We start from the raw sequence: 103,834 nt of genomic DNA, 5'->3' as shown, positions 1-103,834 counted from the left end.
TAATGGCTTTGTTTAATGCACAACGGGGATAGGCTCTGTAAATGACTAGATGTGAAAAATACACTTTTTTGTATTGCGATTTCTTATGGATTATTTTATTTTCAATGTGATACCACTGACTTGTTTTAAGCACAGAAAGGATCTCAGCATGATTCATCTTTTAACCTTGTAAAAAAAAAAAAAAAAGGTCATACATTGGGGTCCTGTCCATAGTATCGTCATAAAATGTGAAAGAATAGAATTGTGAACCCATCGATATTTTCCCTTTCCTACAATCTATGAATCCGACCTACTGATCTGTACAGTCTGTCATTCAAATTTACATTCTTTGCTATGTACATTACCAGTGTGCTGTACCATCCACACCAATAAATTTGATTACAAAATATGTTTTGCCTTTTTCTTTCACACACGTTTGATACATAAACTGCGTGTAGAGATTTGATAATGCAAATGTGACCCATAACTAATAATAATAATAATATTACAGAAGATAACATTCTGCAGTTTTAGCACATTTCTGAGCTCAATTGATCACTTACAATACAGGTCTAATGACTAATAGGTTTTGCTGAGGCAGAAATGATATACTAATATATGTGCAGTACTGAAAAGCATTGTTCATGGAATTGAATCAAATAATTTAAATATTATGAAAAAGAGATTAAAATTTAAGCATTTATTCTGACATAAGCTCTCTGGGAAATGAAAAACAGTTACACTGACAAAACCAAGAGAATTATATACATTTATCACACTGATGAACTGGCTATGTGACACCCAGGTGAGAAAATAACGATAATGAATTTTTCAGCCTTTTAGAGTAATAAAAACAATGTTGTTGAGTTTAAACCTCTTCATTTAGGCTATGCACGATGGCAACCTTGATTGATGTGGCCAGCAAACATTTCATTTGCGTGGAAAATGTGGTGATAGTGGCCCCTGCTGGACAAGAAAGGTACAGACCCATAAATCTGTCTGCAGCAGGTAGCTGCTTTCTGTACCTGATATTTGCATGTGAAAGTTCAAGAGCTACTTGCAGATAATTGACACCTAAGTTTCCAGGGGATTTATTTATTGATTCATTTAAATAATTTGCCGTACAACACAGGACTGTGTATGTCTAATTCCTACCCTGATTTGGAATATTCAATTGTCTCCCCAAACCAGCGACCCCCAGTGAACAGGACACACAGGTATCAGACCTCATTGCAGACCCAAAGCTTTCCTTCAAAACACCTGGCTCAGCTACCTGCTGAACTCGCACGGAGCGGAATCAAAGGAAGACCACTCATATGCAGCTGCATTCAGACCGTGGGTGTGCCCAAAACCCACAGGGGTGTTGGCAGATGAAAGTGGGCCAACTGAACCCACCCATACCCAGGGCGATGCAATCGCCAATTACGCGCCGCCCCCTGTAGGGCTACCGGCACTGGCACGATCCGGAGGGGACTGCTGATCACATGATTTTCTGTGTCCAATTATGGCATCACACTCTGAAACTCCCGTGGATCACCGTGAGACTCCCCTGGACCACAGCTCTGAAGTTATAGGACAAATCTCCCTCGCTTCATATCTTTGATGATGGTTTAACATAAAGTGATTTGAGATCCCTGAAAAGGATGACATTCAATATATGCAGGAAACTCATTGACTTGTTTATATTTACTAAGCTCTGCAATCATAATTCATACAAACATAAGAGTAAATATTTTACAACATTTACTGCCTATCTAAGCACAAGTCATTGAAGTGTACAAAAGAGTTAAAACATGTTTAGTGGAGTAAGGTCTACTGATGTTTATAGTGTTATAGTGTGTGTTTGTGTATGTGTGGTGTGTATGTGTGTATTTGTGTCTGTGTGTGTGCTTTGTTTGCATGCAGTTTCCTTTGCTCACTCTATGACTTCGAAAATGTTATTATCTCAGTGGTTTTGTCCAGAGCCATTGTACTACAAAAACTGCCCGCACACTGCATCATTCCCATGTTCAAATTAATTTAGTTTATCTAATACAGATAGTCAGAGGTAATACAGAACATTTATTTCCAAATATCTGGTGCTTTCCTTATGGCTCATTAATTGGTGCATAGAAATGATACTAAAATATGTTTTTAAATTTAACTGTTATTGAATATGCCCTGAAAGTACTCACTGTATAATTACATGATGTAATATCAGGTTTCTTCCATATGGCTCATTAATTGGTGCTTACAAATCAAACTGAAATTAAATTTTTAAATATAACTGTCATTGAACATGCACTGAAAGTACTCACTGCATAATTACGTGATGTATTTACTGAACCTCCATTGAGCAAACTGTGCTGGCTCCGAATGTGTGCATTCTCCATTTTATTTTATCTCTTAATCTTAAGGAAATGAGAGAAAAATCTGAGATTTCCTGTTCTCTAGTGCAGCAATAACCACATCTTCCAGAAGTCCAAATTTATTGTTGCAATATAATTTATTGTGCCAAAAAGGTTTCGTTCTCGGGCAGGAAATGACCAGTCCAGTCAAGTCAACCTCATCGCATGAAAAGATGCCTTTGTGTGGCTATGGCATGATATGAGGAGACAGACAAAACCTTTTGCGGTGTGCCATCTAGTGGCACCACATGAAAGAATTAGTGCCCATCAATGGAATCAGAAAAAGATTATTGTAATTATCTGAATCAATCCTGAGTTGAAAAATATGAAGCTTGTACATTTCCTGCCGGCCTGTTAATGTTCTGCCAAGTGCTGTGTAAGAAATTCGGCAGACACCCTATTTTTTGTGTTGAGTGGAACACTCTATCCACTTTAAAATCCAGACTGATCTTTGACTCTGAAATAGCTGACCGCATTTTTGTGTCTGGAAGTGAAGGGTTTATCCTTCTAAAGTTCTAAAGTTTACAAGAATCTTCCTGGTACGTGCTGGCATACGATTATTGGGAGGTTAGTATTTCTGGAATGACTCAATGTCCATTCACGTAGCCAGCAGCAGCACACAGAGCCATGTTGACGTTAGTTGTTGTGACAAGTTCACAGGGGTTCATTTCCATCTGCTCTTGTGCAATGAATGCACTGTAATTGGGAACATGACTTATGAATACAGCAATGCGTTATCAAGAAAATTCAGACCCACGCAATTTGTTTATGTCGCTTGAAATCAGGTTATTATGATTATCGCTGTTGTCATTACAAACGCTGATATTTATTGATCTGCCGATTTTTCATCCTGCTTGTATACTTTTCTGTGCTTTATCAGTCCATCAGCTGCCACCCTGATATCAGGAATTATTTCAGTGATTCTTGGTGTTACAGCCTTCATCAATTCCCATTCTTTAAAATGCCTAGTTTGGACCAATTGTGAAGATAGACGGACTGAAATGTCTGAAATGTATTGAATTTACTGAATGTACATGAAATGTGATGATATGTACTGAAATGTGATTTTGCTTTTGGAAAATCAAGCCGATCCACCTAGATTGTTGATGGCTGAAGTGAAATTCACCGATGGCAGTAAGTGAAGTGTTTTTTTTTTTGTGGTGTCATGGGAGGGAGAGCAGGGCCCAAGGGGCCAGGTCTCCTGGTATTTCATGTGTTCATTCTGCGGTGGGAATGTTTGGAAATGGCATTTAAGTGTTGCCATGGGCTTAATGTTGGGGGGAGAGGGGGCGGTGTTTGTCCTCTCTGTCATAAAGAAAGGTCATTTCCTGGTTCATGTTATTTTGCAATTCTGTACATGCTGTTGCGAGACTTCATAAAGGAACTTGTTTTCTTACAGCTCTGTTGCAGTTCCCACCGGTGATGAAACCAGATGAGAAAACGTTATAGGAAAAACATCAATTACTCACAATTTCTTAAAAGTGGTGCTGAAAAAAAAAGTGAATTGTGAAAATTTTTCTCGCGGAGTGCCCTGCACAGAAACAATAACACTGAAAATATAACAGGAAGTGGTTGGAAAAGAGAGCATAGGAAATTAGAAATCTCCAGTGAAAAGACCACTTTTGGAACTCAAACTCAAACGGGACCAAAAGAGAAAAATAAGTTGTTGTCGATGCATTTGGAAACAGATTCTCTGGCAGATGGTTATTCTTAGGTATATATAGGGTAAGACTGATGGCAGTAGAGCATGCACATGACACTTATCCAGACACTTAATTCCACTTTGAAATCTCCCCACTGCCTCACTGACATGAGCACCAGTCTCGACCAGAAGGAGTGCTGGTGTGTGATAAGGTGGGGCTTACTCTGCCAACTGAACCGCTCTATGATCACCACACATTCACATGGTCTAGAACCCAATTCAAGCCGTAGAACAACACCAAACTCCACAAAAGTGCCTCCAATGCTACTCTCAAACCCATTAAGACTATTTTTTAAATATTCCTTATAAGTAGCTCATTGCATAATTGAGGTAGGTGGGCCGATTTGTGTTGCAGTACTTAGATTCTTAGGGATATGGGTGGCTTGCAAATCAGCCTCCTTATCAAGTCCAGCCCTGATGGAGAGAGAAAGAGAGAGAGAGATTATGCGGACCAGAGGATAAACTTCCATAAATTCAATTTTCAACCAATCAACAGCCTCTCCACTTATGGCATGCTGATATGAAATAGCTGCAATGAGACCTCAAGCCCAGCTACATCCCTCTTTCTGATTTCACTGAAGTACTGGCTCAGGTAATCCCACAGTGAAGCAAGATAAGCAGCCATCACATATCTCTCATGCTGTGGACTGAAACTGAAACTGTGCTGGAGTAATACTAGTGCTGGCTGCTACTGGCTTTTTCTTTTCTCCTCAATCTCAGTTCTCTTTGGAAAGCCTGCAGTCTTGTCAAACATGACACCCTTAGATTAAAGAAACTTGCAGTGAGTGCATTTAGTCCAGCTATAAAACCACCATTAGTCATGGAGACCAGAAAAAAACAATCAATTCAGTGGTGTCATGTGGTTCAGAACTGCACCTCCGGACATACAAGGCAATAGAGAGAAGAGTCATGATTTTTTAATTAACTGAGGTATGTTCTGAAAACATGGGTTCTCAGTCTCTTGCAGAAGCCAATTAGTGGCTCTGCAGTTTTGACTGAGTGGGTGATGTCATTCCAACACCAGTAAACAGACTGAAGACCAGATGTGGGGCAGCATCCTGGACTAGTTTCAATGGCCTGATGACGCAAGCTGGTAAGATAACTAGCAGGGTATTAGAACAGTGAATGGAGAGCCCATGTGTAACTACTGCCTCAGTGGAGTGACTAACTGTGAAGGCCAATAGACTAGGATGAAAGATATTCATCTATAGGAGTGAGAGAGCGAGTTGACTACAGACAATACATTTGAAAGTTTTGGAGACAAATTAGAAGAGTAAAATTGACCAGTAATTTTGAATATTGAATAGCAGCTGAGGGAGGTTTTGTTGAGAAGAGAAGTAATGCAGGCTCTCTTGAAAGCAGAGGGAACCATGCCAATGTGTTTTATTGATAGTGCTGCAAATGAAAATAGCATTAAGAGGGAGGGAATAGGTCCAGGAGCACAGGGTGTACGGTGGTGCGATTTTATTATTTCATTACTAAACCCATGAACTCATGAACTAAACTGTTGTTATTTTAAAACACCATTTTAAGGAGCACATCTGTGTTTTGCCCTCGTAATTCTTCGGAAGGTTGTGCAAGGAATTCAAAAGATGGCTTAACATGTAACTGGACCAAAGAATTCTGATACACTTGGCACCCACACAAGAAAGCCCAGGTCTGGTCAGGTATGAAACTCTGGTGCTTGGCTCGGATGTTTGCTCTATGAAATGTGAATAAATACACTGATGTAGTTTCCTCTCCCCTTCAACCAATCAGGGATTCCATTTAAGTGAAAATTACTGTCCGGCCGGATGACGTTGATGACTTAACATGTTTCATGAAGGTGCATTGATATAGCTGTTGCCAGCTTTGCTGAAAAAAGTCATTGATTGCACCTAGAGGCTGGCAGCATCCCAAGCAGCCAGTGCATTTCCATTCTGCATTCCTCCCCTGTTCTGGCTGTGCCTGTGCCCGTCGGTCAGCGCGTCCGCACCCACTGAAGAGCTGCAGGTGTTGCGATGGGGCTGGATGCCCTCAGGGTGACGCAGGGTATCTCTGACAGGCTCACGTCTGGCTTCTGTTCTACCGAGGAGCTCCCAGGTCTCTAAAATAAACCCGCAGCGCACACAGGAGGCTGTGCCCCGGCCCTCTGCTCCCAGCGGCTCAGTGGGGTTTAACGGGAATGGGGCGGGATTTAATGTGGGATAATGCGTTCTATCACACAGCTTTTTTCAGGAATGTGCCTGCGTGCCAAAGTTTCTATAATACTTCACTACAACTTCTGGGGAACCAGGCTCCCCCTCACATTCCCTCCTCCCTACCCCCCCCCACCCCCACCGCCCTCCCCCCACCCAGGAGAGGAAAAACACAGAGCAGTGAGCCGGTGCTGGAGGCAGCAGGCTCATTAATGATGATGATGATGAACATGATGACGATGCCGATGACGAGGTCACAACAGCACAACACAGCCCGGACAGAAACTTCCAGAGAAATATGTTGCTGTCCAGAAAACAGAGAGCTGTCAGTTCAGCCCTCTCAGAGTCACGGGAATATCTGCAGAAATTTTGGGGAGGCACTCGGTCCATCCAGAGGTAAGAAACGCTAACATTCTTAGTCAGTATAAACAATTAAACCGTCCTCTGTGATGTGCCTCATGGTTTGTGCCAGGCTGAAATAGTGAGCATCAGATAGCTGTAGTGCTGTACTAATTATAGTCAGTAGGTATGGGCTGAAGTACTGAGAGGGAAAGATAGTTTGTCTATTAATGTTCAGTCAGTTAAGAGAGTTTCATCATGTCTTGAATGAGACTGAAATACTGCACACTTTTAGCCTTGCACCTAATGTGAACGTTTATGCAGGCCATGTCATTGCATTTATTGAACCAAGATGTTAAATATGCATAACAATTGTGTTAAAAAGACAGAGTAAATGAGTTTAACTAATTAATTCAAGATTTGTGTCTGATATTTGCTCCTTTGGGTGTGTATTGATCTGCTATAGAATAAATTAAAACCCCACAACTGAAGATGAAAAGTAAATTAGTAGGAGTATGAGATTTGGAGGCTGCTGTTGCATGTATCATTAGGGGTACAGTTTCTGTAATATTAGAATATCTCACAATTCATATTTTTAATATGACGTACCATAAATTCTATTTTAAGAGCTCCCTTCTTGGTTGTCATCTAAAATGTGTAGGTTAGACAAACAAATAACTATTGGCATTTAAGAGTAGATAAGCTATGATTTATATATGCAGTTAAATATCCTCACAAAGATTTATTTTCCTTTTATTAAATCTTTAAACACCCTTACTGTGCATAAAAGCTCATTTTAAATACATTTTCCATGACTCAAAAACAATTTAAAAAGACCCAGCCCAATTAATCAAGTATTCTACTTGTCATCATCAACTAGTCAAACAGTTTCTTGAATGCTTTTAGCCAGAGGCTTTTTTTAACTTATTAGATATGTTAAATTAATGCATCAGCCATAGCACAATATTTGTAGCCATCATTATTTTTGAAAAAGGTCAGTTTAGATAATGGAACCGTAAACATCTGGTGAGTGAACCAAACTGGCTCCCACATGATATCGATGTTGCTCATGTAAGGAGTGCCCGAAAAGTTCAGTGTCCTTGTTTACAAACGAACTCGCTGTTGAAAAGCACTCAACATAAAATCAGCTAATTCCACGAAACCATGAGTCAGTGGGAATGCAACTACAGTCAATATTCCGCTCGAAAATTACTCATTGGATGCCGAACTGCCAACGTGTTATAGATCTCAGATTAAAGGACGATAACAAGAGTTGCAGCCATAAAAAGCATATAAATAAAACAGGTGGAGTTTGACGTTTACGCATGGAGACGGGAGGTAATTGCAAACCTGGGTGAGGGGAGGAGGGGTGGTTATAGATTGATGGCGGGGGGATTTGCGATCACAAACTGGGTGGCAGGACATGACCCCCTGTCATAGATTTATTTTATATCACATTTGTCATCGCACAATATTACAGTCAAATAAACATGCAAAAAAAAAAAGAATTATAAAAATAAATAATAAAGTGAATTTATTGTGGAATGACTATCGCAGGTGCCAGACTGTCTGCATTTCCAGTTTGTACTGGCTGGATTTTTTCATGTCATGAGACCCAAATGGAATGCATCGCACATTTTTCTGGGAAGGTGATGGGTGGAATAGAACACAGTAGGACATTTATATAAGTTCTAAAATGAAATATAATCATAACATGGATGAAAGCGTGTTAACCCATCAAAGGCGATGATAAATTGATTTATCCATGTGTTTGATATTTATCCATTACAATCTCCTCACTCTAAATTTCACGTTTTACTTCCATCTCTGATATTCTCTAAACATTACCTATGTAACTTATCCCTTCTCCTTGTCGATGATGGTGCCTACTTCAGTGGAAATTCCAACTTTCAAGAAGACCAAGCATTTGTTTCAGATTTCTCTCATACTGGCTAACACTACTGCACGAGCATGTCTACCGTACCAGGCAATGGCCTCAAACACGATACGATAGGCACATGGTGCATCACTACCCGGGTACAGCTTGGGTCAGTGACATCATTGAAAATCTACCATAGGCTAAAGTGTAGCACAATGACTGCACTGTCCTTCTGCGAAAGACTCTCCCTCTGGCCCTAATGGCTCTCAGCCACCACTGGGTGATAGCACACAGGGTGTGGACAGCTTTGGGGAGAGGCTGGAGGCTGGTGCAAGGAACAGAATCCCGATTTCTCTTTGCCAGCTCTGAGAAAGTCTTCCTCCTGCTTTCTCTCATGCATAGCAGACATTTTTAGATAACTTTTTGGTTTGGCCTCTCCTGCTCTATTTCGCTCATGTGTTGCAACAGGTTAATTTAATGATCTTGAAAAGTTTTATTTGTTGAAAGTGCTAGTGGTGTGTGTGCATGTGCATGAATGTGTGCATGCGCATGCCTGTGTGTGTGCGTGTGTGTCTGTGTGTGTGTGCGTGCGTGTGTGTGTGCACGTGCGTGTGTGTGTGTGCATGTGTGTTTCTGTGCACATGCATGTGTACCTGATTCCGTATGTCCACTTTTTAGTGAGCATCATTATTAACTGTGTCGCTGAAGAGCTGACATTTGACCTGATAAGTCTTTTCAGTTTATTAATGGAAAATAAACATTATGAGGGGATTTTTAGCCACATGTACCCCCTAAAGACAACAGCTGTTTTGTACATATTTATAGGGTGTCTGTCTCCTTTGGGACATTTCCATGTTCATGTTTCCATATCGCCTTCTAGAGTCTTTTAGAATTTATTCTTAAGGACTTTATCACAGCTGACTAAATTGGTAGGAAAACTCCTCATCAAGAAACAAATGTTAAACATTGATGTTTTTGAATTCATAGTCTTTGAATTGTATGTCATTTTCTTTGTTGTGACGCGTTTTGTCTCAGTTTAAATAGTGAATAGGCACAGACACTATGTCCCATTGTGTCAAAGGTGAACTATTAAAAGATTTTGTTTTCATCAGTGGTAAAACTTCCGAAATCTGTTCTTGGAACGTACCCAAAAATCCAATAGATCACAGTAATTATGACACTAAGTGAGATGCACGGAATTCATATTTAGGCATAGGCACTCTCAGCGATTATTTTTAAGACAGCAGACTTTGTTTTCAGAGTCAAAGGCAAGACCTCAGTATTATATGGGACCCCGCAATAACCTTACATTTAATTGATAAATGTATGATGGGGTTTAATTCCTCTTTTTTTGTTCATTTGCAGGGAAGAAATTCCTCTTGAAAAATGTTTCGCTCATTTACACCACACAAAAACCAGAGGTACTATGACCTGAAGCAGGAATGCAGATTGGAAAAGAAGCTGTTTGAAGATCCAGAGTTCCCAGCAACAGACAAGTCTCTGTTCTACCAGAAATCCCCCCCTGGCCATGTTGAGTGGAAAAGGCCTAAGGTAACTACACTAGAGTGGAGCAGGCCTATCAGAAATGATACTCTTTCATAGATTTAGATTAACCCAGTACAGGCTTGGCAACCCAGGTTTTGGAGTGCTAGTGATGCTTCTGTTCCATCTTATAGATTTTTAAGAGTCTGAACCTGAATATTCATTGCTGAAACACTGAATCACTCCCACACATGCTCAAATGCATTCTTTAAGCCTATTGATTAATCCAGTTATGAAGTTATATTTTTTGAATGAAGCAAAACCGGGAACATCTTTGGCACTCCAGAGTATTAGGATGTTCTGTTCTTAAATCTGTTTATTAAAACTTCCGCAAAACTTTATGGCAGAGGCAAATGATTTTTCCTTAAAAGGCAAAAATTACAATTGCAAGAGCAGTTTCGAAACCCACTGTGGTTACACATCTCTCATCAAACAGATCACTGCAGTGAATACGTTTTCACTCTGACCACATCAGGTCGATTTACTCTAAGGAATGGTGGATTAAAATAATAATAAATAGGGCACAAGGCCACTGACGTCCTTCTGGTTGCCGTTCTTGTTCATAATTCATTTAAACCAATTTACATCATTTGAAATTGTGCTTTTGGAGCAGAGTCAGGTACTGACAAGTCTTTACTTCATTTACATGACAGCTGGATAATAAATGTTTCAGCGCATATTTCAGGATGAAAGAAAATAACATCTATTGGTGTCATTGAGGTCATTATGGAAATAATCACATAGATTCGACCAATCGCAGGTTGTTTGATATTCTGCTTTGGTGTGAAGTACACGCTGTTTGGAATAAGTACCTAGAGAATTGCTCTGAAAGTGGAATTGCTCCTGAAAATGAAAGATTTCTGTTCCGTGAAAATGAGTGTACTTGTTGGTGGCGCCAAGAGGAAAAATTAATCTGTACATTTTTGGAGCAGCATGAAAGGGCAGAGGTTCTGCCAGGTTCGAAATAGTGCCAGCAGTGAGCTTTGGATTCTCAAATACTCTTGTGCCATGAACTAACTACTAGTCCCATTTGGTCAATGTTCTAAAGGCATCTCAGTTTCAAAAGAAAAGCAGAGTCTGGCACCTTGTTTTCCAAATCCTTTTTTGTCTTTTTTTTTTTTTGTCCAAATAAATTTAAACTTAAATTTTATTTACAGCTTTAAAAATAAAGCTCTCTGCAAATGAATAACAAGATGAAAAATACATGTACTTACTGATTTAACCCTCTATGGTACCGCGTTGCCTCTAGGTAACATACCAATTTTTGGACTTCTACACTCACACAATACATCCTTATTTATGATGCAATACTTTTTTAAAAAGGGAGGGCCCCAAGGAAACTAATAGCAGTGTTCGTCACATAGCTCAGCTCCATCATCTCTCTCCACAAAATTGGTCTGAAAATGTCTTTTTCTGTCATTTTACAATCTGGAAAAAATTGGATTCACAATAATAGGATAGTAAAGTTTCATTTTTATTTGTTTAATGTACTTTATTTGATAATTAAGTAATGGAAAATTGTTAAAATGCAAATGTTGCCTTGAAGTAACACCATACCATTATGAATTCCTACCATGACATTTTTTGGTATTGTGTATTTAGATTTAAATACTGTACAAAAGCATAACAGTCATCATAATGTTTTTTTTATCTCTACAGATTAACCTAGATAAATTTGATAAAATTTGGCAAAGATGGCAGCAACACAACAAATGGTGGCAACATATGTCAGGAAAGACACACACCAGGAAACTGAAAACAAGCATTTAAATGTAACACAAATGATCAAACACTGAAATATGATTCACTATCTTGTTTTGAAGAGGGTTATGATAGTTTGGTTTGATAGATTGTTGATGTAAAGTTTGCTGAAATATGCTTACACTCTTTAACGTATTCATTCCTATGGGCTGTTCCACAATGGTACAATGTTGTCTGAGGGTAACGTTCAGAGAAACAAACTTATGAAAAGAGTTCATTTTTAATGTTTTTCTATTTCAAATGGCATGCATTTTAAACTGGTGAGGAGATTGAATATTTTTCATTAGTATAGTAATAAATTTTATTCAAATTTTAAACAGTAACTCTCTTTTTTCATTCCTTACCATTATGGTACGGTGTTGCTTTAAGGCAACGCACCCCAAAGTGTACCCCAAAAAAATTATTTCTTGAAAATTTCTTTAAATTATGTTTACTTGATCTATTTTATGACAAGAAAACAGTGCAAACATTTTTTTATAAACTGGCATCATAATGCGTACCATAGAGGGTTAATAGCCCCTTTGAGTGCATCTCTGAATCTTCATTTAGAAGCAGTTTGTTGATCATCAGCTGTCAGTCGCCTTGGAGGACACAAAAGGAATGACATTATACGGTCCAAAACACAGCTGGAAGTGTTGCATTGTTTTCCTCCAGACGGATGAGAGGCTGAACTTAGCCAAGCACTGCCTGCAGAGAGATCTCTTCAGAGATATCCAGAGCTCTGTGTGACTGCATTTGCGCTACAGCTCCCAGTGAAGATATATTTGGCAAAAACATTGCTGTTTCTTATTACCACATTTTATAAAGGAGCTCATTGCCGTGAACATTAATTATATTTTCCTCGAAATCTGTGAGGTAAAATCTGTAGCTAGCAATTAATATCAAGCAATAAATAAATGAATAAATAAAAAAAGAAAACTTGGCCTGATTAAAACAAAGAAGTATTTACAGAAACATTTTCGAATTCTTGACAACATTATTTACCTGGTCTCTTATGCATCAGAGCAGGAGTTCCTGACAGCTGATAAACACAGAGGACTCAGACTCCTTAACGGCCCGTTTCACAGTGTCAGCTGAAGAGCAGTGTGTTATTTGCAGCAGGTCCCCAGGTCCAGAGTTGGGGAACAGTGGTGGAAATTGGAATCTCACCTCTCAACTTAAAGAGCAAGATTTATTCTTTTGGCTAGCTGCTACCAGGGTCTGGATGAACACATATATCAGATAAACATCAGATCCTTTTTTTTTCTTCCCCTTTTCTCGAATGCAGGCAAAATCGAAAGAAGTGGCCAGGAGATGGCAGCAGTAGTGCCTTTTCATAAATTACTCTTCTATATGTTCAGCTGCTGTGGATGTATTGTATTTATAAGCAAGGTGTAGCAGACATTGCTTCCTCATCAACAATTGCATGGGTTTACCCCAATAACCACATTAAAAAAAACATTAAAGAACCTAAAAACCACTTGTAGCTGGCTTGGGTAACTACCTCTTTGTTTGAATAGCTATCAAAGTACTGATTTCAGACAGACAATTGAATATTAATGAATTCTGCCTAGGATTTCAAATTAAGTTGAGGGACAGGGGCACCCATTGGAAATAATGTGAAATAATGTTGGTCAATTTTTTCACGGTCTGACGTAGGTAACTGATGGTGAGGGATTGGCCCTGCATAAATGCACCCACAAGCACATGTTAATAAAATATGAAGGTCATGTTTGTCAAACCGCACCACTAGAGTTTGTCAGATTAGCTTATGACATCCATATAGAGCTGATGCTCGTCTGTAGCCTCAATGTTGACTTACGATCTAAACTTAAAATGATGTCACTGTGAAACTTCCTCTAAATCTCTCACAGGAAATCTGTGATGACCCTCACCTGATTGTGGAGGGCATCAGTGCCCATGACCTGAACCAGGGGACTCTGGGAAACTGCTGGTTTGTGGCAGCCTGCTCCTGTCTGGCACTCAAATCAGAGCTCTGGAACAAGGTGAGGATTGTTTCCGCTTATCTCTGGACTGTGAATGTGTGGTGGCACTGATAAGGATGTCCCAACTAAAATAGTCAGCCTCACAATTTCCACTGAAGTTAGTAGGAAAAGTACAGGTATGTAAACTACAGGTCAACCTTGTATATGCATGGACAGCTGTTCAGAATCTGTATCACTAATACACCCTGCTTGTTGTAAATATTTCTATGAATTCCAATTGTAATTTTTCTTCTTTTCCTTTATCTACATCCTATGAAAATTGCTAAAAATGGATAAAAAACTTCAATGATCATAGAAACCACTACGTTCAAAACAAGGGTGATACATGGACTAAGGGTATTCCTCAACAAACTGTTTCATAGGTCCACACTAAAATAAAAAAAAAAGATTATTTAACATGCTGATTCAAACGGTATCTTCATTGCAAACTTTCACGTGTTACCAACTGTCTACGGCTTCCCCTTGCTTCCAACTGTCCATGGGCAGGTGATCCCTGACTGGAAGGAGCAGGAGTGGGATCCCAACCACCCGGAAAGCTATGCCGGAATCTTCCACTTCCGCTTCTGGCTGTTTGGCGAATGGGTGGATGTGGTGGTGGACGACCGTCTGCCCACGATCAACGGGAAGCTAATTTACTGCCACTCCAACGTGTACAACGAGTTCTGGACCGCCTTGCTGGAGAAGGCCTATGCCAAGTGAGCTTTACAACAACCCCATGGAGGCTGAAATAAAACCAAGCATGTAATTTAAAAGCACATAAATGATGTAAAACCAAATTAGTTGGCATTTCAGCTCTTTTGATTCTTTCAACTGAAAAAGAATCACCATAATTACACTAGAAATCCATTCCATTGGATTTAAGCCACTGGAAAATCCAAATACTATTCCACATTGAGCTCATATGTTATTGACAAGATCAGCTGGATTTTCCAATCAATCACAAAAGTAATTGGAACTGCAGCTATTCTAATGTTAGTAGAGGGGTGTGGGAGGGGGTTTAAGGTCATGGCATTCACCTTAATTGAGAATATACCAAAAGTGTTACAGACCTGATAATAACTTTGCACAAAAGTTACACTTAGAAATAAAGCCTAAAACTGAAGTTCCATTGTCGCTATGGTTACAGGCTGTCCATGTGTTATGAATCCTTGGATGGTGGAAACACAGCAGATGCTATGGTGGACTTCACTGGAGGAGTAGCTGAATCTATTGACATGGAAGAGGGGAAGTATGCCACAAGCATCGCGGCGCGAATGAAGCTAATTGAAGATCTGCTCAATGTGTTTGAGAGAGGAGGTATCATTAGCTGTGCTATAAAGGTAAGTCTATTTAGAATATATAATACATGGTGCTACATGTATTACACACACCGCGTCCTGCTAAACTAGTATATTTCAGTGTTGGACAATGTCCCACAATCTAGTGTCAAAATGTTATTGTGTCAATGCGGTGCAATAAAGATGTGCATGAGCCACGGAAAAACATTTAAAATATATAAAATATTCATATACATTGTAGTTGCAACCACTGCAAATCACCTTCTCCAGAATAATTTAAGGATCTTACATTTTATCTGTTCTTGCAGCTGGATATTCTTTGAAAATCTTGGGTTAGGTACCTTGTTAAAAGTTACACCAACACCCCTGTTACACAGAAAACTCTAGAAATGGCCTACTACCATTTCTCATTCAGCTGGCAGCCTCCAGGGTCTAAAGTTTAACCCTCCAGCAATTAATACTGCAGGGTTCTGGTCATTTCCCATGCCCTGCTTGTGTCATTACATCAAGCAATCCATAGTGTACAGTACGTAAGTAGAAGTTCTGATGCGTAACTTGAACTTTTATTCAACACCGTTTGTATTCTTTACATAAACTGTCCCTTCACTGTACTTTAATACACTGCACGTTGTGCATTGCATTGAATGAGATTATATATATACTTATATATTATGTTCTCATTATTTGAATCTGAATATCTTGAGCTCATCATTGCCAGGTTTAATACTGGACCTGTTGAAATATCTGAAACTCTGAAATAATGAAATAGGTCTTTCATGATGTTTATTTTATTTCCCTGGAAATTAGTATCTTAAGTTACTAAACTGGATTCCAGATGTTGACAAAAATATCCTTGTTGTTTTCATCATTCATAGACTAAGCAAAGAAAAGTCAAACAGCGAACCGATCTTTAGTATTCCCACACATTTCAAGAACGGATCCCATGAGAAATCATGGGGTCCAAGCAAGGAAACATTTAAATTTCGTCATAGTTTCCAGGCTTACTGTAATTTGTGGTCCCAGCTAAAGGAAGTGCCATTTCACGGTCAGAGTTGTACAATAAACTAATCAGAGCTTAGAGTAACAAGTCTGTCTAAGCTACAGTATAAGCATTCTCGGGGTTGACATACATCAGAGGCCCTGACTTGAGTTCACCGGTGACAAATTCACACGACCCAGAACTGGCTGCCCATGCCGGCCTTGTGTCTCACCCCAGGTCAAGCAGTCCGACAGAGAGATCCACATGGCCAACGGCTTGGTGAGAGGACACGCCTACTCCGTGACGTCACTCCGCAAGGTGCGGCTGGGCCACGGGCTGCTGGGCCTTTTGAACTCGGAGAAGATCTTCTTGATCCGCATGAGGAACCCCTGGGGAAAGACAGAGTGGAAAGGCACGTGGAGCGATAGGTGGGGATATTTCACCTTCAGTGAACCCTGCTGCCGAGGACGGCGGCCATTTTGTGTTCTTTTGTATTCATCACTGTCCTTCTGTCTTTGGCGTCTTCCATTATTATTTTATTACTCTCCCTCTCTCTGTCTATATTTCTGTTGTTCTCCTGTCGCAGCTCAGAGGAGTGGGAGAGAGTGGGCAGCACAGAGAGGACTGCCTTGGGCCTCACCGTGAAGAATGACGGGGAGTTTTGGTATGCGTATTTGTGTCTGTGTGAAAATGTACATGCCACAATTTATTGAATTTCATTTAGGCAATATGTAATATTTATAAGGGTATTTCATGAATTAAGAAAATAGAGCCTCTGGAACGGAGATCCTAAAACTCAAATCCTGGAGGGCCACAGTGTTTGCTGTGTTTTGATGTGTGCTTAATTTAAGTCACTGATCGGCCTGATATTCTGCAGATTTTTTTTTTTTACGAAGGCCTAACATAGCTTTTGGCTGAAAGTAAATCACAAAATCCAGCAGAGACTGCAGTCCTCCTGGAATGGAGATTGAGCCCCCTATTTTAGAGTCTGTAGGCACTACCTCCAGATCTATCCCTCAAAGCTCTGTGAATGTTGATGTGTACAGTATGTTTCTTGCTGAAGGATGGCAGTTGATGACTGGTGTAAGATCTTCACTGACGTGGACGTCTGTCGCCTCATCAACACCTCCCTCCTGAGCATCCAGAAGACGTGGCACGAGGCCGTCTTCTTCAGCAGCTGGACCAAGCACGCGGAGCCGCTGCACAACCGCAGCGGGGGCTGCGTCAACAGCCGGAGCACCTTCCTGCAGAACCCACAGGTACCCCCCCCCCTTCTGCTGCCGGAGCACCTTCCTGCAGAACCCACAGGTACCCCCCCCCCCCTTCTGCTGCCAGAGCACCTTCCTGCTGAACCCACAGGTACCCCCCCCCCGCCCTTCTGCTGCCAGAGCGCCTTCCTGCAGAACCCACAGGTACCCCCCCCCCCCTTCTGCTGCCAGAGCACCTTCCTGCAGAACCCACAGGTACCCCCCCCCCCCCTTCTGCTGCCGGAGCACCTTCCTGCAGAACCCACAGGTACCCCCCCCCCCTTCTGCTGCCGGAGCACCTTCCTGCAGAACCCACAGGTACCCCCCCCCCCCGCCCCTGCTGCTGAAGTGCTGAAGTCATGTGACAGACCCCCGTTCATGCTGAGAAGGGAATGGGGCCCAGAAGCTGAGGAAGCCACCTTACAAGTGACAAAAAAAAAAACTCAAAATGATTGTCAACGAAGGCTATTTGAGGACTCAAAGAAATAGAATAGAAGTAAATAAGGTCTTTCTTCTGCATATTTAAAAATAATAACACAAGTGCAGAAGTGATTTTGTCCCCCCAACATCCCTGTACAGTGAAATAATGCAACTGTACAGCCGCCACAGTTAATAAAGTCAACCAGGCTCATCACTCCGCACAGTTCTGGGGAGGCCTCAAAGGGTACATTAAATATGACAGGAGGGATCCATCTTTTTTTAGTTAAAACAGCCCTAGAGCACTGACTATGGTGAATTTAGAATGACACCACATTACGAATCAGTCTGGCTTATAAAGTCGACCGCACAGAAAGGTTTTTCATCAGTTTTGAGAGTGAACAATTCTTCAGCTATGCAGGAGGATTACACCGGATGGATCGTCACAAGCTGTATAGTCATATGGCTACCCTCTGTTTATTTCTTTTGCAGTTTGTGTTTGATATTACAAAGGATGAAGACGAAGTGCTGATTTCCATTCAGCAACGAGACATGAAAATACACAGACCGATCAGCCAGGGAAAGAACCTTTACATTGGCTTTTCCATTTTCAAGGTAACAGGCAGGGGAAGATTGAAATGAAGCATTTGTATTTCATGTTGTACTTAATGTAACAGATAGGAAAGCTATCTAAATCATTGTAATATCGAACTTCATTTTCTGTCATAAGCAGATACTATGGGCTATACTTCCTTTGTCACCAAAAAATGACTTGATGACATATAAAAGCCTGGTGACACACAACTGGAATCAATCCATATTTGATCATAACTTAAATTTGGATAAAATGTATTAATTCATCTGGTGGCCATGCTTTTATGAAGGTCGGCTGATGCCCTAAGTTTCCCAAAAATGATGAAACTCTCAGCTGCTGCAGGCAAGACAAGTCTGGCAGCCATTGGAAAAGAATTTGGCTAAATAAATGGATTCTGGCTGTTTCTCCCTCTTGTTTGAGCAATCCATCCTCCAGAAATTAAAACAACGAATGTTTTGACTTAGTGGGCTGACGTCTCAGCTGAAGAAACAAAAGGGTGGGGACCGGTCTTGTTAGATTACAAGGAAGTTAAATTCTATTATTTTTAACTTGTAATGTCTGCACAAATATGTTTGGCACAACAAAATGAACATCATCTGAATATGTCCTTTTGTGAAGATAGAGAATTTATTTAATCAAGACATCAAAATGACCTAAGTTTGTGAATGACAGAATGCTATTACGATGGTTTATGACTTTTGGTTTGATGTTCCACAGGTGGAACTGAACAGAAATTATAGGATGCATAAGCTCATAACCCAGAGGGTCGAGGCGACGTCCGCCTACACAAACACACGGACCGTTTTCATGCGGAGGTTACTTTCAAAGGGTCGCTACATCATCATCCCCTCCACATTCGCGCCAGAGGACCTGGGGGACTTCATGTTAAGGGTCTTCACAGATGTGAATTCCAGTTGCAGGTACAGCAGTGTCTGATTCCCCCGTACTGCAGGTGATCACATGGTCATCGGCTCATTGGGGGCCCTCTATCTCCAGATTAATTATAATCTATAATCTGGGGTCATATACATCTTCTGGGCATTTTTTAGAGAGTGGTGAGTTTACATACCTCTGGTACCCCATTGCACTTCATACAAAATTATTCAATTAGCATTTCATACAGAATGAGTCAATTAAAGTGTATAGCTTTTAATTGTGTATGCTAAACATGATAATTGTGAGTTGTTGAGGATAGACGTAGTCAGTTGAGCATATGAAGGATAACGTGTCATGCTCCCTTCCTTAGGGAGCTGACGCAGGACAAGCCCAAAGTGAGCTGCTGGAGTTTGTGCCTGGGCTACCCGCAGGTTGTCACGCAGATCTACGTACATGAAGCCAATGGGCTGCAGAGTCAGGACAGCGATGGCGGTGAGTACCACAACTGCCACACATCTCCAAGGTCTTCCGTTCCTGTGTGGGAAGGCAATTAAGTGCCTTTGCTTCTATTTCAGTTTTCAGTTGACTGTGATGCTGTCCTGTGGTAGCATGTTTCTGTATAATCTGAAGTAAGGATCTTTAGTTTGTTGACACTGTAACATTTTAAAGTACCTATTCAAAGAGTAGTAAGAAGTAAGAAGTTTTAGTACTGATATGAACTGGCGGGGAGTTCATTCCATTCAGTGAACCATTTCCATTATCAGGAAGCAGCCAATGAATATAATGGAACAACACAAAAAGTCTGCCACCATTGTGAGCACTGAACCTTGCTGGCAAATTGAGCTGATATAAAGGAGTGTATATGAAGAGCCGTATAAATACCACTTAGGTTAAAAAAAGGGCTTTAAATGCTCATATTTAACATAGACATACTCTGGAGTATACTGTCTGTGTTTTACCTGGCTTTTTATTTGACTTATTACTGCCACTGAAAGCAAACTGTCTGTGGTGTAAATCGGTGTGCACGCAGCTTCTCTGTTCTGTATTCAGTGTTGTGAACTTGTGTCGTAAAGGTCCTTCACCATAAATGTGAGTGGCATAGTCATAATAATGCTGTGGGCTTTATTCATGGGTGCGCCGGCTTATTGCAGCTACATTCACAGTTTTGTGTAGTCAGCAGGACATCTGCATTTGGCTGGATACCAGTGGTTAGTTTTGTATGTGCATCCAACGATATGGACAAGGAGCTATGCTATGCCTGTTCATTTTATACCTGTTTTTATGTGACTTTTTATGGAGCACGTCTGGGAGGGTCATGTTTAATGGTGAATCTCCTGCATGTTATCTTATTAGCATGGAAGGCTAAGTTTGTAGTACAAGATTTAACCCGAAGAACCAACAGCGTGACAGATTTAGCTATCCCTTTTTAAAAGGGTCCCTCATTGAGTTGTGGTGTTCCTAGACCACACAAACACACCCTGTCAACCTGGTAGTTTGGCACAGGTGTATGCAATCAGGGGTGCAGGTTGCCAGATGGGGTGTGGTGGGCGGAGGACGGGAGTCGAATAAGAAGCCAGGGAAAACCCCCATAAATGGATACCTCCGTGAGATGGGGGTGGTCTCCCTGTGAAAAAAGGATACTGGGTTATTTTATCAAAGCTATGTCATTCATCACTACTTCTTTGTTGTGCAGGAGCAAACCCCTATGTGATCGTGTACTGTGAAGGAAGCTCAGTTCAGTCCACAGTACAGAGCAACACCCTGGACCCTCTGTTCGATTTAAGGGCAATATTCTACAGGACGAAACCCAGAAAGCCAATCACTGTGCAGGTGAGGTGAAATAATATGGACACATTGCCAAAGACTGTAGCTTTAGTATGGAGAACAGGACTACTTCTCTTCATGTAGCTGGGACTAAACCGGGGAACTTGAGGGCTTTTTTGCTGTAATCATCCATACAGATTTGCTTATTACCTTTGAAAAATAGGCTGCTATTTGTACCAATAGGGTGCAGTGTACCTGAAAGAAAGAAATTGTATTCAATATGGTTTTGGCTTATTTCTCCGAAGAAAACAAATGAAAAATGCAGCGTATTATCCTCACTTGGGTCTGGCAGTGCGGGGAGGTTGTTTGAAGGAAAGGGGGTTCGCTGAATATAAATTTAGTATTTCTGAACTGCATACATTTATAACATGGATATATCTGATTGAATTACATTACATTGCTGGCATTCAGCAGATGCTCTTGGTGGTAACAGGCTAACGATTTTACATCATTACACAGAATCTGCTTATACAGCTGAACATACAGTTTACTGAAGCAGTTCATTTTAGGTTCCTGGGACTCAAATCTGCAACTTTTGGATTACAAGCCCAGTTACATAAACACACTGATTAGCAGGGCTGAAGCCAACAGAACCCATTGACAGCAACAATAAAATACTCATTACTTATTGGGTCTAGCTAAATAGATACATTTACAGTGGATTCTGTAAAGTGTGGGAAAGTACCATAGAGCACAAGCAATCCTGTGATTCCGTTGTCTCTCCAGGTGTGGAGCAACTGCACAATGCAGGACCAGTTTCTGGGCCAGGTGGTGCTGCCCGCCTCTCAGAAGGACTTGGCCGAGCCTCAGAAGCTGCAGCTTCACAAGAGAGGCCAGCAGACAACGGAACAGATGCCCGGCACCGTCACCCTCAAAGTGGTCACCTCCAGCCAGCTTACTGCCATGTAAAACCCCCAAGGGTAGCTCTGCCCACTGCCCGAATGACGAGCATCATCCTACATCCTGTTCTGGACTCATTCTACTGGCTTCACTCTGCCAGTAGTCCTTGGGGAAAGACTGTGGATCTCAGCATTGGGCTGCATTTATTTTCATTGGTTGACCAAGTGACAAAATGAGCCGTCTCATTGTGTATTATTCCTAATTTAAATAATTCAGCCTTCCAGCTCATTGCAAAATACGAAAGGACTATTGGAATAATTTGTGCTGTAGAATCCTGCAGTCATAATTGGCCTGTATAATAGGACATACTTACACAGGAAGAGTCCACATTTGCAATAATGGGCACATTTATGATTGTTCACTGTAAAAATGCACATATATTAATAACATTTGACAAGACATATTGGAGCACATACATGCATTCCAGCTGCTTTTAAGTGGCATGTATACAAATAGGGGAAATGCAAAGACCAGTGTTGAAGACGTGCCCAAATATTAAATCAACCAGCCCTCCTGAGACCTACTCACCATTCATGAGTGAGGAGAGTGATTTATACACAATAAACTAGGGGTTCACTAAACATGTCATATACACATTCGGCCTGCATAATATGCTGTAAATGCCTTCTCTTGCCTCGGCGATGAGTGGTACTCCCCAAGCATCAGTTATGCTGCTTTGCTAATGTTCACTAATACCTGAAAGGTGACTATAGGTCAGTTTAGCTCTACTTAGAGGCTTGAGAAAGTTTCTGAAGAATACTGAAAAGGTTATTTTGTTTATAAAACACAGGGAAGTTGGTAAGAAATATCAAGCTAATTCACCAGTGAATTGGAATAAAATAAAATCAGATATTCAGAATTATTGGCTGCATAGTTATGTCCCAGGCATTTTGTAAGTAACTAGTATACAGCAGTTAGCTTATACTGGGCATTTATTTTTATATACAGTAATACTATTTAAATAATAGACACACTATTCATAAATATTCCACATGTATTTATCAGTATAACATTAAAACATTTTAAACAAGTATTTATAGTTGCTCATAATTTCTATTATTGTTTATAGTTCTGCTCTGAGACACAGATCAGAATTGAACCTCACAAAATACAAAGATATAACACCTAATAAAACAAAAAAAATTGCATTCCCTATTTTGGGTTGCTGTTTTGATGCCTGCAAGCCCACAGGGGTGTTTGTTTTATTCTGATACCTATAACATTCATTCCTCACACTAACTAAGTTAATCTACAGACTAGCTAAACAAAACCAGGAAAAACGATACAAAGACACAAAGGAAGAGTACCAGGCAGATGGGCTTTCAAAATAAATGCATTCAAAATAAGGATTCAGAATTTTTCATTTTTTATTTCAGTCCACTTTTCAAACTGTTTATTTTGTATTACACTCAAGACAGTCATGCACAATTCATAATTCAAAAAATTCTATTGCTTCAACCACAAGTAAAAATAGCATATTGAAAACTTTCATTTTTTAAAATGAAATTATTTTTGCTTTTGCTTTTTTATTTTGTTTTTTAAAAGGGAAAACAAAGTTTGCCAAGGTACAAGAGATGGTTCAGCAGCTTTGATTTGTAAATTTTTTTAATTATTTAAAACAATCTTTATTTCTGTTTTTTTTTTTCTGGATATACATTTCAAGAGCAATTTCACATCACATGTACAGGTCACATGATCCAGAAAAAAAGGAATGTACAGGGGAATGTAGGATGCTAAAGATGCTTTTTGTGCTCATAGTCTCAGGCATTTAGACAAAATTCCCAGACAGACACCAGGGCCAACACCGCCTTTACAAGCTTATGGTAAGTGCCCTTTACCTGTGGATACACGCTGCACAGTATCACAGTGCAGAACTGCTTTCCTGTCTAAAAGCCTACATGAGGAAGGCTTTCTCTTCCTCTTACTTGATCTAGAAAGGGTCATATACATGGTGCCCAGCTGTTCTGAAGGTCTAAGTTGATTGGAAATATTTACTGTTCGTTCAAATGAAAAATAACAAGCAGCCTTCCTTTTATACCCCAGTAACCAGTAAAGTAGGTCACCCATTTTATCTTCCAGCAGGGGGTGTCAATAGAATGAGTCACTTTCCCTTGTGACTCATATCTTAGTAGGGGTTCCGAGAAGACTTATTGGGGTACGATCCCAGCCACAGTGTCCCTATCCAGAGCCCAAATAGTGATGTTTCACAGCAGTAACAGTAGCATCCAGGGCTGGCTGAGGTAGCCTCCCCAGAAGATGAGGTATCCTCCTAGGTGCAGTGCTGTCAGCCATCTCCAGCCATACACACAGCCACCCATGCAGCGGGTGTTGAAGAATTACAGGAGCAGAGAATTACAGTACAATTGCACAAATGGATATAGATCCTAATGTTGTGCGTCATGTTTATGTTTATTAAGAAAGTAATCCATAGGAAACAACTGCTCTCAACTCAACCACCACTGCCCCCTCCCCCACCCTCTCAGTGTGAAGTTCACAGACTGTAAAAGAATTATGTAAAACCTTAAAACATATTTACCTTTCACATTCCACATCCTTTAGACAAAACTACGAACTAATTAAAGGAGCAAAAGTTATGAAAGATTACAAGGCCATATTTGTTTAAAAGAGGAATTGGCAGAATTTGAAACAAACCATGGTGGATACTTTGATGGTTATACTTCCCACTCAGAATTTTTGACTGTATCCAATGTAATGGTTTGTTCTCACTGAAGTATTTGCTGAAGCTCCCATAAGGAAATGAAGAAATATGAAACAACTGAATTTAAGTAGTTTCTGATGGTAACAAAATAGGGCAGCAATCACAAAACGATACACAATCACTTGTTATAGCCTATGGATTTGTAAACACTTGAAGTTTTTCCCAACATAATTTTGAGGACGTAGCTACTGAGACAGAAAATTGTAATTTAAGTTGTTTAAAAAATGTCACCCATTGCAAAATTTTATACATATTTCGTGGAGAGATATAAATACGCAGCACACATACGGCTTATATCCCTGATCCATTCACAAATCCCAATAGTTTGTACTAATGGCCTGTCATAATGCACATGGAATCATGGAATCTCCTTTCCAAATACTTTCTTTTTTGTTTTCTCATTGGAAAAGACATGTTCTTAGTTTTCATCCAATTCCCCTCCATTCTATCCACTATATGTGGACAAAAGGGTATTTTGCAGGTTCTTGGGAATTTAATTTAAAACAGTATATATTTGCTTATTCTGCAGTCCAATCATTTCCGTTTTAAATGCTGGACTAGCCCACAACAGGTTTTCATTTCACAGTATTTACACATTTGCCTTCATTTCTCTCAATTCAAACTCTTCAAACTCTCCCGAAGCAGGCACACATAATTTCAGCCAGCTCATTACATAAAATTGGCAGATAATTTGTCATGCACTTGTATTGAGGAGTCAGCATGGTACACTTGGTCAGCATTAATCTCTGGCATCTCTTTTTGAAATGTTCAGCATGGATGAGATTTGATGGTCCAAACGAAAACTCAAGGGGGGAGTTCAGGGACCAAGGTCCAGTCTTAAGAGGGTAGAAATTGAGGTTTGCAGTTTAAAAAAGAGGCTCTTCTCACTTCTCTCTGATGCCTTTCTGAATCCAGAGAACTGCAAAAGCACAAGTTTTCTTTTTTTAACCATACTCGGAGATGGCTTCTGCAAAGCTAGGGTCCATCACTGGACCCGATTCTGACAGACGCCACAATCAGACATTTAAAAGAATGCTTAATGAGACATAAATTAGTTGGTGGTCCAGAGAAAAGCAAAAGCACAGATGCCCTTTAATTGCTCCTTGGAAAGGCAGTATATTTGTCCTTGTGCTGTCCCATCAGTCACATGACCCCCGTGTCTCACGGTCAGAGGGGTCGATGTTCTCCAGGAGGTCTCTTTGGCTGGGCATCATCCCTTCCCTTAGCGACTGCTATTCTTTATGGCTTCCTTAGCAGCTACAATAAGGGGCGTCAGGCTGGAGAGGGGTTTGGCTAACTTCAGGAACGGGTGCTTGAAAAATGAGAGAAAACACTTATGATTATTTCAAGCCTATGAATTCAGTGTGATATTTTACCAGGTTTTTAATTAATTATTTTTGCATTAACCTGTAAACCTCTGAGGACTGGCACTGTGCACATTATACTCTAGTGAATACGTCACCACAGTTTAAATAATCAGACTGAAGGAAGGTACCTGTAGGAGTTCCTTCGCAGATCCTCTCCTGTCAACATCCATTTCTAGGCAACGGTTGAGGAAGTCGCGGAACACGGCGGACAGCTTCTCTGGGTTCTGGAGCTCAGGTGTTCCGTTGGTAGCAATCAGATACAGGGCCTGGGGGGAGTACAGAGGTCACCCCTGTGCCGAGAGTTTTGAGGGCACAGCCACTTGAAACCAAATTCATCCCTTTTTATTTACTGGGCAGCAGCCCAACTCTTAAGAGGTCCGCATGGAAGCTGAGTTTCAGCTGGCTGCCACATCAGATAACTAAACATCAGGCACAAGCCAAAATCAAGCTCCTTGATTTCGCTGCTGAAAAACGATTCACGGGACATTAAAATGTAGTTAGAATGCATCGTTTTTCGGAAACATTTTTGCTGGATTTACTCACTTTGCCAAACATGTACATGTGCTTGACTGGAGTGGCATGGCCATACAAGGTCACAGATAGCAATCGGCATTAAACATTACCACAGACATTTCACAACAATAAACAAAATAGTACACTACATTCTTATGGTCGGACCAACCAATTACGGCTGTCAGAAAACCTTTTTCAGATTGAACACCAAAGCTTAAATGTGACCTTTGTAGAACAGTTGTAGGACAATTCAGGAAAAGCAGAGACCACGGCAGCATACCCAGAAACTGCAATGGCACCAGTAGTCCCTTACCCTGAGAGGATTTTCGTTGAGGTATGGAGGCTCCCCTTCCACCATCTCAATAGCCATGATGCCCAGGGACCAGATGTCAACCTTGGAGCCATAGGCTTTGCGGGTCACCACCTCAGGGGCCATCCAGTAGGGCGTGCCCACCATGGTGCTGCGTTTGTTCTGCTCTGGGGTGATCTGGGCGCAGAAGCCAAAATCCGCTGTGGGGGGAGGGAAACAATGTCACACGCCGTTTCAAGGGGTACTTTGCACCTATAGACGAGTTTCCTATTTACAATAGAGAGTGCACACACAGCTCGGGGGCAGACACAATTGAAACGTTCATGTTCAGTGTGACGTCACAAGAAAACTCATCTACTAGATAGATGTAGGTGTGGGTCTGTGGAAATGTATCAGGAAGTTATCACGGTTGTCCTGGTAATGAATGCATTGAACAGTTGCTATAGCCGGTTTTGTTTCCTATAAAAAATTTCATTTTAGTCTTGTATTTTTTTTTGCATCTGGAATAAAGCTACAAACATTTAGCTCTTCTTCTCACTCACTGAGTTTCACAGACCCGTCCATTCCCAGCAGGATGTTATCACTTTTGATGTCCCTGTGGATCACCTGGTTGGAGTGCAGGAAGTCCAGCGCCTGAAGACACTACAGGAAACCAATCACAGCTCATTAAAAACAGGCTAATTTAATCTGGCTAATTTAATCTGGCTACACTAGCCTGTTGTGACTGCGGCGTTTGCACGAGGCGAGCCGGTCCGGTATCTGGATGGACCATCCAGAAGGTATAACCCTTACCTCTCTGCAGACAGCCGCGATCTGACCCTCGTCCATGCAGGTCTCGGTAACGACATCGGTCAAGGAGCCCCCGGGGAGGTACTCCATCACGACCCACAGCTCGTCCCCCACCAGGTAGCTGCAGTTAGTAAACAGGCAAAATAAGTTTTACACAGGTTGATTCCTTGTACAAAGAAATGCAGGTATCTTCTTCTGAAAATTAATATTTTAATTAAATATGAGGAAAATGTATGGTAATGTAAATTAATTTTGGAGCTGCAGCTACTCTTTCTCAATCCTTTTGCTAGACGACAGGACAGCTGAGACAGGCATACTTTAGGCATCCAATTATTCAGAGAACCCTAAAGCCCAGTCAACTTATTTTTAAGGATTGATTTTAAAAATAGCATTTTGCCAAAGTGAAATGTGTATTAGCTGGAAAAATGTTTATCCTAATCATGCACACATATTATAACACCTTACAGAAAATGATGGTATCATGTAACTTTTGCTCGTGCCTTATAAATTTACCTTTGTAAAACAACCCTACGCATGCAGTGATGACCCACCTGTCCAGGTAGTTTACGATGTTGGAATTTTTGTTTTCCCTCATCACCAAGATCTCATTGATAATGAGCTCCTTCTTTGGCTGCTGCTGCAAGTTCATCTGTTTTACAGCCACCTGTAACAATGAGAGAATGGATGCTTAAGGGTGTGCATGTACAATGCTTCCCAAGTACAAGCCCTGAGTAATTATAAAATTACTAAAGAAGCAGTAAAACGTTCGAAAATGGTGGAAATGTTGTGAAAAAATTTAGAAAATCATAAAAACCGCTGGCTTTGCTTACAGAGAAAGAAACAGACCCCCTAACCCCCCCTCCCCCCCAACACCTATATAGTTACAACTATATGTTTAAACAGACTTACAGTCATTACTGGCTGGGGCACCTATCAACAGTTCAGTACACCTATCTCCCAAATATGTTGTGACTCAACTTTTTAAAGTAAGCTTTCATTTCCATGCAAACACATAGTGTGCATATCCTGGAGCTCCCACACGAATAAATCATTGTTTCACTAAATAATTTACGAGACACGGTTTGTCTTCCAAGTAGCAAAATTCTACGTCATTTATAATTCAAGAACATGGCATATTCTCTTTTGCCAAAATGTCATCAAAAACCATTGAGAAGAGAGGGAGACTGCTGGAGAGGGAAGGTCCTCACTACACTCCCTAAACATCGGTGGAAGGACCAGACAGGCAGGCAAGTGGTCACATAAGAGCCTGATAAGTCATGTTCCATTTCTGTCATTCACCATGGAAACCGGCTAAGCACATGGATGTTCACAGTAGCAGCATCTCAATGAAAAGTCCTGCTTAAAAAAAACTAGCTTCACTATGTAGTATTTGAATCCATGACCCTGTCATCAGGATTTTCATTACTTAAGCACTATTCCATGCTGTGTCCCATTACACAGGGAAGGAGGACATGAAATTATCACCACTGAATCTGGCTGCACAGCACTTTAAATCAGGCCTCCAGCCAGAAGATCATCTGTGTGGGTGAGGGTTGGCCTGCGCTAACATTGTACAGCTTCATGTCACATACTGTGTGAAGGCACTGGGGAAGTGTACTGCAAATATACTGACAGTGGACCTGCTTTAGTGCATGGGGAACTGTGCATGATTGCATTGGGATCACTCATCTCCCCATATGGGCCTTTCATATACACAGACTCACACTATGATTTTCCTGTAATGGATGTCAGTGATTAAGTTCATTTTTAGTGATGAAAATCAAACAAACTTTAATTAATACATGCAGGTGTAGAACTGCAATAAAACTAACAGCTCCATGTTATCTTCAAACATACTGACACTGTAGTATAGTTATAAATGAGGGGAAGTTCCTCACTAAACGGTTGAACAAATGGGGATGTGGAGGGGGAATCCCGGGTGCATTGGAGCAGTTAGTGCAGCTGAAAACAAATATGACTATTAAATTGGAAGCCATTTTGTGGGTCACTGTAGGACGCTTTATCAACCCCTGTGTGCATGTGACAGAGAAGTGGGCACTTACCTCCTGTCCTGTGGCAACGTCGATGGCCGTGTACACAGTCCCAGAAGCTCTGTAGCAACAAAAGGTTTGGGACGATTAATTTCCATTGTGGTGTACCGCACGTGCGTCCTGACTTGTTGCCTAACCAGTCTCTCAGTGTAAATTTATATAACTTTCTACAACAATTCTAAATCCTACATCCACTGTTAGTCTAATTGTAGAACCCACAGATATTACTAGACGTTAAAAAAGAATACTATATGTTAACGTTAGCTAGTCCACGCTGGATTATGTTTTTAATGTTCTTCCATTTCACATTACTTTTTCCTCATCATACAAGCAATTACCGATTTAGATGTTCTCTCACTCACTCTCCATCTATCTCTCCCTCTCTCACTCTATCTCTCTCCCTCTCTCTCCCTCTCTCTCCCTCTCTCCCACACCTGTCCAATCAGCTTAACTGGGGCACTCTTAATGAAGTTTAATAATTCATGGCTGGGGAAGAGAAGGTCCACGCCTCCACTTCGGTCTGCTACCAATCAGCATTAGCGCGCGGCGCTATTGACCTTTCCTCCTTGAGTGCCGCATTCCTCCTCCTCCCCATCTCCCCTTTCCCTATATATGCAGATTACCCACGCTGGGAGATTTAACTGCCAGCAAGCTGCGGAGAGTCAAGCCCAGCCAAATGCACAGCCTGTCAGCCTGTGCTGGCCATCTTCAGAGCCACTGTTCCGTATTGCTTTACAGTTCTGCTACAGCGCTTCCCTACAGCAGGCCTGGGTCAAATACGTATTTGTTTAGGATTCAAATTCTTTTCTCCGCTTTATTGGAACCAATGAAATACTCTCAAAAAGTGCAAACTCCACCTTTTGGTCATATTGGCATGCACAACTATACCAGACAAGATCAATAGAGCACAGAAAAGTATTTGAAACAAATGCGTATTTGACCCAGGTCTATCTTACCTCAGATGTCCCTGTTCTGCTCTAGGTGTGGCCCGTAGATTTTCAAAGGCTCCTTTCTTTTCAGCCTTAGTTGGGCTCCCACCCACTGTGTCCCAACAGCCCACAGCTGCGTTTCAGTGCATGCACACTTACCCTTGTCCTATTTTCTCGAAGCGCGTGTACTTCTTTTTTGGGTCTCCCACACTCACAATGCTCCCTGGGAAAAGAGGAAAGAGGGGCATTGCAGGATTAGGATGCCCCTGAATGCCAATGATGTGGAGCAACTGCCTCTGTCCAGTCCTGTGGACACATACTGAGCCATTGAGTACCACAGCTGATGCCAGTGAAGAGTCAGGAGTCTGTCTCTGTGTACCATAGCTGGGTGAATTCATTTTGTTGGTGCGTCCATAATGCCACATTGTATAACACATAAAATGATAACTTTTTATTCATATTATGTTCTACTCCAGTAAAAAAATAATAGTGAAAAATAGGCCAGACTTTTCACTGATTGATAATCTACTTACTGTTATTTTAAATAAAATTTTAAATGAGTCAAACAAACAGGTTACAATCTACAGACCAAACTTGAATTGCTCGGATATGCACTGTTGGTGCAATTCATTTTTCTTTGCCAAAATACAATATGGAATTATGTATGGAATATGTTAAGAGGAAAATGTCCCTGTATAACAGCTGTAGCACAGAAATGAGCTGTTCAATGATGAAATCTACTCATAGCCATTTGAGGAAAATGAAGTTCCATTTATAGCTGACACTGGAGGAAATAAGAGGTGAGATTTGAGAGGCTACGAAGGTTTTGATTGGGTAAGCCGCAGAAATACCTGACTGGTGCATAAAGGTGTGAGACTTACTCAATCGCTCTAGTATTTCCTCATCTGTCATCTTGGACTTCTTCCTCTGACGGTCCGTGTGTCGATACAGAGCGCTGGAGGTGTTCTCCGGGGCCAGCGATTCGGGGGATTTGGACTCCTCTTTGACAGGAGCAGTGGGTGGAGCTGGCTCAAGGACAGAGCGGGTGAAGATCTACAGGTGTCAGACACGACTGACATTAATCACACACCCACAGAAGATTCTGCTGTCCAAATCAGCTCCTACAGAGGTTATTTGAGCTCTTACAGAGTTTATATGAGTGCATGCATGTGTGTGTGTGTGTGTGTGTGTGTGTGCAGGAGTACATGCATGCTTTGGTGTGTGTGCATGAGTGAGTGCGTGTGTGTGTGTGCATGAGTGAGTGCGTACCTGCGTGCGTGCGTGCATGTGTGCATGCATGGTGTAGTGACTCACAACACACAGAACCATCATCTCTCAAAATAAAGTGTCCTGGGTATATTTACTAAACAGACACAAGGGTACCTGCAAATATTATACGTCACCTGTTTATTGTAAGCCTCAACTCATACACATGTGTATGTGTATGTTGGTGTGTGTGTGTGTGTATGTGTGTGTGTGCGTGTGTGTGTGTGTTTGTGTGTGTGTGTTAAACTGATTTTGTATAAGGTAAAATCCAACATAATTGCTCCTTACAGATTTTGTGTGCTCCGGCCGAGGAGCAATGACAGGCGGAGGCTCGTCATCATCATCTTCTTCTTCATCTTCCTCCTCCTCATCATCGTCTTCTTCATCCTCTTCATCAAACTCCTCTTCCTCCTCTGACACAGGGGGGGCTAGTGGCGGCTCAGTTGTGGTCTTTGTAGCCTATAGGGTAGAAATCACAGTTATTTTTTGAAAACACCATCTGATGCACAAACTGATCTGCAGCATGTTGGGGAACAGGAGGGAATTAAGCACGAATGTAAAAGCAGAGACTTTAGTTTGAAGGAAACCGTCAAGAAATAAGACGACATTAACAGTACTGTTCCTGTTTGGATGACATAATGTACATCTGCAACAGGTATATAGGGGCCTATGTATGTATGTATGGTCTTGTGTATGTGTACTAAAAGTAAGTCAAAAATGTACGCTACACTATCACCTCTACAAGCAATCAGCAGCAACAACAAGGTGACAGAAGAACCTTCCTCACTGCTTGAACACCCAGTTTCGATGTGTGCAAAGGCAATGAAGAAAAAGACGCATACAGCAGCTTTTGAAATTCCAAATAATCTCCGGCCAGTTATGATATCTCCTTGTGGTCAAGACACAAAATCGCCTCTGCTCTGGCAAGTCACTGGAGGTAAATCTATGATACCAAAGCATATGAGAACTAGCAGGTTGGAAAAATGGAGGCTGACCAAAATCTTCACTTTCAACTGTACTATGAATTACAGGGACATACTAAAATTGACTGCATTTATATAGCGCTTTTATCCAAAGCGCTTTACAATTGATGCCTCTCATTCGCCAGAGCAGTTAGGGGTTAGGTGTCTTGCTCAAGGACACTTCGACATGCCCAGGGCGGGGTTTGAACCGGCAACCCTCCGACTGCCAGACAATCACGCTTACCTCCTGAGCTTGTCGCCCCTAAAAAAGAGCAGGTTCTGCTTAAGAAAACCAAAATTAAGAGGTCAAAATGGTCATTTCCATATCCCTAATAATATGCCCTTTTCTATTTCTATTTAGAAAACCCAAATGAAGGCGTTTTTGTTGAAATCTTTATGACACAGGTTCATATTCAAAAACGAGGTAGCAGCTCCAAAGACTTACTCATCTTAAAGAGAGAAAGAGAGCAGAGCTGATTTATCTGAGAAAGCTCTGCTGTGATAAAGGAAATTTGAAATCACCACAGGTACTTAAAAAGAAAAATGTATTGAGATTTCACCTTGTGTCATTAACAATGCAATCATTTGCAAATTATAGCGATGAAACAATTAGCTAAACTTGAGACTCCTAAATAGTCACACCTTCGGTATAAAACTAGACAATATTTTCAGAACATACTTCAATAAGAATGCAATGATAAATGAGCAAGCGCAAAATCAAATTTTACTTAGTTATTTAATGTTAGAACAAAAAAATGAATAATAAAAAAACAATATTTCATTGCTCCTTAAAGTAACCTTTATGCTTATGATAACAAAAAAACTCAGAAACACATTTTGTGACTCTACCTCATACAAGAGAAGATTTCCAGTTTCGGATTTAAGATTATTCAGTTATGCAGTGTCATCATTCACCATTATACTGCGGCATGCTACTGTCCCAGGCCTTTCCACATTTCTTAAATTTCATGCATTTGGTGAAAAAAAAAAGGTTCTAGCATCTTCCTTGTGTGGAGGTCTAAACATAATGCAAGCGGCAATGACAGGGAATGAACACAAATTAGCCACCAACAGCAGTGAGTTAGCAGTGAGTGTCATAATAGCAATACGTACATTGTGTATTGTGAGTCTCATTATTAAACTTGCATACATGTAACTTATTAATCTGCAGTTGCACATAAACAAAGAAATGAGTCCTAGCTGATACTTCATGAGAATAACAGGCACTCTCCATTATTTACCAGCAAAACAATTAGAATATTCAGTCACCAGAGGTGTCCTTGTGTTTTGCATTCTATGGTCTTATAGCTGATTTTGTAAAAATGTTTAAGCCCAAGATGATACTCTAGGCAACAAATTCAGTATAACTACAATTCAAAAGACGGCGTTATTCAATGCAATATAAGGATAGCTGCATAATCAGTTTGATATTTTCTGAAAACCTATGAAAGATTTTTATGAGGGCGACTCAATGTTCAAATTCTAATAATAGCTATAATTCTTTATTTCTTTATATTTCTAACTTTTTAACATGTCTTTTTTTATTGTTAATACTGCATGAGCTGCTTTGTTTTAGAAGAAAATCAAGATGACTGCATCTGGTACAGCATGGCAGTGACTGTGCAGTTGACAAGAATAGGTATGTCCCTAATGCAGCGCAACCCACTCATGAGATTAGCATCTGCCTTCGACAATTTTATTTTTATAAGTGGAGCATTCACATTCACTGGGGCAATGTGCAATCAAATGAATGGAACGAGCAATAAAATGAGAAAATGCATTCATGACTTACAGGCACATTTTATTAACATAAATATGAGGGAATAAAACAATGCCTGTTTTAAACAAAATAATGTAGGCATAGCCATGGGTGCTGTGGGGGGGAGCATCCATTCTCAAAATTATTTTCGAAATAAAGGCACCAAATAATAATTATGTGTTGTTAATAGATTGTGCATTCTATGAGTATTTTGTATTTTGAATTGGCATAAAATCATTCTTTATTGTAGGTATTTAAGAACATAAGGACATAATGGTGTTTAACGATGAGAACAGGCCATGCAGACTATCTAGTCTAGCCATTTACCAACAGAGCATCCAGCATCAATTTTACTTGGAACAGCACTGCATTATGCTGGGACCTGACAGTGATTTAAACTATCATATAAATATAAATTCCCACTCTAAATAAATGGCTATGGTTTGAGGTCCCAACAATATTTTTCATCAGATTATTGTTAGTGAATTTAAAGGTTGTACTAAAACTTAGATTTATGAGACTGTGGCTGCAATGTGGTGATGTGATCTCACAGTTTTAACACTGAAATTTTGAAAATGCAATTGTGGATGCAATTTTACTATCAGAAAAGTATATATTTTTTTGGAGGGCATACATAGTTGTAAAATATTCATTTCTTTGCTAATCTTGGGATCCTTATATAATTTCTAAAAGAGAGGTATATATATATATATATATGAAGCAGGTGAAATATTACCTTGTCAAATAATGCGCTGCAGGATCTAATGGTGAGAGCAGGCCCAGACAGGAGGCGTTTCTGAATGTAAAGGTCGAGAATGGCAGGATTGAATACTGAACACAAACCCATACAACACACAAAAGCAAATGGACTTCGGGGCCTTTCCCTGCACTAATGTATCCCTTTGTCAGAGTACAGTTGCACTCAAGCGCTAGTGTACAGTAGCAGCCCATTAACATTCTCTTGCTGTGTACGGCTATCTTCTGCATGACTGGAAGGACCCAGTGCACATTTAAAGCAGGCATGTGCGAGAATGCGCGAGGCATTTTAGCTTCGAACATTTGCGACGGCCCCCTTTCATATTTTGCGGTTTCTTCACTGTGATACACAAGAACTGAAAATGAAACAGATAATTCGAGACATAAAAGACATGAGGATGTCGATGCTATTTTTGGATGAGTTCAAATAAGTTCAACTTGAGCTGGAAAATGTTCTGTTTGGCACATTTCACAAATTGAGATGAGTGGAGACGAGTCTAGTGTAATTCAGCTGGGTGGTTACTTAAGTTAGTTGTGGTTACTTAAAACACACAGAATCACCGCCTCTCAGACTAAGGCGCCATGGGTATATTTACTAAATAGACACGAGGCTACCTGAAAATATTTAATGTCACTGGTTTTTTGTTACAAACGTGTGTGTGTGTGTGTATGTGTGTGTGTATGAGTTGAGGCAAACAAAAAAACTGTGTCATTTAATATAGTAAACAGATCATATATATTAGTGAACCATGTTAGCATTGCTCATGGAGATTTTATACTTTGTTCACTCACTACAAAACATATTTGGCAATAAGCATTGCTGATACTTGGATAGACAGTTTGCAGCTGCCTTCATTTGCATAATTACCATACATTTACCGAAAGCCTGCTAAACAGAGATCATGAGCGTGCGCACACTTGTGCTGCGGTCAACACAGTCCTCACAGTCATGGCGGGAAGGCACTCTTCTTTATATTCTGAAGAGCAGGATGTGGCTGAAGCAAAATCCAACAAATCACTCCTTCAGACATAACGGCTGCAGTTTTGGGTCCTTCAATAGGTGCCCTTAGCTCTCATAAATGATTTGGCTTTCATACTGCAAACACTTCAGTTCGTCAAATTTACAAATGTACTGTTCAAAACAGCACGAGACCACATCTCTCAAGTGGTCTTGGGTACATTGTTTTAATTTGTATCCTGGCCTTACTAACCCCTGTTGGAAATTTCATACATATACAGCTTGTAATACATTGAATTACACTTCCACTACAATCAGTCAAAAACAGTGAGTTGAGGACAACGATTGTTGTCAGTGCAAATTTATTTTTCAGTACAACACCAAAGATTCATCACCATCTCAGTTGAGTTTATTTTGTATTGCGGAAAAATAAAAGGGATAAAATAAATAAAATGAAAACCACTGAGACTGACATATCAGAGTTGACTTGCACTCCACTATACATACTAACATGCTATCTTTCCTCAAGGAAAAGCCTCCTTTTGAAATGTTTTACATTCACATATTCATTTACTTAGCTATTCTATTTTCCTAGAATAGGAAGTACGGTGTTCTTTTTCATGCTAATTTTGTTAGTGTATAGTAGTATTAAAGTTATGAATTTGACAAAACGTCTTTGGCTAATTTTCTTTCTTACAAACTATCCCAGAAACAAGAAAAACACAAAGAAAACATGATCATAGATGATCTTATTGGATAAAAAAAATATCATCGACAAGTCAAATATCGACAGAATTTTATTTCTTTTTTATTTTTTTTATTTTAGTTTTTGTTCCTGCACCTACCAGAAGGTCAGAGTGAATGTGCCCATGATAGCCTTTCTCTCATGTCATATATAAAGCTTTCTCAGATTTACTTGTTCTTTTAAAATATGTCAGCCCTCTCATTCATCCTGTTTCTGACTTGCGGCACAGTCTTTCATAGGAGCCCTTATTGTTATTAGCTACGACCCCAGCTCTATAGCTGTCTGTCAGTCGGTCGGTCGGTTGGTCCACAAAAGTGTCCCACCCCGTAGCGGCCACAGTTTTCGCCCCAGGAGGCTGAAATTTGGCAAGGAGTTTGGCCATGACTGAAGGTACAGTTGAGTAACTTTCAGGCCGATTGACCAAGAGGGGGCGTGGCGATGGGCGTGGCCTATCACAAAAAGGTGCATAACTCCCGAATGGATTCACAGATTTGCACACGATTTTGTGGAAAGGTTGGTCATGAGCCAAAGAAGAGGTCACGTGGTTGTGTGAGGGTGTGTGCGTGGATGCATGCACACATGGTCGCAGCTATTGCGGATTCACGCTAGTTTCTGTCCACATCCTGGACAACCCTGGAGCCTCACCATCTTAATAAAGCGATATGTTTGGAAAATACGCAAGAGACATGCATCAGTCTATGTTCAATCAATCAATCAAATTTTATTTATATAGCGTATTTCACAGCAATTGTCATAATACGCTTCACAGACAACTCTGGCCTAAACCCCCACAGGAGCAAGCCTAAGTAGAACAGTAAAACTCCCTGTGGCAGATGGGAAGAAACCTCAGAAGGAACCAGGCGCAAGGGGGAAACCCATCCTCCTGTATACCCAATAACATACCTCACAGACAGACAATGCAAATCAAATCAGCGCTAAGGAAAACGGCAAAGCGGGTGTCTTTGCTCATCTCACTCTGTTTATGTCATGACGACAGGAGAATGATGCTGGTGAGTCACAGCCATAGAGTTAGAATGAACATTAGGCTTTCAACTATAGTCGTTCAAAGTAATAATAATAAAAAAATACAGCTGCAAGCAGCAATTAACGGGGTCCAAACAGCATACAGAATCAACTTGCACACTTGTTCTAGTTGTCTCTCTGACAGAATCATAATTTCTTATATCAGAGATTAGGTTACCATACCCTCTGTTATATATTTAGTCAGAATGCAACAAATGTACTCTACTTCCTCTATTTTTGTGGAATTGGCAGCTCTATAATACAGCCAATGTTCTGTGGATAATACATACAGGAGTAAGCCTCACACAGAGCGCAGTATGAAAATGATCTCCCTACTACAAGCTTCACCAAACAATGACAGACCAACTAGGAACAAAGCAGTCCTTCACATATTATGATGCACACTGTGATTACAAGGCAGCTTTAGGGTTAAAGGTTTTACAGTTAAAGGGGGAAACTAATCTAAGGTTCACCTCAAGTTCACTTCTGACAGCTCATTCAATGGTCACAGTACATAAATTAAAATAAGATGTGTACTATAGTGAAAAATCTGATATAAAGCTACAATATGCACTGCAGGTACATGCAACTTGGTGGATGGCATACCTGAAATCCCAATATAGTCTATGTATGTATATATGCAAAAACCTTTGCTTACATGTAACTTCAATGCAGGCAACTAGACAACTATAGGAAAATAATTAGGGATGATGTCTGATTGGCTGTATGTATTTGATGGGTTAGACTTGTTTTCAGCAAAATGTGTCTTGTCTTGTTTGAAGGTAGGGCTATATTTAGAGGCACAGAAAAGGCTAAAGGAAATGTTTGTCGCAGTCACATATTGGCTGTGTTCATGGCCGTTAATGGGAAGTAAGCCTCTAAGATGAAAAGCAGATGAAGGTGCCAGAACGCCATAACTGTCACTGGAAAACACCTGGCATTCACAATTCACAGGCGCCAGCTGTGCAAAGTATAAAAGAACCACAGAATACCGAAACTGACTACTCCTTCGTTTTATGTGTTTTAGGTTTTAAACAGCAACACTATTCCCTGAGCGCGGCTAACCGCTTCTGACCACTTGGGCACACCTGCCTCAGTTTCAATACAGCTGTCCTGTAACTGGCCTGCAACAAGCAAAGAGCATTCTCAAAGTACACAATGGACATTTTGATTTGATGTTAATTCGTTTTCACATGACGATACCACATGGCTAAATCTGGTACTGCCAAAAGCAAAATCTGATGAGTTTGATTGATTAACTCAATGGTGCAGCGTTAATTACCATCAATGGCCCTGTGGGCTGTTTATAAATTTCTATGTAGGCAAATGGAAAGAATAGTTTCAAATGTGTACTTACCAGAGGATTAGGTGCTATATAACCATGTGCTGATTTATCTGAAATAAGAAACATAATTTCACTTAGACAGCAGATTGGTAAGATAGTTCTGTCACATAAAAACTACAGTAGAAAATATTTATTTTTATTATGTAATTGTAGGGTATAAGCAGAAAATATGTACTGCTAGCAGGCCAGGACAAGTACAAATAAAATAAGTGTCCCAGACCAACTTTTTTTCACCCTCACCAAACAATTAGCAGAGCGGTGCAAATATAGCTCTGGGGCTCTGCTTATTGGGGTCACTGCCCAAAACATCCACTGTGAGTGAGCTGCATAGAAATCACATGACCGCGTTTTGGCCCTCACCTCCAGAGGTAAAGCTCATGTATTTCTGGTTGTTGACGGTCTCTTTGGAGTTGTAGAACTTGAGAACGTCCAGCACGGCCTGTGGGTTCTTCTTCTGCTCCAGCTTGGTGATGTTGGACGTCTGGAGGAGTCGTGCCCACTGCTCAGGGATGCCCTTTGAGGGAGAGGAAGGACAAGCTCACACATTTTCAGCCTGCATCCAGTGCACCGGTGCAGGTGCGAGACAAAATCATGCTGTGCTTCAGTGTTACCTGTGTATAGTGATTATGGGTGGGTCTCCTATAAGTCTTGCACACTTTAAATAAGCATTGATCTGTCATATTAGAATCAGGTTGCATTGTTTTCATGGTATTATTCTTCTACAGTAAATATTCCCACAGAGGTAACAAAGCATTAAATTAAAACTTTTACAGTGTGGCATATGGCCGTGGGCAATATTTTTGCATAATATAATATTCTCTGTCTGTTATTGACCTCAGCATCACAATGAGAAGAATGATAAGGTGGAACTGTATATATTGTAAGAATATTTAACAATTCTCAATATGTCTTTACACGTGATGCAGTTTTAATCAAAATTAAAAAAAAGAAGATATTTTCATATGTATATATAATTTGTCAACAGTGGAATCACACTACATGTGCTGTTCATGAGCTACACCAGGGCTACCCAATCGTGCTCTGGGAAATCTATCATCCTGCAGGTCTTCACTTCAACTCTAATTTGACACACACAACTCTGCTAATTCACAACTCAATGAGATTTCTAGCTGTTGAATGAAGTATGCTTTGTTTAACGTGTAGCCTTGGTAATGTGGTTCTATTTAGAGTTGATCTGGTGACAGGAATCCCCAGTTGTTTGTGATTTGAGCATGGGAAACAGCGTGACAAAGGAAATACGAAACTCTACCTGTTATAAATTTCTGAAGAAGTAAATTTGTGATTATATTCTTCACGTAATGACATAAAGTGTAATCTGTAAACGGTGTGCAAATATGTTTAAAAAAAGGCACATTACGAAAAAAAAAGCAGTATACACAAAAGTATATTTCTAATAATAACGAAAACAAGTGCAGTCGGGTCTTCCCTTACCGTAAACTCTCCGGTAACTGCATCAAAGCCGACGTGTATGGTGTGTTCGAAGTCAGAGGGCAGAGAAATCTCTGGACGCTCCCTTTCTTTTTTCTTATTGGCTACAGAGCAAAACAAAACAATATTTACGCAGCTAATTTCACTTTATCTTGTGTTTAGCATAGTAGTGTTATAAATGTTACCACATTTATCCATAACATGAATGGAGACATTCTAGGATGGTTCTTGGTTTAATTTCTTTTTATTAGGTGATACTTTAATGTTTATGCACACAATTGTATTCCAACAACAGAGAAAAACAAGAAAAGCCTTACTAATAAAACAACAGACATTTCTGTGCTTTAAATAAGAAGAATGAATATGGAAGTGCTAAAGAGGTAAGATACTATTTTGTTGAGCATTGTTCGAACTTTCAATGGGATTAATGGATGTAATTTCCTTAATCTAACTGGTTCTGCTGAGCCACACATCTCTTATCTCTTTTACACTAATATTTCATGATTGACTTTGAAGCGGGGGCGTGATCACGTGAGGTCAGACAGAGGGGGTTGGGGTGGGGGGCAGGGTTGGGGGGGCGGACATGTGCTCACTCTTGTCACCTCCTGGAAATATCGAGCGCAGACGGGCCTTCTTGTTCTTCTCCTCTGGAGCCATTGGAAGGGGTTTAGAGCTGTGATTGGCTGATGAAGAGTCTCGGTTGTTGCTGTTCATTCTCAGGGGCGGGGCTGGAGGTTTCTCTTCAGTGCCCGCACTATCAGACATCTTCAGCAGCACTCACAATGCCCTGAGGTGAATGGAGATCATCAAAACAAAATATTCAAAGATCAGATTCGCCGCCGTACTGAATGAAAAGGTCCATCCGCCCAGTGCAGACCCATTACACTGGCTTCAGTAGCGAAACACTATTTATCATATCCAATAAATTATTTAAATGTGCACATTAACCTGAGAGGGTCACCTCTTTCAATGTCCTGGATATGCTGAATTGAATGCCCTCTCAGGCTATAGAATGACTACAATAGTTATACTCAATGAAAGTAAAGCCTGAAAATCCAGTCTGATGTGAATCTCTTCAGAAGGATATGCAATTTCTATCTATTCTTCCTATTACAATATATCACAGAAGCCCGCTGATATCCTGACAGAAATCTCACACAGCTCCTGGATGACCTCACAGAAGTCACACACAGTATTCTGGTCCCAAACATGACGAATAAAAAAAGGTGTGTGATTTATACAGTAAGAATCAAGCCGTCATAGGACAGCTGTGCACTGTGAAGCAAGGGGAGAGGTGGAATGGCCTTAATATAGTTAGCTTGTGTAATGTAATTACCACTGGCTCCCCTGCGTGAAATGGTATAGAACAGAGCTTGGATACTGCTCACCATGTTGAGCTTTCCTGCCTGGACAGAATGTTTCTTTGTTTCCCCTGCAATGCTATTGGTGAGATGAGTTCATTTCAGGTCTACAGTACAACGTATAATTCCACATTGGAAAAAAGGCCTCTTTTCTGGAATTGGGAGCAACCGAACAATAAATGTTCTGAGGCAAGTCAATATCTAGACGGTGCTAAAACTGGATGAAGATTAATAAAAAAAGATTCACTTATTGAGCTAATGCTAACCAGCTAGTTATCAGGACAAAATGTTCATATGCCCCAATAGTCCATTAGCTATGACGAATGAATAAATTCAAAATGACAAAAAGAGTTTATGCCATTTCTAATGTTTAGCGTACTGTCTCAGTGTAAGTCTTCTAGAATGGGATTGTAGGCAGACTACAGCATTATGGAGTGGTTTGCTTCAGTTCTTTTTTGGTGGTGAAAGATGAATTTATTTTTATGTATCATTTGTTTCACCAGGAAGTCTCTTGAGAATAAAATCTATTTTTCCAAGATGGTAGTAGTACACATCTAAAGTCGCAGTTAAAAACAAAAAAAGGTGTTAGAATTTCCAAACCAGAATAATGACAAGAGGAAAGAGCAACGATGTAAAACAACATTAAAAAGACAGCTTTGGGATGACACTGGCCAGTGAATTATTCAGATATTCAACACTCTTCTTAATCATGCAAAATGAATTAAAACTGTTTGACTCCAATAACCAGTTTAATGGTTAATTTTCCAGCCCTCTTTGTTTGCAGCACAGAATCTGTCAGCGCTCATAGGCAAATCCCTCTCTACACCACCAATGTTCTTTGTATTTGGATACAGACAATGTAGCCAAAAAACAAATGCATTTCATTTTCAGTTAATTATTTACTTGATTGTAGACCCAGGAAACCACATGGAAACAAGTTTCACTGATAGTGCAGGGTTCAGCACACAGGCAAAATATCCATCTTGTTAAATTTTTTTCTTAGATTTTCTTGAGGTCATCACCACAACCTCAGATGGCACACATCTTCTCACTTCTATGAGACCACATCTTTAATTAGTTATAATTAAAGTATGTGCCTATATTGGAACTTTCTGAGGAGAGTAATGTTGTTCTCATTTTCAAACATACCAAGTACCCCTGAAACAATATACAAGTCCAGCCCATATACAAATGCTTCAGGGAGAAAGTGTTCATATCCACCCTAATTAAAGCTTAGTTTAGCCACCTCCCAGTCCATATCTGATCCATTATCAGCAGTACTTATTGCAGACCAGAGCTTTCCATTTGATATTTACTAACACCTTTTTGAGGGTTCACCAGAAAGATATGGCAGCACTTCAATTATTTCACTAGGAAGACTGATAAATAAGTTGTCGAAAGGTATTGATTTACCTGTTACATGAAAAAAATTAATGTGTGTAGAGCCATAGAGACTTCAAGGGCAGGTTCTGGAAAATTACATTTTAAAAACATATATGTATGGTTTATTCTCTAGGTACTTTTTAGATACGTGTCCATGTTCATGGGGCACTGTCCTATGTGTGCATTACTTGCAGATATGTTCTCTTTTTAAGAAACCAACAGTAAAGTAAAGCAATACTTTACAGGACTTCAATGCTATTTATTGATGTGTTAAAGTCAAGGCAACTGAGCTGAAAGAGCTAGCAATAGTGCCTCCTACAAAGAGGCTCAGTAGTCACAACCCAATGTTACATTTTTAAGAGCACTGCCCGAAGCCTACTGCAGCATGTGACTCAGAAAGCATAAAGGGGCTTTAGGCTTGCCATGTTCTGTTTGTGTGTGTGTATGTGCATGTGTATGTGTGTGTTTGTGTGTGCGTGCGCACGAGTGTGTCAGTGTGTGTGTGTGTCTGAGTGAAACATTAGGTCCTTCACTGGTTAACCTTGATTGCATCATTTCACATGTTCCCTAATGCAGGCTCTTCCTGCCCCTACGGGTGAAAGTGATAGTGTTATCTACCAAGCAGCATGAATAGTGTAGGCAAGGCAGGGGTTAAGCCTCATTACAAATGGTCTGCCATAAATCACTGCTATCAGACCATGGGCAAGGAAACTGCAGACACAAGTAATATGCCTCTAGCATGCAGCGCTGCGTATCACAGCAAATGTGGTGATTGCACTGAACAAGAGCCATTGGATGGCAGGAGACAGGTCCCTCCAGGATGAAAGCAGGTACTCACTCTGCACTTTAAAAGCACTCCCATTCTTCACAATAGGAACCCGTGCACAACTGGGTGTGACAAAGTGAAACTGTTCCACCTTCCAAGAAGCAAACAGCCGTTTACAAGAAAAACCTGATTTTGCTGAGGCAATTCCAATCTCCTATCATTAAAGACTGCAAAATTCCCCCCACCTTTTGGTAGGACCCAACTGGATTCTGATTTACTTGTACATAACGAATGCTGTTATCTGAGCGTTGTATATGGTTAATGTGAGATGACAAGGTTAAAAGCTACAGGGATTTTTAAACTTCAGTCTCTGTAACCTGAACCGCCTGAGAAATGTCGGAGGGAATAATAACTTTATGTTTCAACCTATAGCTGTTAACTCTCCAAGCACTGACGGGCATAGCCTCCTCTTAAGAGACAAACCCCAGCTACCCATGGAGTTCCCCGTCCATGAAAAGAATGAGATAATTACAATGCCTTGAGCTGGCAGTCTTAAAGTGGACCATGTCTACCTGGCCGGTGACGCAGTATCTCCACATTTCCAAAATGAACCCCCTTAGCTAAAGGTTACCTGACAAATATTTGAGATCATCTGAGACCTGGGGGCCATGTCCCACGTGACCATTCTGCTGGAATATCCTGTCACTTCACATTTGCGAGCAGGATTCTTTCGTCACAAAAAGACCTCACACCTCTTTAAGTGTGTGTCTTGCAGCCCAAAATAGCACTGCCCCTCAATATACATAGAAGATCAGAAGCAGAGTAATGGCTGTGTACTAAGTTTTGATGACTGGACAGGAGCCATTACACAGCATTAAAGGTTGGCAGAAAGAAGCCTGCTTTGGGTCTAGTCCCCCACTTGACTAAAAACTAAAAGGAACTTAAGGTTGCTTTCACATATCCTGTATAACCCACACTGGGGACGGGCTTTCATTCATGGTATCCCACACGTTATACAGTAAGACATCCTGGAATACTTAGCCAAGGTAGTGAAGACTCTGGGCTGAGAAGGGCTTTGTTATCTATTACAGGGTGGCAGTTAAATTAGGGCAACCCTGTTGGATGGGCCATGGGGCCATTGCTCTTAGCAATTAGTGCTGCATTAGTTGTCCTGGAACAGGGAAAAGACGGGAAAACTCATATTCATATATTCATGGAGAACTACATGAGAGAAATTGGTAGTGAAGAGAGCAGAGAAGAAAAATACTAAAAAATGCAAAAAATAATTATATAAACACATTTAGGCTTTTAGGTTTTCCAGGAGATGAAGGACAGTATAAAAGGAAACTGACAGCTACTCACAGGGATTTGAAGATTTTTGGAAGAGAAAATGAAAGCTCTGTACTTTAAGGACAGGATGCCCTGCAGAAATCATGTAGTTCTTTTAAAGATGGAGGAAACTGCTAGAGTAAAAGGAATTCATAGCCATATCACCTGGTGTGTAAATGAATTCAGACATTTTATATCAGAGAGATATTCAGTTTTTTCACCCCTACCATAAATCACAGTAAAATGAAATAAGACTGTAATATGAAAGCACCCCACAGTAAGTAAATATTCAAGAAAGGGATCAAACCCAAGTGGAATATTTCTATTTTCTGGGAGTTTACTTCTATCACCTGTCATGGAAAATATGGATATCCAGCAAGGCTCAGTTTCTATGCCCGTAATTGTGGGCATAAAACTGTACAGTATCCTCCACTATTCTTCCACGGCAATGCCTTACCAAAAAGAGAGACTAATTTATCAATTAATTTTTTTTTATAATACTCAACAGTAGCCAGTGACATTGAATTAGTATTACCATTCAGAACTCAAAACGGTAATGCAAACATTTAAACCTATGATATATATCTAGTGTTAGCATAATATGCCTATATAAATTCCCCCTGCCACCATTCTTCATACTCTGTCTAATATGACTTCCACATTTGGTATTTATATTATAGATTAAGCCATTATGATGACATTGAATAAATGTTTAAATTTAGGTTTAGATTATGACATTATATAACATCATATTATTATGTTATTATTGTAGGTTGTATTGATATCGCTGTGCATATTTCATTGTTGCAGAAAGTAGGTCTTGTGGAGTGGGCCCTAGGGTATACGCTAGACAAGTCTACTATTTACAAGCAAAAGTCACTAGATTCAGTCATCAGTGAAATGGTCACACGCACGTGTGCCCCCCCCCCCCCCCACACACACACACACAGCCCACAGAACCTCATCTTTCATAAACCACATCATCATTGGCCTACATTACTCTGCCCTATAAACATTTCAGGCCATCTTTTGTGACTATAATACCATCCATTAAATGGCTGCATCTGCAGCATTTACCCATATATGTTTCAGTTCCTCCAATCATCAGAATGAGAAAAAATAGTAGGCTATATAAAGCAAGCTCATACATTTACTCATGAATGTATCACATGAATGTCAACCATACGAATGTCAAAATGACATTCAGGGACACATTCAACTAACAGCACAGTTATTGGATTCTGAAAATCGGTGCCATAGCTTATACCAAGTATTGGCTTTTATTTTGACAGAACACTCGTGAAATGTCCTTATATATTTATAAAGCTTTGGCACAGCCCAATACTATAAGACTGAAGACATGGTGTCCCACCTGTTTATGCCAGTAAAATACAATGCATTAGCTACCTGTGTGTTTGTATAGAGGGTCATGGCACCTCATCACCTGTACTGATGCTGTACATGCATGTGCACCTCATATGCATGTACTGACATTGGAACTGGGGATTGCAGGTTTGAATCCCAGTCTTGACACTTGCCGTGTAGTAAATAATAGTCCCCTAAATGGCAATGGGCATTTTGTTTATTGACGGATGTTTAAAAACAATTAAAAATCTAATAATGATCTTGCAGTGTTATACATGAAATTAGCTGTTATTGTACATGCACATGATTGATAGATACATCATGTGATATAAAATGTAGTGATTGGCTGCCTACTGGGCCAAGTCCTAGGACCACCTACAGTACATAAAGGAAGGAGCAAAACCATGTATGTGCCCCAACTTGACTTTTTTCTGCCATGACAATATCCCTTCTGACGTAAACATGGACCCACTTCTTAAGGGCATACTAAGCAATATTTTCACCTTGAAAATATTATAAAACAGCCATGCTCAGTCATTACTCTGATGCACTGACAGTCTGTGCCTGCATGCACGTCTGCCCAGTCCTAGCTTGTCTGCCTGTGTTTGTTATTCTAAAGGCATAGTAGCCAGAGCAAAATATTAAAAATATCTAGCTTCGTCATCTTGGGGGTGGTTAGGCCGGTTGAGAACAGAGGAGGAAATGTTTTGTAAACACAGGAGTGAAGCAAGGAAAAAGATCCTGCATAGTATGCCTTTGAATCTAATTTACATGTGAGCTCTTGTTGATAGATAAGTATAGATAAGCTTATATTATCTTTATTTGTCAAAACACAACAGACATGTTGACAATTCAGAGCTGAATGGGAACAGTGAGAATGGCAGCAGACAGTAAGTAGCTAATACACAATTGATTTGTGCTGTCTGTGCTGATATCAGCAAATTATGATTTTTTCCAGCTGATACGATGTGTGACTTGTGGCCATATGTATGGGCTAACATTTGCATATGGTTGTTGGTGCTATTAATACCACCTCTGCTATTAATAGCACCCCTGTTGTTGTGGAAAATGTGCTCAAATGAGATGTGAATCTTTGCCTATACCTCCAATTTTCTCCTCTGGAGAATTTTGTAATGCTGGGCCAGATGGCTCCATATACTGATGCTAACTAGATCTTGTCCCCTCACAGCATTTTACCACCTGCCTTATGTTCAGGACTCCAGCTTGCCTACTTTGGGGGGGAAGCATGAGACATTTAAAACATTACCCAAGATTTAACTAACCAACTTAAATGCAATTTTTAAATATATTTTTATATTTTATTCTATCAAGCCACACTTGTCTTCATAAGCATCTGCTTTATGCTAAGGAGGGTCTGTAGGTGTGTGTGTTTGTGTGTGCGCGCACCATTGAAAAAGAGGGCTCCCACCCTCAATGCGTCACTTAGCATTTTAAATAAAGTAAATAACTTGCTTCAATGCAATTTAAAAAAAATGTATACATTTAAAATTAAAGTACTGTAAATACGTCAAGAAAAACCCTATAAATGAAGAACACTATTATATTCGATTTAGAATTACAAAATTAAGCTGTTTTCCTACTTTTGTTTGTATATGAATATGCAGAAAACTAAGCAATGATGAGAGTAGGAGAGTAGCAGACACTTGTGACTCAAAGCAGGTTTTTTTTTACAGTAGTAGTGACAAAGTGGCATGCTGTGGCATGCAGGAAAGTAGAATGCTGGAAACAGCAGTACACCTTTATTATTTGTACACTAATTCCATATTTTAGCCTTCCCCGCCACCATTTCTGAAATCCTCACCATTTCTAAATGCCTTCAGTTATACATGAGCTCTTTGCAAGCTAGCATGCAATGAAAAGCTAGGACACATAACATACAGACCAGGAAATACATGACTCAAGACACAGGCTGTGTCAGCACCCATATTAGATGCTAAAATGACTCCCATCCATTTTGGTGGTCTGAGAAGAAATGGGGCCTGTGGGAGGAGAGAGGCAGAAGGGCGCAGGAAGCGGATGGATGTGGGGTCTCGCAGTGCGATACAGATGGATGATGACAAAGCAGCCTCAGCCAATGGCGCGTGCGCCCCCGACCTCCTATCACCAAGGCAACGTGACTTCCCAACGTCTCCCCGTCTGCGATGCTCGCACAGGGGTAACAGTACGGACAGGAAGAGGAGGAGTATCCAAAGGCATTCTGGGCTGCGCCCTCGGTCTACGCATGCCTGTTGTGTGGGATGCCGTCCACTGGAGGAAAACAAGCCTTCATTGATTCACTGAGAAATCGGTGGACGTTATTGACTGACTCCCCAGTAAATCAGGCACTCAATGCTGATCACACAGAGACAGAGAAGCTTATTTAGTAGGCGAAGCCACCCTTCCCCCACGAAACCCAGGGAAGTGATTACATATTGAATTTTTTTTCTTCCCCTCGCAGCAGACATGCAAACCATGTAGCATCACTGTCAACAGTATAGCTTGTGTTTCTAACAGAAACACCAGCATATCTGTGATGGAGGTAAAATGAGATGTAACGCATACTCACAAAGCTCTATTGACACGGTACACAATACAATGAGTAACATCTCGAGCCATTACAAATGTCCACCAATGCACCTAATATAAAACGGGGCAAACCCCCTCCTCTAAATAAACCCCGTTTTAACCTCTCACACTTGAAAAATAAAGCTTTTTGTTAAACTGAAGGCACTGCAGCTGCTCTTATAATGCCAGACACACACACACACACACACACACATAAAGCACAGCCTTGACACATGCACCTATTCAACACTCCCACATAAACAAAGATCCTTTATGTAAACAAATAAATAAATAAATAAAAAAATGAAAGGAAATTTTGTAAAATGGAAATTGAAGCCACTATCAGTCTTTTGATAAATATATGCATGTTCCTTTTTCCTTTAGGGGAATTTTCAGCCGCAAATCCATTTCCTCTTGCATTATTTTTTCAGAGAAAAAAACCAGATCGATCTGTGCTCAGTCAGGTAGCCTACCCATATCAAACTTACAAAGGGTTAATAGATGCCGGAGTTTACCTGAAATATATCCTGGCATTCTTTCCGTCTGTTTGTAGCCTTTAGATCCAGCGTTCGGTGGGGTTCATCCTGGTATGAAAAGTCCTAGTGACAGCCTGCACGCAGGATTGCCATTCTGTTGTCAGACCGGTTCCTGACCCCAAACCCTGGCTCGTTTGGCAGGCTGGATGCTTCACTGGCTCAGTGCTGTTCCCTAGCCCATGATGTCATTCTTTCAGCCCAGCCCATTGGCTGAAGGAAAACATTAAGCAGAACCAGACAGAATTGGTCTTTTGTTTAACTGCTAAGACAAGTTGCCAGAGGGTTGAAGAGGGAGGCTGAATAATGGCAGACATGCAGCTGAAATGCACACACCCACCCACCCACAGACACACACACACACACACGCACACACACCCACACAGGCACACACACACACACACACACACACACACACACTTGCATTAATTATACTAGAAACATATTTTTCTGTTTTGGTCACAAGATTATCAAGACAATACAGATGGTAAAAATTAGATTAAATGAATGTTCTCCATTTCTTTGTAAATCAAACACTCCTGTGTTTATTCTGTTTTGTATAGATGTACAAAGGCTAGACCAAACGGTTCTCTGGGGAAATGACGAGATCTAAAATGCATTCTGAGAAGCCACACTCGAAGGGAAGCCTTACCCTTTGAGTCACTAAATAAGTCCAAGCAGCTCGTTCCTAGGTACAAATTCTCCTGTTTTATATATATATGTCCTCAATGGGTGTGTCCAGGACAGGAAATATGATTTTTTGCCTCCATCTTCTGAAGGCCATGATGTTTTAAAGAATAATATTGCAGGCGGTCATAGCAAACCAAGATCACACCATTTGGCCTAATTTGCCTATGATGTCATCTTTTCCCTTGCTAACCTGTGATTGGACAATCAGTCCGGCATCTGCTCCGATCTCAAGGCTAGCTTCTTGCGTGAAGTAAAGACCTATCAGAATCACTCTCGCGGCTGGTTGTCGTGACAACCCATGTAATGTTAATTCTTCTTTGGAGAGTAATATGCTTGTTCCATGACAGCGTTCACCTATATTGGGAATTGGATGCTTAGGATTTATGTTCTTGCTGACACCTGCCTCTGTTTCCATGTAAATGAATGAAAACAATGAAACCAACGTTTTTCTGTTTTCATGTATCCCAAGAGGAACATGGGGTGCACAGTCCCTAAATGCAATATAATACGTATGACTGTGACATGGTTCATCATTTGCATAGGCTGAGAATGTTTGCATATAGCTGAAGGCAATTTGCATCAAGGCATCATGTCACCTCATTTATTGATAAGATAGAAGTGAGTCAGATGAGAATACTACACTATATCCAGCATGATTTTAAGTATGTATTCGCATGAATACAAGAAAAATAAATAGCATAAAAAAGATTTAGGTCAGGGTGTAAACAATGATTTAAATTGCACAAGTCATATTTAGTCTCTTATGGGAAATCACATTGATATCACATGCAGGCTACAGCCCTATAATATGTAAAAAAAAATAAAAAAAAACATCAATTGAGAAAAGAAATAATGAAAAGAACATTAACATGTAAAAAAAAAAAATTCCACCAAATTTTGCAAGCCCTGTCTCAATGTGTCCTTGTTGATAAAATCTTTAATCTTTAAAAATGAAGCGAGCTCACAGCTTGACCGTGGATGAATATTTAATTGATCTTAATCCCTTGAGAAAGCAGCAGCCATGTATCAAACACACCCATGTGAGGCTTTGAAGGCTTGGTAATTGTCTCGCTGAACACATGGTGTCAAATCCCAGGGCCATCCTTTCAGCACCATTCTGAACCTCATATTTCTGTTATCGGGGGGCCAAAGCACATATGGTGTACGGCCTATAGCCGTGGTTCAGGTTTTCGTATTGAAGTGATTGAACGACTCAAACGTGTTTGCAAAACAGAAAATTGGAGAGTTTGTAGAGTTCAGTTCTACAAAATAGTCTACACAGCCAATGTAGCACTGGTTTGGCCCTATAGTGGAGTTACACAATCGTTTTTGATTCATTTTTGAACAATCATAACAAACATACTCTGCACAGCAGGGTACTTGCTACTCACATTTCCTGATGTTGAGAAACATGAAATTGACACTTAAGACATTTATGATATATTTTCATCTACGTTTTTCTCCCCAGTTGGAAAGAACCACAGCTGTCCATATTTCGCACACAATGTCACAGGACTGTGTAGCTAATATGCATGCTGATAGGCCGCATGCCCTTGCCATTCAAATTTGTGCTCAAAATTCATTGTGCTCTTCAGAACACTGTAAGCCCTTAAAATTTCACATATCTCTTCAATAATTGAAACAGTCAAATATAATCATACATCACATAACTGGATATAAGGCATTCTGAATTGGTTGTCAGACTCTTCATGGGCTACTATGTATAATGCGATGTAATGTATTAGTGTAGGTCAACTCGCAAAATCCTTGAGATGTACACATAAATTGATATGGAACGTCCCTGCAAACATCATAAACCAACCAATTTGTGGCATTAATAAGAAATATGCAAATGCACTCCCACAAGGACATCTGCATATTGCAAGATTTGTGCCCTTTTTCCTGCTGTGGCTTTTTTCTCTGGTACACTTACTCGCAATAGCATCTATTTTTATTTTAACAGTGGGTAGCTAACATGCCTCTGTATGTTCATTTACCATGATAATGTCTTAAACTGCAGTTGGTGTGCTTCTAGAAACAAATGATAGCTTTTGTTCTGCCTGCTGGAATGCAGATTGAAATGGATATGTGCATTCAATACTCTAGCCAGCAGCTTACAGTATACGTATCTTTGGCCATATCAATTTTCGTTCAAAATTACAATCAACACGGCACACCTTTGCATCAGCCTGAGAGAAAACCATGCAACAGGACTTAAGTAAACGTTTGAAAAGATGCAGAGATAACATGGATTGTACATGGAATAACTAAATCCAGACCGTCTGTATCCTGGAGGAGCTTCATCGGTGCCATTGGGCATCCAATTCCACTGTGATACTTCTGACCTTTCTTCTAATTGATAACTCTGTCAGGAAGTGGAGAGATAGCCCATGGGCATGGACCACTAGCTCTAATTTAAAAAATCTTGCATTGAGATCCCTTGAATTAGAAGAGTCAAGTATAATTTAGAATATTCTGAATACAAGTACACAATGCAAGCAGGTAACATGTTTTTTTTCTGTATTTTCACGGCAGTCAAAACAGATGAAAAACTGTTCTTTCACCAAGAAAGCTGTTACGGTGTACCGTTTGTTGTGCTTGGTGCTAAACCAAGAAGATTAGTTGTAAATGGTGCAATAAATGATGCTACCACTGGGCTAAAAAAAAAAACTCCTGCTAAATAAAGGTTAATACTGAAACCTACTTGTGGTTCTGATGGATCAAATGACTTACAGTACATTGTCATTCAGTCATAACGAAGAAAGGCATCTTGAATTTACATTACTAAATGTGTTAGGGTCAATTTCTTGCTTTGTTGGAAGAGAACTGGGCAGCTACAGGCATTTAAAGTGACTTGCACATTCATATTTTTTTCACATGTTCCTGCTCATACAAACAGGCATAATGGTTAATGAGGGAACAAAAGCTACATTACCTGCATACTATTTTTTTGCGCACAATTCAAATTTTTCCCAGGCTTCATGAATCAGGCCAGTGTAAAAGACACGTGAAAGGCATTCTTTGGGTCAGTGTGATAAACATGTTGCCGAATCTGCCATCTTCTGGAGTTTCAGAGACACAGCAGTAGGCGGGGCTACAGTAGAGGAAACACACCCAGTTCTATTACCTATATAATGCACCTATGTGGAGAATATCAGAACATCGGTCTGAATGGACGAGAGAACATATGGAAGGGCGAACACTTCATTATCACAATCAAGCTTTTCACAAGGCCATTTCCATTTGTAGGTGTGACACGGTGTACAGGGTTCATGCAACAAATCCTTATGAAGTACCTCTTACTGAGAGATTCCATTTAACGAAGCACATTTATGCTTTGTCCTTTGGGGTAGTCTGAAACGGGATGCACCAGAGGCCTTCATAGGCGATGTTTGTGTTCTCTGGCACCCCATGAAGCATTCATCATTGGAGTGATAGCATCAGGATATCTGTGGTATACAGGAAACACCAGAGTCACATGAGCAGGAGAGAACAGAGGGACAGTAGTGTGGTGAAGCACCAGGTCTGCTGTACCCCAACCCCCTCCAAACCATCTGTCCTCCCCACCCCTCCCCACAAGTCTCTTCACCCCTAAACGCCGCACCAAACGCACCATCTTATCGGTGCAGCCAATGAATCACGGTAGACTGTCATGGAAAACCCGTGCAGCTTCCTCCTGACGGACAGAAATCTAAGTGTCAGATCTCATCGGTGGATGATTTATGAGATGCCTCGGGACTCGCGGCGTTGCCGTGGGTACCCTGGTGGAATGCAGAACCCTGTCTGTGATGGGTTCCCTCAGTTCCGCAGCCTCTCCTAGACTGGTAAACACACACTGATCCCCCCCCCCCCCCCCCGGGCCTATATTTAGCAGCAGTGGATGAGCGTAACAGCAGGATTGTGCGAATATGTCACAGGAGGCTCGATGTTCATGAGTTATCGCTGGCAGTGTGAAATTACCAAAGCCTGGTTATTCCTGTTCCATCACCCATTTCTTTATTTCAGGGCTTAATGCAGTGCTAATGGCAGAAAAAGGGGTTATGAGCATTCATTGAACTGATCCAAAACAATAAAACTGGGTTTAAGCTCCTATTTAGATTGTCATTGCTCATTATTATTTAAATCATTTGGGCAATAAAAAATGTTACATTTGACAAAAAAAGTTTTACCATGACTTCACATTGTAAACTGCTCTACACTGGGGCTACAGGAACTCATAATGGGAGTGAGAGGAACTTGACAATAAACTTTATTTGTTTAATGTATTTATATAAAACATTTCATACCACAGGTAGCAGCCCGAAGTGCTACACAGTGGGGATGTCATGTAGTGGTCAGAGCAGTGGACTCCAGAGCTGAAGGTCATGCATTTTCGTCCCTCTAACAAATGATGTCAAGTTGCCACATCATTTGTATATATGGAGTAACATTGGTCACTTCGAAGCCATGTCAATGTATTATACAGCAACCTCATTTCCTAAAAGTGGACTGCACAGTTCCTGCAAAACCAAGTTAATTTAGCATATGCATAGACAGAGCTTGCATACATCCTTGGCCTAGGAGAAGGGATGTAATAATCATCTTCAGTAACAAACTGAGCTGTCATCTGGCTGTTGACTTTCCAAGAACAGAAATTATATATATTTTTCAATGCTGCATGTCCCTATCACAGTGAATAAAAATCATTAAATCCTGCTGTGCAATCAGGATTTATTGTGGCATAGCTATGGAAACAAAAGCAGAAATTCAGATACTTCCCACACTGCTAGCTTCACCCCATTCCCGGTAATGGGAATACCGTAACCCCTCATTGAAAACACCTGGAGGCTATATCCTACTCATCAAATGAGGATAGAAAGCGTCCATAGTCTCATGTTTGTGTTTCATGAATCGGGTGTAGAACTTTACATAAACAGAACTCTGAAACTGTCTACAGGACATTTTCTGTTTCTGCATTGCTGTTATAAAACAGGCTTTATAGGATTAGAGTTTTTATATTTAAGATACTATTGATTCCCAGTCCACACTCCATATGAATGGGTGGCAGTAAACGCACGATCAAAGTTGTTGGACAACTGCCAAAGAAGAGTTATGCATATACAGAGCTTCCATACATTATTGGCCTAGGAGGAGAGATTAAACAAAATGTAATAATCATCTTCTGTAAAAAAAAAACATTCAAGATTTACATGAGTTGTCTGGTGACCTTCCAAGAACAGAAATTACATGTTTTTTTAATGTTGTATGTCCCTATACTGAATTTAAAATCAAGAAGTAACAAAAAAGCAGAAAAAGAACAAGAAAAAAAAGGACAAGAACAAGATTTTTTTGTGTTAGAGCACCCAGAGATTTATTCTGTTTTTAGACTGCTTTGTGTATGACCTTTTTGCATGTACTGACTCTGCCCTTTGGTTTCAAAGCTGGAAAACTGCTTTGCTGCCCAGCATTGTAAAGAGGGACTGTCAACTGCATTGCCTAGGCAGATTTCTGTGCTAGGATTTGGTTTTCCAGTCACAATTTTTCTGGTTAGCTGCATGTACAATACACCAGGTCACATAATAAATGCCCAGTGAAATTTCCCTGGGAACTTTCCTGCTTGCCCTATTCCTTGTTGCTTGCCCTGATCTTGATCTTGTATTATAACAGTGCTAACATATAATTTAGAAGGACAAGCAAGTTAGTTTTTTACAGGGATTGAAAACGAGATAATGTTTGTGCGAACAACAGTATTCCGCAAACTAACTGAATTTATACATGAAGTTTTGAGGCCATGTTATCATCAAAGTTATTAGGAATGAAATCCATTACTGCAGTTCTGTGTATTGATTGCTTCCTGTGCGGTGACACATGTACTTTGTGACTAGACAAATCAAACAGCAATTCTAAAAACATTATGAGAACATTACTGCTCCCAACTAGGGTGTGACTCAGTTAATGGATGTGTGATAAATAGGGTAAGCCATTGTTATCTGTTCTGCAATAGCTGACTATTCAGTGACCGGATACGTTGGGTATAGTCTATAGCACAATAACCCATAGAACACAGGTATTCATTTAGACTAAAGATTTATCCAGCGATGATCAAAGAGGTCAATTTATTCATGTTTACAAAGATACTTTTTTTTCTTCTTTTTTTTGGAATTTAAAGCAATTTTCCCGACTATGTTCTGGCTCCCAAATACAACAGTGGTGTCAAATCTCATATTTTAGGTCTACAACTACTTGATGCTGCACCCTTGATTCACTGATTGTTCGTAATTTCACCTACTCACCCTCTGATCAACACTTTTCAGGGAAGACATGTTTATGACCACTGTGGATAAGCAAGATCATCAGGGTGTCAGTTATTCAGAGTCTCCCTTGGAAGACAATGTGCACTTTAGTCAGGGATTTAAATGGAAAGTGCATCACAAGGGTGCAATTTCAGGCACTTCAGATGTCTAAGATCTGGATGCTAGGGAGGAGGGATTTCTAAGCTTCCCTAAATACTAATCAAGCTTTCCAAGGGGCGGGCTGACTGATCAGAATAAGGTCTGAGGAAAGTGTTCCTGTGGGTGGAAAGTGGCAGTGAGGCTTAAAATAATTTTTATATTTATATTACAGTGCAATATTACAATATATTTCAGGGACAGTATTGATTGTGAGATTTGAAAAAGGTAGTAAGTATAGTATAGCATGATAAATTTCAAGAGATAAACAGGCTTCACTGTTATTGAATACAGTGCCTTTTGTCTTTGTTTCTGTGTTGACTTGATCAATATTGCTATTTGTTCCATTGACAGGGAAGTGCTGCAGTTTAGCCCACTTATATAGAGAAGATGAGGTGGGACATAGAAACTATAAATGAACAGGAAATTAATTTTGAGTCTTAATTGCTAATATTATACATTTCAAACCAGTGCAGCGCATAATGAAGATTGGGAAGGTACAAAGCCAGAGTTAGGTCTCGTTTTTCCAAAAGCCAGACACAGTTACTGTACAAGTGGCAATTATCTGCAGATTTGAGCTGTTAATTGAGGGTCCCACGTTGTTTAGCCGCGGGAGGCCGATCACTCAGAAGCTTCATGTCCTGCCTGGATCGGTGCCAATAATGGGGGCTGTCTGCAATGGCTGCACGCGTGTGCCTCCGGAGCGGCAGATGGCGTCCAGAGGACCGGCCCGCATTAGCATGACAACAGAGGGCCGTGGAGAGGGACTCAGGTTGGATTTGGGTACGCTCTTGCTCTTTTTAATTACTGCTCTTCCCCAAGCAAAATGAGCCACACAACTTACCTCTACATAATCTACTGCCTCTGGTAACAAAAGCACAACAGGGGTCATAGTGTCAGCCAGACAGCATGCATGGAATACATATAACTCTTTGGAAAGCACAAAGAGCCCTATGGGCCTACTACCCCTGCACCTGATTACATGGCACAGCTGATTTCCTGGCAATGAAAACATGAATAATTTTAGCTTGCTCTCATGTTTTCCTACAACATAGAAAAGTAAAAATAGAGTACATTATATGCAAATGAAAAGCTACGTATGAGAGCTTCATTGATATATTCATTATATATCCTAACAGCAGATGCAATTCTAATATTTTGTTGTCATTTCTTCAGACCAAAATCCATGCAGAATGTCAAGCATCTATTTCTTCACTGAAGGTTCCTTTTTACTGTACCGAAATGCAACACTTAACAAACTGAACTTTTTTTTTTTTTTTACTTATATTTCCGATTTTTAATGAATCCCTGCAGCAATATTGGATGTTTGGTATAAAACTAATGCTGGAGGACATCAGCTGGTGTGCATTGTGAATTGTTATTCCTTCAGTTTAACCTGGAAGCTATACCTTATGATAGAAACAACTTAGATATTTTCTGTATTTTTTAAATATAAATATTGTATACTGTAACATGTCCACATGGAGGCGTTCAGATGCCTGAATTTGTACGCTAAAGTCTGCTATAGAATGGGATGTCCCATATACAGAAGCTATAAGAGAAATTTGTTCCTGTGGCAAAGAAAATGGACTTTTTAGCTGATTTTTTTTTTTAGATCAAGGAAATTGTATTGAGATAAGACAGAATGCTGGGCTGTATCACTGATGAGAGACGCGTACAGAATTTTGCAGCTGGACACTGGATGGTAATCAGGTGAACCACTTTATGTATAATGAAATCTGAAGCAATATTCGCTTCTCTGACACTGACCTTCTAATGAGATATTGAAAATTCATTGCTATTTACTGGTATTTCAAAGAGTGATGTCGCCCCCAGCAGGATACGAGGTGTAATAAATCCTAATGGCACAACTGTCAGAAAGTATTAGAATTACAAAACGCATTTTAGTCCACTTTCCTATCAAGCGCAATGCTTATAGGACATCTAAAAAAAGTGGAATTCTCAGGAACCGGGGAAAACTGCTTCTGTTTTCAATTTCCGATGAGAATTATGATTTTGTCATTTGGGGATTTTAACCAACTTTAATTCTTGTGTTATGAAATTCATATAGCTTACACAGAGCCTGATAAGGAAAAGCTAACCTGAATAACACCGGAGTAAGAAACCATTTTATATGTAAAATATAAAAGAAGAAGCGACATAATCTAGACTAGTATCCCTCTTACATAGACCACATTTTCTATCGAAGTATTAACAAAATAAGCATATTAATAATTGGCTGATAATAGTAATCTTATAATCGTTTTATAATTTGCTAAATAAGATACTAATATCCCTGGCTATGAATATTGCAATAGTTCAAAGTCTGTTTTGTTTTCCATTTCCTCCCTGGTGCAGTGACGTAAAAACGTGCACTCTCATTGGTTTCGGGTGGGAGCGGATTTTTTGAAAGTTGCGGGATGTTGTTAGCTACAACAGTGGATAGCAATACCGCAATACCGTCTAAATTTGTTGGGGCAAAACAGAAACCTTGTTGATGGAAGGCAACGCAAGAGTTAGATATTGAAATACAAAAGAATAGCTAGCTACATAGCATTAACGTGGCTGATACAATTGTATCTATTCTAATAAAGTAGATTTTCTTTCGGATCAAAGCTGTAAAACGGATAAGGTAAGGACTTTGGCTAGTGGCTGGCAAACGTTGATGAACGCATTGCTAGTCAATGCTGGCTAAGAATCACAAGTTACTAGTAAACGTGAATGCTGTCTTCGTGTGAAGCAATTCAAGTTGGATGTCTAGATAATTATATTGCACGATAAGCTTGAGCAAACACACCTAGCAAGCATTAGCTAGCCAGTTAGCTGTAGTGCCAGCAGAACTTCACTTGCTAAATGCAACACACTGGACGTGCCAATTTTTTCTTGCATGACAGCTAACTTAGCGCTGAGAGTCGTCTTATTTGCTACTCGCAGCTCTTCATAAAATCTACGCGGATCCTACAGAAATATAAAACTCGCTGTTTAGATACGTGATGAATGCTTACTGCTAGGTAACTATTTCATTAACACCCCAAAAGAACGTTACGCGTTCAATCTAACACGTTGTCTGCTGTGCACACTACATAGATAGCTGGCTAGCTAAATAGCATGTTATGTATTCGAAGTTCTGACGGCTGTCAACTAGACAACTACTAACTATTTTGATATATAACGCCACAGTTAGTAACGATAGCCAGTGTTTGCAGAGTTGACAGCTTTTTGATGGACTATCGCTAGTGATGGGTAGATTATGATTAGGCTACTTTCCGCGTGTTGGCCGACACGTAAAGTTTGTTCTAAGATGTTTTTATACCTATGCGACCTACAGTGATAGTGCTATATAAAAGGTAGTATTAATGTTGGGAGCACAGTTTCTGCAATAGAAGTGGCGTAAGTTGCACCCCGATCACGATAACTAGGCCGTGCTATGAATGAAAACTGATGACTGGTCCACATCTTTATGACAGCTTTGAACAATGATCAACAGTTGGAAAACGGTTTTTACAGGAATCCCAACATGACAAAGGATGATGAGAAAGTAATTCCAGTGCGGGTGGCCCTAAGATGCCGACCACTGGTGCCCAAGGAAATAAATGAGGGATGTCAGTGTTGTCTTACCTTTGTGCCTGGAGAAGCCCAGGTACGTATAATCATTAATGCTTGTGCGTGGTTGTCTTGTATTTATGAAATGGGGAAAAACGTGGCCTAATCTGACGTCAGTTCAGTAGAACTTGGCCAATTAAACTACATTTGAAAACGCCAAATTTCATTCAAAACGTGATAGTTTCCAACGGTAATGTTTGCAGTGCAACACCATGGAAAAGTAAGTACACTGGTATTCGTAGTGAGTTCATAATTCCCATAGTAATTCCCATCTTCTGTTTTTTTTCAAGGTGATCGTTGGCAAGGACAAGGCTTTCACGTACGACTATGTTTTTGATCCGACAACCGAGCAAGAGGAAGTGTTCAACACTGCTGTTTTATCGTTGCTGTCTGGACTTTTCAAAGGTCTATTACGCGCGCGCGTGCTTACACACACACACAAACCAATTAATGAACAGTCTTGGTCAACACTAGGCTTTCTCAGTTTTGGGAAACTGTGCTGTGAGACTCACCCATGGTGCTCTCTGCAGGGTACAATGCCACCGTGCTGGCATACGGACAGACGGGTTCTGGGAAGACGTTTTCCATGGGAGGGACCTACACATCTTCACAGGAGGATGACCCTTCTGTCGGAGTCATCCCAAGAGTCATCAAAAGGATCTTCCGGGAGACAGACGATAAAATGATGCTCACTGTGTCCTACCTGGAGGTGTGTGCTGTCACTGACTTTATTGTGAATGTATTGAAAAGGGATTTGTTTGTCAGGTAGAATAGTTTTGGTCATAGATCATTTTAGTCAAACAGACAGCATGCCTGCTGTATAATGATATTAACATAAACGCAGTGGAGATATAATTCAGTGTTTTGTCACTGACAGTTTGTAAATTTGTAGCATTACATGCTAATACAGGATACGTGTGTAATAATATGTGCATAATATGTCACTAGATAATTACAAAATGACACTTGACATTTTGCGGACAAATTACACAGGGAGAAATGTACCTAGTTTTTGACTAGTAGATCTAGTTGGAAAACAGTTTGGAAAAACATCCACATTGGTTTTCAAAGTACAGCAGCAAAACTGCTTATGTTAACCAATATGTCTAATGGACAGATGGTTGAAATTCTCTCATGGGCACAGATAGATCTTTTTTTGCAAATTATATTTCTTATTGTCTTTTTTCCCACATATGGATAATATCAGTGAAAAAAATCCTTGCTTGTTTATACTACAGCTTTTGTTGAAACTGTAGATGTATTATATGGAGAGAACTGATGAACGTTTCTGGTACGTAAACCACAATACAATACTGCAGCTGAACTTATCTGTCTAAATTGGCTTAATTTATCTGCCTTATGGTCGCACAGTCCATTTCGCTGAAACATAAATTGAACCCATCTTGTTTTGTCTGCAGTTGTTTTTACAAATAAAATTTATTCTACTGCACTGCCAACTTAGTCCTAATATATGGCCAGAAGTGCCACTGCTGTGAACTTTTGAAGCATAAATTCCCCATTTTACATGTGCCGTTTGTGTGATTTAGCGGGAGCAAACGTTATTCTTCATTTGCATCCCGACTCACTGGCAGTTTTTCTGCTGTTTCTGCTGGGCCGCTGAGCAGGGAATTGTTTGCTCAACCGATGTTGCCTTGCTAGCTACATTTATTTTCAGTCTTCCTTGTTTTTGTATGATTTTGACCCTGTCTTTCAGAAGATTTGTGAGTGTAGACTGGGGAGGAATCACTGTTTGGAATCACAGTGGTTTTTACTTTTTCTTGTAGTAGAGAGCTAGTTACATCAGCAATAGACTATCATGTGACTTGTTTCTGGATTGTATCTGGATAAGATTTTACCACATTGCAATTTCACTTGGTAGTCAGATGCGTCTCCAGTTAGCCAGAGTGAAATCCGATTGCTATTTTTTGCGTAAAATCCAAAACTGACAACCCTCTTCCTGTTTTGTGCCCCCTCTTGGAGAGCAGTGGATAGCAACAGTGTTCAAGTAGTACTCAATACTGATTCCTTCTTCGGTCCTTTAAACATAGTAAACCCGGATTTTGCTTTGCATGTCAGATTTATAATGAGGAGATCCTGGACCTGCTCTGTGCCTCCAAAGACAAACCGATCAGCATTCGAGAGGACCCTAAGGAAGGCATTAAGGTGAGCATGCTTGGGAGCACGGGAAAGTGATTGGTTTGTTCGGACTGGAATAAGCTGATCTCTTGCGAGTGATTACTTCCTGATCACATGCTCCCTGTGGGTGGGGCCCACAGATTGTGGGCCTGACGGAGAGGACGGTGTTCAGCGCCTCGGAGATGGTGGGCTGCCTGGAGCTGGGGAATTCGGCCCGAACCGTGGGCTCCACCGCCATGAACTCGGCCTCGTCCCGCTCCCACGCCATCTTCACCGTCACGCTGGAGCAGCGCCGGGGCGCCGATAGGTCAGTTTTGGCACCTCCCACGCCAATTTAGAGACGCGCAACAATGCCGAGAGGCCAGTCGTTCTGCTCCCACACCCTCTTCACAGGCAATTTAGAGTAGCACAGCAATGTGCTGACAGGTCACCGGTCTTGGTCCTGCACCGTTTTCCAGTCCCCATACAAAGCCTGTTATTATGCTGCACAACTCTTCAGCAGCAAATGATAATATATTTTTTGTATGTATTTGTAATCCTTAAATGGTCCAACAGCTGGATCCCATCAGTAAAGTTTCCATATACGTTGGACACAAGTGATACCACTTCACACCAAAACCAGGAGGTCTGTTTTCCCAGTAAATGGCCTGGATTAACAGATACGCTTCATGTGGTGCCTGGCTGCACTCTTCTTAAATGTGAGTGTTGTGCTTTCCTCCCCTGTGCAGAAGTGACACGGTGGTCTCCAAGCTACACCTGGTAGATCTGGCTGGCTCTGAACGGCAGAAGAAAACCAAGGCGGAGGGTGATCGCCTGAAAGAAGGTGAGCTCCCTCTCCACTGTGTCAGATCAGGTGGCCTTTAGGCAGGAGTTTAACTGTGTCTTTGGGTGTGCCCTCCGCCCAGTCTGGTACTCATAAAAGGCATACTCTGACACTGCATTTCTCTCTGTGCTATCTGGAGGCGTTTCTGGAGACGGTACGTGAGTTCAATGTCTGAATAAATCCACTGGTAAAATCATCCCAAAGGTTTGACATAATTCCTTATCGCTAGAAATCCAATTCCAAGAGCGATTTCTTTTCACAGTCATTGGAGGCTGTCTGCTGAGGTGTGGGAGTTGTAGATCTCTTAAAATCCACATCTGAGCAGTCGTGTGAAAATCCCTCTATGAATGTAAATTCAATGAGAGATGTCTGTCCTGAGACTGAAACTGTTTTGTGGAATGTGCCTTCTGTGGAATGAATATTTCTCATGGTCTAAAGACCTAAGCCACTGATCTTCATTCCTTGTCCTGGAGAGCCACGGGGTCAGCTGGTTTTTTTGTTACTCTGCACTTAATTGAGCAATTGAAGCTGTCAATTACACAGTTAATTTGCCTCACTCGGTTTCTTGGGTCTGAACTGCTTACTGATATTAAGAAAACAATGACCAGCAGACCCTACGGCTCTCCAGGACCGGGAATGAAGATCACTGCCCTGAGCAGTAAAGAGGGATTCTGAGTGAGGTCATCTCTGGTCTGGATTGACGCCCGTCTCTGTTTCAGGCATCAGCATTAACCGCGGCCTCCTGTCCCTGGGGAACGTCATCAGCGCCCTGGGAGATGAGACCAAGAGGGGCACCTTCGTGCCGTACAGGGACTCCAAGCTGACGCGTTTGCTGCAGGGTGAGCGTCTTTCCCTTCCTCTTCATTTCGCATTTTACTCTTCAGCAGAGAATTCAGCATTTATGTGCCTTGCATTTCAGGAGTTGAAATGAGTCTACCAGTGCATAGGGTTCTGAGGCATTTCAGGTCTTATGTGATGCAGGGTTTGTATACTGAGCCACCAATAGGAATCTCCCGTTGTTTTTTTCAGATTCTTTGGGCGGTAACAGCCACACCCTGATGATTGCGTGCGTAAGCCCGGCCGACTCCAACATGGAGGAGACCATCAACACGCTGCGCTACGCGGACCGCGCGCGCAAAATCAAGAACAAGCCCATCATCAACGTGGACCCGCGGGCCGCCGAGCTGCAGAAGCTGAAACAGCAGGTGCGTCGGCCGCACCGGAGTAGCGATTGGCCTTCCCCCTTTTTACCTGTTCTCAATGGCCTCTCTTCAACTGCCATTGTACAAGTGCGCCAATCCTACCAGGAGTACATCTTCACACCCAAGTACTATATCCAATACCCCATGGTTCTGAAATGTAGTACCTGCACAGGTATTGGTTGAGAGTTCCCTTACTTTCTCTGCAGTCTGCATTAGGAAATAAAGGGTCTAGTAAAGATGTCGGAGGAAAACTGCGACTGAGTGGAGTGCGGCAGCTGTTTACGGCCTCCCTCTGAGGTGTAGTAACGGAGCTTTAACAGCCTGTCTTAAAGACGGCAACAAGAGGCCTGGAGGTAGAGCAGGCAGCATTATGAGGGAGCTCTAAAGAGAGATTCTGATTACAGAGGGGCACAAATTGCATGAATAAGTATGGGAGTAAAAGGAGCTAAGACCTCCTAAACTTCCCATGACAGCCCATAGACTGCTGCACTCCAGTTAACCAAAAGCCTTAACTTACAGCCGTTTCCTTCTGTTGATCTGGCAGGTCCAGGAGTTGCAAGTGATGCTGCTGCATGCACGTGGAGGAGTTACCCCAGTGCTTTCTGGGTAAGTGGTAACCAGATCATCAATGCCACTTACTTAAAGGCCAGAAAACCTAGTTGTGGTTCACACAGTTTTCAGCATGACCATGACATAGAAATTCTGTTGTGTTGTCTCTCCTTTTCTTACATTAACTCTTGCCAGTGCACTGAAAATATTTATCTCGCATGTACATTATGCTAAAGCTAGCTGATTTCATGCACAGGTTTACAGTCTATTTTAGGGGAAAGTGCCCTAGAGCTCTTCCACATCTTCCTCCGCCGCTCTGCAGGTCTGAGCCTCTGGGGAACATGTCGGAGATCCTGGAGAAGAACTCCTGTCTGCAAGAGGAGAACACCAAGCTTAGCCGAGAGCTGAGCGAATCGGTGGGCCAGACTGCCCAAATGTTTGAGAGGATCATCCTGGTCAGAACCTGCCCTTCCGTCACATTGCCTAGTGACAGTTACACTCTACACCTCCCCACACAGCACTGCAGGGGGCGATAATCACTGCCTTCACCAACTTTGTATGGTGGAGAAGCATCGAACAGTCGTCTGTTAGAGCCTTCTACACCAGTGTATGGATTATATTCATTCATACGCTATCAGGATTTCAGGGATAATAAATTGGTCCATGGGGTCAGTTGGGTTGAAGGTTACTTTTTGGTTTAACTTTGGTTTTGGCTTGATTTTTGATTTAACACGGTCACTTTCCTTGTGCTTCGCCAGACTGAACAAGCTAATGATAATCTGCAAAGCAAGCTGGAGGAACTCAAGCGACACGCTGCGTGAGTGGACGTCTCGCTATAACTGCTTCCTGTTAATATGAAACGTTTGTGAACTGATCCATTCGGATGCGTTTATCAGGCAAATGAATGCCCTCCCCATTTGCTGCATGTTGACTGAGTTTCTCCCTGCAGTTGTAAGGTTGACCTGCAGAGGGTAGTAGAGAGCCTGGAGGACCAGGAGCTGAAAGAGAATGTGGAGGTGATCCGGAATCTTCAGCAGGTCATTGTACAGCTGCAGGTACCTTCCTCGCTGGAAACGAGAATTTTCCACCATAAAATTTAGCCTTCTGTTCTTTACACTCAATATTTTACTTTTTTGTTCTGACAGACCGTACAAGTCTTTGGCATACTCCACACATTTATTGAATGTTTTGTTTTTAATGTGGTGGGGTTACGCATTAAAATGTACCAAAATTTGAAAACCTTTGGTAAGTCAATTTTGGAATAACCTACTCGTACTCCGTGTTCCCTTGCAGTCCATAACTGTCAAATTTCAAGAACCGTAAAGCTTCAAGAATGTTATAGGAATGTTATTTTTAAAAAGCATCTGCACACAATTACGGAGGACACTGAGCGATCTTGCATCTGTGAGTGCTGAAGATCTGTCTGTCCTCAGGACGAAAGTGCAGGAATCGTGGCGTCCATAGAAGCCACGCACTCCGAGGACGGCACCCTCCTGGATAAGGAGGGGGAACAGAGACCCCGGGAGGATGCATCAGGGGTGAGTGTTATCGGTGTGCCCACTTTGCTATAGTTGCACTGTGTCTGTTATTTGAGTCATCGTTGCATATAAACCGGGCGTACGCAAAAATACACAGATTTCTTGTTTGTGATGATGATTACTATTATTTATTTCTACTCTTTGATCTTTTATGTTTGTGTGAAACATTTTGGACTGCTTTTTGCATGAGTATTATTATTATTATTATTATACTAATATTCTGTTTAATGTTTACATCTTTTCTACTTGCGTGTAATGTGATATCTTCCTTTTGTCATGCAGTGATTGACATCTCAAACCACAGCTCTGTTTCCTGCCGTGTGCATTTTATGTCATCAAGTCTTACCCCACACACAGCCCCTATTGAACGAATTTACAAGATTAGCATGTTGTTATCCTCTCCCTTCATACCCAGGCTCCCAGTGTAACGATGGCAGACAAGAACACCATGGATTCCTTCACTACCCAGCATGCTCTGCAGCAGGCACAGATGTCCAAGGAGCTGCTTGAGCTAAATAAGGCTTTGGCCCTGAAGGAGGCCTTCGTCAAGAAAATGTGCCAGAACGACCACCAGCTCGAGCCTATGCAGAAAAGATATCAGGTATGGCAGTAGGAGATGCCGATAGGAAGATTTGTCATGCGCTGTTAATAACGGTAACTCGCTGTTTGTATTGGGCTGGACCGAGGACCTGCCGAATCGTGTAATATACTGTCCAAGGGGGCTTCCATCCAAGTGCTTGGTCTGGTCACTTTAAAGCACTTTCTTGGTTAAGACGTGCGTGGAAGTATTAGATGGGTAAAATTAAGAGTTTGATACTGCCAGTGCAAGAAGCTTGAGGAGCCTGTTTGAGTTAAAGACATGAAATTGGTCTTCTCTATAAACTTGCATAGGAGAACATGAAGGGCCTTCAGACAGCTGTGGGATCGCTGCAGAAGGAGAAGGAGGAACTCATCCTTGACCTCCACGCCACCAAGAAGGACGTCACCCAGACCAAGTAGGACAAAGCACTTTGACTGTTTTCAGTTAATGGCAGGTTAGCAGCTGGTTCCTCGCTGAGAAAGACTGGAATAGACTATCCCAGTTTAGTTGCGTACTCTAACCTTGTGTGTCTAGCCAAATAACTTTAGTGCACTTAAAATGGATTTATGCTCATCTTCCACTGCAATTCTGTTTTTTAAAGTGCAATTTGAAGTCTCAAAGAAGAGTTTTTCATTTTTGAATACCCAGTTGTATTTGTAGGCCCGTACCATCTCCTGAAATCCTCCTTCAGTTAATGTGGACACACATTTTACACACCCATCCATGCCAAAACAAATCATGTTTGCCCCCCCGCAGGCTCAGCGATCAGCGCAGGCAGCGGCTGCAGGAGCTGGAGGCTCAGATCACGGAACTGAAGAAGCAGCTTCAGGAGCAGGCCAAGCTGCTGAAGCTCAAGGAGTCGTCCCTGCGCAACGTGACCAAACTCAACCAGGAGATCCAGGTGAAGGCCGCTGGAAGAGCTGAGCCTTAATGGTGTAGGAAACTGGGCCTTTTTAAGAGGCAGAAAGGATTGTATGTTTTTGGACTATTGTTCTGAATTTGTTTGGTAGGAGGGAGCAACTAATATAACGGTTCAGATAATGGCTGCTCTGTAGTGGTTAGTATTATTACCTAAGGCTCCAGTGAATTTACCTGCGTCGCCTCACGTGGGATATAACTCACAGCTGTAGGAAGGGGCAGTGAAGACAAAATGTGGGTGCGGGGAAAGTGGCTCACCTGTACCGTGTGAATTGTAGGCCATGAAGTCACAGAGAGCACAGCTGATGAAGCAGATGAAGGAGGACACTGACAAGTTCCGTCTGTGGAAACACAAGAAGGAACGGGAGGTTCTCCAGCTCAAAGAAAAGGTGTGTGTCTGTCTCTCTGTCTGCATCTGTGTGTCCATGTGTATATATGCATGCACTCTGGGTCTTCACATTGGCAAGCCATTCATAAAACTTGTGTTCCCACCGTACACTAGGAAAACCCATTCAATTTTCTCTTGCTTGTGTAGAATATGCTGTTACTGGCATGTGGGGCTGATTTGATGCCTTTTCCTGCTTTGAACACCTGCAGGACCGCAAGAGGAGCTATGAGATGCTGAAGCTGGAGAGGGACTTCCGGAAACAGGCCAACGTTTTGCGCCGCAAGACCGAGGAGGCAAGACCACTTTCCCTTCTTTCCCTTTGTCTGTTTGCTGTCACAGTGCTGCTGTGCAGGGAGAGAGCTCAGGGCACCACGACATGGCTCTAGCTCATCTTATTCACAAACTGGATGGGATCCCTTAGAGCCTTGGGAAATCTTCTACCACTTATGACTGATATCTGGGGTTACTGTGAAGGCACCCGGAGAATAACCGAATGAATGTATAAAATATATTACCCTATGTGCGTGTGCGCGTGTGTATGTGTGTGGGGTTGTTTGTGTGCATGCAATGAGAAACTAGGGTTGTGATGTGTAACACCAAGTAGTTATGTGTATTGAAGGTAAAAAAAAAAAAGGTGTGTGTTCCACGTGAAGCAGTGTGAAAGATGTGTGAACTTGACATTTGAAGCATCGCGGAATATGAAACGGGGTTGTGTGCGAGAAGTGACAGAGAGGCTAACGTGTGCGCTAACAGGCTGCAGCAGCCAACAAGCGCCTGAAGGATGCCCTGCTGAAGAGGAGCGAGGCGGTGGAGAAACGAAAGGAGGTGGAGAATCGAGGAATAGAAGGGGCTGCTGGGAGAGTCAAGGTATTCTCACACCAAAATTAGGGAGGGGGTTTCATGGCATATGTGTATAGTGTGTACATACTGCATGTGGCAAGTGCCCAAAGCAAACATTTACCTCCATACTTATTTATTTTTTTGTGTTAGGGAAACTCCTGTATCCCTCCAGAATAACTGGTGTTAAAATAGTCCAGCTGTTTCTTTATACCATATGACTACTTAGTTCTTGTATAAGTTAAAGATGATGTATTCCAATGGCCATTCTAAAGTTTGTCTAAGCCTGCACAGATGCACCACTTATTACTTGTCTGTTGTTCTTAGTGAATGCTATTGTCCACGCTATGCTATCATTGATGTTTTGGTTTGGCTTCTCCTGCTGCTCTTCCTCGCTGCTGGACCCACAGAGCTGGCTCCTGAACGAGGTGGAGGTGCTGGTGAGCATGGAGGAGGCGCGGCGCCACCTGCAGGACCTGCTGGAGGACAGGAAGATCCTGGCCGAGGAGATCTCCCAGCTCAAAGAGAGAATGGAGTCGGGGGAGCAGCCCGCTGCCAAAGTCCGAGTGAGTGTGGAGCGAGAGACCCTTCCCCCTGCCAAACTTCCCTGAATACCAGTGCTGCTAAAAGCGCAAAGTCAGCATTGGCACTGTAGCGTTCAGTGTTTTCTCGGTGGATTATCCACCTTTACGTGCTAGCGGCCCGGGTATTGTAAAATGGAGTCCGCATGTCTGTCTAATCTTGCAGGGTCCAACAGAGTGTTGCAGGACAAATTTATATTGTTTTGGGCAGTCAGATAGAGCTAATATGAAATACGTTCCCGCCGTCTCCCCTTTCCCCCAGCGCCGCACCTTCACCATCGCTGAGCTGGAGAGCCAGGGGGAGGAGGAGGTCTCCCTGGGGAAACAGGTGAAGAACCTGGAGATGGAGATGGAGCTCAGGTCAGTTTTCCTACGCGCCTCTGAACGAGCCGAGCCGCCGGCCCGCGGAGGCGCTAGCATGGCTAACGCCCGCGTCCCTGTCCCCTCCGGCTTTGCCAGGAGCGCCCAGATCACGGACCTGCAGCAGAAGGTGCTGGACGCCGACGGCGAGGAGCGGGTGAAGCAGCGCTGGGACTCCGTCAACACCATCGTGGAGGCCAAGTGCGCCCTCAAGTTCCTCATGTCCGAGGTCAGCGAGAGAAGGGATGGCGGCCGTGATTGGCCATCAGTCTGCAGCTTTTCATGCTGTCTGTCAAATGTGTGGACAGAATAGCCAAGATAGGAAAAATATGGTTCCACAGTCCTTTGAATATGCTGCAGTAGACATTGTGAATTTCTTATGTTCTTGCATCATATTATGTCAAGTCAAAGGAACAAATAATGAAGGTGTCATTAATTGTAATATGTCTGTCTAATTACGACTTTGGCTGCAGTCAACATTTGTCCTTAGCTTTTAAGATTTAAAGCAAGAATAATTTTGTCAGTCGCAATTATAGTTTGGCAAGTTAAACAATCAGTAAAACAAACTAATCAGAATTTGTTTATGAAGAAAATGTTAGGATTGCAGTAAATTAAAGTTAAGGAGAAATGCTGATTTGAAAACCGTCTTTCTTACTTGGACCGTCTCTCCCGTTTAGCTGGTGTCAGCAAAGCTCCTGAGCACCAGACTGGAGAGCGAGCTTAAACAGGAAAGGGCCAACTACTGTGACCTGCAGAGGGCGCTGTACGACGAGCGGAAGCTCATGTCCACCATGGACATGGAGCACCAGAGCCATCTGGTGGAGCTGGAGCAGAGACACCAGGAGAAGGTGAGTCACAGATCACACATTCCATGACCAAGCAGAGCACTTGGCAAATTGCAATGTGTCCAGTAACTGTGCTTTCACCCTTTGAAGCGTAGGTTTTTTTGGAATGTTTGTAAGTCAGTGTTATAGAACTCCACTGCTTTCAATTAACAGTAGTGATGGTTACATCAGCATTAGAATGTTCAGCTAAGAATATTCTAATCACATATTTGTCACCTTAATGGGATAATAACCTGTCAATTTAACTTCTGCGTTGTTTCCCCAGGTTCTGTATCTTCTCAGTCAGTTACAGGGTAAACCTGCTACCCTGGAGGAGGGGGGGAAGGAGGGAGAGAGAAAGATTTCATCAAGAGAGCACGAGTTACTAAAGCGTTTAAAGTTCCAGGTGAGCCGAGCGAATCTCGCTCTCGCTCTCGTGATTAATCTTTGATTAAACAGACCTGCAATTTTGCTTGATGTCATTGCTTTGCTGACAAATGTGGGGATGACTGTTGACAGGAGGAGGAGATTGAGAAGATGAAGGAGCTCAGTGAACAGAACCAGCGGCTGTTGACTGAGAATGGCTGGTACAGACAGGTAATGCAAGCTCTCAGCTATTAGTTCCAAATTCTGCCATTTTGCAATTCAGAAGTTGATCTACAGTATGTGGGTGATCTTCAGCACACATGAATACTTTCATTGGTGTTTATTCTTTCATCCACCGTGCACAGAAACTCACCTTTCTCCAGGTGACCAGCGGGAAGAAAATGAATAACCTGTTTGTGGAACCAGGTCAATCCCCAGACTCATCCTTTGAGTTCGTCCCTCCTACGGTGAGCCTGTACCATGTCTGTGCATTCTACACTTAGAACCCTCGCGCATTAAAAGCTCTCAGTCATCTGCATTCAGTGAGGGTTAAAGACCCACTTTCAGCTGTTTTCGTACCGCATAGCCCTCATTTAAGTGTCTCATGGCAAAGACTCCATTTTGTGTCAACACAGCCTTACATAATTTGCGAGAGATCGGCGCAATCAGTGCTGCGGTCTCGGCTGAGCCACTAAATGCTTATGGTGGCATTGTGAAAGCAGGGGGACTGCGGGGCTGCAGCAGTGCTGAAGGAGAGCCCCTGCCTGTCCTCAGCTGCTCTGTGTGGGAGCGTTTGAGTGATCGCGTTGCCGTTCGATGTCGCTTTTGGTCCGTCAGCCGCCCTTGAAGCCCAAAGGCCGCTGCGTCCCGAAAACCAGAGTGCCCGTTCTGGCCCACGCCGCTGACCTTGAGGTGCACGTGTCCCCTTCCGACTCGGACCAGGAAGAGGAGACGGACAAGGGGGTCCCCCAGAAGAAGAGAGGACGCCAGTACTTCCGGAAAAACTCCTCGATAACAGGGGTATGATGAGCGAAAGGACTCCAGAGCAAGCCGTTGAACCGGGCTCACTCAGAAATATCTGAAGTTATATGAATTTTCATGCTTACACTACAGTGGTCACCCAAAGACCACACACTGTAGCGAAGGAAAGATCTGAACAGGACACCGGTGGCTTTGATAATGGAGATGGTGTCGCTATTAACCCTCATAACTGACGCATTAAATTTTATTCCACGTTCCAGTTAATGAAACATTCCCTGGTGGTGCCAGTGAAATCAGTGTTGTAGACTGTCTTCTGCAGTTGTGTGGTCATCTCTCCTTTCTGCAGTGTGCCTCTAATGGTCGCTGTGGCAACAAGCTTTGCTGTTGCCGCTCTGGCAAGATGAATTGCGGGGAGAACTGCCAGTGTGACCACAGGGAGACCCGAGCAGCCAACGCCGTAAGCAAGAATTCTGCTCTGCTTTAGCCCACAGTCCAGTTTTTAAGCACGCGCTGTCTGATATTCAAATATTTAACCTTACCAATGACTGCAGGACACCAGTGAAATGGGTGAGGCATTCACCCCAGAAGACCCCACTGCTGTTGGCTCTGGGGACTCCAGCTTCTTCAAGCCGCCCTGTGTCACGCCCACTATGAAGGTGAGCTCACTCCATTATGGTTGGGACGCATTTCCTGTAGTGTATTTCTTTATCGACACCAGGGTGTGCCTTTATAAATGCCACAGCAAATACTTACACACTTTAAATAATGGTAGTTGGTAAACATGGCCTGCACCTTCCTCAGTTAGGTTAGGCTATCCACAGTATATCCTACAGTAGCTTTCCCAACGCCCCAACATATTCCCCCCTGGACCTGTCCATAATACCAGATTTTGTGAGCTCAGATACTAGGTATTCAGGTAATCACAGAACTCCTCTTCAAAAAGCCTCGTAAACCAGCAAGAATAAAATAAATCTCAGCTGACATTATTTTCATCCTTATTTACTAGAGAGGATGCGAGTGCTCCATCATCACCATCAGGACGTGAATTGGACATTCTGAATTAATATCAACCAGTATTCGCCTGGCCATAAAGGCCTATGCAGATATCTGACTCTTTTACATTGTAGTACAAACGCAACCTGCAACCACTTTTATGGTTTTTTTTTTTTTTTTAAGTAGATGAGCACAGATATCAAACAACTTATGAAGGGGAAGAACGGGGGAGTGCTGCAGAGGTTCGAGGTAGCCAGTACAAGTTTCTGTATGCAGTTGAACCTCTGCTACAAGGTTGTGTACACGCAATAGGAGCGTTAGATGAGCTGTAGATGGTAAGAGGTTGTGAGTTGTATGCTTTGTGGTAAATAACACAAATAGTATGTGCCTGGCCATGGCATGTAATATAATGCATATATTCTCAGGTGCTGAAGGAGATCTGTGATATCGGCCAGCTCCAAACTGACCTAAAGCTGGACAGAAAGCCAAACACAGTGGATGAGGAGGAAGAGGAGGAGGATGATGAAGACGAGTGGCGCTCAGCCAGCTTCCTGAGGAAGAGGAGACGGGTTCTGGCCTGCCAAAACGGCTTCTTCTCAGCGTGCACACCCATCAGAGAGGAGGTGTGACATCCCAGTGCCACGCCCGGTTTAGCTAATCAGGGCCCCACTTTTGTCACTGTAAAATTAGTTTTCTTTATCTGACGGTACCGTGTCTTGTCTTTTTGCATGTTGAAAAAATATGTATCTATAACAACTGTAATATAGGTGTCCTTTTGAGTCTCGTTTTTTAAGCTGCCTAATAACACTGAATCGTCTTATTAGAAGACTGCAAGCTGCAGTATACTGTTGCTGGGATTATGGTGATAAACTAAGAGTAACACTTAAAAATGCTCTCTAATTAATGGATTATGGGACTTTCTCTCTTGAAATGTATATTGAAGGTACTGTGTAAATATTTTTAAAATTAAAATCCTAGGGTTTAATGTCTAGTTTTTTTGTTTACTGTATAGGATCGTAGCAGTCTTTAAATGTGAACTGGTTCAATAAAAGCTGGTTTTATATGCTAAAGTCCTGCTTTCCCAGTTCCTATGGACTTGATGTTGTTTTTGGGGTAATGATGTAGAGTGATGTATTCAAACAAAACAAATGCATCTGTTAAAATTAGCATAGCATTCAACCTAAAGTAGTGGACCATGATAGGTTCGACATATTTGTGACGCCACAGATTTTGCTTGTACATGCATGTTTCCAACTCAGATTTCAGGGAAGTATGGAGAAGCTCTCCATCTACAGAGGGTCCCTGCTGGGCTGTGCCACAGCTTGGGGGTTTCAACTAATTGGGGGGAAAATATATATAAATTGGTTTTGACTGGCCTGCATCCAGTTGTGATTAAGTTTCAACTGGCTGAGTTTGTGTTTCCGGCATTGCCTATCCCAGTTGTAAGGTGAACCAGGAGGCTAGCCTAACTGTTTCAATAACTTGTCATTAATAAACGTCCACAGAATGGATGTTACAGCATTTCCTTTTGGAAAAAAAACGCCTCTCTCATTACGCAGTCTGTGGGGTCTTCTTTACCTAAGCATTTGGCCAGCTCAAGCAGAGCCTAAGCACATATTGCACAATTACAGGATTATAATAAATATGCTGAACAAAAATTCATTTGACAAGAAAAGATTTAGCTAACCAGTATAAGATCGCTAATTCATAATTCAATTATAATTAGAATATTATCAGTGTCCACCTGCAACTGGAGATTTAGAAATGACTTGCTGCCCATCTCCCTGAACAGAACATGGTGTGCTGAACACCCGCTGTTATTCCACTCTTAATATGTAAGTCACAGGAATAGTTTGTGGTCTGGTAAAAAATGTATTGTGCGTGAAACTAAGTTAAATTACTATAATTGTTTATTTTATTTATCTATGAAAATAATAATTTTTTTGAATGCTTAGGAGTTTGGCCTTTTCTGACATGTCAGTGACTATGGGACACTTTTCTCTCCTTGCCCTCCTGGTTTAAGTGGCAGACCGAGCTTGTTGTTCAAGTGTGTTTGTTTCTCAGCACTGGCTGTTATGCATAGATTGTCTTGCATAAATTCCGGCCCACTTATTAAATAAGGCTATCAGAAATAGAACAGCAAGTCCTCCAAATAATTGTTTAGGCTTTAGATTCTGGATCTGCCTAGTTTGCATATAACAGTGCAAGTACTTTTAATCTCCAAACGTAGGCATATTGTGAAACTTTTAGAAACGTTTAAAACAGTTATATCTAACTGCTTAATAAAATGTGTTGCCTAATGTTTGTAAAATTACCCTTGCGGTTTGGATAAAAATATGTTGTGAAAATAATGGTCTTCTGCTGGGGAAAGTTATTTTCAAATGTCATTCCTCAGATCACAGTCTAATAACTAGCGACATATCTGTCGTAATTTGTATCATTCTTTTGTTATACGCAATGGACTGGACGTGTATCAGAACAATGGGCATTTTTGTGGACCCAAGTGACAACGAAAAATGTAAAATCCTGAGTTTTCCTTGCACTGAGCCGAGCAATAGTCTATTTATTCTTTTTGTGTCAGCGTTATTTTTCTAAAGATAATATCTCATCACTCGCATAATCGTTTTCTTTGCTTGATATACTGCTGGTAATAATAATGAGCTCTTTTTTAAATAAAGCCCTATGTACTTGACAGATCAGTATCTTTATTAATGCACAAACGACTCTTTATTAGCAATAGAAGATGTTCCATGGAGGCAAACAGTTAGCCTTGTAAAATACCAAAGCCTAGCTTCATGCTGAACCGCTCCAGTAGAAAATAACCTTGCACCCAAAACACTTTTAATAGACCCGCTGTATACCATTGGCCAGTCTGGAGAAGGAAAAAAAAAGTTGTCAGGTTTTTCCTTTTTTCTAGAACCCGGACTATATTTCACTGATGAGATTACAATGCGGCTGTAAGGAATATCAGTGCTATACAGTTTGTGTGTTAAGTGCCTTTGGCTACTTTTGCTTGGAGGGAAGCAGGTGTCCGAAATGACACCGTTTGCTTTACTGTGAATTTAAACGTTCGCCTTCATTTCGCAATATCTGGACCCATACGGTTTTTTTTGCGCTTTGGTCACATTTTGCCCAGAACACTTTTTCAACTGGTTTACGCTGAATAAAACAAAAGGGGGTGCGTGCCGTGAATTACAGAGCTCAGATAAAGAAGGTTTATTTACTTGCGAAAGACGAGTGGAGTCTTACGGAAACAAGCCAATAGAAAGTGTAGTCTTGGTGAGTAGCCTTTTCTTAGATCCGTTAACGACTTTTTGCATTTATTTGAAATGTGTCTATAAATATAACAGTATACACCGATACGTGTGATAGAGTGTGCATCTGTCCTAATGACCATGGTAAGTTTCAGGCAACAGTTGTAACTATCGTACACACTGTGGGGTATTTATCTTGGAGTTGCAACTAGCCTACGCTTTACTTTGCGTTTGAAAAAAACGTGCTTTAAAATGTTAATACATGTTATGCTGATACAAAGTAGTAGCCTAGATTAAAGCATCAAACCATTACTAAGGAAATTTTGAAGAAATCTAATCAGGTAGCCTACCTGGTGAGCGATTGAACGAGTAATACCGAATACATTTACGACCGTATTAAGTTACTTTATAGAGGCATTCGCTTTATCTGACAGTTATACCAACTGACTGCTCGATTATGCATGGGGTGAAATAAAATTTGTCTCATAAAATAGGCTGTTGTATTTGTATCCCAGCCCCTGTTACTGCAAGCGCATCTGTGTACCAGCAAATATTATCAATCCGCAAAAAAATTTTTTTTTAAATAAAAATAAAAATATTAAAAAAATTAATAAATGTAATACATTTAAGGTACATATAACATTGCCTCAGTGGACTTCAAAGCTTAAACGTAAATGTTTGTGTTTGTTTTGGAATGCCTCGGAATATGAATGCATGCAATACATGTAGGCCTCCCCTTTTGTCAGTATTAATAATCCTAGGTCATTGTGAAAGTAATGTGTCAATTCAAATTCATGAATCGTGTTTATGTCATTGGAATATAGCGTAAACAGATGGTTTATAATAAACAAAAAGGGGGGTTGTTGGAGGCAACCTAGTTTGGTAATTGAATAATAAGCAGTTTAATGTTGCCGCGTTCCGTGACGATGTGAAAACAGTGCAATGCTTCAGGTTTTAAAATAAGTTTGGTTTAGAAAATGTATTTGCACAGGTTAATTAAACACTGTCGCATCTGACCACAGTTTTTTTTAACTGACTGATATGTATTATTAAACATATTTGTATGGTACCTCCATTGTGCGGGCAGTAGTTAGGTTTGAGGCGTGATAACATTAGATGTTATTGAAACAGCAGTTCCCCACTAGCTGCCTGGCTGGTCGGATTGATGCCTACGATCTGCTGGAAACGCAGTTGGTTAAATGTGAACTCTGTGGTTTTTGAAAGAGGGCTAGTGCATGAAGGTATGCCTCATTGGCTGCCAAGATGCTAAAATAAATGAGGACTTGGATGGAACGGTTACGAATGAACCTCTCCAGAACCAGGCCGTCCTGTCCTACAATTCGCTCATCTGCAGGGAAAGTATTGTATTTATTGCACGCAACCACTTAAATTTTATGTTGCAGTTAAGAGTTATGGTCATAGCACTGGATTCAGATTAGGTGAGGGTTTGAATCCAAGGTGAGAATTGCTGTTTCGTATTTGAGCATGGTACACTGAAGTATAGCCAAAGTATGTAGGCCTGTAGAAAACGGGTAATGATAAAGCAAGGGTTTGCTGTCTGCATTTCCCCCTCTACCTGTCCAACATCCTCCATGTCTTCTTGCATGAGCCGGATCTGTTCTTCCCAGAGACGTGGTTGGCCCAGGTCCTCCTACCACAATGCTTTGCTTCCGTCCTGCTGAACCTAATCCTATATGTTATTGTTATTGTGCCTCTGAGAGATGGAGTCAGGTTATGATTGACAGTGTTGTGATTTGGAATTTCTGCTGGAGCTCCCAAACCACAATGCAAAAAAACTGGAAAAGCTGACAGCAATTTGCACAGTACGTTGAGCAATCTACATCTTTTTGAACGCCAGTCCAAGTGCCTCACAGTGCTTTCATTTGAACTCAAAAATAGAACGCTTACAAAAATGTGAATACCAGATATTAGTTTTGTGCATCAACGTTTTCCTGGGATAGAACTGCCTTCCCTAAAAGTGGAAAATATTCTAAGAATGATGTTGGCCTGGCATGCTTTATTTGAGAATTGCGTGTATAAAGGGTTTTCTGTGTATGGTCTTTTGTTCAGATTTATTTGACGCATATATTTGTTTCTTGTGACATTGTTGCCTGTAACTGGATATTTATTAAACCAAAGCACTGCATTTTCCAATATTTTTATTTAATAACTGATTATGAAAAATGAAAGAAAAAAGTATGATTTAAGCTGAGGCTTGAGAAAGAAAATGTAGTGTTCTCTCTCTGCTTTAAGACCAAATTGGAGTATTAATCAGCCTTTCAAATGAGAAAAAACTTGTAATTTTTCATTTGAGGGAAAGATTTTAAATGTCATTCTGATTAAGTCCTGTGGCATGAATCATTTTTTTCTGTAATTACGTCTTTATGTTTCTTAAGACTTTTAAAGAAACTCTAGATTCAAGTGTTCTCAGCCCTGACTTTTAAGGTGATTAAAAGGGGGGAACAGAGTGTTTTTTTCCCCCCCGCCCCAGTCTCACAGAAACCCCGGGACCCACTTGGTGGAGCAGGTGTCTGGTCCACTGGCACTATGACAACGCACTCAAGGTTTGAAGACCTGCACCTCCCACTGCTGTGCATTGTCCTGCTGGGCACAATTGAAGGAGTACGCTCAGTCTCCCTGAAGCGTGAGTTACCCACCTCCAAACCTGCTGTGCTGATATCCCCAAACCTGCCCCCCTCCCTCCCTCCTTTGTGAACTGTTAACCTGAGCTTTTGAAAATACCTGGCTTGGTAATCATGACTCCATTTGAAGTTGGATTGCATCCTGCGTTTTCAGATAGTTTATGTGATGTTTGCTATTTTCTGACGCTCCCTGGACGGCTCCCTGGGGCAGCGGTGTAGTAAAATTGTTAGGCAACTGTGCTTGTAACTCAAAGGTTGCAGGTTCATTTTCCAGCTGGGTCGCTGCTATTGTGCTCTTGGGCCAAGGTGCTTAGCCTGAATTGCTTCAGTAAAATATCCTGCTGCAAAAATAGATTGTGTTAAAAACGCTAATCTAAATGTCGCTTCCAGACAAGACAGTCTACTAAATTCCAACGTGTGTATAATGTAACTGAACGGTCAGTAAGGATCTTCATGATAGCAATAGCAAAATACTTCTGTTCAAGGACAATTAGTGAGCTTCTCCTGGGTCCAGTGTGGAAACAATACCATTGCCCTTGCTGTGTATATAGTGTAGAGGGGCCAAAAGAAACAGCCCACGAGTTTGCAGTGGAAGTGATAACTGAGAGGGTCTGGAGTGTGGCTAGGCAGCGTGACGGGGGCCGTGATGCCAAGACACACAGCGACACACTCCGTGACTGCGGAGAGAACAGCGGGCTGTAGTGTGCTCTAACCCGACATCTAACCCGCTCTTACTCTCTCCGCACAGAGTCCGACTCCTTCTGCGTGTTCCAGGAGAAGAAGTACAAAGTGGGCGAGAGGTGGCATCCGTACCTGGAGCCCTACGGATACGTTTACTGCATCAATTGCCTTTGCTCTGAGGTATGAAGTGAACAGAGTTTTCAACTGTCAGTCTGTGACTGTCCTATCCTGTCGTTATCGTTCTCAGGGTATAAAAATGACCAAAAGCTAAGTCGGTGCACAGATGCTGCCTTTTTTGTTTCCAAGGTGCTTTTTGTGACGACCTATCACCTCCATTCATAGGATAAAGCTAACAGGGCTTGATTTAGCATTACGTATAACCACTCATCTACAAAAAATAAAGTGGACCCAAACTGTTTAGATAAACATGCAAGTGTTCCATTTTAAACCAAACATGGTGTACAATTTGAAACCAAATTAAGGTGCAATGGCTGCCTTTTTTAGTACGGTGCTTTCTGAAGGCTAAGGTTCATGCTGAGTGTCTTTGGCAGAGCGGCAGTGTGTTGTGTAACCGGGTGAAGTGCCCCCCCCTGCCATGTTCCAGTCCTGTGCCAGTTCCACAGCAGTGCTGCCACCGATGCCCAGGTAAGACTCTCACTGCCCCTGTCTCTAGCCTGAGCTTTTAGCATGTCACTGGCTTTCATTCAGTAGCATCTCTTACAGCACCGTAAACACACCTCTGTGTCTGGCCCGTGCTTTTGTGTTCCCAGTCTTTTAGCTTTGGGTTGTAGCTGAAACATACCGAATGTCTCCGCCGTATGCTGCAGTGGTGGTGGGACTTTCCAGTCGCCAAGGACCGGTTTATATTCATTTATATTTATATTATAGCCATTCACACGCACACATTTAATTCTAAACAAAATACACGTTTTCTAATGACAATGTGTTCCTTATCAAAGCTGGAACTTGCCTGGAAACTTCTGCAAATGTATGCACACTGCAGACACTATTTATGAACATTTTGTTATGGCTAGATATCAGCCCTGCAGGGGCGGCATAATGAATGTGTTTCACCTTGATGTTAAGTGTTTTATTGTGTGTGCGCTTACACGTGTATGCACTGGTTAAAATGTTTTTTTGTTTTTTTTTGTCATTCCTACTTCTTGCACGACTGACGTAAGCAGAGTGCAGGCACCAAATCAATGGTCTTACATCATAAGAGCAGGACAGTCTCAGACTGAAATCCCCTCTTGGCTCGGCTTCACCCTGGGGAACTACCAGCCAGAGTTACCTCTGAGCAGTCAGCCTCCCATACCAGGCTGTGTGGAAGGTCACAGTGAAGCCCAGTTTTCAACAAGCAGTTTTTTTTAACAAGCTTCTGGTTTGGCTTTTTGCAGGATATGCTTGCCATAATGTCTGTTTGAAATGCAAAATGTTTATATACTTTTTTTACACCCGAAACACACTTACTTGCAGTTGTTGGTTTAAAAGCATTTTGCAGTATTACTCAGTGTTAGAGGGAATGTGTTCCAGTTCAGTGCTCAGTGAAAAATGTATTAGGCTGTTGGCAGGCGTAGAATTTTTCAATCCCTGAAGATAATTTACTGGAGACTGGTCTGTCTGAAGGAGCAGTATATTGATGTTTGGTCTAGTAAGACGTATGATTGATCACCCCATGCACTCTTATAAACAAAATTGGAGCTTCTTTTGTCCAAAATCAGATTAAGCCATTTGTTTTGAATTTCTGTGTGTCCTGGGAACTTGGATATAACCAAAGGTTATTATTTATTTTTATTTTTTTTGACTACCTTTGGGTTACTTATTTCTATCTCTGATCCAGAAAAAAATCTGCTTATTTTGTTTTGACTGTGAGACCATGTTGGCACACTTACGCAAACACATAATTTGAAGGGAAACCTTCCGCATGTGAATTTTGTGCATATTAAACGTGTCCAAGCACACAGTGTAAAGCCGTTTAGGATGTAAAGCCATTTCCAGAAATTGGTTCGTAATGTGACTGTTTTGTACCATTTGATCTGTGTGAGTGGAAGCACCCACAGAAATAACTAATTTAGTGGTAATTCTGTTCAGTTCCATGCCTGATAAATGAAGCCCTGTATTCTCGTACAGATTAACAGGGAATTGTATGGTTTGTCTTAGGTGTTAGAATCTTTATCAGTTCCTCAACTGCGTAAGCTAAATTCGCTAATGACCTTAAATAATTACAGTTACTGTATGCCAAACAGAACCGATCACTCTTATCAAAACATATTTATGGAAGTTGTTTCACGTTTGGTCATTTGGTCTTGCCAGTCATCTTGTCTGTCTGCCTCTACTGTAGTAATTAAGTCATTTAAATTACTTGTTGGTGATGCTGATACAATAGATAGATCCAGATATTGGGTTAACCTTCCTGTGAACAGTTCAGAATGACTGCATAGCTGAGATATACAGATGCACTGTCTCATATAATGAAACACTTCATAACAGTCTTACCCAGTAAATCACTATCTGTGCCAGTCACTTTCCACCTTTCCAAACTGAAATGCGTACTTACTTGAGTTATTGTGTTTGAAGTACCTGTTATGACATTGTGCAGTGAAGCTCATGTTACATAACACGGCACAACATAACATAGCATGATGACGAGAACAGGCCATTTAGCGTAACAATGCTCACCATTTTCCTGACTAAATTGTACCTGGTGCTCTGATTGCCTACAGACTAGATAGTATCTAACACCATATCAAGCCTGGTCTTGAAAATCCCCCGAGTTTCTGCCTCTGCTACGTGACCTGGCAGGCTATTCCACACATTGACCACAAATTCTTCCTGATGTCTGCACGGAATTTACCTTTTGCTAATTTCCTTTTATGTCCCCTCATTCTGCTAACAGAACTCAACCTGAAGAATCTCTCGTAGTTTGCTTTGTGATTCATGTTGACGTAAGGTGCCTTACGTTTTCGGACCCGTCTCTGCCTGTTCCCTCAGAGGTGTCCCCGTCTCCTCTGTTGGCGCGGGTGGGGGGAAAGCCCTGTAACTACAGCGGTTTGCAGTACCAGCACGGGGAGGTGTTTGTGGCAGAGGGACTCTTCCCCAATCGTCAAGTCAACCAGTGCTCCCAGTGCAGCTGCTCTGTGAGTACGCGTGTTTGGAGGGCTAAGCTGCCCTCCTGTTTGGAGTTGGGGTTGTGATCTGAGTGTTTGTGCATAATTGTGAGGGTGGCGTGGGGCTTCGTTTCAGGAAGGGAACGTGTACTGCAGACTGCGCACCTGTCCCAAGCTCACCTGTCCCTTTCCCGTCGCTGTCCCAGAGTCCTGCTGTCGGGTTTGTAAAGGTGCAGTATACCGGGGACAATGTTTCCTCAATGGCCTATTTTCAAACATGTCTGGTGAGATTTAATCAAATGCACTCATCCCATAGATTCGATAAAACACATTTTACCACTATATGGGCATGTACAATTCAATCAAAATTTAAACAAAAAATTGAAATGAGTAAAAGGTCTGGCCTGAAAATGGTGGTGTCTGTGCTGAAGGCGGAAGCTCTTTTAAAGTAGAAAGTTGGCCACCACAAAGTTTGATTGATAGAAAATGCTTATCTTGATTGAATTGCATATTCAATATTTTGATTGAATCTCAGGGATTGAGCTTTTCAAGTTAGCATCAGGGATCCAGGAGTGTGTCATGGTATATCAATCAGTTGTGATCACACTAGGATGAATTTCTCACTCTGTCCATGCAGTCAGTCGTGCAGTCAGTAAGATGATAAAAAATTACGCTTTTTGCTCTTGATTTTGCTTTTGATTTTTGTGTGTGTGTGCATGTGTGTGCATCTGTGCCTGTGTGTCTGTACCTGTGTGTGCGTGTGTGTGTGCATTTGTGTGTGTGTGTGTGTCTGCATTTGTGTGGTTGTAGGTGATGGGGAAACGTCATGGGACCCGATGGAAGGCGAGAGCTTTCGGCAGCCAGCTAACAGAGAGGCAGTATGTTGCTCGCCGGACACACACACACACTGGCATCGCTGTTCCTGTGAGATCTGGGCTGCTCTCACGGGTTCCCTGCACTTCTGACGATCAGACGCAGCCTCGATTTCCTCACTCACAAGCTCTTAGTCATGTCTCACACGTGCTGTATGCTAGATTAGCATGTACATACCCACAAGTTACATACCGCACATAAACACAAACACGTGTGCGCACACAACGCAAATGCACCCACTTATTCACATGGTCCCTGCATTGTACACACACGCACACCCATACACGCACTGTTCTCATGGTTTGAACTTTACCCTCCCTACAAAACAAAATATACAAATTTTGTGTGTTTAAAATATGTAATACAGTTCATGTTAGCTTTTTCAAGGATGAAACGGAAAAAGAGATTAAATTCCTGTTTTTCTCTACATTTTTCTATTTTTAAACTGTGTTTGTATGTGCTTCAGTATTTGTGTATATAATTTATGTGCCTCTATTGTTTTACCAATTAGCACCATTTTGCTTGTATAAACTTTATTGTATAGCTTGTATATATAAAACTTCTGGCAAATATGTCAAGTCTCTGTGTCTCCAGTATAGCATTTTGATCTTTGTGGTCCAAAACTCAAGTTAACAATGAGTTATTTGTGGCATATTTCATGCATGAGCATTTTAATAGGCTGCTCTTGGACTGTTACAGTGGGTACATTTTAGAGTTAATGCATTCAGGTTCAAATAGTTTGGTTATAGGATAAAATATGAACAGGCATGAAACTTAATTACATTTGTATGGATTTTCTGCATTTTAATGGGAAGATTGACAAAAAAATCTTTCTCTGGTTGGCGTATTTTGGCAGTGTTCTACTTTTTTTTTGTTGTTGTTGAAAAACATGCAGTGTGAACAAATCATCGACTGCCGCCAGAAATTAAATACAAATGGCAGTTTGACAACACGCAATGCCACACTTTTGGATCAGGCTATACACATTTCCTCTCACATTGAACCACCATTATGTTTGACGAATGATTCAGGAGAAGTGAATTTGAAAATTGAATGACAAAGAAAAGAAACTGCCGGTTTTTTGTGACCCTGTTTCCTCCCTAGCCTCAGGCTCTGTACCCAAGTTTATATTCGTGTGTAATGGTAGGGTCTTTGAATTCTTTCATGGACATGAAATAATTTCTTTACCATCGGATGTTTATTCATTTTCCATTAGAAGAAAGAATGAAAAAAGGGTAGGGAAATGAGGAATACTGAATGCTGCGTCGCCTGAGCTTTCCTCACTAGGGTTTATACAAAAACAGTAATGGTGGCTAGAATTCAGAGGTCGCAGTTTTATCCGACCTCGGTGTTGGATTGCTAGAAGCTTGGAAAAGGTTCTGAAAATGATCTTTGCCCAAATGAATTCTCTCATAGATTCAGTGGAAAAAATGTGATTGCTAATGATCCAGGCCTAAATCTTTTCTTGCTAGCGATAGGAATTTTTGTTTTATCCAATATTTTGAGTGTTACAAATTTGACTCTGTTGACTCAGATCAGTGTCAGGGTTCCGAAACTGTGCACTGTGATCCACTGATGGCTCGAGGGAAAGGGTTTTGGCTGTTCCCAAGATGTTTGTGGACAAAAAGACCTTTCTTTATATATCGGCTACGCAACATTCTGATTGAAATTTGTCCCAGTCAAACTATATGCTCTACCTATGTCCTGCACTAGCAACAGTGCGCATGCTTTTGTTTAGCCATATATTAAATCTATATTTTAACACATGCTGTGCTGTAAGTCAAGGTTATTGTATTTAGTCATTAAATAGATTGTGGACTATGAAGGTTTGGAAATCGCTTAGACAGTTGATGACTCGTTTCTCACACTGAGCGGGGGGAGCTCTCGCTGTGTTCCAGAGACACTCGTACCAGCGCGCGCAGTACGAGCTGCTGTCGGCCCGCTCGCTGTCCAGCCTGCCCCGCGCGCCCAGCTTCCGCCCCAACCGCGGTCTCCTGAGCGACCAGCAGCAGACTGCCGGCACCACCGTCCAGATCCTCATCAACAGCCACAACCAGCACGGCCAGGGTCAGTGCTCAGTGTGTCATCACCACGGTCTTTGAAAATCCTAGAAAGTGCTCGAACTCAGAAAAATAAAATCGAGAGTTTAAATTTCTTGACATTTCACAGAATTGCTTGGATCTCGAGAAGCTTCATGTTTACATTTGAGCCAAATCTTGCCTTTAGAAACTGATCCTGCATCATAGTCGATACTGTAAGAAAAAATGCTCTGAAATCATTGATCTTGGGACGGTATTCAATTTCTTGGATATTGAGGCATATTTTCCAATTGGGTTATTGTTGTTCAATCACTCTCGGGTTAAGACTGCTATTCAGGAGTAGGGGCACCATGAAAGAACCTGAACATTCCTTCATTTGGCAGCACAGCTCAGACATTGCACCCCTAGCTGTCCTGTCTGTTTTTTTCTTGCAGTGTGTGTGTCCAATGGGAAGACCTACTCCCACGGTGAGTCCTGGCACCCCGTCCTGCGCTCCTTCGGTGTGATGGAGTGCGTCCTCTGCACCTGCAACGTCACCCGCCAGGAGTGCCGGAAGATCCACTGCCCGGACGTCTACCCCTGCAAGCACCCACAGAAGATTGACGGCAAGTGCTGCAAGGTTTGTCAAGGTACATTCCTTCTTATGTGTCCATAAACACACAACTCTGTGCCTGGGGAAACAGGAAATGTACATAAAGCGTGGAAACTTCAACTCCCAGCTTCCCTCTTTTTAATTTCAGGCATACGCACAGCTGTTCCTCCATCAATGTCATTTTGTCCACCCAAGGAGAGTGTCCTCGTGTAATTGTTGAGGCTTGTATACATACGTGATTTATTGAGACCTCACGGTCAGTTTGCTCACCGTTTGCTTATTTAATATGCCGACCAAGAAGAGGTTGGACTGGTTAATGCACAGTGTCCCCTGGCAATTCAGCTGCAGTGGAACAGACGCTTTTTCTACATTTTCCTAGAGGATTTGAAGGAGAACTGAGCTCACTTGGCCACCTTTCAAAAAATAAGCGAATAAAAATATTTTATTAGGAGCACAGGCCACGCTAGACCCATCTAGACTCGCCGTCTGCTTTAATGGAATGAAACGAGACAAAGCACATACGGTACACGCGTGCTGCTTTATACGAAAACGCGGACGTACAAAACAAGGAGCGTGTCGAGATAGTGCTATTTGCTGTCTCCAGCCACCGCTGAAAACCTCACCGTTAAGCCCCTGTGACGGGAGAGGTTTGTGAATCTGGTTTATTGTCTGAAGCTGGAGCCGTGCCTAGGAGCCCGATCCAAGTCGGTTTTACTGCGGCCCCGGCTGCAACTCGCAAACAGCCGACCAAGCCACGTAACGTCACGCTTCGCTGCCCAGTTTCACAACTTAAATCGCTGCAGTGAAACGAGATACCACGGAAAATATGACAGTCACGTATTTATTTAACCTGCTTGTGTAATAGACGGCTGGCATCGCAAAAAGGTTTGCGGTGCAAATTATTAAGCAAAACGGATTATTTAGCTTTCGTTCGGAATTCAAACAATCCCTCTAAATGGCCTGGTTAAAACGTGTGTTGCTCTGCCATTTTGGCTATCTAGGTTTAGTGCCACAAGCATTCCAAATGTTAACAAAAATTGTCTGTCTCTGAAATTGCAACCTCTATGTTGTAAGTCCAGGTACTTCAGTTTAATTCATTTTTATTGTCTTGGGTTTTATCGGTTCAGTTCAGTTCAGTTCTGTCTTATTTGTATAGTGCTTTTTACAGAGAGACAAAGAATCACAAAGACACTTTACAAAGAAAGAGGAAATAGGTGATGTGTTTTTATTTTTTTTTTGTTTTTTTTCTGTTACAAACTTATTGAAATAATGGAGGGAAGGTTCGGTTTTTTTTCCGATGACAGAGTAGGAGTGATGGTCCAAATAACAGCTGAAGCATTTGTTCGCTTCAGCAATTGATGTGATGATTGATTACCGGTTTGTATACACAGACTAAATGTTTTCCAAGGGCTGCATGTACATCTGTACTTCCAGCTGTATAAATTTGGAGTAAGCTGGATTCTGCATAGTCTGTATATATTCTTGGGCGTCAGACTCCATACATTGTCTCCACAGTGGAGGAGCTGGCATTGAGCAAGGAAGGGAGTAAGGAGTACTTCTGCGGAGAGGAGACGCTTCCTGTGTACCAGGCACTGCCTTCTGGGGACGGGGCCAGCATCAGGACCATCGCCCTGGAGACGGAGCAGCCCCCCGAAGTCGAGCTGCACATCTGGACCATTGACAAAGGTAAACCCCAAGAATAACTCTTGTGTGTGCAACTGGAGGTTACTTCAGCCATACTGATACTGAAAACCACTAAAGGAAGATGAGTTACTGTAGTTTCCAGTTAAACTTCAAAGAAGCGCCTGACAATTGGTTTGCGGGAACACAGCCTTTGATAGGGGAAATAAATTGGCTAGCATGGTCTTAAAAGAGAAATAACAGACTAATTGAAGTGGCCTGTGCTTCTGTTATCAAACATGTTTTTTTGACCCAAATTTGAATCCTTCTGCTTCCTGCATTGTGAGGGAGGAGCATGCAAGTATACAGTCTGCTGCCGTGCAGTTATACATTCATGCCGATTTTATGGATAAGTCGCCAGGCTCCACACCGAAGCAGCTGCTGAAACAAAATATAGGGGCGCAAATAAATTAGCTTTACAAAGTCATAAAAGAGAGGGGGAGTGCAGGAGTGGAGGGAGCGTAAGGGTGGCAATCCATTTCACACTGGCGCTTGACAGATTGATGATGGGCACGGCTTGTTTTCTTTTTCTCTCTCTCTCTCTGTCTGCCCTCTGTGGAATTCCTCACCTGTCTTTTCAAGAGGTCTTGGCATCACAGCACCACGCACATTTCCACTGTACAGATAGCCCGCACACTGCCCTCTGAGTCAACCACGAAAAAGGAAGGCCTAATGTACATGTTCTGATGCAGTCAAGAGTGACATTCCGCCATGGAGTATTAGTGATTCAGGCTGTAGGCTTGGACAAGATTCTCTGAAATAAACAAACTGACTGATTTTTTGAGATATAGCAGATTGAAATGTAGTGATCATGAAAAAAAGTATGTGCATTTAGGTTCATTTATTGTCCTCTTTCTGGCAACTTCCACTGTTTCTTAACTTGTAGTTGTAAACCAAGGCTCTGAAACTCCCTAAAGCCATGTACGAGCAATAATGGAACTTGCAAGTAATGTTTTTAAAACCGTTTTTTAACACCGCCAAATTTCTGTATGCAGGTGTGCTGCAGAACTTCCGTATTGAGAAGATCCCTAAGAAGGACTTCCGGAAACGCAGCGACTTCAAGCCACTGACTCGGACGACACAGAGTACGTATCCCAGCACTTCCATGTCTGCGCATCTTTCACAGTCTGAACAGGAAGTGCTGTTGACACTGAAATTTTGCTGGCAGGGACCAATAATGGCCCCCCGTGAATCTGTAACCAGACAGGAAATCATTGACAAAATTTAAATACTTGGCATTTATCGTAAACCGTATATTTATTGTTGTGACGATAGGCTGAGATAAGCTGTCAGACCTGTTTTTTTTTCTGCAAACGTGCGTGTCATCAAAAGAATAAATGTACATTTTAGGATAAATAGGAAGTATTTTGTGTTTATCCTAAAATTTATTTTTATTTTAACCACAGGCCATGATTAGCTGACAGTCCTGTTTTTTTTCTGCACTCTGCATGCCTGATGGGTTATGGTAATGCGTGTGTGGTTTCTGGCGACAGGCCGGTGGAAGATCTTCCGCGAAGGAGAGACCCAGATCAGTCAGATGTGCGCCAGCAGGCTGTGCCGGACCGAGCTGGAGGACCTGGTGCGGGTTCTGTTCCTGGACAAGCCCGAGAAAAACCACTGCTGAAGAGGAAGGACTGGGACTGGGAAGGCTGGGCTGTGCGTGTGGAGGATGGGGGTCGAGGGTCGGGGGGTGGAGCTTAGCTCTTTATTTTTAATATGCTATTACTACACTAGAACTTCTGACACAAACTCTGTGGAAATGGGGGTCAGTCAGAATTCAAGAATTTTGAATCCTTTATCGAGTGCAATGCTAATTTAACTGTAGCCTCATATTTTAAACAGGCTTCTCTCATTTTGTAGCTATGAAACTTATTTAGGTTAATAACCAACAATCAGACAAGAAAGAAAGAAGGCTCTCATTAGAATTCAGATTAATTTTTTGATTAGCCCTGTCAGCTTTCCAGCTTTTTTCCTGCTATCTTTGGCCTCTTTTAGAAATCGATTTAGTTCTAGCCCTTGTATCAAACTCTGGTGTCTTTCTCACTTTGAATTCTAAGCAGTAGTGCTAAGATTTTCCCTGTAAGAAGAAAAGGCAGGGCTCCGATCTTCGTTGAAGAAGACAAGTTTATTTCCAGTAATGGCACTCTGGGTTCAGCAGGGTTAATCTGAACTATGATGTAAGAACTGAAAGGCTTTAAATACATCTTCTCAGTCAGTCTCCAGAGACGGGAAAACATAAATGTATATTCCAACTACTATGATTGATTTAAGGAAACCAGTGTCTGGCTTCCCTAAATCAGTCAGTGTGCCAGTCGGCAGGGGGTGTGATGGTGCTGCTTCCAGAGGTCTAGCCAGGAAACAGTCTTTTGAGCCATTAATCAAGTCTCCTCGGTTGGAATAGTTCTCGATCGCTCGCTCCCAGTCACTGTTATATAATTCATTGCTACGCTCAGTAGTAGCGATGCCACTTTCTTGTAGTTATGGAAAATGTCCTGAAACTATCTGGGCAGCAAACGTGGGTGATTGACAGATGTTTGAGACTTGAATGGTAGCAGGACAATCCTAAAATCTTACATCCCCTTTTCAAATTTTGATATAATTTTGATACTGTTCTATATTTTTATATGGAACGACTCATTTACCATTTGATGCTTGCGTGTTTTGCATCAGTGATAATTATAGAGACAGTCAGCAAAAACATGCCGTTTCCTCCCGTTAGGTTCATGCCCTGTTTGGTTGAATGATCTGTCCACAATTCTGAGGTTCAACTGTATTTCCTTTGATAGGATGGCCCGAGGCCTAACCTGGGCAAGAGAAAGGTTCCTTGGGTTCATTGTATGGAAGGGGCAAATGATGACTGAGAAAAAGGATTATGCTCAATGCTGGAATGTAATTCATATTTGTGTTATGAGATAGGCTCTTTGTTCCAGAGCTGGCCACGCTTGTCATTGCTGAATCAGTGCTGATACTCAGGCAAGGGTCTCCTTTTACACCTGCTGTCTTTTCTGTCTCTCCACTTTGTTTCTCATGACTCTGCTCAGAAGACAAGGCACTGTTTATTCCATATTTCTGAGGATCTTACTAAATGCATGGTTCAATACTCAACCCACAGTTTAATACTCAACCAACTGTTTAATACTCAACCCTGCTCAGAGCTAAGAACGATTGAACTCTAATGTAAATTCTAATATTCATTACTGTGTCATGATTATTCAAACCAATCATTGACGTCAGTTAGCCATTTAAAGTCTTTTTCAGTTGAGCTGGCCTAGGAAAAATAAATACTGTCCATACCTAAGACTGAAATGGGGAGCTGACGGTGAAAGAAAAGTGCTTGAACAATTTGCCTTTCACGTGCTGATCAAAATGGAGTGTGTCAGACACACGTGTCTGTCATTTATTTCATACCGTAACCATGACAGTGGAAGCATCCTATTTAGCTGCTTGGAAGCACTGTAATGTAACAGGCTAATGCAATCTCTTACTGTATACGATCTTTCCTGTTTGCCTTCGACATGTCTTGTATCATCATGCTCTTTTTTTGTAGTTGTATTTAAAGCTGCATATTAATAACTGCAAATGTATGGAGAGAGGCCGGTTGAGATATAAATAAGATGATGATGCAGTCAAATTGACTGTATCAATAAAGTTTTTTGACCATGTGTGTAATTTTGTTGAAAGTTCAACATTGAGGAAGCACAATAGTATCTGCCTGTATTCTGTTTTTGGTATCATGCTATATGCTGTGCTGACTGCTTACTTTAGTGATGATTCACATTTTATCATTTTCACTTGTAAGCCATGTGGACTGTTGCTGTGGTCACACTCTTGTTTGATTTCATGGGTTACTCCCATAAAACAAATAAATAAATGTCTTGATATGTTGTTAAAAACACATTTTCATTATTACCGAGGAGGAATGTTTTCACCAATCAGCTGGACGTTTAAAAATGGCCTTTCCAAAAATCTGTCTCAAAGATTAACATTTGTTTTAAACTAAAAGCAGCGTTCACAGTGTGCTAAGTTTTCTTTTTCTTCCCTAATTGGAAACACCCCAAATGGAAGATGTTATAAACAAATAACAATGCCACTCTAAATTCTTTTGTGATGTCATTATCATATCTTTCAAATTATGGCTTATACTGTGATCAAGAATTCTCTTTGCATGTTTAAACGGTCTGTCATGCAATGTACTGACATCTTGGATAAAAAGACCAATGCCTTAGTTTAAGAGAAACAAGCAAAGGGCCTGAGAATCAGGTCGATAATCTTCCCCTTCCAATCGATGCATTCCCATCCATTCTTATTCTTATTATTATTATTATTATTATTTTATTTTATTTTTTTTGTACTGGGGTTGACAGACGGCCTTGATGTGCTAAACCTCATTTCTGGTGTTGGATCTGAGATGAAGGGCTCGAAAGTATGCAGGCTGTGAATAAATCCTGGGCGATGACAACTCGCAGTCTTCATGAAAGCATTACGCACTGTAAGACCAAACAAAAGCAAGACCCAAAATGTATGTCGGGCTGTTGTCAGGTGTGTGTGTGTGTGCTTGCTACGATGATGCTGCATGTGTTGAAAGGGGCTTGCTGATTCTGAAGTATCTGTGTCATGCTAAGGAGCAAGAACCATCCTTTGTGAAAAAGTATTTATCTTCTAATTAAAGCTTTATATCCTTGTCATGAAGTATTTATTTTGAAATGACAGCTTTCTTTATTCGTAGCAACCTTCATGGAATGCATGTTGGCATACTTAAAATTAAGGATGTTTTAAATTTTTTTCCTAAGGAAATTAGATTTTTCTTAGGAAACTTGATACAAGAAATATGTCCACATTTTTTCTTGTTTGATCCTCTCCATTTTTTATTGGGAGTGGCCCTATCCAGCTAGCCCTGCCAGATGATCTCACAAGGACCTTTAAGGGTTGTTGATTTGATTCACAGCAAATAGGTACTGACTAAAGAACAAAAAAATGTAGGTTCATTGTATAACCTTACTGAAGCAGAAGAGAAATGCTCTATGTAACATAGAAGTGGCAGTTTGTTTTCATATACTTGACTGGCCTGTGGAAACCTTAACTTTAATTTATTACTGGGTGTTTACCCTGTTGCTGTCTGATGTTGGTATGCAGTGTAACTGTCGCCGCAGGTAGTACAGGATGAATAATTAAAAAGGAAGATATGTGCAGTGTATCTGTGGCCCTATGTGTTGGTTTGGACTGGAATAATGAAAGTTATGTTCTGCTGCTCTTTAAAAGGCAAACCAGCCACAGGAGGGCTGCTTTGCTGTAACTTGTGTGTGTGTGCGTGTGTGTTTGCGTGCGCGCATGTGGGCATGTATGGCTACAGTTGCGTACATTTTCATGTGCAAACGTCTCGATATGTCTGGTCCATCATTGTTGTTTACATTTGATCTTTCTTATTCTTCTTCCACTGAGATTTATCAAAGGCTCTAAGCCTATTAGATGATTTCCTGAGCCAAGCCACAACACAAGGGCTCAGATGAAGCCCATTATGCAGCTGACACTGGTGATTTGACTGCACCCTGAAAGGCCCATCATGCCTCTGGATTAAGCCTGATGGATAGCAGACACTTGGGCCCTCATGCTTTTGTTGGATGAGTGAGCTGAAGTCTACATTCGTGACATCAAGAGTAATGGAATCCAAAGGGCTTGGCTGGCGGAGACGCTGGGAGAAGGGCCTTGAAAAGACTTGGAAATAGGCTCCTTTTTTAAAAGCCCTACGTGATATGAAGGAAAACAACTCCCCCATTCCCCCTGCTGGAGCCGTCCTGCCTCTCACCATGCTGGTACCTCATCGCTGATCCATCCCAGGAATTGCTTACCTAATCACTCAGACAGTACACTGGGGACACATGCCTTTCCACATCCCTTTATGGGGAAGGGGGGGGGGGGGGGTAGGGGGAGGGAATGTACACTTAAAATACAGTACACAACACAAATGGGCTTAGTCACGATTTTCTGAAAATTATTTCCATAACCTCTATTGGTTTTTCATGTCCCTTGTAATTCAGTACAGTACATTGGTCATGTTGTTCATCTGTAAATATGACAAATACATAGTACACTCTTACAGAAATACAGATGTCCAATTCCAATGTTCACCTTCTCACCATTGAATCATCTACTACCATCATGTGGTTAGTCCTAAAGGTCTGGTAGAACTACATTAAAACATTCAATTTATTGAACTGATGCGTGAGTAGGCCCCATCTGTTAATGCAGCTATGACTCAATGACAACTAAGAAGGTGATATATCACTACAATCAGATTGAAAATTCATCCACATTTTATAATATGATCCAGTGTACCATTGTGGGGAAAAAAACAGCTGTAACTCACAGATTCAGTGTAATGCGAGATAATTCCGTTTGAATGGTCGCAAAGGACCAGTTAAATGAAATCATGTGTTTTTTAATTTATGCTTACATCCATCTTAAGGGATGACATGACAAAGTCCTATAGGAGTATTACAGTCCTCCAAGTGACTAGTAGTACCTCCTACCACTGCCTCTTCGGTTCTTTGGACTTCATTCGTTTAAAACGGGAACAAAACGTTTCTTTTAAAATAAGCTTTGGTTGGACATTACCTGAGGCCTGGCTTCAAACAACATTTGAATTTAACCTTGACTTACAAGTAAATACAAGTCTTTGTTTTTTCTTAAAAGTACATTTTGGTGAATAGTGAACTCTTTTTAATACCTGTAGATCAAAATTAAGAACACACTGAAATCATCTTAAGCATTTTGAAAATTATTTCACTTTACATTTAAGTGGGCTAACAATGATTGATGCTCCACCGATGCAATATTTTGAGTGTCTATACGTGATGTTAGGATGGTTATGCTGGTACGTTAAGACTGTGGAGTGATTAACTAAGTCAATAAAGAGCAATATTTTCTTTGCCCCAATGTTACATGTGCAGAATTCATAGGGGCCTGGTTTCAGAGAGAACATACATGGCTCCGACAGCATCATTTTTACCAGACTTATCACACACTGTTTCACCCTCTAACACATTCTTTTCTTTTACCAGGGATTAGAGTTTATGAAAGATTACCGTTGATGTCCCGCTCACGCTTCAAAAGCATCGTCACTAAAAACGCAGTGTTGTAACCCTTCAGAGTCTAGTGATGGAAGACGGGTGTAGACTAATAATGAGCTGATTTACGCAGGCCTTAAATGACAAAACTGAACAAGATATGCATTATTTAAAAGAAAGATGTGTAACATCAACTCTACTAAGAATTGGTGGAATTGGTCATTATTGGTCATAATCCTATTCAACTTGCTGAAAGGCGAAAATTCTCTACTTTTTTCTGAAGTAGGACATCTATAAAGGCTTTGAGTACTGAACAGTGCACACAAACCAGCTGGAAAAAAAATTCTCAAGAAGTAAGATTATACTGGCAGTGATGTAATATGTTGAGGAGCTCTCTTTCTCTTGTCTATGTCCATGTAGAGAATATTTATCTGACTCCACATATTGTCCCCTTGTTTCTTACATGTTTCTCAGCTGCGATCACTGGAAGTGTAAAGGCAGCTGGCATAAGCCCCTAAGTAAAACATCTTCCTCATTTGAGCCACTTGAATGTCATTTTGCAATCATTGCAGTAGCTGAGATGTCATTTGGCGTCAAGTGACCTTTGTTGATATTTTTTGTTTCCCACCTTCCCCCCCCTCCTCCACTGTCATTGTATGTTGGTGTTGTTGACTGAACGGTAAGAACGTCGGTCATCTAAATCTTCATAGATTGAAATGCATAGACGCATACAGACGTGCAGACAGCTTGGCAATAAAATTATAGCATTGCAGTCAGACAGGGTTGTAAAGCAATAAAAACCTATATATCCTTCTCTTTTTTATATTTTTACAATTCAAAAGACAGCATTTGGAAAAATGTGCGTAAGTGAGCGTTTTTTTTCCTGTGGCAGACTGGACTGAATTTATGCTGAATAATGGTTTTAGAAGTCATAATTTAAAAGATGTTGCATGAATTCTAGCATGGAGAGGGTACTTCCATACAAGGCATGAAACTCAATTGAGCTGTCAGCCAGAGAGAAGCAACAGGTGCGTGTTCCCTGAAATCAGGAGGGATTGAAAGGGGATGATAAACCGAAAAAAGCATGTTTAGGCTTACCTCATCCAGCAGTGGAAAACTCTCTGGAAAAGAACAACATGATTGAAGGATAGGGGGCTAGTTTAGCATCTGGTCCTTTTTATCATCCATTGTACAGCTCTTTACCACTCCCAAATACGCAAATCAGAATCTGCCCAAAGAAGGAATGATTTTTATCCCTTTTTGATTCCCATTTGTCCTTATCAATTTGAGACACATTAGCATGCACATACTCCATATTATGCGCTGCCTTAAGTTCACTTCATAATCCACCAGCTGAGCTGCGTTTATTGTGAATCATTGCATTAAACTATGTCCAATTGTGCTATACCATATGGGACCCCTGGCCACAGTCCACACTGGTGCAGTCAGGGTTCCTCTCCCCCCCGTGGGGCATTTCAGTGCATTGAGAAGGAGAGCTTCAACTGCATGTGTCCTGCAGGAGATGGGAAAATCACACGCACATTTTTTCACTGCTGTCAGTGTCGGCATATCGCGTCCCCTCCTGCGTCTCTAAAATAGCCTGCCTTGTGGTCAGTGTGGTGTCAGACCTCCTCTGCTGTGAACTGTCAGCGGGCTGCCCTGCCCCCCCCCCCCTCCCGTGGCACTCGAGTGCTGAAATGTAGCCAGTGTCCTCCATCAAGATGGCTGTGAATCGCTAATTGAAACTGCCGTGGTGTGCACAATTTCTCAATAAACAGATAAACAGAGGCCACTCCCCAATGTCTGAAACCTACTTATCCTGCACTGTATGTCCCTCTTTGAAAGCCAAAGCTGGTCACTGGTGCTTGTTCTGCCACCTTTTTTTTTTTCTTGGTCCACCGAGGAAGAAGGGATCAAAAGAAAGGGGTGAGAGCCTGGCCAGCAGTTACTCAATTACCGCTCTCACAAAAGTGCTGGTGGAAGGCCTTTGGTTCCGAAGACCGGAGCGGCACTTTAATCATGAGCTGCAAACAAAGAGCCACTGTAATGAGTAATGGAAGGGTGGTTGTCTCCCTCATCATTCCTGAACCAAGGAGGGGGGGGGAGGGGGGCTGGAATATGGAATTATTAAGACTAAACTCAGTATTCTATTTAGTGTGCTTTTAATTAATAGTTCTTATCGCTGCGCTGTGGAAGGAATGGACAGATGTTTCAGTGCACCTAATTAAATTTAAGCATGTTCATAGTACAGAAGGAAGACCCCCTAGCTCGCATAAACAGGACCGCTCTTTTCAACGGTGTGGCATCTGCTTTTTTTTAACGGGCTTAAATGTTCATCCGACCTGTAAGCAGGTATGGACCAACATGCACCGTGATTGTCTGTGGAGTGCAGAGCCAGCCTGCCGGTTCGAGTGCAGAATGCTAATGTGCACCTTATCGACTGCTTGCTCTCTTTAGGTGTCAGGGAAGGCCATCTAAATTTCCCATAGCAGAGGGGAGCCACAGCTTTGAGTCACAGACAGGGAGGGAAGGTAAATCCAAGAGGTGGTGCTTAGAGGTCCTTCACAAATAACTACAAATAATGTGCCACATCCTGCCTGTGTAACCTCCTGGAGCACTCCTCCAGATAGGAACCTGACAGATGGATGCTTCCAAAGCCCTTTAGCTAGCCTGTCCCACAGCACTATATCTTTTCTGTACAATTTGTACGGCCATAAAGTCTGCTGTCTCAGGTTTACATTCATCCACTATGCCTGGCCATACACTCAAGCTAAATGTCAGAGCAACCACCAGGGGGAAAACTATGTCATAGTCTTGGTGGTAGGCTATAATGTATTTTGAAATGCCTGTCACCCTCCCCCCCATCCCACCAATTCTTTCCTTCCTCTCCTCCCTTTTACTATCCCTCCCTAAAAAAATATAAAAAAATACTGAACAAGTAACTCTTTGTCAATAGAATATATTGTGTAAAACATGGGGGATTACTCAGCACTGATAAGTATTTGGAGATTGAGCACTGGAACTTGATGAACCTGACAGTAGCAGCTCAGGTAAAGAATGTAATTAGCATCAGCTGCCACTCTTCTCTTCTACTCACAGGCAGATTCTCATCAACCGTTTCCATGCATGCATTCCGGGCATTTCACCCTCCTAACTGTTCATCATAGTGTGTATGTCTTAACCGTTTCTTGTTCGTATCCATGTAAATGGCGAAGGTGAGGAATAAGATTTAAGAATGTGAAGTTGAGGACATTTTAGCTGTCTTCAAGAATCTAAGAAAATAAGGCAGTGGTTTGGCAAATTCTATGATTGGGTTAAACAACGATAGAATTAATTGCGCACACCAAGTAATTGATACCCAACTAGCTAGCGGCCACCTCCAGGTTGCATTGTACCGTCTGGCTCAGTAACCGTGTTACACAGTACTTGTGGGTTTAACATGGAGGGGGAACTCAGACACTGTCAGCTGAGTACTGTGTGAGGATTTAAGACACTTTCAGCTGAGTTGATTGTGAAGTTCTAAGACACTGCCAGTGGCTGATGAGGCTAAATTCCTGTCACAGGGACTGTCAGCACATTTGTGAGCTGACCTGCTTGGGACTGGGATTGGCAGTTCCTGGGGTTGGCAGAAAGAGCCACCCAGCACAATATGACTGTTACAGAATAGGCTTTTTCACACAGTTGCATAACAGGCACCTGGACAAATAATTACAATTATAATTATTGATTTGAAGGTTTTTGCCTTGGTTGAATAGATATTGAAGATACAGTGTCTGGAACTTTTCTACTGTGGTGGTTACTGTTTATTAATATTCTGTTCCTCCCCCAAATTTTCTCACAATGGATCTTTTGAATTTAACTTTTTGGACAAACGCTGAAGAAGAGCAACTAGCTCTTTCAAAACATTGATCTGTGCTTTGCTCCAAAGAAGGAGCCCTCATCAGTCATCGGTAACCAAGTCACAGAGGTATATGGGGGCAAAGAGACACATGAAAGTTCCCCCATGGGTACAAAAGGTTTATGAGGTCTGCCGTTAAAACATACAGAAGCACAGTGTGTTACAATGGAGCCAATCTAACAGGGTCAAAGTGTCAGATCCCCAGCAAAGACTGGTGATCTGGTCTATGTGTCTGCAAAGGCAGGAGGGGACAGAGAGACACTGCAGCCTCTCACTTCACATCCATGATAACCAGTGGCCAGGCTCACACAGAGAGAATGTAAATGATAAATGGACTGCGTTTATATGGAATGTCTGTTCAGATTTTTCAGGCAGCTCATTTTCTTCCAACCATCAGGTGCTTCTCATCTCATCTCTATCTGCTTTTTTTTACATGAGTAATATGTATAATATGGGAGGTGGGTGGGGAGAGGGGGGACTATGTATAAAAATGCGGGGACTATGTATATAACGTGTTGCATTTTCTACATGGTAAAACAAAAATGTACCCTAAAAAATACCCTGCACATTAACCACATGGATTGTTTGATTACAAATCTAAAATTGTGGAGTACAGTGCCAAATCAGGAAAAAATATGACCTTGTCCCACACATTATGGAACTCATATGTATATATATATATATATATATATGATTTTATCATATGTAATTTTAAATCAAATTAGTAAGCGGAGTATGTTTTTACTGTCAATGAACAAGGTGGGAACAGCTGTGTAACCCAAAGCCTCCGCTTGTTTTCCCATGTGGAGCGGCCAGCCGACATTCCTCCTCAGTGCAGCAGGATGGACGGGCAGGACAGACTGTTCGTTACATCCGCCGGAGAGCATGGTGCCATTCCTGAACTTCAGCTTCGCTCGTATCGAATTCAGCCGCTTGTGATGCAAAGTAAGATGTGGGGGGGGGGCAGAGCCAAATCTCAAGGCTATAGCAAAGCCTGAAGTTCAACTCAAACTTGGCTCGCTGACTAACAGCAAATTACAAACCTGATACTAATTGTGGATTTATTACTTGTCAGGTGGACATTAGTTCTACCCCAAAATGAACCTGGCTGCTGTCCAGAAATTAATGGATTAGTCAAATGGTGGTTCCAGTCTAGTGCAAAAGACTGGAGAAGTGCCTGAGGTCAATCGGGCCTGTGTTCATATTAATAGTTTTCGGTAGTCAGTTCCTTATCAATGCATCTTGTATGTTTCAAGGTAACACAAGTCAGATGTTTCTTAAATCTGGTACAAGTAAGTTGTTTTGCACCTGCCTTTGACCATTTAAACAGACCCCATAAGAGGCTGTTTTGTATGGCCAGTCTCTATGAACAAGCAGTAAATTGGAATTGGTCATGGGTGTGGGAACCACTGAGAGAGACTTCTATGGATATAGGGTTCGCCATGCCATTTTCTGCAGAACAGATTCCTCATTTATGAGAACAAAAACAAGTGCCGGTTTTGGCAGGCAGATGATGAAATGGGTACCTTTGTGAGAAATTAAAGCGGTGTGTCAAAAAAACAGACCCTCAATTCATTGTTTCACCAGATTAGAAAATCAACAGGAATCTAATTTTACTGTTTGCTTGTTTGTTTGGTTCTTTAATGAAAAAATAATGCTTTTCCTTTTATGGGTCTTGCTGTTAATTTATAACATTGAGTGTTTATTTACCTGCCACAGTTAAGCAGAGTGAAAAGCTCAGGAAAGATCCTATAATACCTCCATTTTCCCTCCACAAAATGAGTTTCACTTGTAAGAAACAGGCATCTTTAAAAACTACAATATAAATAAAAAATAAAAAATAATCAGGCATATTAAAGGTTCTGTGCGCAGTACACTCATTAATTAAATTATGTTGTCTTGTAATGACATTATACAATTATTTGGGCATACATTAAGCTAGATTGAAAAGTACATTTTCTTTACATTCTGAAGGTTAAATACATACTGAACATTTTGCTATTTCAGGTAAAATAATTGTAATTACAGACTACATACAACATCAAAGTTTTTGAGGCATGTGAATGATCTTGATCCACAGATAAAAGATTCGCATTTCCAGTGATATTCATTGTCATTTGGTTAAAATGATGGTCACATTTCAGCATGGTCATCAGGCAGGCATCTTTAAACTTTGGCGCAAAAAGAAATTCTTTTCACTCTTTAAAACGTTCCCAAAGAGGGATGTGATGGGAGCATGTGTGGAAGTGTTGTCATGGCAGGCATCGATTCCAAGTGAAGTGAAAAATCTGGAGATGTTCCAAGGCTTGTTTTCGCCTAGTCCCAGCCCTCCAAAAAAAACCTTTTTGGCCAGGATCAAACACTGACAAATTCTAAATTAATTAACAGCACAGCTGCCAGTAAACCAACAATGGACTTCTACAGCACTTGTCAAAGCTAACAAGTTCTAGTTTATCAAATCTTTATATAATAGCCCCCTCACTGACCCGTATCTTTTATCTAAACCCAAATATTAATTCAGGCTCATTCAGAAGATCGAACAGAGCTGCATCAGTATAAAGTGGCTTTCAACGGAATAACTAACAAGCTGAATAGAAAGTATGCACATGTGGTGCCTTCAAAAACAGCTAAAATTCAATTCAACTCAATGAAAAATTGTACAATATGAAATTTAATTCTGAAAGATTCTAAAATGTCTTTACTGCCCTTTTCATTCAAAATCAACTAATTATTGCATTTGCATCAATGTAAACTATATATTTGAATTACATTTTCCTAACATTTTAAGTATTCGTATCTAGGTTAGTACCACTGAGATTGAAGATTCTTTTTAAAAGGGAGCCCTGGCCAAAGTTTTTCAACAAGAACAATCACAGAGCATAAAAACTATACAGCACAGTACATAATAACGCAACAGCAAAACAAAATGTTTAATGATGATTTCTAACCATTCACTTTATGGAACGAGAAATCAGAATGTTGACATATGCATTTGAAAAACATAGAGACTTAATGGCATCGTGCAATATTTAGATAAGGAGGCCTCGCTCTAAAAAAATTGTAATCCTTAAGCCTTTTGGGAACTTCAGCCTCACAGACCTATTTCACTGCCCAACAAGCAAGTCCTTGGCTTCAGTGTGCCTCAGCATTTTTGGACCCTCAAAGGACATACACTGAATAAATGGACTCATGTAAAACTGCAAGCCCAAGCTATGTTTCCCATCAGAGAAGTGAACATACACTCCAAAAATATACTGAGTATGAGAAAGTGTGACAACCTCTATAGAAACAGGTGTAATGAGTTTGGTGAGCTTGGTACTGTACACCGATAAAATGTTTTCATCAAGCGAAGGTGCAGAGTAGCTATTTACACAGAAAATGCAAATATTTTTTTTTAACTTAATACCCACACTAGAACATTTTCCATCTCTACTGGAAAAAGTAGCAGAAGCTTGCTTCAGCTCTCAGAGTAGAGTTGGCTGTGTTTTCTATTGAAAGCCACAGAAACCTATTTAATATTTCTCATGCAAGGGAATCCCAGTGGCGGTTAGATTCATTGTTTACAGCTTTTCCTTATCTTTCTATTGTGAAGTTCCATTCATTGAGACAAGCAAATGCCCCAACTACCTCACCTTGTACTGGTCCTGTGCGATACATTGTGTGGCCCTGTACGTGAGAAGCAATGTTTACACAGAGTTCCATTCGAACAAAAGAGGGGTATCGTTTTCCACAAAATCTCTGTGTACATTCACCACGGCCTAATTTATTATAGCCTCTCATATGGACATTATGCCATGTATTCAGTGTAAAATCAGCTCACGTCCATTTTGAAATAAGGGGAGTGAGATCATATCTTCAAGGTACATCAGCAAAGAGCCCCCCCGCCCCCCCCCCCCCCCATCACCCACTACCACTGACATGTCAGTGCAGTATGAGGTATGTGCCTCTGGAATGTGGCTGGTCCTATGGGTGATATACCAGTACAACACCAACATACAGAGCCAGGACCAGTTTAAAGATTGATTTGTTCCAACAATTAATGTGTTATACAATTACTGTGGAAGCTGTTATTTTCCCCATCACCTCTATACTCACACC

The 103,834-nt window shown here is 41.3% G+C and overlaps 4 protein-coding genes across 9 annotated transcripts; 3 read left to right on the top strand and 1 right to left on the bottom strand.

The window, feature by feature from the left end:
• Positions 1-6,488: 6,488 nt before the first annotated feature.
• LOC135250098 (calpain-5-like) lies at positions 6,489-22,897 on the top strand. The gene is made up of 13 exons (XM_064326032.1): positions 6,489-6,641; positions 9,829-10,014; positions 13,620-13,751; positions 14,238-14,446; positions 14,878-15,070; positions 16,245-16,435; positions 16,594-16,671; positions 17,071-17,266; positions 18,164-18,286; positions 18,984-19,186; positions 19,513-19,634; positions 20,836-20,972; positions 21,693-22,897. The coding sequence occupies exons 2-13, from the start codon at positions 9,850-9,852 to the stop codon at positions 21,873-21,875; spliced, it is 1,932 nt and encodes a 643-aa protein (XP_064182102.1). The 5' UTR covers positions 6,489-6,641; positions 9,829-9,849; the 3' UTR covers positions 21,876-22,897.
• A 318-nt stretch (positions 22,898-23,215) lies between these two features.
• LOC135250100 (serine/threonine-protein kinase PAK 3-like) lies at positions 23,216-50,295 on the bottom strand. Of its 3 annotated transcripts, none has more exons than XM_064326034.1 (16): positions 50,092-50,295; positions 41,410-41,594; positions 40,811-40,911; positions 39,719-39,872; positions 39,371-39,408; positions 35,268-35,327; positions 32,099-32,269; positions 31,426-31,597; positions 30,704-30,767; positions 29,628-29,676; positions 28,116-28,228; positions 27,568-27,685; positions 27,318-27,417; positions 26,779-26,975; positions 26,081-26,218; positions 23,216-25,897 (listed from the first exon to the last, which is right to left on the bottom strand). In XM_064326034.1, the coding sequence occupies exons 2-16, from the start codon at positions 41,570-41,572 to the stop codon at positions 25,808-25,810; spliced, it is 1,728 nt and encodes a 575-aa protein (XP_064182104.1). In that variant the 5' UTR covers positions 41,573-41,594; positions 50,092-50,295; the 3' UTR covers positions 23,216-25,807. The 3 variants fall into 3 exon arrangements, with proteins under 3 accessions (XP_064182104.1, XP_064182103.1, XP_064182105.1); XM_064326033.1 differs by having other exon boundaries at positions 41,401-41,594; positions 50,092-50,293; XM_064326035.1 differs by lacking the exon at positions 35,268-35,327 and having other exon boundaries at positions 41,401-41,594; positions 50,092-50,293.
• A 9,309-nt stretch (positions 50,296-59,604) lies between these two features.
• On the top strand, positions 59,605-74,976 carry LOC135250096 (chromosome-associated kinesin KIF4-like). Its single transcript, XM_064326027.1, has 31 exons — positions 59,605-59,859; positions 60,735-60,867; positions 61,121-61,235; positions 61,361-61,539; positions 62,907-62,993; positions 63,107-63,273; positions 63,695-63,789; positions 64,509-64,628; positions 64,819-64,994; positions 65,536-65,597; positions 65,863-65,995; positions 66,299-66,357; positions 66,490-66,595; positions 66,974-67,078; positions 67,494-67,679; positions 67,970-68,073; positions 68,415-68,559; positions 68,855-68,965; positions 69,174-69,257; positions 69,718-69,831; positions 70,212-70,367; positions 70,645-70,742; positions 70,842-70,971; positions 71,420-71,590; positions 71,853-71,972; positions 72,086-72,163; positions 72,298-72,399; positions 72,770-72,952; positions 73,260-73,370; positions 73,465-73,569; positions 74,332-74,976. The coding sequence occupies exons 2-31, from the start codon at positions 60,745-60,747 to the stop codon at positions 74,533-74,535; spliced, it is 3,729 nt and encodes a 1,242-aa protein (XP_064182097.1). The 5' UTR covers positions 59,605-59,859; positions 60,735-60,744; the 3' UTR covers positions 74,536-74,976.
• A 577-nt stretch (positions 74,977-75,553) lies between these two features.
• LOC135250097 (chordin-like protein 1) lies at positions 75,554-92,793 on the top strand. Of its 4 annotated transcripts, none has more exons than XM_064326031.1 (12): positions 75,554-75,741; positions 79,652-79,804; positions 80,551-80,663; positions 81,035-81,128; positions 83,475-83,620; positions 83,727-83,820; positions 84,401-84,468; positions 86,362-86,530; positions 86,937-87,131; positions 88,610-88,780; positions 89,770-89,859; positions 90,268-92,793. In XM_064326031.1, the coding sequence occupies exons 2-12, from the start codon at positions 79,708-79,710 to the stop codon at positions 90,396-90,398; spliced, it is 1,368 nt and encodes a 455-aa protein (XP_064182101.1). In that variant the 5' UTR covers positions 75,554-75,741; positions 79,652-79,707; the 3' UTR covers positions 90,399-92,793. The 4 variants fall into 4 exon arrangements, with proteins under 4 accessions (XP_064182101.1, XP_064182099.1, XP_064182100.1 ...); XM_064326029.1 differs by lacking the exon at positions 75,554-75,741 and adding an exon at positions 76,774-77,185; XM_064326030.1 differs by lacking the exon at positions 75,554-75,741 and adding an exon at positions 76,774-77,185 and having other exon boundaries at positions 79,627-79,804.
• Positions 92,794-103,834: the final 11,041 nt, after the last annotated feature.

The sequence above is a fragment of the Anguilla rostrata genome, chromosome 3, assembly GCF_018555375.3.
Source record: "Anguilla rostrata isolate EN2019 chromosome 3, ASM1855537v3, whole genome shotgun sequence".
In the NCBI taxonomy this organism is placed as follows: domain Eukaryota; kingdom Metazoa; phylum Chordata; class Actinopteri; order Anguilliformes; family Anguillidae; genus Anguilla; species Anguilla rostrata.
This window is presented reverse-complemented; position numbering and strand designations above follow the sequence as displayed.

Excerpts from the sequence above, each read along its gene's own strand:
- LOC135250098 (XM_064326032.1), top strand. The coding sequence starts at position 9,850 with ATGTTTCGCTCATTTACACCACACAAAAACCAGAGGTACTATGACCTG. Across the intron at positions 16,672-17,070 it reads AAGAATGACGGGGAGTTTTG|GATGGCAGTTGATGACTGGT; the intron begins GTATGCGTATTT and ends TTCTTGCTGAAG. Across the intron at positions 20,973-21,692 it reads GAAAGCCAATCACTGTGCAG|GTGTGGAGCAACTGCACAAT; the intron begins GTGAGGTGAAAT and ends TTGTCTCTCCAG.
- LOC135250100 (XM_064326033.1), bottom strand. The coding sequence starts at position 41,572 with ATGTCTGATAGTGCGGGCACTGAAGAGAAACCTCCAGCCCCGCCCCTG. Across the intron at positions 30,768-31,425 it reads GGAAATACTAGAGCGATTGA|GGAGCATTGTGAGTGTGGGA; the intron begins GTAAGTCTCACA and ends CTCTTTTCCCAG. Across the intron at positions 25,898-26,080 it reads CTGCGAAGGAACTCCTACAG|CACCCGTTCCTGAAGTTAGC; the intron begins GTACCTTCCTTC and ends TCATTTTTCAAG.
- LOC135250096 (XM_064326027.1), top strand. The coding sequence starts at position 60,745 with ATGACAAAGGATGATGAGAAAGTAATTCCAGTGCGGGTGGCCCTAAGA. Across the intron at positions 62,994-63,106 it reads ACCCTAAGGAAGGCATTAAG|ATTGTGGGCCTGACGGAGAG; the intron begins GTGAGCATGCTT and ends TGGGGCCCACAG. Across the intron at positions 72,164-72,297 it reads AGAATGGCTGGTACAGACAG|AAACTCACCTTTCTCCAGGT; the intron begins GTAATGCAAGCT and ends CACCGTGCACAG.
- LOC135250097 (XM_064326031.1), top strand. The coding sequence starts at position 79,708 with ATGACAACGCACTCAAGGTTTGAAGACCTGCACCTCCCACTGCTGTGC. Across the intron at positions 81,129-83,474 it reads GTGCTGCCACCGATGCCCAG|AGGTGTCCCCGTCTCCTCTG; the intron begins GTAAGACTCTCA and ends CTGTTCCCTCAG. Across the intron at positions 83,621-83,726 it reads GCTCCCAGTGCAGCTGCTCT|GAAGGGAACGTGTACTGCAG; the intron begins GTGAGTACGCGT and ends GCTTCGTTTCAG.